Source organism: Amblyomma americanum, chromosome 10 (genome assembly GCF_052857255.1).
Source record: "Amblyomma americanum isolate KBUSLIRL-KWMA chromosome 10, ASM5285725v1, whole genome shotgun sequence".
Taxonomy (NCBI): Eukaryota; Metazoa; Arthropoda; class Arachnida; order Ixodida; family Ixodidae; genus Amblyomma; species Amblyomma americanum.
In genome coordinates, this window is record NC_135506.1 from 118,925,052 (window position 1) to 119,069,230 (window position 144,179).

Genomic DNA, 144,179 nt, shown 5'->3' on the forward strand with positions numbered 1-144,179 from the left:
CGTTTGACACCATCTGGAAGCTCGTTTGAAAAACTGTTCGGCCGTAATGGCCGTCTGAAGGTCCTCGGAATGCACGGTCCTCGGTGCTAATCCCTCCCGTCAGTGTTAATCCGGTGCTGATCAGAAAGATCGTCGGTGCTAATCACACAGATATATTTCATTTCATTTCGTTTATTTCATCCTTAAAGGCCCGAAGGCATTACATAAGGAAGGGCTTACAAATGGGTTTGTGTAAATGCAATCATGATGAAAACATAGGCACAATGAACTTAACACTGAAACTGTAAACACTAAAAAAACACTAAAAAAGGAGATCAAGCGGTTACTAAATGGTAAGCAAAAAAAAAGAAAAAAGAAAAAAAGAAAAGAAAAAAGCACGAAAATACAGGGAAAAAATGCAGGAAAAGTACAGGGCAATTACAAGTTCACGTGTTCTGAAAATGACTAGTGAGTTTCGCGCGAAATGTTTTGCGATCGCTGCATGAAACTATGTCGTTTGACAGACATTCCAATGGGTTATTGCGTCATGAAAAAAAAAAGAACTGCTCATTGCTAAAGTACGGCTCTTGATGCTGTGGCTGAGGCGACTGGAAGTTCGGATCGGTGGTTTCAGCAGGGGGTGTATTGACGTCGGATGGTAGAAAAAGCTGTGTAGTAGGCAAAGGCGTGAAATAATGCGGCGTGACTCAAGTGTGGGGAGGGAGATAGAACGTTTGAGTGCAGTGATGCTAATTTCTTTAGTGTATTCAGAGGTGATAAAACGGGTCGCGCGGTTTTGGATAGCCTCAAGTTCGGCGGTGAGGTAGGCTTGAGAGGGATGCCAGATGGATGATGCATATTCAAGTTTGGGACGAACAAATGTTAGGTAAGCAAGTTTTTTTTATTTCGGGAGATGCTGACTTGAGGTTACGTCGTAGATAACCTAAGACACGGGGGGCATCTGAACATATTCTTTGGACATGGTTTACCCAAGATAGTGAAGATGCCAGATGCAATCCAAGATACTTATATGACGTTGTGGGGACAATCGGAACTGAGTTTATATTGTATGAATGATGAATAACTGTGCGTTTGCGAGAGAACGACAACAGTTGGCATTTATCGAGGTTTAAAGGCATCAGCCATGTGTCGCACCATGTGGCTATTGTGTCGATATCTTTTTGTAGCAGGTGACTATCGGTGGGATCACGAAGGGGGCTGTATATTACACAGTCGTCCGCGAACAGTCTTAATTTGGTGCTCGTGTTTAATAGAAGATCGTTGATTTAAATGAAGAATAGGAGTGGGGATAAGCCAGCCCCCTGTGGGACACCTGATGATACATCGGTAAGGGATGAGCGGTAGCCATTGCATGACGTGAATTGCATGCGTTTATTTAATAAATGATCAATCCAAGTTATTAGGTTATGGAGAATGCCTAGGGAGGAGAGTTTTGCGAGCAGGTGCGAATAAGGAACACGGTGACGACAACGACTTCCCTGAACTTCCTTTATCTGAGCCTGCTGCTCACCATATGTCTCCTCGCCAGCGTACATATGCACAAGCGGCTCACCTTCCCGGATCAAATGGTACGCCCAAACGTCCAGTGCATCCATCACATGTGGATACTACAGATGAAGACACAGCTTTAGACAATGCAATCGCGGAGGCTCGCCGCCGACTAGACAAACTCACCCAGCGCCGGGAACAGCGTCGTTCTCAATCCTCTCGAAGAATTCTCATAACTCGGGAGCAATCATCAGGGGAATCACCTAGGGTAAGCACTGGCCCACAATCAGGTGCCGACCACCTGTTAGCCGTGACTACCCCGACAGTGGACAAGATATTAGCGCTGATGAAGCAGGTGACATCCCTCATCGTGGAAGCTCTTCGGCCTCGTCATGGATAGCGCATCATCATCGGTGGTGGTGCAGTGGAACTGTCGCGGTTTCGCTAATAAGGCCTCTGAATGGAAAAATTCGCCTTCGCGACGGAAAGCTGAGGGCATGGGCGTTCCTACTGCAAGAGCATAATGCACTCCCACACCTTTCAGGTTTCTGCGCATACCATTCACCATCTATCCCTGATCGCCGTTGCACCGCCTCCTCCCTCAGCCCAGGTAAATCTGCAATTTATATTCACAGTTCAGTTCCGCACACACCGCTCGACCTTTCACGGTGGTGCAACACACGTCAAGAGGTTGTCGCCCTTCTCGTAAAACCTGCACGCACACCCCTTATTCTAGTTTCTTTTTATAGTCGTCCTGGCTCCGCATCTCCCAATCTGGGATGGGTTCGTTTTCTACGTTCTACCAACTCGGGTATCTCTATTCTAGTTGGCGGTGACTTCAACGGCGCACACACTGCGTGGGGTTACCCATCGGATTCCTCAAGGGGTTCACACATCCAAGGGAGCTTTTCAGATCATTCCTTTCAACTTTTAAACCACCCGAATACTTCTACCCGCCCACGAGGTGGCCCGTATTCACCTCATTTGACTTGGTGGTTAGGCCCCGGTAACCCTCGTTGGGCTGTTGATTCTGATACTTGGGGTAGCGATCACAGCCCTATTTTTATCTCCCTCACGCCTACGCGTCTACGGAAAATACGCCGCACTGTACGAATAACATCATGGGATTCTGTACGCGCAGACAATCATTTATCTACATTCAACCCCTCTTCAGCATTGTCTACTCTATCTGATGTTCTCGCTACTCACACTATTACCACTACTGTAAATGAAGATGACCCAAACCCGGACATACATCTCTTGAATCTGTGGGCTCTTCGTCGCCAGGCGGATCTTTACGCTACTCGTCACCCCGATGACCCTTCGGCTCTTCCTACTCTTCACCGCGCTACCGCACGGGCGCGGCGCTATGCAAAGCGGCTAGGCAGGCAACGCTGGGCTGCATGGTGTGCCCGCCTGTCCTCTACGCAGGGCAATCGACATCTTTGGAGAGTGTTTCACGCCATGGAGCGCCCTTCTCAGGTTGCAGATTACACAGAGAGCATTCGCCTCGCGCTAAATGTGGATGAGGACACATTTGCACAACAAGCGGCCCGTCAATTTTTTCCAAACCATGACTGCACCGCTACGTCTCCACCTGACTTATCGGTAACAGAGCCCCCCGATGGGATTACTTCTGACCTCACCATGGCAGAGCTGCTGGCCTCCATTGACCGTTTAAAAACTACTACTACTCCCGGGCACGACGGCATACCTAACTCCTTATTCCGTAACTTGGAAGGGAGGGCTTTGGAAACCCTACTTGATACTTTTAACGAAGTGTGGCTTTCTGGCGTCATGCCGGGAGACTGGAAGCATTCTATTGTGGTTCCATTCCCCAAGTCAGGTCAGCCTCCAGTATCTCTCTCGGCCCTTCGTCCAATTTCCCTTACCCCTACCATCTGCAAGCTTTATGAAAACATTCTAGCCGCACGCTTATCATGGTGGCTGGAATCCCATGATTGTTACCCAGATTCCCAAATTGGTTTCCGTCCACATATTGGAACGGAGGACGGCCTTGCTACTTTGGCTGCTGACGTGCTTGACCACTCTCCACAGAGTCACCTTGTACGAACCGTATTCGCTACAGACATAACAAAGGCATATGATAACATCCTTCACTCTGCCATTCTTGCCTCCCTTCAAACTCTTGGTCTCCCTCACCGGTTCCTCCTCTCCATTCACGCCTTTTTAGCAAATCGAACCTTCAGCGTGCGTGTCCACGGAAAGCCCTTTGGTAATTTCACTTCCAATAGAGGAGTGCCGCAGGGCTCCGTTCTCGCCCCCACATTATTTAATGTGGCTTTAATTCCTCTGGTTCGAGCCCTAGAGACCATCCCTTCTATCCGCGTGCTTGCATATGCCGATGATATCACCTTGTGGTGCTGTCATCCAGATGCGTCTATTCATCAGTCGGTCCTTCAACACGCGCTGGATGTATTGACATCTCGCCTCCCACCTTTGGGTCTAACACTCTCTCCTACTAAATCATGTTTCATTCGAATTGGAAATAAAGCCGCCTTACGGAAAGCTCCCCCTTTAAATTTTACGGTACATAATTCTCTGATTCCTCAGGTAGAAACTGTTCGTATTCTTGGTCTTCTCCTCCATACATCTGGGACTGGCACCCCGTGGCTGACAGCCACCCGTAAATCGGCTCACGCTACTCTAGGTCTGATTCGTCGCATAGCTATGCGCTCTGGTGGCGCACGTGCTCATACGGCCCGCCAGCTTGTGCGCTCTATCCTTCAGCTACGGATAGTATATCAGGCTCAATTTCAACGTCTCACCCGCAGACAGTGGGACTCCCTTGAAGCTATCAATCGTGAGGCTATGCGCGTCATAACATATCTGCCTCGTTTAACACCCATACCTGTGCTACAGGAGTTCGCCCAACTTAATACACTCAGTGAGATCATCGACCAACGGGTGGCAAATAGAGCTCGAAAACAGTCTCTCAAACTTCATCGTTTAAAGACACTTCCACCGTGGTCCTATTGCCAGCTCACTGACAATCGCCCCACTGTTTCCCCGTCGGTATCAGCAGCGTATCTGCCTGAAGGGTGCATATTATACACGGATGCATCTCATTCTGCAGAGAGGGGAGTTACTGCTGTGTATAGTCCATCTCATCCGCATCTCAACTCTCGCGCGACGTATACTGCGGATACGTGCACTCCCCTGGCATTGGAACTTCAAGCCATTTACAATGCCATTGCTTCCCTTCCGCTCGTTCCAACATTCAATACAGTTCACATTTACACCGACTCCCGCGTCGCCCTTAAACAGCTGAAGGCTGTTCGACGAACGTTCCAGATTTCACAATCTATTCATGTGCTCTGCGCAAAGTATCCATGTCCTGTGCGCATACACTGGATTCGCGGCCATGCCCAGGATCCACATAACATTCAAGCGGATGCTATGACTCATCTTCATACATTAGACGATCCGCCACCTTCCCCTCTTCCCCCAGATCCGTTCCTGTCCCACGTTTCCGATTCCGAAGTTCTGCGCCAGCGAACACGCGCTCTAATTCCTCCGTGTTCGCACCCTCTCCCCCGTAGTCTTACTCGGCAGGAGGAGGTATCCGTGCGCCGGATTCGGGCAGGGGCGGTTCTGACACCATCTGTCCGTCATCGGTGGCGTGCCAAAGATCTGCCACTACCTGACAGGTGCCCTCACTGTGGCGCTGCACCGGACATATGTGATGTGCGGCACTTGTTGTGGACGTGCCCAGCGACGGCTGCTATCAGAAAACGACTCCTCAGGGAGGTGGGCCTGCGGTGGAACCGCGAAAGTGACTTCGTGAAGTGGACAATGGACAACCGTTTCATTAACAACCTCTGCGACTACCTCAGCGCAACGGTTCTTCACTCCTTCTTTTAACTTTCAATCCCGTGCATTCCTTCCCCCCTTTCCTTTTTCAACTTATGCCTCATGGCACACTTCTCGAATATAAAAAAAAGAACACGGTCGAAGGCTTTGGAAAAGTCTAAAAAAATAGCATCTATTTGAAGGTTATTGTCCATAAAGTGTAGGATGTCATGAGTGAATTCCGCCAACTCTGTTTCACAGGAATAGTGTTTTCGAAAACCGTGTTGGTGGGGATAAAAGAAGTTAATTGAATCTAGATGGCTCATTAAGTTTGACGATATAACATGTTCAAGTAATTTTGAAGGAATGCTGGTTAACAAAATGGGACGATAGTTGGAAGGATTTGTGCGGTCGCCTTTCTTAAAATTGGAATGATTTCAGCTATCCTCCACTCATCGGGGACTTCTCCGGACTTCTCCGAGCTTCATCTCAATTCGTAATTTTATCCCCAGGAACACGCCAAGTCATTTGACACCATGCACTTACAACACTCTGCGTCAAACGCATGCCCACCAAATTTTATGCAAATGGTGGTCCCGGGGGGGGGGGGGGTGCCACTTCGATAGCCGCAATACTTGCACATATATAGCGAATCAAAAATATAGGTATCAATTCAGGCGCTACGCGCCCACTGTTGCTATATGTGATATTGCCACACTGCTGACATTCAGCCGACGCCACCTGGTAGCCGAACCTGTCTCCCAGCGCGTGGCCGAACGTCTTTTGTCTTCAAGAAGCGCGGCGGTTCAGCAAGCCTCGCCCCTGTAAACGCTTGTAATCCCCCACCGTGGGTATGTGCCATCATCTTTTCAGGCGACAACAACAACAAAAACAACTTCCCGCGTCCTGCTACGTTTGTCGGCGACATTTGGTGAGACGTGCAGGGTACCATCCCATGTACTACGCTGACCCCGACGATATCGCTGACGCTTCCCCCCGACATGCGGAAGCCACACCTGTCCGCAAAGCGAGCCGTTGCCTGCGAGGCCTGCAAGCCGAGTTTGAGCCACTGACAAGGCCTGTGCGAGCTATGACCTCCACCACTGGCAGCCAGACAGGTCAGTACTTCGGCAGTGACCCGTCGTACGTCCTTCTCGCACCGCGGTCGCCACCATCCTTCCACAGCGTCCGGTTGGAGGATGTTGAAGATTGGTTGGCCAGTTTTGACCGTGCTGCTGCGTTCAACCAATGGGGCGACGAGCGGAAGCTGATGAATGTGTATTTCGCACTGCAATACTCGGCGAAAACATGGTTCGAGAACCACGAGGCATCCCTTTCCAACTGGGCAGCTTTTCGCCGTGAGTTGCTCACCAGATTCAGCTCGTACGAACGAAAACAAATTGCTGAAATTGCCCTTCGTTCCAAGGCACAGCAGTCCAACGAGAGCGTGGCCATGTTTATTGAGTACATGATCCGCCTCTTCAATCGGGCCGACCTGGCCATGCCCGAAGCTACAAATGTGTGGCACCTTATGCATGGGGATAAAGGAACAGCCGTTTGCTGGCCTCATGCGCGACCCTCCGAGAACCGTCGCCACCTTCGCCAAGGAAGCTATGAGCATGGAACGTTCACTGCAGGAACGGAGTGCCCAATACGGCCGTCAGGCAAATGTAGCGGCAGCTCACTACTACACGTCCTTGCCAGCCCCCGGGGATGAGGCGTTGCGAGAGCTTGTGCGGAGCATTGTCAGTGAAGAACTGCGACACCTCCACTTTGATGCTCCGTCGGCAAGCGTACCTTCTACAGGCGATGTCCTCCGTGACGAAATCCGGCGAGTGGTGCAGCCACCACCAGCACTTCTATCGGAGCCGCACGTCATGTCTTACAGCGATGCCCTGCGCCGACCTGCCCCCACGCCGCAAGCGTTTCGCCCCGTTGCCGAACCACGACCACCCCATCGTTACCTGCGTCCCGTCGAGCAGCAGCAGGATCTGTGCCCTCCTTTCAGCAAAGCGCACGTATGGCGAACATCTAACAATCGCCCGCTCTGCTACCACTGTGGGGAGCCCAGCCATATTCTGCTGAATTTCCCGTACCGGTGGATAGGTTTGAGAGGATTCCCACCGGACACACCTCGACCGCGCTATGGTGAAAGACCACACGACACAGAGGAGTACGTGGCCACTCAGGTGCTGTCCCCGACCTCGCAGCGGCGCCAATCGCGATCGCCGTCCCCGAGGCGCTTTGCTTCGCTCAGTCGGCCCTCATCCTCTGGTCAGTTCAGAGGCACGTCTCCTCGCCGGGAAAACTGAAGACGGCGTTCTCCGGGGGTAGGGTCGCCGCCACTGCACAGAGTCAACACCCTCCACACGACCTGATCCGAAGACCTCACCGACGTGCTGCGAACGATTAGTTTCTGCTGAAATTTTAGTAACCGGCCACAGTCATGAAGTGACCGCACTCGTCGATACCGGCGCTGATTTTTCTGTGATGATCAGGTAGCTCGCTACGACTCTCCGTAAGGTTCTGACGCCTTGGTGTGGACACGTAATCCGCGCCACCGATGGCCGTGTAGTGACGCCGATCGGCGTCTGCACCTGTCGCATCCAGGTCCGCGGTCTTACTTTGACTGGTTCCTTTGCCGTATTACGTGACTGTTCAAAAGATCTCATTCTGGGCATGGATTTCCTTCAAGAGTATGGTATCGACCTTCGGGAGCTCATGGTACCTTTTTCCGCCCAGCGAGCCGTTGACGCCAACACCGAGCCCAGCAGAGTAACGTTACGCGTATGTGACGACCACATAACAATCCCTCTGCGATCCAGCAAGTTCGTCACAGTCGAGTGCAATGACAGCACCGGCACTCTTGGCATCGCCGAAGCGGACATGTCGCCCCTCCTCCCTCGGCAAGTTTGTGCAGCTCGAGGCCTAGTAGAACTTGCGAACGGTCGAACCGACATCTTAGTCACCAGCTTTACTTGTGAACCGCAGCATTTAACGAAGAGAGCGGTCATCGCGTATTTTGACGAGCTTGGAGAGTGTACCAGGCAGTGCTTTTTGTCCACCACGTCAGACATCGACGATGCAATGACTACAGCCATTCCGATCGATATCAACCCGCACCTCTTGGCCAGTCAGAAACGCTGTGTGGAAAACCTCATCTATTCCTTCCAAGACTGTTTTGGATCAACTTCCAATGTGCGACAGACGCCACTTGCAAAGCACGGAATTATCGTTGCTGACGACCAGAGACCACTAACTATGTCAGCGCCCTTATCGGGTGTCTTCAAAATAACGTGATGCTGTCTGCTGCCAAGTTACACAAATGCTCCAGGACGACGTCTTACAACCATCCACGAGCCCCTGGGCATCGCCTGTTGTTCTCGTCACTAAGAAAGATGGCACCCTCAGGTTCTGTGTGGATTACAGACGCCTCAATAACGTCACGAAAAAGGATGTTCACCCTCTGCAACGCATTGATGACTCCCTAGACCGACTGCGCCACGCCACCTACTTTTCGTCCCTTGACCTCCGCAGTGGGTACAGTAAAAGCTCATTAATTCGAACTTCACGGGACCGGGAAAAAAGTTCGAATTATCCGATGTTCGAATTATCGAATGGCCTCGAAAAAACTGACAAGAACCATTTGCATTACGGTATATGTACCGTATGTACTCGCGTAACAAACCCACTCGCATAATGAAACTCTGCGGCAACTGCGGCAAAAGGGCAACTGCGACGGTTTTCTGGCAACGAGCGGCAAATAAGCCCATTCATTCTTATAAGCCGTGTCCCGCCGTCGGTAGTGTGGCGGCTTCGTGGCCCTTTCGCTCCCTCTTATGTTGCTGACGGGCGACATGGATTGATGATGGGTGGTAGCACATCAGTGTCAAAAACTTGACGAGCAACGTGAGCGGAAAGGGGGAGGGGGGAGGGTGATCTTGCGATCTCCCCATAGTGCCCGTATTGTGCTGAGCCGGAAACAATAGAGCGCTTTCTTTATTGTCTTCGCTACTCATCGCTCAGGAGGCGACTGTTATTAGTTCCATTACAGAATCTCAGTTTGCGTCTGTCTTCTACCGCTGTTCTTTTTCTTGGCGCTTGTTTGGTTGGCCATACCGATGGGAATGTCTGCTCCACCGTCCAAAATTTTCTTCTAGAAACAAGAGGTGGCGCTACGAGCATCCGAGGCGAGCGGACGTGTGTCACATGCGCTCCGCAGTTTTCGGGCCCTGGGACCAGGATAATTCGACTGGACTACCAAAACATTGGTTGAAATCGACGCAGCAAGTAACGAGGACCACGAGGACCCCAATTTCAAGCCGGTGGGCCCGATTTTTCGGATTTTATCGGACTTGGAATTTTCCGAGTGGCGGACCCTACGCTAAGCCTAACGAGGCCTAGCACGACTACGGGACCCCGCGGCCTCCTCGGTCTCGGCCCGAGGCGAGAAGAAACGGAATGATGTCCCGACCGAACATCCCCAACTACGACCGACCCACGGTGGGAGGACCGACGAGATTTTCGGCAGAATCTCAGATGGAAGAAGACATCGAGACGACTCCCGTGCAGCAGCAGCGGCAAGTCCCGGGCGGACCGGAGGCAGCGGCGATGGCGACGGGGTACCAAGCCCTCGAAAGCAGCCCCCCAACGCAAATTTCACAAGTAAGAACCGACACCAACGCAGATTGGGAGATTGCCATGTCGAGATGGCAAAAAAGGCGCCAACAACGCGGCGAGCGGCAAGTTTTGGCGGGAAATTCCGGAAATCCTGCGGGAAAACCCGGGAATCCCCCCGGGAAATCCCCGAAGCGAGAGGAAGCGCCACCTAGGCGGAGACTTCCGCCGCTGCCGAGAGAAGACCTCAAAATAGTCCTGCGACTGAGGGGACTCGCAGTCAAGGATCTGCAGATGCACCAAGTGGCGCGGGCGGTGGTCATGGCCACCGGGCATGGATGCAAGGTGGAAGACTTGATCATCCGACTACGCAACGGCTCGAACATCATCATCGTGAGCACGAATAACGAAGAAGCGGCCCAGAAGATCAGAAGCATAACGCAGTTGAACTTTGGAGGCAAGGACTACGCCATTAGTGCCCACGTGGCGGCACCGGAAGGCACGCTGCGTGGCGTTATCCACGGCGTGGACCAAGGAACCTCACCGGAAGAACTCAAGACCAACCTCAGAACCCGCACGCAAGGAGCAAAGATTCTGGCGGCCCGCATGCTGGGCAACTCTAGCACGGCCGTCATAACCTTCGACGGACCTACGCTCCCGAAGCAAGTATTGTATTACGGCGGGGAGATGTGGTGTTACCCGTACCGGCCCACGAGGCAAGTGTGCTACGCCTGCGGCCAACAGGGGCACCGAATGGACGTCTGCCCGTTCCCGGAATCCAGAACCTGCCGGCAATGCGGTTGCCGAAACCCGGAGGACATGCACCAGTGCACGCCAAAATGCCTGCTGTGTGGCGGAGACCACGCGGTGGGCACCAAGGACTGCAAACAATGCCTCAAGCCGGCGAGCGAGCTGAGATGGGGCCCCAAACAACAGCAGCGACGCGGACGCAGCCGCAGCCGCGGAAGACGGCCGCGATGGTTCCGGAACGAGAGCCAGGTCCGGAGCGAGTCGCGGAGCCGCAGCCGAAGCCGGAGCCGGGGACCACAAGGCCGGGACGAGTCCTTCCCGCCCCTCGGCAAGCCGGGCCAGAAGAAACAGCAAAAGAAGAGCGGCGGCACTAAGGTGAGCTGGAGAGACGGCCCTCCCAAATCGCTTTATGCTCCGCACTCAAACACAAACACACAAGACAACCAATTTAGGGAAGAGATTAAGAACCTTAAGCGCGAGCTCGAGCAGAGGCGTAGAGAGTCGAACGAGTTGAGAAGACAGCTCAATGAGCTCATTAGAGAGAAACAGTAGGTGGGAACAGGGCGCTCACCACGTAGAACACCAACCCCTCCCCCTATGGAGATGCAACAAAGCAACAATGAGGGAAACCTCGACAGCAAAATAGAAAATTTCATGGCTCAAATAATAGAGCAAATGAACCAAATGAAAAACGAAATTCAACAAACTCAACAAAAGTTTTCCCTACAGGAGCAAAGCTTTAGGAATTACTAAAAAATCAAAACACCCAAAGCGTCAATGACGCTAGAGACAGACTATTTAATGAACGAAGGTTCGGCACAGAAACCCAGACTACAACCAACTTTAACCAATCATGGCAGAACACAAACAACAGCAATTAGAAATTTGGCAGTGGAACTGCAGGGGGTACAAACGCAAGCAAGGCCTCCTCCAGCAATTTACCCACACCCAAGCAACCCCACCAGACGTAATCATCCTGCAGGAAACTAACAACACCCCCGCACTAAGGGGCTATACATGTCAGGAAAACGGCCGTACGGCAACGCTCATAAGCAACAAAGTAGTAGCCATAGTGCACGACGAAATTAAAGATACCCAGATAGAACACGTAATTACGGAAATTATACCCAAAAAGAAAAGGAAAGCCAACAGTACCTTTATCGTAAACCTATACAGCCCGCCCAGCCAGACCAAAGGGGACTTTATCAGACTCTTTGCGGAGACGAAAAAGAAGGCGGGACAAAACGCACTGGTAATTGCGGGCGATTTTAACGATAAAAGCCGAAAATGGGGCTACCCCAAAGAGGACAAAAAAGGGCGTGGCATATGCACGGCGGCAGAAAGCGTGGGCTGTGAACTTCTAACCGACGAAAATCAACCGACCAGGCAGGGAGACAGCGTGAGTCCAGACACGTGTCCCGACCTAAGCTTCGTAAGGGGTGCCAAGAACGCAGATTGGGAGAACCTGCTCGAGAACCTTGGCAGCGATCACTACATTCTAAGAATCAACCTTACGGCGGAACAAGTCAGGAGGAAAATTGGCACGGCTCGGCTAACAGATTGGGACGCCTTTAGAGCGCACTGCAAGCAGCTTGAAGGAGGAACCATTGAATCGGCGGAGAACTGGAGCCAACAACTAAGACAAATTCAGGACCTCTGCACCAGAGGTAGTTAGAACAGAACAGACACCCGAGGTGGACAAGCGGCTACTAAGGCTATGGGAGGCAAGACGCGGACTCACCAAGCGGTGGAAGAGACAAAAACTCAATAGAAAACTGAAAAAGAAAATTGCGGACATTACCAGGCAGGCGGAGGAGTACGCGAACCAGCTGGCAAGACAGGGATGGCAACAGTTTAGCAACTCGCTGAACGGCACCCTCAGCACGGCTAGGACGTGGCAGATCCTCAAGGCCCTCTTGGATACGAGCAAAAACAAATCGGAAAGCAGCAAAGCGATACAGCGGCTAACCCATCAATACCAAGGAACAGACGAGTAACTACTAGAGGAAGTCAAGGTCAAATGCTACAGCAAAGACCAAGTCGAAAGTTATAAAGAAGAATACCGCGGAGAAGACAACCCCACGATGGACAGACCCATCACGAGAGAAGAAGTGATGGAAGTGGTCGCGTCGGCAACAAAAAACACAGTGGCAGGAGCAGACAAGATCCGAAACTCCTTAATTCGCAACCTCAACGACGAGGCAATAGACCAAATATCTAAACACGCTATGACAGGAAGGAAGAGTCCCGGCGGAATGGAAACACGCCGTCGTCGTGATGATCCCGAAACCAGGCAAGAAACTACAGATAGAGAACCTCAGGCCGATATCACTCACGTCGTGCCTGAGGAAGCTCTATGAGAAAATAATAACCAGAAGAATCCAAAATCACCTATAAAAGGAGCAACTGTACCCGGACAGCATGTTTGGGTTCAGAGCCAACCTATCCACGCAAGACGTGCTACTCCAACTCAAGGAAGAAGTGCTCGAAACGATGCCGAAAGCGGGCGAAAACGTGGTCATGGCCATCGACATAAAGGGGGCCTTTGACAACGTGAGCCACGTGGCCATCATGGAGGGCCTGAACAACGCCAACTGCGGAAAGAGAACCCACGACTACGTCAGGGACTTTCTCAGCAACAGAACGGCAACGGTAGGGCTAGGCGAGCTAAGAAGCGACGTATTCCACACCCCGTGTAAAGGCACACCTCAAGGCTCGCTCATCTCGCCCGTCCTCTTCAACGTGGCAATGATTGCACTAGCAAATAAACTAAAGAAGATCGAGGGAATTCAGCACGCGATGTACGCCGACGACATCACGGTCTGGACCACCCGGGGATCCCTAGGCGAAAAACAAGAAAGGCTGCAAGAAGTTGCCACCTGCGTGGAAAATTACACAAAGGAAAGAGGACTGCGGTGCTCGACAGAGAAATCGGAGCTCCTCAGAATCGGCAGACATCCCACCCAAGCAACCCTGGAAGTCACCCTCGAGGGTCAACTCATACCCGAAAAGAACATGATAAGAATCTTGGGCATGTGGCTACAAGGCAGCCGCAAATGCAGTCACACCATTAGCCTGCTAAGCAAAGCGGCAGAGCAGGTGGGCCGCATGATCAACCGCGTCTCTCAAAAGAGATACGGCATGGGAGAGGAAGGCACCCTCAAGCTAGTAAACAGCCTCATAGTCAGCCGAGTTACGTACTCCCTGCCGTACCACGCAACCACCAAGGCGGAAAGAGAACAAGCCGACACCATCCTGAGGAAGGCTTACAAGACGGCTCTCCACTTACCCAGAAACACGTCAACCGAGAAACTGCTACAATTAGGCATCAGCAACACTTTCGACGAACTCGCGGAAGCGCTGCTGGGAGCACAAAAAGTCAGACTAAGAGGCACTCCTGCGGGACGGGCGCTCCTGAAAAGGCTGGGTCGGGACACTCGCGGACTGACAGACAGATACGCGGAGATGCCGGACCACCTTAGAGAAACCTTTAACGTTAAGCCTATACCGAGAAATATGCACCCTAACCTTCACGCAAACCGACGCAAGGCTAGGGCGGAGTACGTAGAGAAAACGCTAGCCTCGGAAGAAAACACAGTATACACGGACGCTGCCGTCTACCCGTGCGGGTCAGAACACGCAGCCGCACTGGTAGTCGTAGACAGCAAAGGAAGAATGCTAACGAGCGCCGCAGCAAAAGTCGCGGGCGCAGCGGAGGCCGAGGAAATTGCCGTCGCGCTGGCGGCAGCAGAAGGCTACAGAACCGGTCGCCCACTCAACATACTAACAGATTCGAAAGAAACGTGCAAAAACTATACAAAGGGCAGAGTCAGCAAAACGGCCCTTAGGATACTCGACGGGGTAGCCCCTGCAGGGTTGGAAAAACTCAGACATAATTTAATTTGGATCCCAGGCCACGCGGGAATAGAGGGGAACGAAAAGGCAGACAGCTTAGCTCGAGGGGAAGCAATCCTAGCCGGGCAGTCACACGCCCCGGGTCTTCACCTTCAAGCCTGCGAGGGGGGATACACAGAACTTTTAAACCTATGCAAAGGCGTCAGGATTAGATACCCGCCACCACACAGAGCTCTGACAAAGGAGGAGGCCACTGCTTGGCGCAGATTGCAAACGAACTCCTTCCCCAATTTATATATACTAAGCAAAATGTACCCATCGCAATACAGGGACACCTGTCCGTGGTGCGGTGCCATACCCACACTCTACCACATCACATGGGAATGCGAACGTAACGAGGCATTTCACAAACACAAACACCCGAGTGCGGAGCAATGGGAGAGCCGTCTCACCAGCAGCGAGCTCACGGCCCAGAGGGCCTTTATAGAGCACGCGACCGGTGCAGCACGACTCAGTGGAGCCTTGGAATAGGGGCCCACCCTTGGTGAAAGAAGACTCTAGTCGCCGGCGCAAGCAAGAAGACGACGGAGCCTTCGATCCGCGAATCCCTTTGGAAATCAATAAATGTTTTCACTCACTCACTCACTCTAGAAACAAAACGCCTACCATCATAAGCTTTCGTACTGCCCATACCATCATAAGCTTTCGTATTTGGGTACTTCTTTTTTGCCATTTCTACATGTTCTTTTTTGCCTCCTTCTTTTTTGTACTCACCCCATTGCCTAAATTTAAGCTTTTTAGACCCCTAACCACCCGTAACCACCTCTGTCACGGAAACTGAGCTGCCCAATTTTTCGGGTCATCCTATGCTTGCCGCATGCAATTTGCGATGCATATAGTCACCGCCTGGTTATATCCAAATTCCCCTTGTGGGTATGTGCCATTTTGTGAGGCAAACAACAACAACATCGAAACGCGGCTTTTTCTGAACCCGGGTACACTGTCTCAGCAATCTTTAATCATTGAGCCACCGCGGCGTGTTATTTCAGAGCTGTCTACAATGACATCCCTTTCTCTCTTTTGTCAGTGCACGTTAAAGAACCCCAGGTTGTTGGTTGTGAAACTTTATTTCCAGTGGATATAGAGGAGCGACACGAAGTCGCCCCCCGCTTAAACGGCGGCCGCTATCCCTTGGGCAGCGGCGGCGTCCTCAGCCAGCTGGAGGAGCTTGATCTGTATCCTCGGGTCGGGGCTGAGCAATAGAGCCTCCCAATGAGCAGAGTCGGTAATGAAGTGACTCGCGGGTATTGACTGCGGGCAGTTCCAGATCATATGATTTAGATCGGCTTTCGCATCACAATTTTTGCATTTGTTTGAGTAGAGTCCTTCCGAATAGAAGCTACACAATTGGGGATTTGGATAGGTGTTAGTTTGAAGTTTACGCCGGGCTTTGGCCTGTTGCTTGGAGAGCGTTTTATCTGCTGGGGAGAATCTGAGTCTTGCAAGCCTGTAGTGCTGCAGGATTTCTCTGTAAGAAAACAACCTGTCCTTGCCAGAGTATAGGGCGGGTGGGCTGCACGACCCAGCTCGGCGGGACAGTTCTCGAGCTACGTTATGAGCCGCCTCATTACCAGCAAGAGAAGCATGAGCAGGCGTCCAGATTAGGCGAATGCGCCGCGTGGGCTGATAATTTAGCAGAATCCGTGCTGCTTGTGGGGAGATTCTTCCAAACGTGTAGTTAGTATAGCCAATTTTGAGTCGCTGACAATGGTTTCTGCCGAGGATCCCACAATGGCTAGAGCAATGGCTGTTTCTTCTCCAACATGTGTGTGCTGAGTGCGTATAGTGCCCCCAGTTATGAGTGTACCACGTTCCGTGGTGACCACAGCTACCATCTTGTCAGCCGAAGAATCTGCCGCACCTACATGTACCACAGAGGTATCATTAAGAAAGCGTTTGCCTAATGATTTGGCTCTCTCCGTACGACGTTCAGCGTGTAAATCTGGGTGCATGTTCCGAGGTAGTGGAGGAATGACCAGAAGCTGGCGTATATGTTTGGGAAAGTCAGTTGTGGGTCCGCCTTGTCGTTCGTATGTTATGCCTAGTGTGGACAGAATGTGTCTGCCAGTTGGTGTGGCCGATAGTCGTTCGTACTGCGAGACGGTTACCGCTTCATTAATCTCGCTTAGGGTGTTATGAAGACCGAGACCTAACACTTTCTCAGTCGCTGTGTGCATGGGTAGCCCAACTGCCTATTTGACGCATTTTCTGATTATGGCCTCCACTTTTTCTTTTTCAGCTGACTTGAGATGTAGGTAAGGGCATACGTAAGCTATCCGGCTTATCACGAAGACTTGTACTAAACGGAGAGTATTGCTTTCCTTCAAGCCCGAGTGGCGGTTACTAATGCGGCGAATGAGTCGCATAATTTGCTGCGAGGTTCCCTGAAGCTTCCGAATTACGTCACCATTGAAGCCGTGTTCTTGTAGAATTAGGCCCAAGACTTTAATTTTGGGCACTCGAGGAATGGGGACTCCGCGAATACTGAGTTCGATGGCCGGTGGGGTTTGCGCAAGGGATCTGATGTTGCGGAATATGAGAAATTCAGATTTGGCTGGAGAGCACCGCAGCCCCCTAGGGTCTACATAATTCCCCACGATATCTATTGCATGCTGTAGTCTCTCCTCGATTTCGGCATCATTGCCCTCGGCGGTCCACAAGGTGATATCGTCAGCATAGAGGCTGTGGTGGAGTTGCGGAACCTGCGCTAATTGGTGTGGAAGTTTCAACATTGCAACGTTGAAGAGAAATGGTGATAGGACCGATCCCTGCGGGGTGCTCTTGTTGCCGAGGGGGAAGTCATGCGAGTGAAGACCTCCTACTTGAAAATGCGCCTTTCTACCTGAGAGAAAGTCGCGGATATATTTGAAGGTGCGGGCTCCCACCCCGAGTTCATGAAGGTTCTCCAAGATCGCATCATGTCTGACATTGTCAAAGGCCTTTTCCAGGTCAAGTCCAAGAATTATTCTGGTGTCCCGCGTTTTTGCCTCAATAATCTGATGTTTGAGCTGAAGCATTACATCCTGCGTAGATTGGTCGAAATCCAATCATGGTTGGAGGGTACAGCTCGTTCTCCTCCATAAACCGGTTGAGGCGGGTATGAACTACGTGCTCCATGAGCTTACCTACACAAGACGTGAGCGAAATCGGCCTGAGGTTCTCAAGGCTGAGTGCCTTCCCTGGCTTTGGGATGAGAATGATCTCTGCCGTTTTCCATATTTGTGGGATGGAGCCCTCCGACCAGCATTTCTGCATATACTCAGTTAGTGATTGTAGCGACACTTCATCCAGGTTGCGGAGGATCTTGTTGGATACTGCATCTGGGCCAGTGGCGGATTTGCAGTTTAGCTTGGCATTCTCTGCCCTAACCTCATCCACAGTAATGGGGGAGTCGAGCTGCGTGTTTTCCGGACCAGCATAATCTGGGAAGGCTTGGACAGGAGCATTGCCAATATATCTATCTTTAAGTTCAAGGAAAAGGTCCTCTGGTGGGCCTGCATACTCATGCACAAGCTTCTGCAGGTTCTGCCTCTGGGTGGTTCTGCTACCTGTAGTGTCAAGTAGATGACGGAGCAAGTGCCAAGTCTTAGAGACTCCCATATTTCGATCCATTTGGTTGCATATGTCATCCCAGTTTTGTTGAGTAAGTTTAGCTGCATGATCCTCGATCTCCTTGTTTAGCCTAGCTATTCTTCTGCGCAGATTGCGGTTCCACCGCTGTCGTTTGAGTCGGTTCTCGAGTCCTCTCTTTGCCTCTCATAGGTGAAGAAGCCGGCTGTCCGCAATCTCCAGGTGGTCAGCCTGGTCTAACATATGGGTGAGCGCTTTGGCATCTTGACAAAGATCCTGTGCCCAGATATCTATGTCTATAGTATTTCGGGGGTATCAGCTTCTCGGGCGGCTCTTTTAGCGCGGAACGTCTCCCAATCGACAAGGGTGGGGGCTCGAGCGCTACGACGTTTGGGGCCAGTTGAGGTCACTATTTCCAATATGTAGTGATCGCTGCGGAAATTTTGTTGAGTGTTTATCCATGTTGGAGTGCCCGAATTTTTAGCAAAAGTCAGATCGGGAGACGTATCCCTGGAAACACTGTTACCGCAGCGGGTGGGCACTAGTGGATCTCTAAGAAGAGTCAACCCAAACTGTTGTGCGGTGAGCCACAGTTTTCTACCTTTAATGTCCTCCTGTGCGTAACCCCAAGCCGGGAGTTGGGCATTAAAGTCTCCCGTGAAAATGACGGGGTGATTGCCTGCGAGCTTCAGGGTCGCCTGAAAAAGCGGGCCGAAGCTTGCTTTCCGTAACTTTGGGCTGCTATAGACATTCAGCACAAACAGACTGTGGTCTGGTTTCCTAGGCGGAATTAATTCGACTAGCACGTGTGTGACATTTGTGACTGGGGTATCGTGCTGTACTACCGTAATATTTCGTTTGACAAGAGTCGTGACTCCAAGCGTTCCACCCCCCGATGAAAAGGATTGATACCCAGCTAGCTTGCTATTAGTTTGTCTCTTGTAGTGCGATTAAGTCCGGTCCGTCCCTATTGTTGAGGAATTGTTGGAGTACAGTTCGTTTGCGGCTAAATCCTCGGCAGTTCCACTGCCAGATGGTGTAATTGGGTTGTGGCGCCATGTTGTTGCTAGTCGGATACCGCTTCAGAAGAAGCGGGTTTGCGAATTTTGTGAGGAAGGAGCCTGCTCTCTGCTTCCTGCTGCCAGCTGCCTAAGTTAATTAATTCCTGCCGGTGTCTGCATAATTCTTCCATGATGGAAGTCATTGTAATCAGCACTTGAATGAGGGTGCTGTTAGTCTGCGTTTGCGCTTCTTCAATTTTGTGATTGGTGTCGGCTAGTGTTTGGCCTTCGGACAGGGAATCACCTGCTTTTCGCTTAGGCGGGGGTGCCCGCGATGATTCAGCATGCATGTCCGCTCCGGCGGAGATAGAGGGGGTAGGGTTATTGGCGCCATCGGTCGTAGGCGGTGACCCAGTCTGCATTTGTTGCAGTTTTAGAGCGGCATTTTATTTCTTTAGGTCCTCGACCTCACGAAGTAATTTTCCTACCAGCACTTTCAGGTCTGCTAGCTCAGAGGGGTTGGAGTTAGATTTCTGGGAGGCTTTATCTACCCAGCCTACCTTTTGCGTGCCGACGGCGTCCTGGTTCAAACGGGGTTCCGTGGCTGGTGTGAAGGAGTCCTGGATTTGGAGGCGGACCGGCCTCTCGGTTCCAGTCGTGAAAAGGAGCTGGATCGATGTCTATAATTTGTTCGTCCCCTGGTTTTGGAGCGGCTGCGTCGCTCTTTCGACTGCGGCTACTCTTGGCTATGCTGGATCAGATGTTGGCGTTCCTGTTCCCAGCGGCGTTTGCTGACAATGTATGGAGTGCGGTAGATTTCGCGGCATTTGTTGCTGCCCAGTTCATGGCCCTTACCGCACAAGGCACACTCAGGCTCGCAGCTATGTGTCTCAGGAGGATTGGCCACGCCGCATCCGCGGCAGCGAGCGTTTTTCGGGTCCGGGCAAACGTCTCTGCGATGTCCGAGTTGTCCGCACAAAGAACACACTTCGTATTTTTTTTTTGTAGAGGCAGCAGCGAATCATGCCACCACCGAAGCTGATCCAACGGGGAACTCGCTCACCGTTGAAGAGAATGAGGACCGTCTGCGACTGCGCACCCATGCGCCGGACTCCACATATTGGAGGATTCCTTGGATGCTGAAGGGTCGCAAGGATGTCAGCGTCCGATAAATGTTTCGGAACGCCTTGGATCACTCCTTTACCACTGCCATCCGGCGTGGCGACATACGAGGTGATGGCGATCTTGTTCTTGCCGTAGATGAGCTCCTTGATGTTTAAGTAGCGTTCCACTCGTACCGCGGATTGGGTGGCCACCAGTATGGTGTGTTGCTTGAAGTTGAGTAGCATGCAGTCTTCAGATGATTCTGCCAAGGTGAGGCCCGCGGCGTAATGGATGAGTTGAAAGATGCCGAGTTGGCCACAGCTCTCGAGTATACGGAGGCCGCCCGATGGCCGGAATATCACCATGGTTAGGCCCTTGGGTAGGCGAGGTAGGTTCGACGCCACCGATTGTCGAGCAAGTCGTCGGCCAAGCTTTTTCGCAGAGGAGTCGGCAGAGTGCCGCATGCTGCCCTGTCTCTGGGCGCGATCGGTTCCATTGTGTGCCGCGGGGTTATTCCTTTGGCGTTCGTGACCGGAGCGTTTCGATTCACCGATGGTGAACCAACCATATTGGTGCGAAACTTCTTCGGGGCTAATGTCAGTCCCCTCCACGGTGACTTCTATGTCCAATGTTGGAGGAAGATCCCACTCAGATAATGCGGCACAGCCCCGTCAGAGCGGGGTCGCTAGGCCTGGCGTGGGCCTAGCGGGCCGTGCGTACCGGCGAGAGCCGAAACGCAGAAAAGTCCGCAGAAACAGGCAAAAAGGGACTTGCCGATGCGTCCTACGGCGTTATCCGAGCTTCCAAGAACCCCAGGTGGCCGAAATTTCCGGAGCCCTTCACTACGGCGTCTATCATAGCCTGAGTCGCTTTGGGAGGTTAAACCCCCGTAAACCATAAACCATCTTTTTCTTTTTTGTCACTGCCATCTTCCCTCCTTCGCTGGGCGGGTGAGGTGTACACCAAGAAGTGAGACAGCTATTGCGTCCTTTCACTTCTCTCAAAAACCCATTTACATGCACTTGGCGAGGAGGAATAGCAATGAACCCTTTACTATTTGCTTTTCGTTGCTGATTTTGGTTTGCCTGTTCGTGAGTATGATGGGCATTTTAATTTAAAAACATGTGCGGGGTGCGCAACTCTCCTCGAACGATAGTTTTTACCACCGTACCTACCTCCTAGGAGGTACAGTTCTAGCTTAATGAGGCTTGGTCACTGGCTAAAGAGAGCAGTCCCTATTGCGTGGTGATCGAGTGCTGCCGACCATCAGTGGTCGACATGAAGAACGTTAGTAGCGATGATTCTGGAAGTGATAATAAGTAGTCTGTCGGCGCGGCGCCACGCCTTTCCTCGAAACTCAATTTTCAATTGGGTCTTACTAATTTCCTGCTCTCATTTATCCCTCCCCTTACGGCGCAGTTCGGGTGTCCACCGAGATATGTTAGACAGTTACCGCGCCATTTCTTTTTCTCAAAAACGAAACAAAAGTGACCCGCGGCGTTCACAACGTTGTAGAGGCCGTTCATTTTAATAATAATAATTGGTTTTTTGGGGAAAGGAAATGGCGCAGTATCTGTCTCATATATCGTTGGACACCTGAACCGCGCCGTTAGGGAAGGGATAAGGGAGGGAGTGAAAGAAGAAAGGAAGACGGAGGTGCCGTAGTGGAGGGCTCCGGAATAATTTCGACCACCTGGGGATCTTTAACGTGCACTGACATCGCACAGCACACGGGCGCCTTAGCGTTTTTCCTCCATAAAAACGCAGCCGCCGCGGTCGGGTTCGAACCCGGGAACTCCGGATCAGTAGTCGAGCGCCCTAACCACTGAGCCACCGCGGCGGGTCCGTTCATTTTCCCGAAAGGAAATCGCATAACTACATATTTGGGTCAGTGGACACCTCAACCTAACTTTCATGTACGTGGAGTTGGTGTCCAACTGCAAAAACCTGCTTTGATTGCGTTCACCGTAGTGGATAGGCAGCGGGCCCACTCTGCCATCTTCTCTCACACCACCGCCATGTACCTCAAAGCGCGATTGAGGCGTCCACTGAACCAGGGAGCCAGTTATGCGGACTTCTTTCCTCAAAACCGTCAGTCTAGAACATTGTCAGCGCCAACGCCGATGAACACGATGACGCCGACAGCTTTCGCTTTGTATCCTAGATTAGCTGAGTTCATCCACATTTATTTGTGATTCGAAAGCATTATATAGCTCACGAAGCCGAAAACCCGGCGTTGTCGTAAAATGGCTGGCGATTTCGCATGAGTAAGTACGAAATATTTGGCGAAAGCACGATTTTTGCAGGTGGACACCACCACCACCACGTACCCCAAAGAGCAACTGAGGTGTCCCCTGTCTCCGAGAGCCAGTTATGCTTCTTTCCTTTCCTCAAAATGAACGGAGTCCACAACGTTGTCAATGCCAGCTCAATGAACGCCGCGGACTGTTGCTCCAGTGCCGCCAATTTCAACTACCTGCTCGGCAAGGCAGAAGCAGCAGGCATGAACGGCCTTGCCATCCTGGGGAATTTATTGCCTGGTTTAAAAGCTGGAGCTATGTTCGGGAAACCCAGAAAGGCAGGGATCTAGCCAGTGAAGCTGCTCCTAGAAGGTCCACCCTCATCACAGGCCACACCCAACTCAGGTGAGTGGGGAACAGCATCAACCGAGATTCGTGCCCAGACGATGGTACGCGATAGGCTGTCCGAGTTCATGGAATCTCAACACATCTTCGCAGACACCACGTTCGGGTTTCGTCCACACAGATCTGCTCAGGATGTCTTACTACTACTCAATCGGGCCGTCCTCGACCCCGTCGAATGCCCCCTCAATGACAAGGTTGTACTCGCCTTGGATTTGAAGAGAGCATTCGACAACGCTACCTACGAGATCAATCTCACCCACCTCTCTCAAACTAACTGCGGCAGAAACGCCTTCGAATACATTCGGCAATATTTGACCGACAGGCAATCTTACATTCGAATCTAGGATAAGGAACATCATCCTTTTCATTTAGGAACCAGGGGTACCCCTCAGGGCGTGGTGCTCTCTCCCCTGTTCTTCAGTCTGGCTGTGATGCAACTGCCGGCCCAGCTGGGTGCTGTCGCCGGTGTGCAGCATGCGCTGTACGCGGATGACATCACCCTGTGGGCCACGCAGGGCTCCCCCGGAGACATTGAGGCCAACCCGCAGCAAGCGGCGACCATAGTGGACCGTTATGCTCGCCGCTGCGGCCTCCAACGCTCCCCCCCCAAAAGTCTGAATTTGTGCACATACGCCCCTCACCAAAGTGCACAGACAAAATTGCATTGTCTCTTGAGACAGGTCCTATCCCTGAAAATGTCGAAGTACGGGTACTGGGGCTCTTTATACATCAACACAAGTGGTCAGAAACGACATTGACCAAACTCCGTAAGCTGGGGGACCAGGTGGGCCGCATGGTCCGCCGGGTTTCTAACAAGCGCGGGGGGTTACGATGCAAGGACGCCTTGCGGCTGGCGCATGCATTTGTAACCAGTCGAATTCTAAATTCGACTCCGTACCTCCATCTGCGGAAGCAAGACTAGGATACACTCGAAGTCATCCTCCGCAAAATTAATAAGCGGGCCCTGGACCTCCCCGTGAACACCTACACCTAGCGTCTTCTGGGGATGGGTATGGTTAACACGTTTCGGGAGCTCCGGGAAGCCAACTTGACCAACCAATATACACGTCTCCCGAAGACATCGTCGGGTCGCCGCCTCTTTGCCCGACTACATATCCAACACACCACTCTCATGGAAGAGCGCCTACGCATTCCATCCCAGTGGAGATGCGCCCTGCACGTGCGCCCTCTTCCCGCGAACATTATTGTCCGTGAGGACCATAATGGCCGGCGCCTGGCACGGGCGGAAGCCCTGGCCCGCCACTATGGATAGAAATCCGGCGTATTCTACGTGGACGCCTCCGGCTATCACCATGGGGGGTGGTACACGGCCGCAGTCGTCCACCAATCAAAAACAGTGAACGGCCTTACTTTTCGAGCCCGTGACATAACACACGCGGAGGAGGTCGCCATAGCAGTGGCTGCATCTCATCCCGCTTCCAAAACAATTATTTCCGACTCGCGAGGGGCCTGTCGGAACGTTGAGCAGGGCTGGGTACCGTACCTAGCCTACCGCCTTCTCCAAAAACAGCGTCTAAACCGGGGACCCCGCTCACAGGAATATTGTGCGGGCTCCTGCTCACATGGACCTTGAGGGAAATTATGCAGCTGACGCCGCCGCCCGCGCGCTTTCTCACTGGGCATTCCCCTCCCACCCCGACGATCAGGAGCTCGAATTCACTCCGGCTTACTCTTTCCCAAGACATTGTTTTACTCTATAAATCTGGCCACAGCCTTTATGCGCGCCCGTGTAAAGGCCTGTCAAAGGCGAAGGAGCGGCTTCTGCTCCGCCTTTATACTAATACTTTGCTGTGCCCGGCAGCTCTCAAACATTTTGACCCTTCTTTCTCGGGCAGCTGTCCGCACTCTGCGGAGAAGTCTTCAGACATCTACCACATGGTATGGGCCTGTCCCTCCAACCCTGCTATCCCCACGCATCCCAACCCCACCCGGGTTGACTGGGAGGCGACCCTGCTCGGCTGCTCTGACCTACAGGCTCAAAAGGCCTTGGCTGAGCATGCCCGGGCAGCAGCTGACGCCACTGGGGTCCCGTACTAGGGACCCCACCTAGTGCTTGTGAGGGCCGGCCCCTTAAGGGTAGGCCCAATCATACCTCCCTGTAAATACTATTTTCTAGCCAATAAAAGTCTTTCACCACCACCACCGCCAAGACTTAGCATTCTTCAGAGGGGTAAGGTTGGCAAGGTGGGAAAACGACGGGGAAACTCTAGACAGTGACCACTACATATTGCGCATACATATAGAAACCCTCCAGATTAGGAAGAAAAATGGCAGTGGCTTAGCTCTGCTCTCCCAGATATATGTAGCGATAGCAAGTGTGAAACTCCCCGTTTGACCTTGTTCACATATTCAGAAACGTATTAAGCACAGGCACAAACGTCCAGTATGACTTGTAGGTCCATGTTTGATTTCAGCACCGAGGCTATCCAAGGATTGAAGGGGTCGCGTCACTCTTACGCCTATTCTCTAGGCTAACGGCACGTTGTTCTTCGGTTTCTTGAGCCCACCGCTGAAGTCTCCTTGTCGCATTCCATCGTTCATCACGGGCCGTCTTCAGTGAAGCGGGACTCAGGTCTTTCCTCCGGCTGCTGTCGCTGCTGCTAGCGGTCGAGACACCGGACGTTAAACGTGCGTCTCGCGGCGTCATGTTCACGGCGGCTTTTAGCCAGTCGTTCGGCGCGCTGTTCGTCTGTTTCCTGGGCGATTCGTTTCCTCTTCATCTCGTTCCACTGTCGATTCCTGGCCTCATCCAGCTTATTAGAATTGTCGCCGTCCATACTGTCACCTCAACTGTGGTTGCGGCGCACGCCAGCTCTCCTTTTGAATCCTGTGACATCTTATCACGCATGCGACGCAGCTGTCGAAGCGAGCGGAGGCGAGCGCAACGACGAGGAACGCCGTGTCACGTGGTGGTGGTGGTTATTGCTATGAAGGGGGAGGGGGATACTGGTCCCGACGTATGTTGGCCCTTTGGGCATCACTCTTGGGGAGCGGTGTCACGTCCTACCAAACGGCGGCGGCTGCGAGCGGCGCGGTGTGACGTCATGCGAGATGGCGCGGCGAGTGCGCGAAGCACAGTAACCTTCCGCGGCGAGGCGCGCGTTGTGACGTCACGTGCCTCGATGGAGTACCGCCACGGCGAAATCGCGAGTTTGCGGTTTATACACCTCGGGCGTGTTCGTAGTGAGGGCGACTTCTCGGATTAGTTTTTGTCACTCTGTCTTGATCCTTTCGACTCAGCCTTCAACGTCCGTGATCTCAGCGTTTCAGGACTGTGCCCTGGATTTCCTGTAGGCTTCTGAGTTTCCTAATCTAGCCTGGGCATATTTAAAGCGAAAGCTTTATTGGTGTATATAAGCATCTGAAACCTTTGGGACGCCAGTCGAGGGCTGCTAAGAAGATAGAAAAGGCAAAAGCATAATAGGCAGCTCAAGCTTAAGATCGCCGAGGTCACCAGACAAGCCGAGGAACATGCGATGGAGCTTTCGAGGCGCGACTGGGACCAAAAATGCTACGAGCTGCAAGGGATACTCGGTTGAGCCAAGACATGGGCCTTGCTAAGGGCTCTCATAGACCCAACCACGACAAATACCGAAACTCGTAATACGACCCAAAAGATCGCGCACCACTTCTGAGGCACTGACCAGGAAATGCTACAGAACATCAAGCAGCGCTATACGCTATATCTGTAAATACGACACACGCCGACAGCAGCTTGGCAAACACGGGTGAAGCAAATCCCGCTCTCGACGAACCTCTTACCATAGAAGAAGTCAGACCGTTGTGGTGTCCGTCACAAAGAACACAACACCAAGGAGGGATGGCATCACCAACACCATGATAAATAACCTAGAGGACAATCAATGAAAAGATTCACGGAATTTGTCAACAAACACTGGGAACAGAGGACCATCCTGAGCGACTGGAGACATGCGGAAATAGTAATGATTTAGAAGTTCGGAAAGACTCCAAACCTGGAAAATCTTAGACCTATTTCGTTAACTTCATGCTTGGGAAAAGTATATGAGAGTTTTACATCAGAGACGACAGAGCCACCTTGAAGACAACGAACTCATGCCGTACACTATGTTTGGATTCCGAAAATATTTATCGGCACAAGACGTTCCCAGGTAGATGAAGGAGGAGGTGCTCAATACTGTATAGAGAAAACATATTGCTCGCTCTAGATCTTAAAGCGACATTCGACAACGTCCGTCACAGGGCCTTGCGGAAGGGGCCCAGCAACCTGGTTTGCGGGCAGAGAATATACAACTATGTAAAATCCTTCCTCAGCAACAGAACCGCTACCATTGGAATAGGAGGAATCAGGACTGACAACTTCATCACCCCCAAAAAAGGACCACCGCAAGGCTCTGTGATATCACTTATGTTTTTGACATTGTTATGATTGGCTTAACACGGTGGCTGGAGGAAATTGAAGGAATCAGGCATGCCATCTACGCACACGATATCACAACTTGGGCGACAAGGGGATCCTTAGAAAAAAAAGACCTTCAGCGAGCAGCAGACAAGGTCAACGCATACGCCCAACACTGTGGACTTGCATGCTCCCCTGAAAAATCCCAGGTGCTCAGAGTCTGCAGAAAAGGGTATGATCTGCAAAACTCCATTGACATCTACGCAGGGCAAACGAAGATTCCAGAGATATCGAAAGTTAAGATCCTTGGCATTCGGATACAGAGTAACCGTCGTGTAGATCACACAATCAGACTGCTAGCAAATACCACAGCACAGATCACAAGGATGATCGCACGAATTTCCTACAGAATAAGAGGTATGAAGGAGGAGGACACATGTAGACTAGTACAGGCCCTCGTGGTCAGTAGGATATTATACAGCGTCCTCTACCAAGCACCACTCGAGTAAGAAAAGAAACAATTAGAGGCAATTCTTAGGAAAGCATACAAATGCGCTCTCGGACGGCCCGTCTCAACTTCGACTAAACACTTCGAGAGACTTCGAGAAACAACTTCGAGAAATTCCTTAAACTGGGCATAAACAACACAGTACAAGAACATATCAAGGCCCACCTTCTCGCGCAGGAAACAAGACCCATGCTGTACTGAACGTGCATAAACACGCTGCGTTTATTGGGCATAAGGATTGCTTTGAGAGAAATCAACAGCACAGCGTGCGTACCGAATGAAATCAGAGGGATCATTGAGGTCAGCCCGATTCCGAGAAAAATGCATCCAGATATACACAAGGCGAGAAGAAAGGCAAGATAGGAAGCCCACGAAAGAAACTTCGCCGGCAAGAAAGACTTATTATACGTTGACGCAACCCCATACAGTGAACGATACGGCTCGGTAGCCAGCGTTGTGGATCACCAGCTCAGATATATCACTTGCGCTCCAATCAAAACCAACAAGATCCTCGAGGCTTAGGAAGCAGCTATCGCACTCGCCATCACCCACCGGGGCAAGGAGCCCCATGCACGCATAATTACACTCGCAAGAGGCGTGCAGAAGGTACAGAAGTGGACGCATATACTCTGCGGTCATCCGCATACTCAAGGCGAGAACAATCACCTTTACGAGATGCTTCATCACGGGGACACCTGGCCATGAGGCTGTCAAAGGGAACCAACGTGCGGATGCCAATGCCCGAGCATACGCCCACTGGGAGGCGCGCACCGAAGCGGAACTGGACTGTATAGAGCCATCTTGGAGCACCAACGAACCCTGAGGAGGACCTACCCCTCTCCCCACGAAAACGTTAGTAGAGAACAGCCGGTTGCCTGGAGACAACTGCAGACTAATACATACTCCAATCTCAGTTTACTAAGCAAAATCTATCCTTCAACATATGACAGCAAATGCCCGCTCTGCGGGAAACACTCAATGCTTTATCACGTTACATGGGCCTGTCAGAAAACGCAGGCAGCGCCAGTAAACAACACACCCACACCGGAGCAATGGGAGGCTGGTCTGTCCTGCTTGAAGCCTGAAGAACAGTTCATGCTGATTGACAGGGCTCGCAAGACAGCAAACGCCACTGGGACCTTGGACTAAGGGACCCACCTACGCCGAGAGAATCCTGCTTGACAATATAAACTTTTAAAGAGAAAGCTATACTACGCCAGCCAGCGAGCTATTTCGGCTCGTCGCGCCGTATGCCGTATGTCACCATTTTCTGCCACAAACGCAACGGTAAAATTGACGGCCTCGAGACTGTGACGAAAACTGTCAATTAGCGGCTGCATAATTAAGTGTGCAACATCACCACTTCTGCCACGTCCGTGACGTAATCTGCAGCCATCCATGACGCAAAAAAGCAAAATGGCCACCGGCCACGACCGACCAATAGGAGCGAAGCTTATTGACACCTTTGTGACAAGTTCTTGACAATTTTCCTAATCGACAGATGCGTAATCTGGCCCCTGATGTGCTCCGTTGGGGTAGAGGGAGGGGAGGTGTCACCTCGAGGGCAGTATATTAAAGCGAATCCATTTTGAAACAGCGCAACAAAGACGGGACGTGGAAACTGAGGTGTAAAGACAAACATGCGCTGACTAACAACTGTGTTTATTGAAAAAAACACACAAAATATATACAGAGTTAGGAAAGATTAATCGCCACCATAGTCAACTCATGCCACATGTGACGCCAGATATCCAATCTCCCCTTCGGAAAGGGCGACCGATGGGCAACTAATGCACGTTGCGCCTTTCTCACGTATAAGGAAAGCTTCAAAAACTTCTCGCGTCATCAACAAGCGACTCATGGAACATGAGAACACCAGAAAAAAAGACCCCCTGTCACACGTGGCGGTCCACTGCAGAAGGTGCAAATGCAAACACGAAAAAGAGTACGAAAAAAGAAAAACAGAAGGAGACCCTCTCACTAAAGGTGCATTCCGTTGCAAGAAATGCAAATGTACCCCCGACTATAAGAACACCAATATCGTGTTTCGCCATTGTGATAAGATGACGCGAGAAGTTTTTGAAGCTTTTCTTATACGTGAGAAAGGCGCAACGTGCATTAGTTGCCCATCGGTCGCCCTTTCCGAAGGGGAGATTGGATATCTGGCGTCACATGTGGCATGAGTTGACTATGGTGGCGATTAATCTTTCCTAACTCTGTATATATTTTGTGTGTTTTTTTCAATAAACCCAGTTGTTAGTCAGCGCATGCTTGTCTTTACACCTCAGTTTCCACGTCCCGTCTTTGTTGCGCTGTTTCAAAATGGATACGTACCAACTTGCCCAAATTTCTGCTTTACTCAATATTAAAACGAAAGCTTTACTGGCCGCAAACTTGCGATTCCGCTGCTCCGCGGAGGCGCATGGCGTATGGCGCATGAGCCAGTTATGAGCCCTTCCTTTCCTCAAAGCCATCGCCGTCTAGAACATTGTCAACGCCAACGCCAATGAACGTAGTGAACGCCGACATCTTTCGATTTGTATATCCTGGATTTTTTAATTCATTCATTCCAGTGCCGCGTTTCTGCCAAAACATTATCCATGCTAGCGCATGCAGCGCATCTCTCTTTCAACATCGTCACACCTCAAACCGCGATTGAGGTGTCGAGTGAAAAAAAATTGAAAATTAGTGGTTGAGGAAAAGTATCTGTCTCACATGAAAATTGGTTTTGGGGAAAGGAAATGGCGCAGTATCTGTCTCATATCTCTGCGGACACCTGAACTACGCTGTAAGGGAAGGGATAAAGGAGGGACTGAGAGAAGAGATTAAGAAAGGTGCCGTAGGGGAAGGCTGCGGAATAATTTCGATCACCTGGGGATCTTGAATGTGCACTGTGCACTGACATCGCACAACACACGGGGGCCTTTGCGTGTCGCCTCCATCTGCCACTGGAAGAGATTTATACGGTGAACGGCGCATTAGGCGGGAATTTCTATAAAACAGTGTGAAGTCGTGGTAGTTGAGAAACCGAACCCTGGCACTGCGAGACGTAGGCAGGTCGCTCTCAGCCCCGTTGACGGGCTCTAGTGCTTGGGTGGGAGCGGCTGTGCTGCCTCGGTGTTCGCTGTGTGCAGGGACCCAGAGGAGGGTGATGAGGCCGTTTGTGGGGGATGATGATGCTAGGATTTTTGCAGCCGGGGAGTGGATTTTGCGAGTGGAATAATTACTAACTGGTGTTTTGGGATCTGAGAAAACATACGCAGCTGAGTGTGCGATTGCTAAGGCAATTGCTGCCTCTTCCGCTGATAGCGAATCTTGCAAATTTGGAATGGACGCACTAACTAAGAGGTTTTGCCATCCACCCACTACGGCTGTTGCGAAAGCTGGTCGGCTTGTATATTCGGCCACGTCTACGTAAACTGCCGGAGCATGAGCAGGATAGTTCTAGTGCAAAGCCTTGGCTCTAGCTTTCCGTCTCTCTCGGTCATGCTCTGTGTGGGTATTTTTGGGGTGAGGCGGATTGTAGAGATTTCTACTGACATCACTGGGAGGAGTTCGCGTGGCAACGGGGTATGGCCGGGGAGGTAGATTCCGAGTCGGCGCTGGAGAATTTGGCCGGTTTCGGTATGTGAGAGTCTATGGTACTTACTTATGAGGCGCGCTTCTACCAGCTCTCCCAGGGGGTTGTGCCCCCATAGTTGGAGGAGTTTCTCAGTGGGCGTTGATATAGGAAAAAGGAGAGCAGTCTTGTAGGCTGTGAGGACGTGTCTATCAAGTTGTCCGGTCTCCGTGGGGGTGGTGTACAGGTGTGTCTGCTTTCTTCATTCCGCGATGGCGATGGGCGATAGGCTTAATTAGTGACACTGTATTGAGAATCGCAGCACGAATTAGTTTTCTGGTCTAAGCGTGGAAGCCGTTGTCAGAAATACTGAGACCTAAAATTTTAGCTCTGTTGACCCTGCGGATGGGTGTGTCGTCTAGAGTGACCAGAATGTTAGGGGGGGGGGGGGGGGGGGTCCCATTCTTTTGGCTCCCTGACTATGAGTTCAGATTTAGCCGCCGAGAAGGTTAGAGTAATGCTGCTGGCATGCGTAGCAATAGTGTGAGCGACCAGCTGGAGCTTGGATTCGGTTTCACAATGGTTGCCGGTATTGACCCAGATGGTGATGTCATCCGCGTGCAAGGAATGGTAGACCGAAGGAATTTTGGCAAGATCCCGCGCTGACGGGCTAAGAATGATGTTGAAAAGAAGGGGGCAGGGGAAACTGCTCCCTGGGACGTTCTCTTGCTTCCTAGCATAAAAGGGTAGGTTTTGACTGCGCTTAATTGTAGGGGGACGGATCTATCACTGAGAAAGCAGCAGCATAGTCTTGCGTGCGAGAGCCCACGTTTAGGTCGCTCAGTGTTCGTAAAATGAAGTAGTGGGCAACATTATCAAAAGCATTCGTCAGGTTGAACTAGAAGAGAGATTATCTCAAACGCCTATGCCGCTTGTGTATCAAAATTGAGACAAAAGAAGGTCATTTCCGCTTGGAGCGCTGCGAACATAATCCTTCCCTGGGTGCCATTTTAGAGGCGGCAGAACCCGCGCGTTGCGTAGCGGAGTGTTTAGCGAACTCGCTTCCCACGCGGAAGACTAGGCTTCGATTCCCGCTAAACGAACAATCTGTTTTTATTCCTTTATTTTATTTTAAATTAGTTTATTTCAGTGCTAACAATCCGTGCTAGCTAAATAGAGTCAACCGAAACCGAAGTTTGTGCAGCGCCGCCTTGCCGCTGCCCTGGACTCCACGATACACAATATAACGGCCGGAATCTCCATGCCACGCAGCACCAGCTTTGAACGCGCGTTTAGAGCACACCCGACGTATACTCTCTAAGCTCCGATCTGTGCTTTCAGCAGATGAGTAAGACAAACACGCCTTACAAAACAGTGCTGGGAATTGTTTCGTTTAGCTTCGCGTCTTCGAGCTGCACAGAGTGCGTCACGCAGACGTACGCTGTCACTTTAGAATGACGGCCTGTGGGGCGAGTTGTTGGATGACTGAAGAAACTGCGGCGCAACGAAGACAGCACACGGAAGAAAAAGACAACACATGCGCACACTACCAACTGTTTATTGGAAGAAAATGGGAAAAGAAAATGGGCTGTCCTAAAGACAGCCAAATTGACGCCGAAGGAAAAACAATTGCAACACATAATAATGTGGGTACCGGGACACAGAGGCATCGCGGGGAATGCCGAGGCGGATAGGAGAGCTCGAGAGCTTACAAACCGAGCCTCCAACCAAACCAGCCTCGAGCAGCCTGACGAGGAACCAGTGTCGTTAGGATACTCAGAAATTCTGAATTACTACAAGGGGGTCAGGATTAGAATCCCCCACCTCACAAAAATCTCCACCAGCAGGAAGCGGTGTACTGGAGACAGCAAAGACGGGAACTTTCCCCAATCTAAACATGCTAAGATCCACCCAAGGTTATAAACAGCAAATGCCCGTGGTGAGAGGACAAAGCCACGTTAATTCATATAACGTGGTGTGAAAAGAGAACAAATGCGGCTGCAATAAACAAAATCCCGAGTGCGGAGCAGTGGGAGAGGATGCTTTCAAGCGAGGATCTGGCGGTCCAGGCAGGAGTGGCCCGGAAAGCCTACCTGGTGGCAAGACTCAGTGGGGCCCTGGACTAGGGGCGCCAACCCTGCCACAAGAGCCACAGACCACGTCAAAAGATGTGAAGAGTGGCTTGAAACCGAGACCCACCCATATATTGCTATGAATAATGCTACTACCTACCTACCTTAGTCCTTTGTTAATTAACTGTTTAAAGCGCATGTGAACGGATGGAGGGCAGTCCAGTCCAGTCTGAACTGGGCTCCATGCTTAGCATGTAACGTGGTGCTACTTATGCTCTAACCCGTCGGGTCGATGAGTAAAGTAGCGCGAAGTTTGTTCTTTTGTAAATTAATTTCTGCTTCTTCTGGTTTAACTCTCTGTATATGTATGCTGTAAACATATGCTCTGCTGTCATCATCTACAAGCACGCCTCCTGTACATCTTCAAAGCCGAACGACACTAGAGGAAGGATTCGTAAACTTTCCTCGAAGAAACGAACGACCTTGAAATTCGATTATGCCTTTCTCACAATTCTCGCTGGCCACCCATACCGTGCCGTAGGGAAGGAAAATCCCTTGCCTTACGGCGCTGTTCAGGTGTCCACCGAAATGCGCCATTTTTCGCTCACGGCCAACGCCGCCGAAGACACCGGCTTTTCTGCGACACAAGCTCAGCGCTGTCGCGTTAAAAGGTTTCGATCATGGAAAGTCTGCGAGGGTATAAGTGGACAACATGGACAAGCTGTTCCGCAGCCGAAACAGTGACGGCATGCTTTTCAGTTGAGCCTGCGTGTGTAGCGAGAGAGTTGTGATTCTCAGGGGGGGCAGCAGGGCAGGGGGGAGAGAATTGGGGGTTAGCGCAGCCCAGTAATTGCCTCCAATGAAGGGGTCACCACAACCGGGCTTTGCTGGGGAGGGGGGGATGATAGTTACTAATGGCCGCACACCTTAGCTTATGAGCAATGGGGTCTCGTTGGTGTAGCGAGACCCCATTGCTCATAAGCTAAGGTGTGCGGCCATTAGTAACAGAAGCGACCGAGGCCGAATTAGGACCGGAATACCTAAAACGACAACTTACGGTCCTATATACCGCTACTACAGATTATGCAGAGTACACGCGTGCGAGTGGACAAAGGTTATCACCAGTTCGTGCATTACATTCCCGTCTTGGTGCTACTGTTGAACTTCGCTCTGAGGAGCGCGGTTTGCGTGAACCATATTAGAGAGTTTAGTATACGGTCACCCTATCTCTTTGAGGCATAGGGGAATAGCGGGACGCTACTGCGCATGCGCAGAACGCTACCGTGCCTTGGGTGTTTGGGTGAGCGGACGACACTAATGCTAAATCGGCAAAATAGCGTGGTCCCCTAATGCCGGATAGCGTAGGCAACATGGCGCCGCCCGTCGAAGCGGGGCCTCTCGCTTCACCACACCCCGAGTGGTTGTCACCGTTACTCTGTAAAACACGCCAAATTTCAAGATTGCTTCCGTGTTTACAGAGCTGCTAGGCTTAGCGAGTGCGCGTCGTTTGACGTCAGAAAGCGGGGGAGGTTCAGAGGCGTGCGTCCCAATGCAGCTCTACGTTCATGCAACATGGCGGCATCCGTCAAAGCGGGGAAGGAAGGAAGGCCTCAAACGTTGCTGGCACATACCCACTACGGGGGAGTGGCCAAGACACACGCGGTTAATGGCTGGATCCAGGAAAGTTCTGACAAAAGGAGTGGTAATGGGATGTAGCCTGATAGATTGGAAGACGGAAGGACAGGGGTCCTGTTAATTTGGAGATCGAAGCCGGGACAATGGCTTAATGTGCATAATAGTATACAATGCCTGTAATGTTTCAATGTTGCACTGACTGAGAGCGGGAAGAAGAAATTAGAATGGGAGGCGCTGCGTTTCTTGAAGAAAATTTTGCACAGCAGAGCGCACACTCCTGTCGCTTCGTCCAAGCAAAGAAGCGCCAATGGAAAGAACAACCGCGGAAGACACAGGCAAGCCCAGTTGATCAAATGGAATTTGCAAAAGACGCTTCCTCAAATTAGAGAAGCGGTGGCAGAACAGCAGGAAGTGATCTATTGTATCAGGTTCGGCCAAAAAAGGGCACAGTGGGGAAGCCGCCAGGCCAGATCTGTGAAGGTAGAAATTTAGAGGGGGAACACGGCAACGCAAGCGCGTGAAAGAGACCTCTAGTCAGCGTGAGCGTCAGTCTTTGCTACTCCAAGGATGCAGAAGATGCTGATATTGGGGAGATGATGTAAGAGCCGAGGCAGCAAATTCCTGAAATATTGTGTAGCTGCGAAACCTCACCGCAGCTTTATATGCACACGTTGGCAGGACAGCAACAATTGGGCCGCAGAGAGAGGCTCTTGCTAAGCAACCTGCAACCTCATTTAAGTGAAAACCCATGTGACCTGGTACGCAAAGCAACCTTACGGAATTTAGATGGAGCGGAATCAGGAACTTAAACAGGCGTAATGCCCGAGACTCAGTGGGTTAGGATAAGGAAGAGTAAATGGACAAAGAGTCTGTCATAACCGCGAACTGGGAAACAGTAGTTTCTAATTTTCGTAAGGCTAAGGTTACTGCTAATAATTCAGCCAGAAAAATGGGAGTGAAGTCAGGAAGACGGAGAGAAAAAGACCAATCCAGTGAAGGCGAAAAAATTCCCACACCTGCCTTCTCGCGATTCTGCGAGGCATGGGTAGCAATAAGAACATGAGAGGGAAAGGACCTTAGGTAGTCCTGCAACAGACCCTGAAGAAGCGGGAAGGGCTGCAGCTTTGAATTCGATGGAAAAATGTCATCGAATTCAATCTGGACAGATGATGAGTTGTTATACAATTGGCGGACATCTGTGAAATGAATATTTATGGGATTACGGAAGGACTGCACGTAACATATCTGCGGGGTATGAAAACGAGACCAGGCAGCACTAAAAAACGCGGAAGGTTGACTTAGAAATATTATACTGGAAGCGTGAAGAGGTGAGTCATACAATTTTAAAAATGTTTGAACTGTTAAAAGGCGAAACCTAGCTGATAACGATGTCTTTCGCGCCTCAAGGGGCAGAACAGCATTGGCGACATATTTTGGGAGCCCAAGACAAAGGCGCAACGCCTCACGCTCCAACAGAACAAGAGAGAAAAGTATATAGGCAGGAGCTCCTGAGAATAAAACACACCCGAACTCCAAAATTGGGCGGACGTACATTTTATGAATCATCAGAAGTGTATGCCTTCTCATGCCTGAGCTAGCACTACAAAGCCTGCGCAGGATGCCAATGGCCCGAACTCCTTTTGCAGAAACTTGCCCAATGTGTGGCCGCCAGGAAAGAGTAGAGCCGTATATTACTCCTAGATACTTCACCGTTTGAACTTGAGGTATTATGTTATTTCTATACACCAGGCAGATATTTACAGGAACATAAACTGGAAATACTAACATTGCGCATTTCATCACATTAAGGGAAAGATGAAATCTTCCTAACCAGTTGTCAAGAACATTGAGGTAATTTTGTAGGGTTCGATAAAGAGTGTGAATGTCACCTGCTGATGCAAAAAATGCAATATCGTCGGCGTACACATAAGTTTTCACATTTTGAATGCATGGAATTGAGCTTAGAAAAATATTAAAAACAACAGGTGAGAGAACTGATCCTTGCGGTACACCTCTTGTCTGTGTAAATCTCCTTGAGGAAACACCATTTTGGCAGCAGTAAAATTCTCTATTTTCAAAAAAAAAACAGAAATCCAGGCTACACAATAGCTTGGGAAGTTCAGTTCCTGTAATCTTAGTAATAGCGTCGAGTGCTCAATGCTATCGTATGCTTTACTGACATCCAAGGTGACAAGCGCAGCAAATTGTTTTCTATTGCGAGCTAATTTAATACGATTCTCTAGGTCAGTATGAGCACACCAAATTCAACAATCCGGCCTGAAACCAATTTGACATGGATTCAATAGAGAATTTTCTGAAATGAATGACATGGCACGGCTGAGAAGGACCCTTTCCACCAATTTCACTAGGTTCGATGTTAACGAAATACGGCGTATTTTGTCTAAAGTTAAGCCCTCCCCTTGCTTTTTAAGCAGTGGAACTATTTCAGCAAGACGCCACTCATGCGGTATCCAAGGACCTTTAATAGAATGGTTAACTAGAGCCAACAGGTCTGCAGGAGATTCATTGAACAAAATTTTTATCACAGATGACGTGACCTTATCGGGGCCAGGAGCAGCTGGGGATAAGCGCAGAACAATTTGCGACAGCTCAAGCATAGAGACCTCAGTGAAATCACTTGATGTGCATGTGAATATAGTAGGAGAAGGTAAGGCAGATGTAAAGCGAAGCTTTAGGCCACACGCAATATCCTCTAAGGCCTTTGCCATGTCAGCAGGGGACTGAACGAGGGATTCGATGTTGGCAGCCGGTGGAATCACCTTGTTGCGCCTCATGAAATTAAACAAAGCTCGTTTACTTCATGATTGGGAAAGGAAATCATAATGATTTGTATTATACTCCTCCTTTACACGGGCGACGGTGCGATTAAATGTTGCTGCAACATACTTATAATCCAACCAATTTTTTGGGCATTGATTGATGAGAAGATTCTTCCAACCTGCTTTCCGTCGTCTATATGCACGCGTGTCCTCAGCATTCCACCAATTGTTCGCGATTGCACCCTTGGTTCTCTTAACCAAAAATTCAGACTTTTGCCTTACATGGTCCAGTACCGAACATAGATGTGCAGCCTTGCTTTGCGACACTTGTCTGAGCGCAAGTGTCTGAAGTGATTTGGAGGGCTGATTTTATCGTGTCTTTAAAGCAACTGTAATTTATTAACGTGCGCTGATGTCGCTCAGGAAGAGTTAATGTACACGCAAACTTGAAACTAATCGGTAGATGATCACTGTTTGTTGCACAGTCAACAGGCGCCCAAGACATGAGTCTCCTTGGGAGGAAAAAGTTAAATCCAAGGCAGAGGGGCATTGGCTCCGAACAAATGTAGGCAATCCGGAATTGTTGCTAATCAAGTTGCTGTCAGAAGCCCAATCAAATAGACTAGGACCAAAGCTGTCTGTTTTAAACCCCCCCCCCCCCGTCACATGGTGCGAATTGAAGTTTCCAAGTAATAGAACCTGAGATCGGCTACTAGACATGAGTGAGTCAAGGGGCCGAGTGTCACGCACACCAGACGGGAAATATGCGTTAGCTACCGTAAAGGGCTGTTGACCTTGAACGCTGAGCTCAACCGCAAGGATTTCACATTCATTGTCCGCATATTGGAAAGAAATGCATGCCCTGTGGCAAAACTTTGTAGAGATGAGCACTAACAACCCTCCCCCTCGTGATGACCGGTCAAGCCAGAACGGACGGTAATTCTTGAGATGATAATTGAGATTTAAAGTTAGCCATATTTCCTGTACAGCAACTAAATCTGGTAGAAGCTGATTGCAGAGGCAATTTAAATATGTTGAAGCTGAGAATATAGATCGACAATTCCACTGTAGTACACTTAAGAACCCTATCTTGGCGGGAGTGCCGCAGCCGCGACTGCCTTTTCAAGAATCCTGGTCTTAGCATTTTGACTTGCTTTACTTTTCTTTGTCTTTGACTGGGGGCAAGATGGGCCTGCAATATTCAGAGGAGACCCACTTCGTTTCTGGGCGTGGAGATCAGGCTCCAAATCCATAGAGTCCATAGAGGATGCGTCCATAACGCTGGTCGAAGGAGAGGCCTGAGAGGTCTTTTGTTGCTCACATTGTTTTTGGCTCAGTGGAGCGGAATCGATTACTACAGAAGGAGGGGTAGCTTCCGAAGCCAAAGAAGACAAGAGCGGAGCGTTGGACGCCTGCGGAAGATTGGTCATCTGAGTAGCTATGACCTGCGAAATGCACGTGGACACGGTTTCCATAATGAGATCCATTGCATTTGCCACAGCTTTATCAACTGCCGCTGTAATAGCCTGGGACCAACTACAATCCATTATGGGTGGCCATTTGGCGGCCACACTAGAGTAGCCTGAGGCTCTCTCCTTGACTGCGGCAAAAGCCTCTCTCCGCGTGCATCTACGCTTGTCTATAACCTCGAGCACCTGAACTTCTTGTACTCGTCCAGGGCAGTCAGGTGAATCAGCAGGGTTAGCACCGCTACACAAGCAACTTTTCTCTTGCTGTTCAGGACATTCCTCTCTGCAATGACGTTCCCCACAGGCACAGCAGCGTAAGGCCGATTTGCAGGTTTTGCCGCTGTGGCCAAATCGCCAGCAGTTTTGACACTGAAGGGGCCGAGAGTTAAAGGCATCTACTCGAAAAACCAATGGCCACACCTTAATCTCTGACGGGCAAAATATTCCTGCAAATGTGGCAATGACGGACTCCGTAGGAATTTTTACTCCGTCAACCATTCTGCTGCATCGACGGACAGCAATCACTCCTGCAGGCGAGAGGTTCTCAAGCTTTTCACAGGGCTCAATCGAGAGTCGACGCCTCGGACGAAGCCCTTGGAACATGCTAGATGAGGCGGAATGAATGCGCTCACGGGGTGGTTGGCGAAGGTCGTACACTTTAGAAGGTCTTCAATACAGTCTTTACCCGGCGACCTGCACAAAATACCACCCCTGCCGAACTGCCGGTCATCGGTATTGTGCATAAATTGCTTCGATGTGGACTGAAGGGCTGCCTGCACTGCCTCCGGGTTGTTCAGTCGGATAGCGCCTCCATTAGAAGGCACTAAAACGACCGGAATGCTCGAAACACCACTGCGGAAAAAGAGATCAATTGGGAGCTGGTCTTGAGGAAGAGATTCCGACCAAGGGGAAAACCCCTGGCCGGGAGAAGAAGTAGACAATAAGCTCTCGTCCCGCGCCCGATCACCCCAGAACAGGAGCAAGCAGGCACAGACAAAAAGAAGGAGAATTTAGGAAGATAGCGCAACACCGCCAGGTACTTAGCCGCTGCTACGAAGCCTGGGTTGCTGGGCCACGTCACACACACAGAGAACATCCGCTATTCACCACCGATTCGTTGTCGTCGCTACTCTGTGTATTAAGTTCACGGCAAACAAAAGGCACACGAATCTTTCCCTTTGTCTGCAAATGCCAACACCATAAAATTTTAGCGATGAAATGCGCTAGATTTTCAGATTGCTTCCGTGTTTACAGAGCTGCTAGGCTTAGAGAGTACTCATATCGTTTGGTCGTCGTGAAGATTACTTGGCTGACCGATTTCGCATCGACGTAAAAAAAAAGCTGTTTAAAAATACTGACTTGCTATAGTTTTTACTCTTAAATTTTATGTCTGCAGTAATAACAGTCTGTGATGAAGAAATAAACAATTATTATAAAATCTGTTTTGGGAGTACCCTTTTGGTTTGCCGTAGCGGCGCCGCAATCGATAAACGCAAGCCTGTCCCCGCTGCTTAGGGGTACAGTGTTCTAGAAGGTGGGGAGACCCCTATTCTAAAGCTCACCGGCGCAGTCGTACGTATCGCTGGGGTCCGCTATTTCCTTGGGCCCCCAAGCCTTGGGGTCCCCTAATATAAAACGCGACAGAGTTAAGGGCCCCGTGACGAAGAAAAGCCGGTGTCACCATCGGTGTCGGCAGCGTTGGCCGTGGGCGAAATATACCAGAAGCATAATAAAGAAAACCGAGTAGAAAATTGCTGAAGTGGTGGAATCGAACCAGGGCCACCAGAGTGCGAGACGAGCACGCTAACAACTCCGCTACGAGAGCTTTTTTTTGCCTTTAATACCTGTTTTGGCAGTTTACAGGAGATCACAAACACATGTTCTGCGCTGCACTATCAAACATCAAGAGCGGACATGTGTTTCACTTACGAGAGAAAATCAAAACTGTTTCAAGGAACACAACTCTCCCATCAACTCGATAACTTCATCCCCAAACCTTGCTCCTAGTACACTTCACTCAACTTAAATATGTTTTCTTTGAAGTAATCTCGGACAGACCGCACATCTTCATCGCAGTGTCGTGCAGCCATCCTGCTTCGCCAAATGCTGTGCAGGCCATGAAGGAAAATTATATCGTATTTATAAAGATCCGGCTCAACGTCCAGCAATATAAACATATAAACTTCATTTGCTCCAATCCCAATCGCATGCTTTGATATTTAAGGCGAAATCTTACTATGGCACCGTTCTCTTTAAAACTTCTACTCTATAAATCACTCGTACGCTCAAAACTGGAATATGCATGCTAGGTGGGGGATCCTCATCTCGAATGACACACTTAAAGTTGGTCTGCGCAAAATCGCTGTGCAAGATTCATACTTCACAACTGCTCTCGTTTATCAAGTGTATCAAACACGAAAGCTAGTTTGAACCTTCCACTTCTTTCCTTAGGAAGAAGGGTCTCGCTTATCTCCCTTTCACAAAATTTATCATCATAATCGTTATCTTAAAGAAGCGCTTCTCTCTGAACCTGAGTACATTTCATCCTGTAGAGATCATCCTCATAAAGTTGACACGCCCTTTTGTCTCATGAACGAATATTTCCACTCATTCATTCCAAAGACAAGCAATGAATGGAACCACCTGCCCACTGAATTGCCACAATTACTGACTCTGTTTTGTTGAAATCTGCTCTCGAAGAATATGTTTACTTCCACTAATCTGCATTTTACCGCGTTATTTATTGTTGTTCCTACTTTTCCCCCAGTGTATTGCCCCACTTCCTGTGTTATAATTACATACAATTTTCATGCATTCCACTCCCTTCTGTAACGCCTCCAGGGGCTTTGCACGTATTGAAATAAATAAATAAATAAATAAATCATATCCTATACAGCGTCAAGGGTAAGTCATTCTTTATTGCACGCTGAAGCGCGTCCCAAAAAATCCACGCACCCCAGCAATCAATAAAGACATGTTCTATTGACTGGTTTGTGACACAACAAGCAGTCTGCACCCCATGGTAAAAACCATCCCTTCTCCTCCATCCATGTTTTAACCTGCAACGTACCAGTGCGCAACTAGAAGAAAAACGTCTTCTCATCCACTGGCATCACCATTTTCCTTTCTCTTTGTAAACAATTTCCTCCTTGGCCTCCACTATACAGAGATCAATATATTGGCCCAGGGAAGACACAGCCAAGCAAATCTTTTAGCAATTTCTTACGCGTGACAACTGAAAGGTATTCCGAACTGAATCGGGCATTTAGAAACCGGAAAGCAAAGATACCTTCTTTCAAGAATCTACTTGCATTGTATCACATCCCGTCTACAGTCCAAATAACATAGATTGGCAAAGCCGAAGAAAGCCTCAGTGGAATTGAAAGTATTAACCAAACGTTTAAAGTCAGTTATGGACATCTTGGTTGCCCCCCCCCCCTTCCCACCAGAAGTGTGGAATTCAAGGGCGGACCATCTTCACTAATGTTCATGTCACTCGGAGTATACTGGAATGCTGTGATACTGACTTTATGTGAAGTCGCAATGTTGCAGATAGATTTCGAGAAGGCCTTTGACCGTGCATGTCATGACATTCTTTTTAAAGTCCTCGAACATGACTGTGTTGGGGAAGTAATTTTAAAAGGGGTTAAAACAGGTTATAGTAACTGTACCACGAATCTGGTTGTTAACCGAGAGCTCACAGACAGAATTGCAGTGAGAGCATCCGTGCTGCAAGACTGCCCATTGTCACCGCTACTTTTCGCTCTGTACATAGAGCACTTTGGCGGAATGTAATAAATAACAGCTGTATTCGTGGTATGAACTAGAAGCATGTCAAATTAAACTAATGGCTTACGCCGATGATGTGGCAATTTTTTGTAGCGACACATCAGCATATAACATGCGTTGCGATGTCGGTTGTTCGCAGGTTTTGTGATGTAACCAATGGCGTTGTTAATCTGGACAAATGTGCGGACCTTAGGCTTGGGAACTGGACATCATCGCCTTTGTTTCATGCAAGTGTAAAATGGTCACATGTCCCTTCCAAATACCTAGGTGTTCCTCTTGACAAGCATCGAGATAACGATGACTTTTGGAAGGAGAAAATTCAAGAACTGTCCACGCGTACACAGAAATGGTCAGGAAAGCAACTGTCAATATTCGCGCGCGCATACATATGTAATGTACACCTTCTTTCAAAAGTGTGCTATTTGTTGCAGATCCTTTCGTGCTCTCGGTTTAGCATTCAAAAGTTCTATCGTCTCTTCGCAGTTTTTGTTTGGAATCCCTCATGGGAGAGGACTAAACGTGATAATTGATTTCTGCGCTTGAGAAAAGGGGGTCTTTTCTTGCCACACTTGTACCTGAGGCAGGTGGTGTCAAGATTTATGTTTCTTCGAAATCAACGCGACCCTTTCCGCTACGCCAGCTCGATGGTTTGGAATGAACAAAGGCGTGTCAAGTGAATACGGTCTCTTACAAGGGTGCCTTAGAGACATTTACTGTGGTGTATATTAGTAATTATGAGTATGGAAATTACAAAAGTCGCAGTTAAGCGAGTAGCAAAGTACGTTTCCGCTACTTTTCCTCTTCGCTTGGCGCGCACGTAGCGTCATGAGGCGGCGCCCACTAAAACCACTTCCTCCTCCTCCTCCTCCTCGCAAAGTGCGCCACTGCCCCAACAGATAGCGCGCGACTGCATCGACTCCCGCTCGTCTCGTTCGGACGCAGTGGGGCCGTGAGGGGAAGCGGGCACAACGCAGCGCACATCCAAGGCGCGTTCGCCACGAATATTGCGGCTTGCTGCCCGTTCGTTCGGCGCGGAAGCTACGCCATCGGGTTTGTCGAGAACGATGTGCCGACGAACTACGACTGCAACTTGAGTACCGCGCGTTTCGGCAAGGCGCCTGGGAGCAATTCTACGTGGTTTACCGCTCCGCGCGTCCGTTTCACCGTACATAGCATCGGTAGCATCAGGTTCAAGCGGCGTCGAAGGCGTTGGCCGTGAGCAAAAAATCCTGGAAGGATTAATAAATAAAGAAGAGTAAGAAGTTGTTCTAGGTAGGGAATCCATAACCCACTACGCTGTCGCGTTGTATACTCTGAAGGCGGAGCTTGAGTGTCCCCTCAAATTTTTCATCAGCCCGTGTGCGTGACAAGTGAATAAATCAGTGCACAAATTTATAAACATTCAAGGAAAGATTGAACCGGATAAAACAGTTCATAAATGTATAAGCGTTGAAAAAAAAAAACACTGAACAGAGTCGACGCTGAATTCTCCGGCTCAGTAAGTAGCCGTCGCCATCCGTTCACCGCGGCCGGCTCCCGTTGCGGTAGTAGCCGTCACCGGGGAAGTATCCCAGGGAGTCGGCGAGCGTGAGCCACCCCTTCTCCGCCATTGCCTCGGTGTGCGTCATCCACATGAGGAGGCCGCAGCGGCGTCCCGAGAACACGGGCAGCACTCCGTGCGGGTTGCGGCTGCTGAAGGCCACCATGCGGCCGCACTTGGGTCGGATGACAGCCTGCGTGGAGGTGGGGCCTTTATGCGAGCGCAGTTACGCTGGCGCTAAGGAAATGGAAAGTGAGCGCGACACACGCTGTGCAGTGTAACGTAAGGGCTTCCTCGTACCGACATGACCTGTTCGGACGCTAAAAGAGTGCTTCTCGCTAAGATTTCCCGAATCCCTCCTGTTCCAATGTTGGTTAATGCTGGAGAGTAAAACTGTAAGATAAACCTATTTAATCGTTGAGTTGAGTTGGATTTAGTGCTGCATAAACATCCAAGGCCATCATGCGCTAAACAAAATTAACGTATAGAAAATTGTTTGGGAAGGATTTTATTTTAAAAAAAACGTTAAACGGTCTTGTAAAGGGCCTAACAGTTATTTCGTACTGCCTACTAAATATAAAGGACAAACATCTTAGAAATGGATTATGGTAAAAGCTTTAGGAAGGTCATGTAACCTCAGCAGCCATTCTTGGCTGGGCAAGGATCACGAGGTTCCCAACCAAAGAAATAGACACCTCAGCCTTCTTCTCAGGAATGAGAAAGTGGCTGAGGTGTATCAAAGAAAAGTGAGGTGCTGGGTTAGAACTTAGAGTTTATCAAGAAAACCCGCTTCTCTTAAAAAAAGCTAGAAACATAAGGTATGTAAACAATCCTGTTATCACCTAAGAGCAGTAATGCATGAAAACGGATTTGTGCATTATAAAAGTGAGCAAAGTACTTTTTTTTAGTTTTTCGAGTTTTGACAACGACAGTAAAATATAATTGAATGTGAGCACGTCTCACATCTCTCACGAAGAGGTTCTCTTCATTCGTCAGTAGAAAGTTATGTACGTATCAGGTGTGTGTGTCCTATGCGGAGACGACATGAAAATACTTCTGTGAAATGTTCCTGGTGCGTACAGGTCTTGCATTCCACGAGGAAAGCAGAAGTATGCTAAAGTGAGCAACATGGAGCATTTGCATTTTACAAAATGCAGCTTAATTGTTGTTTATTTCAGTGTCCCAAGTTGTCTGCCATTTAGCCTTCAAATTACTATGTATTAATTTCATGCAGTCTTTATAGGGCATGCTGGCTGCGGGCTTCTGCCGCACAGAAGTCGGTTCTTTCATTTCCATCTATTCCAACATGGCTGGACACCCAACAGAATTTTATGACGTTCCCGTGTTTAGATTTTTTCTATGTTGTGTATTATGCTTGCAATGAAGGGTTGGACTGCATTTCTAGAATGTAGTACTGTAAGCAGACAAAGCGAATACGTGTATATTATGCTGTTTTCAAAATTGACATTTATTATCTTGCTTACAGCTACAGAGACAGCATAACATTCGTTAGAAAAAATGGATGCACAGTTTGGCAGCCTTTATATTTTTTGCCAGTTCCCTTCCACTGCCACGCTTCCGACATATTCTGCTGTTTTTGAGCTGTCAGTGTAAAACCCTGTGTAGTTCACATATCTTTCTTGTAGTGTCAGGTATTCCTGTACTAGGTGTTAATGTGGTGTTTGTTTTTTTCGGAAAGTGTGTAATTAATGTTTAAAGTCACATACAGTGGGGAGGCTGTACCTTGGGGGCAATGGGTCCTGCCTTAAGTCGACATGAGGAAGGGTATCCAGTAATTCCAAATTTTGACAAATATCCTCGAAGCGGAGAAGCAGAGGTCTGATTGACTGGGGTTTGTTGTAGAACAGTGCTCTGGAGGTGCACTTGGTAACTATGGGATAACAGCGGTGTTTCGGCAGTGAACGGATTTTCAGGAGATATGTGCACCTGAGCATAGTTCTTCTCTCTGTAAGGGAGGGTTCATTGATTTCGACATACAGACTGTTTATAGCGGATCTTCTGTATGCACCATTTCGGAGACGTATAAACCAAGGTTATGCACTGGGTCCAGTCACTTTAGATATGATGGCCTCGTAGACCCATACACAACGCATCCATAGTCTAGGGTAGAGTGTTCTACACACCGATAGATTTGTAAAAGACATGTTCTGTCATATCCCTAGCGTTTTTGTGACAATACTTTGAGCATATTTAGAAACTGGGAAGCTTTCTTTTTGACGATGTTTTTGTGTGGCAGGAAAGTGAGTTTCTTGTCAAATGTTATGCCCAAAAATTTGTGTTCTTGTTTCTATAGAAGTATAATTTCATTTAAGTACAAGGCCGGGTCAATCCACACTGTTCAGCATTACTTTAGCTTTCTTCGTAATTATTTTCAGTCCCACCGTACTGCTTTTCCTGTTTAGGTCATCAGTAACGCTCTACAGTTCATCCCTTGAGTAACTTAGCGGATAAATTAATTGGAACATGATGCAGTGAACAGTAAGCGGGTGTAGCACGGCTGCTAGATGAGTAGGAGTGCGTTGTGAGTTGGGGATGTATGGTGCATAGTCGTCGTAGCGACCCACGCTGACCTTGCGCTTTTGTGGAGCGCCTGTGCAGGATGTATGTCGCTAGGGTGTCGGGGTGCGCTCTGCGCGCGCGACGCCGACGACACCATCTGAGAGAATGGCACGCGCAAACCGATGCCGCTCTAAAATGGAATGGATTTGAAGGTACAGAGCGTCCCTTTAAACCTGCTAACCTTGACCGTAGCCGGAAAAGGCGTTGCTCAGTGACAATGTCGGTTGCAGAGAAGGTGGCATCACGGCCCTCTCCAATTTATTCTACCAATATTAATGCGATAGCATTAGAAATCCTGTTCACGAGAAAAGCCAGCGTCAGGGCGGTTACTCACAGGGTGGTTACGACTATGTAATGCGAGATTAAGCGATAGCTGGTGTGGTGGTCATTTGATGCACCCCTGCACTGGCAAGCGGCTGTTCCAAACAGAGCCACCCGCAGGCTTACACTACCTAGGTTGGTGGTGATATAATGTGGGTGACTGTCATTAACGCACCTACCGGTTAAGGCGACGCGAAAGGCAGGGACGGGTGCCTAACAGTCTTCGCTGTAAAAAATGACAGATGCTTTAGCGTCGATGTTTCAGCCAGATGCGAATTAGCTACGCTAGCACTTCGGTTTTCACTTTTGTTGGGGTTCGAGGCTTGGTTTTCAAGGACAAGCAGGTTTCAAAGATTGGCGAAATCGGTGGGTGGGAGCTTTAGTGCTTGTGCACTGAAAGCAAGTGGCCCACCTGCCCATCATGGCTGGTGTCGATGAAATTAATTCAACTAAATTTAATGCAATTGCCATCTGTCCATCGTGGCACTGCGCATCAGCTCATTGGCGGTGAGAAAGCCTCCCGGAAAACAAACTGTGGAAAAGTGATCCTTAGGGGAGCTCGGGAAAGGCAACCTGGCTCTCCACGCTCCCTCCCCCTCCCCCCCCCCCCCCCCCCCCCGCCCCGGGCAGTGGCGCATCGCCTAACTGCTCCACCGCTGCGTCGGTACAGGGTTCAGGACTCCCTGCGGTCTATGAAAGAGAGAGACCATACTTGTGTGCGAGGATCCCTTATGCTACCGTGATGTGTACAGTGAAGGGTAGGTTAAGCGTCGTCCGAGTTTCAGTGCGAAAACAATACTTTGATAGCAATCGTGAAAAAGGCGATGGGTCTCTGAAGCCATACCTTTGACCTTTCACATTTGACCTCTGAGATGAAATGACTTGGATACGGTGTGGCTAGGAGAAGGTCACGAGCTACTAAAGTTTAAAAGAAGTTGTCTTGGAGGGCAGTGTAATACAAAGTCTATAGACAAGAGTAAAGCGAATTCGAAGGACAAATCAAGGCGATGTGTAGAAAATAGTCGAGCGAATTCGGAACCAAGTGCTTTCGCACGTCATGCTCGGTTTAACCGTGTTAAAACTGTCTTTTTTTTGTTGGCACCGAGATTTAAACGTAGAGAGTTGCCCCGCGTGCTCTATGATATGTGCCAACTCACGCGGACGCTGGTTCGCGGCGACGTTGCCAGCACCATTTCGCCGCCGTGTATGTCGTCGTTCAGATAGATGGCAGCGCTGAAGTCTCGCCAGGCGAGGTGCTCATTCCGAGGGAGGCAGGTGCCGTTCTCCTGGTACTGGCAGTTGTCCGAGTGTATGGGGTGGCTCATGTCGCTCCTGCTCATCGTTGAGCCTGCGACGGATAAAAGTGCCAGTTTGGGGGATGCGGCACAACGGCACGCAAGGAGGTACGCGTCGGTACGATTCAAGGTATCATCTGTTTGCAAAAGTTTGCGACCCACCGCGCCGTTCAACTTTTGCAGCAGACATCTGGCATGGTAAGTGGGTGTTAGCGTCCCGAAGTTGCACGCGGGCTGCGAAGGGTGCCGCAGAGAACGACCGCGGGTTACGTACGCCCTGTGGGGTTTCCAACGTGCGATGACAAAGCATAACACACCGGTGGCTTCGCAGATTACTCCGTCGAAATGCAGCCGTCCCGGCAATATTCGCTTCCGCGACCTTGGAGTCAGCACTGAATGGCAATTGAAGCCACTGAGACATCGCAACGGATGGTCCTAACTTTACCGGAAGAAGCCCCGAAAAACCTCTAATTGGAGGGCCATTTCTAAGTTTCGGTGTGCTATGTGCTGGTTTGTTTTTGGCGATGAAAAATTCACAAGGACTCCTAATGAGTGTTGCCAATGGGACAGCATCGGTAGCTGTTGATGATTTTACCGGAAGTAAGGTCACTTACAGTCCGGTGACGCCAGTTCCCTGCAGCCAATGGGAATGTTCTCGTTTAGTGACGACACGTCCCGGCAGTCAATGATAATTCTTCAGTATGGTGACGTGGCTTCCCTCCAGCCAACGAGAATGCTCTGGTTTGATGACGTCGCTTCCCTCCAGACGATGTCGTCGACGGCGGCAGTGAGAGTGATAAAGCAGGTTGCCCTCCTGTCACCAAGGTCACGTGAAGTATTCACAGCGTACCCACCGTGCAGGTGGCAACCTGCCCACCGGATTGTGAGCAAACTGCCCACTGGGGCAGGTGACAGTTAAATTAATGATTAATCACGAGTGGCTACTCTTAGTTTCACAAGCCCAACCGGTGGCTTTGTGTGAAACAGCCGTCTCACGGGGCAGTGGCGCACCGCTTAACTGCTGCAACACTGCACCAGGAGTGATTGAATAAGGCTCCCAGGGATTCATGAATGTAAAGTAGAGAGTGACCAATGCCGCTCATGTGGGCTTTAACCCATTAAAGCGGTCGCGCCATACCCTTAATAAGGCCGATCTCAAGTGCCCCCTCCAGTGTTTATGAGCTACAATGCATTTTGGCCTCATGGGGATTAAAAAGAATTATTGAAGGCACAGCTGGGTGAAAACTCTGTACTCACACATTACACAGCGCAACCTCAGAAAATTCTAATTGACATATGGATCAATGAACGTGTACTTCAAAGCTGAGGCTTGCAATTATAAAATTACGTATAAATTTCTTAACGCTTGGAAACACACAAGTGCTGAGAACTTACAGTTGGCTCTAGTTGCCTAGACCCCTTCCTTACTTTGGTGCCTAATTATGACAACATAAATAAAGGCAAGGAACAGTAAATTACTTTCATTTTAACTGTAAGCGGGGACAGGTTCTACAGGCTGTCAGGGCTTTAGACTGCACCGTATGTGCAGCTTCGTCCCTTGTTTGGCCAGGACGCGATATCGCTGAGCGTCGTTCCAGGGCTTACTCCGCTCGGCTGTTCTGCAGACCACATGGACGAAATGCATGTGGAGTCTCGACTTGAGCCTGAAGTAGGCTTCGACGTAGAGGCGAGCCCTGTCGGACGCCAGCAGCAGCAGCTTTGCGGTGGCCGCACTCACGCTCGAGTTCTTTAATCCCTGCAACGTGCGACAGCAGGGTTCACTTGGCCACCAACAGCAGCAGGGTGGAAGGGAAAGCAACGCGGCACTGAATTATAACCAACTTAGCTGTCGTTGGGGTGTTACCAAGGGAAGTATACACGGCAATAATCTCGTGTCAAGCAGCTGCTCTAAGCTGCATAATCTAATGTCTCCCTTATTACACTTATTGGCACGAAATTAACGATTCGGAGTCCACCGACTTTAAACCAGCCATGAAAGCCTTGTCGCTTCCTTACTGCCCTAATTTCGCTTGAAGGCCGTCAAGGCGGCGTAAGTCATGTCTCAGAGAATCTCGGTGGAAGCCGTAGGTGGAGATAGTAATAATTATTGAAGGTCACCTTGGGACAGGCGGAGCCTGTGGCACCCTCTGTGGCTCTCTCTGTCAAGAAATGGCCGAGCTTGCTTACGACTTTCGCAATGGAAGCTTTCTTAAATCCGACCCCTTTCCGGGGTTCTACATTCATTCGCTCTCATCATAACCGCCCAAGAAATTAGACCACCCTTCGCCTCTCACCTTCACGGCTTTCCCTCCCTCTCATCTCCCCTAATGTGGAGAATAGGAATTCCTTGACTTCACTTTCCCGCCTATCCAAGGTGGCAGGTGGTCGCAACCTGCCAGGGTTGGAGGACGCAGCTTTTAAAATTTAATTTAATAACCTAAATTATTTGTACTCATCAAATTTAATTATTTTACAAAATAATTAAGGTCTTACGGCTGACGCGATAGATTTTGCGGAGTAATGCACGGCTATACCGCTAAGCGAAAGTTATAACAGCTTTAGCTGTAAAACCGAATCGAATACGAATACTCGCTACTTGTGCAATATTCTACCATCATAACAGCAAAACACCACTGTTCGGCGTTGCTATTTTTGCAGTTGCAGCTGTTAAAAGACGCAAAACTGATCTCCATTCGCAACACCAAGCCAGTATGTTAACTCTACCATTGTGAAGTCATAAGCATACGAAACCTACCTGCTGCGGCTGACGACGTGTTAGCGAGCGTCATTTTCATGCTGTGTATTTGTTTCCTTGACGGCCGTCCGTCTTTTTTTTTTTTACGAGCGAGGTGGCGGCGGTCTTTTTCCCTGTGCGAGATAGTCGGTGGGCGAGAACTGCGACGGGGTACGCTGTGCCCCGAAGCAGTGTTCCCGGTTTCGAAGGAACAGCCGAGGCTAGGACGTAGGACCGCTCCCTTCCCCGACGTTTCTTGGAAGGGAGGCTTTTGCACATGTTCGTCTCTTCCGTGTTTGTGCGTTTTCTGAGCGTGTTTGTGACTGTTTTTAACTGCTAGAGTGTCAACTTTGACACAGACCGGAGATAGAGAGAGAGAGAGAAATAACTTTATTGAGCAAGGGATTTGGGACACGTATGTCCCTGGGTCCCCGCACGACCCTCTGAACTATACATTCATGAGTTCATGGAGTTCCATGAGGTGGGCGGCCCGGTCAGTGGCGATCTTCTGGCTGGCCGGGTCCTCGGAGCGCAGTAGGATCTCCCATTCCTCCCAAGTGGTCAGGAGCACCGGGCCCCAAGGGCATTCAACGAGAACTTGTGTAAGAGTCGCGTGGCGGTGGGTGCATTGTGCACAGGAGGGGGTGTATGCTCCCGGGCGGATGCGGGAGAGCAAATAGGAAGATGCAAGGGCGCGTGTCTGAAGGCGGCGGCATGACATTTAGTGATAATTGTCAAGGAATTGGTGGAGTGGGGGGGCATATAGCTGGCGCTCGGTGCGATATGCCTGGGTCAGCTCGCTGAAGGAGTGCATGCGCTCCCGCGAAGTGCCTGACTCCGATTCCGCCGCCGCCCGGCTGATAAGACCTCGGGTGAGGTCAGTGGCGGCTTCCCAGAATGCGCAGGCACCCAGGTCAGCTCCGCATTGCAGGGCGGGTTCATGGGGGGCGAGCAGAGGATGCGGAAAGCGGTCTCATGGACTCGCCCTCGAGCAGAATTTAAGAGTGCACTTTTTGAGTCGGTAAGGACGTACCGGGCATTGGCTTGTGTAAGGACATGCGCATTTCCGTCTCTACCGAGAATTCCGGGGTGGATGTCGCTGGAAGGTGGAGAGTGGCTATTGCCTGAAGCGTGTTGTCAATGACTACAATTGCCGCGTCTTCGCCCGCACAGCCTGCTTCCACCCATACGGCGTCGGCTTCCGAACCATATTTGTGGAGAGCTTTTGCACGAGCTATGCGGCGAGACGATTGATAGGTGGCGTGAGGGTATGAGAGGGGGTTTTACTAGGAGCTGTGCGTATATGGGTCGGGATTGGGAATTCGGAGGGTGTCAAGTAATTTATGTCCTGCGAAAGATTGAGCTAGGTGAGTGTATTGTGCCCCTATGAGTTCATGCGTAGTGTTGTGGAGGCCAAGCTGGAGAAGTTTAGTGGTTTGGATGCTAGGGGGGAAGGTGTAGGGCCACCTTGTACAGAGACAAGAACGTACTTTGTGTGGCCCAGAAAAGGAACGTGAAACGAGAGACTAGTCTGTGTTCGAGTGTGTGCGCGAACGGTGCGTTGAGCGAAGCGATGTTTCTAAAGTGTGTGTGTGACTAGGGCATTGTTCACTGTGTGTATATATTCAATATCCTAAAGTGTAATTTATATAGTTCGTCTTTTTATCTATATATACTTTCATTCCATTTATTTTTAGTTAGCTTAATAAGCTAACAGGCGGAAGGGGCTACACTAGCACCACATGTCAGTGCATGAGATGGGCTAGAGTTACGCATGAGCCACGGCTTTCGAGAACTGGCACCTACGCCTGGTTCGCGGAAATTTCCTGTCTCCTGCCGCGTCGTCCAATCTCTTATAGCATGTTTGAGCATCGCGACTGCCACAACGTGAAGGGTCCGCGTCGCGGCACTGAACCATTCATGCCGTGTGCGCATGTAGAACTTCCAGCCAATTATTCGAAAAGTATTCGATAGCTTGAGAACGCATTCCGTCCGTTTCGAATAATTCTGAACAGACACTGTTAGATTCGTTCGACGACTCGAACAGAAGGATATTCGATTTGCTATTAGAAATTTTCGAATATTCGCGTACCCCTAGTTCGACAGCGAAGAAAGTACGTCTGTCATGCAATGCAGCTGATATCTTCGCGGAGTCCACGGCCATTGTGATTGCATAATAAGTATTGGTGTTCGTGCATACTTGTACGAAAGAAAAAGTTAGCACCTTTCGGCTCACAGTCAACACGCCAACGAAAGCCAGAAGAAGCTATTTTAGTGCTCTATAACACTAAGGCTAAATGCCGTTGACTGTCTGAAGCTAGCTAGACCTGCAGATATAAAATATCGCCGCGACTGGGTTTCGAACCCACGGCGACGCGAACAGACAAGCTTCGATCCCAGTGCTCGAAAGCACTATGCTATCGCCGCAAGCGATCACCCCTCGTGATTAAGTGTCGCTCTCTCACGCTGTGCACTGCATATCGTCGTCTTCATCAATTTCCATAAGTGCGCAATGGATCCAGAACACAACGCTATCGCAGCGTCCTCTTAAAGGGACACTGAGGAAAAATTGAAGTTGGCTTGTATTGATAGAATACCAGCTTCTGATCACAAAAACGCCGCTCTTACTGAAAACAAAGCTCTTTTAAGGTAGAAAATAGCAAGAACCAAAATACAGGTATCGCCACCACAGGCCAATCTCGCAAGTACAAGCGTGGTGACGCCATATGACAAGAGACGCCACCTTGGAGGAATTTTCCATCCTACTAGGAGTCGCGAATCTCTGAGGCCTACAAAGGTAGGTTGCGCAGATCAATATTGAAGTACGTTTTGTTTTAAAACCAATAGTGCACTTTCATCACACAAGGAAGGCAGGCAAAAGACAACCTGAATGTTGGAAGCAAAGAAAACGGATGCTTGGCGGCGTCACAGGCGGCCAGGAGAGTTTCGATTTGTTATGGCGCTTCGCGTCTATGAGTTTTGCGTGCCCCGTGGTTTTGTTTTTGACGGGCTTCCATTTACAAGTACCGAACAGCAGAGGAACTCCAAGTGCCGCTTCAAGTGCTAGTTAACCTTTGAAGGAGCCTGCGGTCGCAGAAAGCCTGCGAGCCGGCGGTCGCAGAAAGCCTACTACAGAAAATAAAAAGAAAGGCTGTGAGAGCTGGCCAAGATGTCCCTCGAGAAGAGGTGGTGCGACCTGTGGTGGTGCCCTATGTGCACAAGTTATCCCACAATTTGAAAAAGGTCGCGAGCAGGCATGGTGTGCCGCTTGTCTTTTCAGCCCCAAAAAAGCTCGGAAGCCTTTGTTATCGCATTGAAAGAGAACGAAATGATGAGAGAGGGTGTGCCACCAAACATGGGCGATCGTTCACGAAGTGCACCGAAGGTGTGGTCTATGAAATCCCCCTCTCGTGCGGCCGCTCCTATATAGGGCAAACTGGACGCTGCGTTAATGAGCGAATCAGGGAACATGAAAGAAATGTGGAGCAAAATAAGGAAGGGCCAAATTTGCCTAAGCATATAAGGTCTTGCCCGTCACGCTCTTGTGAGCCATGTTTTTCTGGTGTGCGAATTTTATCAAGAAGTAAAGACACAAAACCCAGGAAATTAATCGAAGCATTCTTTATTGCTAAGAAAAGAAGCATGTGCGTCAGCGACACGTCCATATCGTTGTATAGGGCAGAGAACGATTTTTTCACGCGTTCGCTGTCATATCAGATTGGAACATGATAGTATTCCTTGCGTGTCAGCTGGTATATATATGTTTGTCGTGCCTTCGAATAAATCAGTTGTGAGTGGCGCTCCGTCCCGTTTATCTACCTTGTGGTCTGTCTGTTTTCGCGCCTGTAATCCAAAGATGTACCAACTTGCCCAGCAAGACGTTCTTTTGAGCCTTTTAAGGCTTGTCAGATGATCGTCACGGTCGATGAAAAGCTATGATGGCACGATGGTCGGTGATCGTACAAGGCAGCACTTGTATATTCGCACGCTTGCCCGGCGAAACATCCCCGGCTGTGCCAGTCAACTTCAAACTACTTAACGGAAATCGTTTATTAGGGACGGGAGACAAGGTTCAAGAAGTTCAAGCAGGGAGACAAGCAGTTCAGAAAAATTGCTGATGGCCTAGCTCTGTTAGGCCAGGATATACCTAGCGAAAGCGCGGAGATTTCTGCATCAGAAGAGTGCATTCACTAGATGCGCCTTTATTGACGGCTGTAACTTGAGCCGTCGTAGAGGAGCGGTAGCGTTCCCGCCTCAAACGCCGAAGGCCCTGGTTCGATTCCGAACCTCGGCACCGGACTTCTTTTCTTTTATTTAGTGAGTGGGCGGGGGGTTTCAGTGGTTTCAGTATATATTTCGCGCTGAGTGCGCCAGCCGCCGCCGGCCCGGCCTGACTGATTTGGCTCCGCGGCGAGGTGCGCGTTATATTCAATAGCTGCGGCAGTTCGGTGGAGCTGTTCTTTTCGAGCTCGGCTGTTTTAATCCATTCACAGTACATATCTGAAGGTACATGCAAGTTGGCGAGAGAGCCAGATCCAGTGCACCCGTTGGATCTAGCGGAAGCCGTTGAAGCGCCGTGCGCCGGCTTTGGTTTCAAGCCGCCGAGTTTAAACGCGACCGCCCTCGAGCACCCATTTGTCTTTTGTGGCAAAAAAATAAATAAATAACTTGGCCCATGCAACCGTGCGAGACCTCGACGCTGCCTGCTGCGCCGTGCAACCGCTCCGTTCAAGGAATCACAATCCGTTGGCTCCAAAGCCCCGGCCAGCTTCCGATGGGCGCAACGCACCCCTCGCGACTCCCCGCACTGGGGTTATGATATTTAGTTTGCAACGGCTGCTCTCCGAGGAAGGGGGAAACCACCCGCTGGCGCCAAACATAACCGTGCTCCCTCAAAAGCATCGCACGCTCTGTGGGGCTGAGGTCGCTGAAATGCAGGCCAGAGCTTTTGCCAGAACTACGTCGTCGGGTTCGGGAACGGGATCCATCGTAACGCTGGCAAGACGCCGGTGCAAACGTAAACGAAGCGACGGTGGCGACCCCCGATAGATGCCTTCAACGTGCGGTGGCGGTAGCTTTCATTTCGGCAGCTGCTAGACCGCACCGCTAGCCGCCAGAAATCACGGAGTCTCCGTTTACGTCACGTTTCACGTCACTCCGTTCTGTGTCGTCATAAGAGTTCTCGAGTTTGAATCGGAGCAGCGGGAAAAATTTTTTCAACTTCGAATCCAAATTTCTTTGAAATAAATGCATCTTTCTCTCCCGGACAAGCGTCAACAAAGCCATGAAATGCCGAACTATCAGATATTGCTAACAAAAAAATTTTGATAGGGTTCTCCTTAGTGTCCCTTTAAGTTGTTCAAGCGGTCCCAAAATTCTGCAATGCGCTACCACTAAGGTCCCCCAATCATCAATTTCGCCGATCTTTGCCTGAAGCCAGACCTTGAAACCCTAGCGTCGAACCGGAAGTGAAATGATACGCGACGTGCTAGCGTACATCGCATTTGGCCAAATAAGCAAAACCGGCTTTATTTTTTGTCTTAGCCACTGATTTCTATTGACAATGTTTGACTTTGATAGGAACACACAACTGGACACATCAGGATGGGTCGACAAAAGGCCGCACCATGTGCTTCCCCTGAAGAAAGAAATTACCTGCAACACATTAGATGACATGACTCCTGTAAACAACTCGTGTTGCGTCGTTGGGTAAGCCTTGTTGTAGCCGTTGCCAGGCCTGCCGGTCTCCTGCGATGAGAGCACTAGTTTTAGTGCTATAGGTTCACGAGTGTGCTCGAGTGTTCACAAGTGACTATAGTAAGTGAACCGCCTACCTCGACGCCCAGAAGGGGCTGCATATTCTGGTAAACAAGCGACTTGCCTCCACGCTAGCGTTTGGTTTATTAATGCGGACTACATTTAACGTTTACGCCTGCAAAAAGTTTCATGTCCACAGGTTGCGACCGCAACGTTTTGAACAAGCGTCCCCACTTTGAGTCCTCACGAGGAATTGAAAGAATGGACGTGGAAATAAGTAATTGGTATCTACGTAATGTTCACTCTCATCGCTGTCTGATAATACAATTTGTAAGCTGTTAATTTGCTTGAAAAAAAATTCACGGCTATCAAGACAAAGTGGCAATTGCGAATTTGCGTGTTTCCAATCCCTTCTCATGCATCGGCTCTGGTAACGGGCTCGCGCTGGCCGCTCAGGAAGAACAAGTTCTCCCATTTCATCCACAGTCACGCCATATGATAGTAAGAAGAACAATCATCGCCGATATCATCAATGGTGGTTCGCCAAAAGCCCTGTTCCAGGTAGCGCGTAACTTGAGCCCATGCTTGTTTTATCGTCCTCCTCTCCTGCTCTTCCTCTTCATTTCTTCTGGCTTGGTAGTTATTGGAACGACCGTTTAGAGGGCGCCACCGGCATGCATCGTGCACTAGTTGCCAGCTTTGCCAAACGTAACCAGGCCGCGGGGTTTGTATCTTAGCCGCTTAGAGCAGCATTCATGGCACTCCTTTGAGCTATAAATCTGTGTAAGGTAAGGAGAACCTCACCACACGAGACCTTTCGGTCTGCAGGGGTACCATAAGAGCTCCACTATACGGCTTGAAAGCAAACTCTGTTGCCTGGGCACTTTCTCGAAAAGTACGTGGCACGTCACCTCACTTTTGTCTGTGATTTCCCCTGAATGAAATGCATTGTTCAGCACACTGATTCTGCAGGTGCTATTCGGAACGCGTGTTCCACGATTAAACTCCAGTTGTGTTCTAATGGTTATCTAAAGGAATTCAGTGATGACGGGGTGCAAATTAATCCGAAGCCCACCACCAAGACACCTATTCGGCTATTCTTTTTCTTCCCTCCTTCATCCCTTCCTTCACGTCGCGGTTGAGGTGCCCGCAAAGACGTGAGGTAGTTGCTGCGCCTTTATCTTCCTCAAAACAATTTTCAGCGACGCTCGTTAGATTTCACTTCACCTCTCTGATGCTGCTCACAGAGAGCAGGTTATGCGGTTGAATTTTGTTTTGATGAAATAATGGATATAACCATGGCATAGCGAATCTCCTTGGAAGCTCACTTAGTAGCCCGTGTATTTGATATCTCGTTTTTACGAAGTAAATTTTTTCTACACTGTGTTATACGTCCTTTCAATCAATCACACAGCACCAAGATATCAGAATGGATCATCTCAAGAGGTCTGATTGATTAAATAAATTTTGATTGATTCATGGATTATTTAATTGATTATTTAATTGATTGATTAATAGAATGATTGATTGATCGAATGATTATTTGATTGCTTGTTTAACTGAACATCTAACTGACTGACTGACTGAAAACATTTATTGAGAGAAATAGCGGAAGTGAAGAGGCAGTGATCACCCTTGTTATTTTAAGACGTCGGCGGCTACCGCTGCTGCCTGACCAGTCGGTGAGCTTGTGCTGATCTTCGATATCGATGCTCAACAGCGCTACCGCGTACTGCTCCAACGGTGCGTGTGATGTTTTTAGGTGTGCTGGTTTACTATTACAGCCCCATGAGATGCGGAATAATGTTGAGTGGTTGCCGCACCTGGGGCATGTATTAGTACATTGGTTAGGGAAAACAAACTGTATCAGTATAAGTCAGAATATGAGTGTGTTTGAATTGGTCGCCAAGATATGGCCTCTTCCGTAGTTATGTTTTTTTTTTTAGGCGAGAAGTATATTCTAATGTTTAGTCCGAGGGTTTCTGAGGTCTCCGTAGTTTGGCGGGAGGGCTATTAAACGAAAACTGTGGTCCACTGGTTGGTTAGTGCTCGAGATAGACCGTTCGCTGCCTTGTTTCCCTCTGGGCCATTGTGTGCAAGAGTCCAGGTGACTTGATGTTTTCTATGTAGCTCTGAAGCCCAAGCGGGCTGCAAAAGACACGGGCACGCTTTGGCAAGGCTGTGTTATTCGGTTAACGTACGTATGTACAGTCATGGACAAAAGTTTGCGGTATGCAGGTTCGCGGGAAAAGAAAATATTTCTGCCCGTCCGGACAAAGCAGGGCAAAGGAAAGTACTGACTTATGAAGGGATATGCGTGTAAACATTTGTCCACGACTGTACGCATACTCGGCCTCACGATGGGCGCTCGATTCACATGTTCTGGACTCCAGCAGCGCACATCGGCGGCATGCCAAATGCCAGATTTCTTGTCCTCGTTACACTAAGTGGCGGGTAAGCCTACATGCGTACGAGTTTCAACTCAGGACATCTACTGCCACAACGAAACAATCACTATAAAAAAAATCGCGGGGCCCCTTCGACTTCGTTTGGTTTTATTTGCGTATAAGCACCTATAATACTATCAAGCGTTTAAAAAGTTTGCATCTTTTAAAACAAAAAATAAACAAAGGAACTTCCAAGGTCATCCTCACCGAAAGGCGAGAAATATTATTTCCATAACGAGGTCACAATTGCGCTTTCCTCCGGTGTTTGACCTTTCCCCATAAAATAAAGATATGGTTTATAGTCGCCTTCACTCACGCCGAGCTTGAGCAAGACGTCGCATTCCTCCTGGGTGAGCATTTCGTCGGCCACCAGACGCATGGGACCGTTGAGGCAGACCTCGTCCCTGGCCAGTCGTATTCCCACGTCCAAAAACTGTCTGTCGCAGTGGGGCGGCTGGTCCTGCAGCAGCGACGAAAACCACCACGGCTTTGAACTCCCCGCCGCGGTGACTCAGTGGTTAGGGCGCACGGCTCCTGAGCCGGAGCACCCGGGTTCGAACCCGACCGCGGCGGCCACGTTTCGATGGAGGCGAAACGCAAAAGGCGCCCGTGTGCTGTGCGATGTCACTGCCAGAGGTGGGAAAATGCCCTAATTTTCTCTTTTCCCCTCACCCTCTATTCTGAATCCATGGCCCTCCCTCGGCCTCACCCTCATTTTGAAAAGTTGTCTAATCCTTCCTCACCCTCATCCTCACTTCCAAAAATTTTGTGACCCTCCCTCACCCTCACTAGAAGTCGTTTTGAAACTGGAGTTATTTTTGTAGTCGGCAACTTCAGGTGATATGACTGAGTAATAAGCATATAAGAAAAGCCTTCAAGGCACTATTGGATGACAGCTTAGATGCTTATATTGTTGTGCATGTACGTGCGTGTGTTTGAGCTAATACGTGAAACAAGACCGAGACAGTTACGAGCTGAGCCCCAAAATATCAGTCTTTAGTTTTGTCACACACTGCATTAATACATGCGCCCTGCACTTATAACATCTAATTGTTATCTATACGCACTGCTCAAATGAGTCAGTGCGTTGTTGTTCCTGTGCACAAAACCTAATGTACACGAAGAATATTTTGAAAACAATGCAGTAGCGTTTACCTCGACAATTACAATAAGTGCCAAGCACAGAATAGACTCCGAACAAGGAAAGTTTGTAGGGCTTTTAATTACCATTATTCGATCACATTGCGATAGCCCTGAGTCTTCTGAATTTCACTGCTTCTAATCTTCCTCCATTTCGTGCGGTTTGCTGCTTGCTCGTCGGATGACGCTTCCACAACAGCTTCAAACTACAGCGTGAGAGACTGGCTGTTTAACAGGCGTGAACGCGAGTATGTTAAGAAGACGACCGGATTGCAAGACAGCTTGAGAGCTTGGCAGTTCGTACAGGCAGGATGTTAAGATTTCTCCCAACTGACTGTTCATCTTAGGGAAGTGTATGAACCGACCTACTATAAATCGGAGTGGCAGTCCCTCTTGGTGGTGTGCTAAGCCTTACCTCGCGTCTAGTGCTTTGTTGCTCTGTATTTTTGAGATGTGTTTCTCGGCATTTCCTAAAGGCTTTGTAAATAATATAGGTAATGTAAATAGAGTATATTTTCAATGTAATAAATACCATGCTTAAAAAAATTGGCGACGGTTTAGCTCTGGTTAAACCTGGAGTGACGCGATAGCTACAGCTGCCCAGGTGGAACTTGCTCTGTTGAATTGCAAAATCAGTCTTTCGCCGCTCCGTTTAGTTCGGCGTTCCTTATTCATCTTCGCCCCACTTGACACGGCGCATGCGCACAGCTGTGACAGTTCAGTTTCGCCGGCGCGCCGCGCCGCCGGCAGCAGCAGCTGCTGCGCTCCACGTGCTGGTCACATGACCAACCACGTGATCAGCCACGGCGCCGTCAGCTGCTAGGCACCACGTGACCAACCACGTGACAGCGTGGCGCCCACGCTGAAGGCTCGAAATGCTACCGTAATATAGCTATCGCTTCAAAAAGAAAAGCTGTTGCGATGGCGTAGTGGTCTGAAGCAGCGACCAGCGGAAGTAACTTTAACGCGACAGCGTTAAGGGCCCCGTGTCGCAGAAAAGCCGGTGTCGTCGGCCGTGAACGAAAAATTCCTCCTCCTCGCAATGTACGCCACTGCCCCAACAGATAGCGCGCGACGGCAGCACCTCCCACTCGTCTCGTTCGGGCGCAGTGGGGCCGTGCGGGCACGCAGGAATCACGCTGTGAAACAACGCAGCGCATATCCAAAGCGCGTTCACCACGAAGCATGCGGGTTGTTGCCCGTTCTTCGGCGCGGATGCTATGCTGGCGTTCGTGGCATCGGGTTTGTCGAGAACGATGTGACGACGAACTGCGACTGCAACTTGAGCCCCGCACGCTTCGGCAAGCCGCCTGGCAGCGCTTCTACGTGGTTTTCCGCTCCGCGCGTCGGTTTCACCGTACGTAGGAGAGCGATTTGTCTAACGGGCAAGGCGTCGCGCTGAACGGGCGACGGCGTTCCGTGGACTCCCTGGCAGTGCTGCAACATGCTGTCGCGTTCCACTATTAAAGGCGAAGCTTAAGCGTCCTCTAATTTTTTTTAGTGCCGCCGCGGGTTCGGATTCTGCTCTCCCTGCTATGAAGTCTGATTTCTTTAGTGTCTTGCCCCAGTGCGATGCCGTCTATCCGCTGCAGTGAGGCTCTTATGCTGTCGCATAGAATAAAACGTTATTCAGTCCAGTTCAAAATAAGACTGGTTGCTAAAATGCAGCATTTGGGCTGAATAATGGTAATCACTAAGTCCCTGAATCTGGAGTGAACTATTCCTGTGGTTGCCATTTTAGTGCCCTAGCGCTTCCACTCCGCCGAAAAGCGGTTGTCTGGCTGTCCGAAGCCTGCTTCTAGCACGTGGGCTACATTGGCCACGTGATGTTGTGACGTCATTACAAGCTGCCCACCGTGGCAGTTCAATTAATGATTAGTCGCGACAGATTCCTCAGGAACAATATGGGTCTCGCAAGCCCCACCGATGGTAGCAGCTGCCAACTGAGGCAGTGGCGCGTAGCCTAACAGGTGCACCTCTGCGCCGGGAGAGGAACCAGGACTCCTAGGGATCTAGGAATGCACAGAATGACAAATTCTACCGCAGCACAAGTCTGAAATGATGAAATATCACGCAAACTGACATCATCATATATCAACCAAAGTAAGCCACTTCAGGTCAAGCAAAAGAATAGAAAATCAAGATAAACCATGCAAAACCAGGGCTAATGGCGCTACATAGAGAACGATAATTCGTGTTTAACGCCAAGCTAAGCCATCCGTGATTTTTTGCAGTGATAGCTACATTACGCGACTTCGTCGAGCCTTCACCGTGGCCACCCCTTGTGGCATGGTTGGTCACGTGGTTGGTCATGTGGCCTGGCGTGGCTACTGCTGCCGGCGAAACCGAGCTGCAACACCTGTGCGCATGCGCCGTGTCAAGTGGTACGCAGATAAAGAAGGAATGCCTAGGGAAACGGAGCGACGAAAGTCTGACCTTGCAATTCGACTCAGCGAGTTCCACTCGGCTAGATGTAGCTATCGCGTCACTCCAGGTATAGCCAGAGCTAAACCACAGCCATTTTTATTGTGAAAGCAGCACTACGCCGGCCAGGCAGCCAGCTCGGCTCGTCGCGTGGTCGCACTTAAGCTGTATGCCGTGGCCGACGAACGACCTTGAGCCGCCGTTGTCTACCAACGCCGCAGCCGCGCTCCAATAGATGGCGCCACCGTCGACGCCGCTGCCGTCGCCGCTCACTCCACCAGATGTGCTCCGCTGGGGTAGAGGGAGAGCAGGTGTCGCCTCGCCGGGGGTTTATATATATGCGCTTCGCCTCAGTGGATTCTAGTCGTTATGGAGAGCGCGAAAGGGAGGCAACAACGAAAGAACGAAGCGAGGAAGAGACAACGCGCTCAAGAGACGGCCGAAGAACGCGCCGCACGACTCGAGCAGCGTCGTAAGGAAGATGCGGATAGAAGTCGTGCCACGTCCCGGAGTGACTCTTCAACTGCGGAAGAGACCGGTTTGAGTTCTCGAGAGCGTCGGAATGAAACACTGGAAGACGTGCCGAGGAAACCAAGGTTTCGCAATTCAACTAGGGTTAACCAGAGCTAAACGACAGCCAATTTTTTGGCTTTCACGTCTACGCATTATCCAAACACAGTGTCAATTCCCTACCATACCTGGAAGAAATTTGGTTCATAAAATAAGGCGTGCGATTACGTGGCAAACAGGTCTCGCCAGGGACAGAGATAAACCAAGTGATGTTCCTGCTACTTGGAAAGCAGTACAACCTGTTCTTTTTCAGCACATCACACAATGCAAGGCAGAGCGAGCGATAATTCAGAAAAAGGTGTTTAAGCTGCTGCTTTATTTCCGTGATAAGACTAGAGTGGTTGGCTTTGCCCACCACATTACTGCACCTCTTTCATATACTGAAATTCCTGTGAAAATAGAAAGAATATACGACGGCACTGAACTGCTCACCGTGTGAATGAAAAAAATTCCACACCAACGCCGCCAACAGGCTTTAATTTGACAGTGAAATTTCGTCGAAGCAGTTTTTTGCGCCGCAGCCAGTTATTTGAAACTTCAATGAGCGGAAATCAGACCTCGTTTCGGAAAAAAGGTTCAGAACTTGAAGATTCAACAGCGTTACTAGGTATAATTTCTACATGTTTTACTCTACACTCAAGGCATCTGACAGACTCGGGGCTGATAATGAAAATGTTGACTGCTTTGCCGCGGTTCCCATTGGATGGTTGGCCACCTGCGCTAGCCTGACCAGTGCCCCCTTGTTAGCGCACTATACAGGGTGTTTCACCTAAGACTTTGCACAATTTTTAAAAATAGGGTTTTTTGATTTAGAAGAGCGCTCCCCTCCTTTCATGTTCGCCTCGTGTACCTCCAGACTGCAGAAACTACCGCCTTCCGCGGGAGCCTTCACCCTAAGTACTAGCACTTTAAAATTGAAATTCATAACGGTCTGCACAGACAAAAAACGTTAAACCGGAGTACGGTTCGGGCAACCACCATCGCCCTCACACAGTGAATCTAGCCCTCCCTCGCTCTCACCTCATCATGTCTTCCCTCCCTCGCCCTCACCTCACCACGTCTTCCCTCCATCACCCTCGCCCTCACGAATTTTATGCGCCCATCCTCCCTCACCGTCACCTCACCGATCGAAATCGTCTTGTGGTGAAGGTGAGGACGTCCTTATGAAGGCTCGCCCTCGTGAGGATGCCCATCTCTGGTCAGTGCACGTTAAAGGTTCCCGGGGGGGGGGGGGGGGGGCAGAAATTAATCCGGAGCCCTCCACTACGACACCTCTCTCTTCCTTACTTCTTTCACTTCCTCCCTGACCTCTTCACTTTGAGCGTGGTTGTCCACGGAGATATGTGAGACAGTTACTGCGTCATTTCCTTTCCTCAAAAAACAATTTCTTTTTTTTTAACTGTGCTATGCGACTTCACTTTGCTGATTTCGTGTTAGGCCGACAAGCTGGTCGCACTTATCGTGGTCTGAAAGGTTCTTGCCAGGACCTGGTACAGGACGCATCGTGAGCTGACCTCGATTACGACTGTCAACTCCAGCTCCTCTAATATCGCCGCCTGGGAAGGAGGATAACGCGTATTATCAGCTCGAATGAGCGCTTGGGAACTTCGAAGATGCGCGCAAGATATAAATTCTGTGGGGTTTAAATTATGTACCTACTTCTCCCTGGGCACCCGAACGTAAGGAACAATTATCTGTATTAAGAAAGGATTTACCGGTGTTTGAGCCGCTGCAGATATATATATATATATATATATATATATATATATATATATATATATATATATATATATATATATATATATATACATATATATATGGGGTTTGGTTTATAGGGGTTTAACGTCCCAAAGCGACTCAGGCTATGAGAGACGCCGTAGTGAAGGGCTTCGGGAATTTCGACCACCTGGGGTTCTTTAACGTGCACTGACATCGGACAGTACACGGGCCTCTAGAATTTCGCCTCCATCGAAATTCGACCGACGCGGCCGGGATCGAATCCGCGTCTTTCGGGCCAGCAGCCGAGCGCCATAACCACTCAGCCACTGCGGCGGATATATATATATATATATATATATATATATATATATATATATATATATATATATATATATATATATATAGGTACAGAAAATGTAGTGGCTTCAGTGCATTGCAAATATCCCTTTATAGTTTACAAACATGCAGGAGGTCTATACGCGTCGAGCACCTGCATGTTTGTAAACAAACGAGGTGGCGCTGCAGTCGCTAGTGGGCTCGTGGTAGGCAAAAGGCCAGGGAGTGTCGTTGCGGAGAGGCGTTGAGCGCGGGTTTTCAAGGCTTGTAGGCGCGTTTTCAGTTTCTGCGAACCACAGCAATGGTTGTTGTTTACAGCGTAGTAATTTCTTGAAGTACACCAGCTCGCGTTGGCCACATGAGGCGTATTCAGAAAAATAGTTCGCCACTGTGTATTGTATATATGGTTAGTAGTAGTAAACAGAAAGCGTTTTTGGCGTCGATTTCTACGCTAGGCATTGAATAAAATAGGAAGTTTTTGACACTCTGCTCTAGCCAGAATAATTTTACTTCGGGAAAGTAGTGAGAGGATGTGCTGGCGTTCTTTCGGCGGAGCAGATGTGCGCTCACCGTCTGCTGACATACGTAGGTGTCGTGCTGTGCGAAAAGTGGGGACAGCGTCGTGTCCCCATTCTCCTCTAGCTGTCCCGCTTAAGCGCTGTTTTTATCCTCAGGATCACGCACCAGCCAGGCCGACTTCTCCCCTTGTTAAACTGGTCGATTTGGCGAAAATTTTTGATTTCAGGAAATATTTTTTTTCTTAGCCCTGGGGTGTTTTGTTTCGTCACGAAAAATTATAGCTTAATATTCAGTAGAAATTTATAAAGTACGCTTTCGAGATGCGTGGTCGTCGAAAATTGTGAGGTCATTTCTTTGAGGCTTTCTTTGAGTTCAGGACCGCATTTCTTTGACCAAAGCGCAAGCGAAGAGGCCAAAAACGAGGAAGTAAAAGTTAAGGTTCGTTTTCTGACCTTTCACATTTTCTGCGATTGGCATCACTCACACCTTCGTAATTTCGTAACGCATGAAAATAGAATGATTCTATTGGTCGCAAACGTTTCCTTAGACGTTGAGGAGTGTAATTTATCTCTCGATTATTTTCCTACACGTGCAGTATTATGTTCGTTTTTTTTTTGTAAGAAACGTTTTCACGTAACTATGCATGCATAAGTACATGATCATTTAAAAAAGAAGTTATACCGTCATATGCAGAACAGGGCTTTGTGAACATGCTGACATAAAAAATTTGCGCACTTTATACTCAACTATTTAAGACCTTGAGGTGACTTGACGAGGGTGTTAATTATAATTACCCAAGAACTGCACCAGCTATAGCTAAAGATAAAAGGCATTTCTGAAAATAGCGTAGCAAATTCATATTTGCACCAAATTCAGTTTCATATCGCGTGCATAGATAACGAAAACACGTTTAATTGCCGCGCCCCCTTCTCAATCTCGACACGTCTGTTAGTAGCACGCCTGCGGCTGCTTGTTTCCAAACAAGCTTCGCTGTCATGGACTGCATCATGAAACATGACACATGCATGATGCAATTAAAAAGCATGTGGCTTTTAGCAAATTTAAGGTACGCTATTCTAAGCACGCCAACCTGACCCCGCATGAACTTGTCAGATTTCTTTCTACTCGAATCAAATATTTACGTCTGTCTTATTAAGAAACACTTTCAAGTAAATATCAAATGTCATAAAACGTGCCATTAAAACATGCTGTGCTATTAACAAACGAACGCATTCCTTGGGGGCGAGTGAACCTGCCGGCGGGGGCCCCGTGCACACCGGCTCAAGGTGATAAATGCGTGCGCAGCTATATACATGCTTTTTTTCCTTGCGCAGTTATAAGCGTACTATGCTGATGTTCAGGTGAATGAACGCAGTAACTTGCATGCTATTAAGTACATTGAGTGGCAGTGCCGATCGAATCCCAGACTTCGCGCTTTAGTACCGCGGCCCATTCCCCGTTAGCCAGTTTACTAATGCGGTATTTATCGCGAGAAGCCTATCGGGGCTAATTTAAATTTCGTTTTATGCTACTACGTGGATCGAACAGTGACGCAGCTGATCAATAATTGCGGCTTCTGCAGTGCTCAGGCATGATGCAGCCGCCGGTAGCTGCAGCAGCTGCGGTAGGCAGTGGCTGGCGGTAGCTGTTTTGCCTACCATGCGAAAGTCGCTGCTGACATCAGCGCCACCGCATCTTCGTGACGTCGCGGGGTGAAGGGGGTCCATAGGGGCGCTACTGAAAGCCGCCTAGCGGCCGCCGTATAAAACATAGAAGGGGCACTTTCCCCGGCTTCCCCATTGCTGCAGCAAGCATGGCTGAAGTTCGCACATGTGGTTTGCCGTTTGTGCGTGTGCGTGAAGATTATTTCTGCGGAGACAGCTTCCGAAAAGGAAGCAAACTGTTTGAAAGTGAACATGTGTTCGATGTCGCAGCTGTATGGGACGACCCGATCCGCATCCGTGCAAAATGTTTTCCGCAAACAAGTGTCACAAAGGCCGGCTACGACGTGGAGCTGATAGTGAAGACATCGCTTCATTTAACTCTGTGTCTACGCTTAATCGATGTGTTTGGAGAAGGATCGCATAGGTCCACTTTATTTTTCTGGAGTGTGCAACTAGTGCCTGCCTCGCAAGCCCATTCGAGCAGACAGCAATAAAGGCGCGCGGGGCGAACGCTTCGGCGCCACGCTTGTAAACAGGCACATGCTGAACGCTGATCGCCAATTATTTTCACCGCCTTATGTGTTTGGAGAAAGATGACATAGGCCCATTTTATTTATCTGCAATGAGCAACTTGTGCCTGCCTCGCACACCCGATCGAGCGGCTAGCAATAAAGCCGCGCGCGGCAAACGCTCTGATGCGTCGTTGAATTAGCGATAGAGCGCCATTTGTAGCTACAGTTATGTTTGATCTGGCACTTGTTTTTGCAGAGACCGCCTCCCTGCACTCTGTATCATCTCAATCTGCGTTCCCAGAGTAGTAAAGATTAAAATTGTGGGTTTCAAAGACCCGAAGAGACACACGTGCTATGAGGGATGCTGTAGAGGAGCTCTCCGGATTAAGTGCCCAACCCCCGAGCCACCGCGGTGGGTGAAAAACGCACACATCACGGTTGCGGCATGACCGAGTACTTTTATGCTGAAACTGAAGTCAGTATGGTAAACAGTTGTTTTTGCAAGAGGTACCTCCTTGCGTTTTCGGGTTCTGACTCCAAAAGCTAGCTGCTTACCTTGCTTTTTCGCGCTGGCTACGCGCGTAGTTCATATCACAAGCCGAGCTTGATCTTAACAAAAAGAATGCTTCATTGCATCGAGTAGCTGGTATTGACCAACTCAATTTGCATACAAAGCGATTGTTTCGTTCCGTGTAATTAGAGCCAATGCTCTAATTTACCATGCTTTGATTCAAATTGAGCTTAAAATGTTTCTTTTTTATTTTTGGCAGGTTCCAGAGCTAGCCCTCGAAGATGCAGTGTGCACCTGCAAGGCAGGGAATGGAGGCCGCTGCAGGCATGTAGCAGCAGTTGTACACTATTAATTTCACGCAACACAAGTTGTGTACAAGTGGCCCAAGAAACTGAGCAAACTATCTGTGAAGAGCCTGGACATCTATAAAAAAGGAGCCTGCCTGGACAGCTTCCTTGGACGAGCAGTGGAGCAAGTTCCTTTGCCACCAGCTGCTCAGGATGCGACGGCAGTTCCTGCACTCCTTGATGGACTGTGGGGCGAAGACTGCTCACTAGTTACAGGAATTGGCCACGAGCTCTCTGTGAGGGTGAGCGAACAACCTGATGAACAAGTGGCAGCCCTCTCACCGACACCAATGTCACTCGAGGCAATGTGCGCACTTCAGCAGTGCACCGTTGTAGTGAACCATGTAGCAACAATGAAAACGAAATGGAGTTTTACATGGGGCATGTAATGGCAACGCTAGAGGTAATTGCAGATATAGACGTGAAAACACGAGAACCAAAAAGGGATGTGATCTTCTGGGAAAATATGCGCGCCATTCGCATTTCTGCAAGTAGCAAGGCACACACCATTCTGAGGTCCAGGCGGCAACCTGCTGAAGTGGCTGAAGGGCTTTTGAAAGAGAAAAGTTTTCGGTCACCAGCTACAGCCCACGTTGTTGCTTTAGAAGCGGAAGCAGTGAGAACATTTGCCAATGAGGTTGGGGCAGAGGTTCACAAGTGCGGTCTGTCTGTGATGTTTGAGCAGCCATGGCTCTGCTGCACACCTGATGAAACTGTCTCGAAAGAATCGAAGGAATTTTTGCTCGGAGTGAAATTCTCTTTTACATGCAGAAATCAATCGATTGTGAACTTTGAGAACAAGGTTTGCCATGTGCCATACTTGCTGTTCAGTGGTACAATGCTAGAACTGAAGAAAACGCACATGTATTTTACCCAAGTACACGTGTCACTCTATGTGCTGGGCCGTGAACTACGTTATTTCGATGTATATTCTAAAAATAAGGAAATCACCGTCAGGGTTCATGTGAACAAAGACTTTCTTTGCGCATTTATCCCCAAGCTGCAGAAATTCGATTTCTCACAGTTGCTGCCCGCTTTATCTAGGGCAGCAAGCTCTGGGGAATATTGATTTGGACACACAGCAGCGTGCTTAGTGTTGAAGGTTTTGTTATCACCTTTATAAAATAAACACATTTTCACAGTTCACATCAATGGTATCGTTTCTTTACAAACAAGAAAAATATTACATTCACTCTCTTTTCACAATATGATACATGCACCAGGTCGATGGGCCATATATTTGCCATCTATGGTTGCTCTTTTGTTTAATAACTGGCTTCTGAAGATTTGTGAGCACACCACACATGACGATTATTTTTGCAGCATGCGAAACCAAATCTGCTAAGAGTTTCTCCCAAAGTATGCGGTAAATCTTCATTCGTTGGACACATCGATCAACATGCATCCTAGCAGTCGCAACCTTGTAAGTTTTGAAAACCTCTTCTCTAGTGAACGGCTCATTAGGACGGGCAAACACTGGCACCTGGAATTTAACACCAGGGTGTGCCAGCTGACTTCTTATTTGGGGAAACCCCTTGTCTGCCAAGACAATGTCACCTGGATTCAAGAGATGTAAAATTCCACTATCTGTTATTAAGTAATCTGTGGCACGTCCACCATAAGGTCTGGAGAGAAAGCTAATTATGCCGCTTGGTGTGATGCCAACAAGAAACTCCACTGTATAGCAGCCTTTGTAACTAGAGAACATAAGTACTTTCTTAAGCACTATAGCTGGCGCACAGCAAGGGACCTCAGTACAATCAATTATGACGCGACACTGGCTGTAGTGTGGCTTGAAGCATTCTGGCATCATTCGTCGACTGTGACGGCCAATATATGATGGGTCGCATTTTCTGGTGCAGAATGTTCAGGACGATAAAGAAATGACGGAAACATGTTGTTCTATGAACACTAAAAAAGACTGCTAGAGCTGAGTAAGACAAGCTTAACTTAATTTTCATTAAAAACTGTAACATCTTGTTTGAAGTGTTCACAACTTCAGCCTGCCGTTAAACATTCAATGAAGCCAGAAGAATATTTTGCAGCTTGTTGAACCCTGGAACAGAGACCCCAGCAATGGAGGTCAGAACTTCTGCCCTTTTTGGGGGGGTTACAAGCTGCCACACTCTGGTACCCAGAAAAACCGGAAGAAGGCACTGTGTCAGCTACATTCACTGGGTCACAGGCCGAGTCCCTCATTTTCAAAGATGTGCCCGATGCTGCATCCGTGCAGCTTTTCGTCCAAGGGAGCACAGCCTGTTAGAAAAAGATGCAGTTTAGTTTTCAGTACTACTTGCATGCACGTTCCGAATACCAGGAACAGAAAAATAAAAAGGAAGTACTGGCTCTTGTGAGAAATGAGCAATTAAACCGGACTTGCTTTAAGAACCACAGGACAGAGGACAGTGAAAGATAAGAAAAAGAGACATTAGAAGAGACATTAGAAGAGACATTAGAAGAGACATTAGAAGAGACATTAGAACTACATTTTATTTTGCTTACCAGCTGTAGTATTATGCACTCCACTGGCGCATGGATATGAAGCTATAAATATGTTATCACAGAGTCAACGAAGCTGTTGGTTGTTCTATTTCCTCCTTATATATGCCCTTTTGTCGATGCACTGTGTGCACGGCAGGGAGAGGAAAAAGCTTCAAGCAGATTAGTTGTGGTGGCAGATAAATGACAATTACTTGTGTCTCGGCATCGCATCTTGTCACACAGCATAAAAAAAATTTGGCAAGTCACTGCCAATTACAATATCTTACACAGCCCCTCACAAACCGCCTGACACCCTTACGTTTAAGAGCTTCATTCTGTTCTGTCCTGTCCTAGCTGCCTTGAACCCCACACAAACCTTTAAAGCAGCCTGGAAATTGAGAAATATTGATGCATAATTATTATTGTTATTATGATCAGCATGGGCTAGGCACTTCTCTTGAGGCAGGAATGTCAATTAATATTGAAATGGTAGATATAGTCAGCATGCCTCCCTTTTTCTTCAGTTTGGTGAGTACAAAAGATTGTTCTGTAAGTGTTGGGGCAGTGATACATACACCCTTCGTTGTGAGCTCCAAACCACCATGTGCAGAGTGTGCTTCCTCGGGAAGGTCCGCAGGAGCAGGATCACTGGTTCTTTGCAGCTATGGTGACCGCAACCTGCAGTTGGTATATTGACTTCATTGTGTAGATGCCACTTACCAATGTTTTATATAAGCAAGCAACTGATTAGCCATGACCAACCTGTAAATTTAGCATGCTCTTGAACACGCTTGGAGAAATTTCAGTGTCTACTTCTATCTGTTCCAGAAATGAGCTATAACATAGGTCATGTTTGTTGAAGCAGCCGTTCATTTGCCACCCAGCAAAGAAGGTTTTGAACCTTACTAAAACAAAGAAATTAAGAGAAAAATTGCCAATAAACAAGCTGAAAAACACTGGCCCAGATTAAAAGATGTAAGGGTCAACATGCTATACCAACAAACATGTGCATACCAGTAAAATATCGTGTCATATGGAGAACACAAAAATATATCAGAGCAGTGTGTTATGACCAAAACACCTGGTATCGATGCCGCTGTCTAGAGTACTCAGGTTTCTTGGTTTTAGCTCGCCTGCCTGAGGAGTCGGCAGCACAGCAATGCTGCAATGATTACATATTTCATGTTTTCTCGTACTTCTAACATTTGATGCTAGTGTACCACAACTGCACTGCGTAAAGCAGATTACATTATCTGCATGGCTTAACTAGAACAATATGCAGCATTGAACTTGTTTGTTTAAACTGCGTGCATAAACACTGTAAAAAAAACCAGAAACTAAAGAGTAGACAACATAAACGCACTTGCCTCTGTGCGTCCCACGTCAATTTAAGCTACATTTAACTGTCAGTAAACAACACAATGAAAAAAGGGCACACAGCGTATCTAACATTACGTCGCGCATCAGTGACAGCTGGAGCAGAAGGAGGAAGCACTGTTTGCTTCATGGGTTTTGCGGAAAGTGTTCACAATTATGACAACTGACAGTTCTGAGTACGAAGTTATTGCAAACATTTACTATGAATCAGGTCACAGGATAAATAATACCTTTGGTTTTTGTTGGTAGCAACCTCGTTTTCTTGACAGATTTTTCTTATTTCATAACGGTGTTTCAAAGTCACCCAAGAAAAGTATCTTTTCTGGCATGACTGATGCTTTATTTTTGTAACACGAGTTCCATTTTGTTTCTTTTTCAGTTTTCAGCTCTTCTGCAATGATCTGACAGGGAGTGGCTATTCACTGATATAATTTGTTTAAAGATGAATGTCTTTTCTTTGTACTGTTGTTTTCCCTGGCTTTGATTTTGGTATTTAAAGATATTAGACTGATGTAAACAGCTCAAAATGGTCCAATCAGAAATTTATAAACCATGAAGAGTAGAGCAACGGCAGTCTGCACGAAACATTCAATGACACAAACAAATGCAAAACTGCTGAGTATGGACTGGAGACCCTACCAATCTGATTGGTTATCTATTTATGTGGCAGCTGGGACTAAATAAGCTTAAATTTGGAATTTTGTGCGCACTGTATAAGTTAAAAGAAAGGCATCACATCATTTTTGCCTCATCTGGCGTCATGCGAGAAGTTTCATAAAATTATGCCATGTAATTACCTGATTTCCGTTACCTGGATTGAAGCAAACAGCAGCAAAGCAACCAGAAAGAAAATTACCTTTGATACCTCTCAGATGACTGTGGATGCGAGCATCTGTAACCAGTTGGAAATACTATAGGTAGATATAGGGGGCTCCTCGGGTCATTTGATTTTTCGCCATTCATGAATTGCTGGCTGCAGAGTCAGCAGTTTTTGGTAGGCTCCCAAGGGCTCCCATCTTTGCTAAATTCGCAAGAAATGAAAGCAAACGTACGGCAACAATTACGCTGCAAGAACCGTTAGTTAAAAATGAATCTAGGCGAATATATTCTTACATCTGCCCACGAACTTAAAACCAGCTGCTTTCATATTACATACAAACCAATGTGAAGCTAAAGCAAGGTGGCCTGAAGTAAAAGCCACCATCACGACATATTTTCCGCGTCAGAATCTAACCATCACAACGCTGTTACACGCGCACGAATATGTCGACTTCATGCCAGCTAGAAACCGCAATATTTACGCAAACACACGGAACGAATGATATTCCGTAACAAGGCGAAAATTTGAGCCACTTGTGCAAAATCTAGAGCGAGTAGCATGCACATGCAGTCGCAACGCTTCACAGCTCAATTGCGCGTAGCTAAACACACATTTGCATAATGAATTCAGAAACGATCCAAAGCGACGCGTGAAGCTTGATGCGATCCGTGCTGCGTTCGCTTTGACAAAAAGCGCCGTGCACTAGACGCGCCATTACCTATCAGTTGAGCCAACTTTCTTTATCATGCTATGAAAACAGCAGTCAGAATGAACTGACGATGCTTGACAGGGCATAATAGGACCATTAACATTTCATAGTAGCGCCATAAAAGCGCTGACGGGAGTAGCTAGCACTCACTTTTTTCTCCGGACGGCAACGACCCACTGTCTTCGCTCCCGTTCACAAGGGCGGCCAGGAAACTTGTAGAAGCGCGTTCCCGGGGAGCTTTTGTAGCTGTTCGAGCACCCCACTACACAACAGTTGTTTTTAGACATGATCCAGGCCCTAAGTGAAGCACATAAACCGAACAATCGCGATTTTCATGCGCCACAACCTCCAACTGCGTAGGAACCCAAGGCGAAAGGCCGCCGGAAGCCCCGCCTGCGTTTCTTTTATGCAGTTTTTGGTGAGGCATTCGTAAAGGCGCTTTCCTCTCCGCTTGTGCAGTAAATGTCCAGCAACACTACATTAAAGCCACGTAGGTTAAAAGAGAGCTGCTGCGGAGTGTTGGTAGGAGTGGCCGTATTTTATTTTTCTCCGCTTGCTGTAGCGAAAACAAAAAACGTGGACGAAGCCACCCACTACAGATTTCCGATCACGCTGGACGGCCTGATGTTTGTCGCCTCAATCCTCGAGTGGGCAGCAGGAAAGATGGCCTCCGCGACCACAACAGGTCTGACATGTGAAGGGATGTAGCACGCCACAAACACATTGTTGAAGTTCATGAGAAATTAATGTTCATAGTACGCACGCAATTCAGCCAGTCCTGTGCAGTTGCCTCTATCCTAGTTAATTCCAAATTTCGGGTGTCCTTTGGAATTTTTTTGGGTGTGCCAGCTTCCAAATTTTGGGCATTCTTAGATTTATAAATTTGGTGGTGCTCTATAATGGGTGGTCACGTGGCGTTGATGCCGTCACGACCCTCTCGACCAATCAGAGAATTTCGTGAGACAGAAGCCGAAAATTTTTCCTAACATGATAGCCTAAACGCTATCGCCTCAATAACGTTATAAGCCTTCATTAATAAGCTCTGCCACTAGTAAAATTAAAGACCACCACTGTGTTTGCAGAAACGGATTAGTACTGTTTAGGATTTCGCCATAGGCAGCGCATACTGTCGGCCGGCCGCGAAGGTTTGCGGGATCTGCGACGCGTGGCGGAGTGAAGCAAAACATTTAAGCAAAGCTGCATTGCTGCGCCATCTGCCGTCACAAAGCGTGGTGCCGAGGCTCCCGCCCCTGCCACGCGTCGCAGCTCCCGCAAACTTTTGCGGCCGACCGTACATCTCTTAGAACTGCTACAGAACCAGACCAGTGATCGCACGACTTTAAAGGGGCTCTGAAAGGGGATCTAATAAAGTTGCAGCATGCGTGGGATGTTAAAGCACGCCGCTTCACGGATATCCTCCAGCAAAAATTTTAATAACGCGCTTTGCAGAAGCTTGATTATCTGTAGTCAAAATTTTAATTTCAGTGTATACGCGCCTTTCCCTCTCTTCTCGTCACTTCTTTCAGGCTCCTCCTGTTTTATATTGTGCTGTCCTGGGTTGATCCCTCAATTTGGGCGATTACCCTATCGTTTTTCCTAAATGACTCAGTTATAACTGATGCAATGTGGTTCACAGCGTCAGCTCCCTCTAAACATTTTCCCTCGGCATCGTGAATCTGTTCGTTTTCTGTGATTCGCTTTGCCCAGCCAGCCTATATGGTTCCAGAATTTTCTTGGCCCCATTTAGTTGCATCGCGAACTTGAACCAGTCAGCGATCAGAGGACTGATTTATTTTAGCCTGGACGAGGACCTGCACTTGCTGTTTCTTTTGTCGACAAGATTCTCATTTTTGGCCTATTTCCTTTTCATATAACTGCGCCCTCTTTGCTTCCCTGTGTTCCCGTGATGCTAACCGTCGTTGTTCGATGGCCTCCCTAAATTCCTTATTTCACCATCTTCGTAGCTTCCTCTTTCCTCTCCAGTGGTTTACTCCTTTTTTTTTTGTACTAATGAGTGGTTCTAACTGATTATACTCCCACTTTTCCGTGGGATGTGTCTCTATTGCTTCCTCTATTCCAGCCGCTATTAGCGCGATTTGTTCGTCATTTAACTTTGCTTCCTCTTTTTGACTTCCCTGCATTTCATCATGTCCATCATGTCCATTGATTCTATTGACAAATTGTTGTCGTCTCCCTTATAGTCGTGTTTCGTATTTACGTATGTTTTCTTGCAAGAGTTGAACATGTCTGAGTGTATTTTGCTTGTGTTTCGCGAGATGGCTTAATGTTCACAATGCTGTATTTTTTTCGCCCCTCCTGCCAGGGCCCACTTAGTATTTGGTAAATAAAAGGGGCCTGCAGTAGTTGTTAAAAAATAGAAATTTCTCTCTCGAGCAGGGCTCCAAACTGTAGACTAGTACGCTTATGGTCACTTCCGAGGCTGCACTTCCCCTCTTCGCCTGTTTCTATTATTGCGAGCTTGCTATACATCCCCTGCGACATTAAGCAGCAGTCAATGGTCGTTCAGCTGTTACGGGATTCCCACGTGATTTGTCCTTCACACTTTGTTTCTCTATTTACAATATCTATGTTGTGTCGCTCACTGAAGTCTAGTATCAACTTCTCGTTACAATCTGCGTATCCATCCAGTTCCTCGATGTGGCCATTCATGTCACCCAGCAGAATAATATCAGCACCTTCTCCAAACTGCTTTATATGGTCATTGAGACACTTAAATATATCCTTGTTTTCTTCCCTGCACTTGTCCCCTGTCTCTAAATGAACTACTCCTAGCCATGTCCTTTCCCTTCAACCTAATCTGTACGACAGATTATAACCAAGTATACTTCCTTGTAGCCTTCTGTCCATACTTATCACTTCTTGACAAGAACTGGTGCCCTCTAGGGACATGGGAGAGGCCTTTTGCCTGCAGTGAGCGTGGTCAAGCATGATAATGATGAGGGAGTAGCGCGATCTGGTTCCACGAGGAGCCAGCTGCACTTGCGACGCCACAAGTGTGTGTGCTTGACAGCTGCCGCAATCTATCGCCACCGTCTGTCACTAGCATGGACTGCGCATGCGCGGTAGCAGGTGATGGTTCTCTTTTCAACCAGTGTAGCTGGAGGATAAGGGTGCTCATGCGTATGCTGCCGTGTGAAAAAGGCGGATTGCACGCACGCCCTCTTCAACTGCTGCATAATTCTGACGCGTATTGCAAACACTGGGCACTAACCAGCCGCCCCGAGTGAACTATACTCGCCTTTCGACACGTCGGAGCATCGAGGGAGGGGGCAGTCGCTTCGAACGGGACAGTGGTCGTGGTGGAGGAAGCCTGGGTCTCAGCGTCCGGGTCTCTGCGTCCACCCTGAGGGTGCTCCGAACTAGGCTGCCGTTCTTCCCGCAGGCAGAACTTGTCCTCACGGCCAGTGGTGTCGCAGCTGGGATCTGAGGGGCTCAGCTGATGCTGCGCCGATAGTCGCACGGCCCTAAGTCGTGTGAGGAGCGGAGGCTCAGGTTCCTCGGTGCCCAGGACGGACAGAATGAAGGTGAGGACGTTGTGAAAGGCGTAGCTCATCGGGAGCACCAACATGGCGCGTCGCGTTTCGTCTTCTTTCCCATCATGTGGATCATTTTATAGAACGTGTGATAACGACGACAAAGACCGCTGGTTTGCGCGGAAACAACGACCATCACTTACGCTTATGGCTCGTGGACGATCCCTGCTGTCGCATTTTGCGTCTTTATTTGTACAACACTGGATTACTTGCTCACCTCGACCCTTTTTTTACAACGATAGCTGTTAGTGCGTCGTCGCGGAGAAACGCGGCGCCTGACCCCCACAGCTTCAAAACAGCACTCTTTGAGAAACTGCGCATGCGCGAAAAAAAAGCAAGCATAAATAAGCAGGAAGAGAAAGTGGATTTTTAAGAGAAAACTAGTGAAAAAGTTACGCTCCAGCCTCTTTTTCGCGCCATCCAACGCCGCAGCGGCGCCACGTTTGAAGCAAAGGGAAGGACAACTTGCACCTTGCAAACCAAGCCTCTCGTTCAGTTTTGCACAGGCCACACAGATTCGATCATGAGGAAGTCAAAGCCGCAGTTGTTTGTGCTCTCGATGGGCGCCTCGATCGAGACGAGACGGAAGGAACGAAGGGAAAAGCGAAAGAAAAAAAGAGGCGAACTAGTGAAGGGCTTCGGACTAATTTCGAGCACACGGGGCTTTTTAACGTTCACTGACAGCACACGGACGCATTAGGCCTCCGTCGAAACGCAGCCGTCTAGACTGGGACTTGATCCCGCACTCAGTAGCCGAACGCCGTAACCACTGAGCTGCAGCGATGGGTCAGGCCATGCAAGGCTCGCATGCCGCCCGAGGACCCGCGTTGGAGAGCGGTGTGCTCTGCAGACTGGGCAATGTGCTGCAGTGTCGCTAAAGAGAATACAGAGGCAGGGCTACCTGCATGATAGTCGGCAGTGGTAGAATAAACTTTATTGATCGTTTTGGGTTACTCGGTCTTCCCAGAAACGGGATCCCATTGACGAAGCCCGCTTGCCAGGCTTGGTAAACGAGCTGCTGCTGTAATGGCAGCTCTGAGTAAGCCAACTTCGTCTGCCACTGCCCGTTGCTAATTTCTATGTTGTTAAAAAGTTTTGTTGCATTGGGCAGTCCTGGACCACGTGGAGGAGAGTAGACGTCTCCCCAAAGGCCTGGAACTCGTCTGTAGTATACTTCTATGGCCAAATCTTCGTGTATAGCGCGATGTTGGGGAGCGGCTTGGGAAGTGTGGCCTGAATTGAGCTGTCTTGTCAGCCGCCTCGTTACCCGTAATGCCCTCTTGTGCCTGGATCTATATGATGCAGTGGCGGGAGTACTCACAAAGAACGTGGGGGGGGGGGGGGGGGGTGGACAAGACATCAGCAGCGGTCCTGCAAAGATTCCTGTCAAGGTAGGCTTTGCAGGCGTGTTTGGAATCGCTCATGATCGTAGCGAGGTTCCCAGTGTGGTGCCCATATTTAATTGCAAGGACTATCGCGACAAGAGAACCAGGGCGTATGCGACAAACGCATCATGTCCCCGAGTGCTGCGAATAATATGCGTCAAATGGACGTGAGCTCCGTCCAGACGCCGAACTCATATTGCATGGATTACAACAAGGTCGCCCTCGTAATCGTCAAATAATATGCGTACTCAACAATTTGCCAAGAGTTCGATAAACCATTTTCGACAAAATCATTTCCCAACAATTACATCGCAGTATATGTCAAATCTTCCGCTGGAACAGTACCTCTCGAAACCTCATCTCAACCATAGTTTAAAGAGCATTTCTCTAAAAAAAAAAAATGGAGGGAACACTTAAGCTCCGCCTTAAGGGTATGGCATGATGGCGTTAATGGGTTAATGCCCATATATGCGGAATTGGTAATTCTCGACTCACATAGATCCTGGAAATCCTGATACTACTCCTGGTGCAGTGTAAGCCATGCGCCATCGCCCTGCGATTGCAGGTGCTGCCGCCGGGCTTGTGCGACCCAGGTTGTTTCTCCCGAGCAACGTCTCGCGACCAATCACTAATTAAACTGCCACGTGCGGCGGCGGACCGTTTGCTCACATTCCGGTGGGCGAGTTGTGATGACACCACAAGGTCACGTGCCTAGGGGGCCAACTTAGGTAGCTTGTCCGGGGATTTTTCGCTCACAACGCCGAAGTCGATGCTGGATTTTCCGCAGAAAGGAAGCCTTACCGTTATCGCATTAATATATGCTATGGTACAGCTGCTACTTTTACACGCATCGCAATTAGGCTGATCGTCCTGTGCCATTTTTTTAACTTCATTCCTTTCCATACCTTTCTATCTTATCCTCTTTATTTTGTGCCACGTGGCTTACTGTAAAAATAATATCTATGTAAAGCAGCCGACCATATTAGGATATGTTTCTTCCAAAGCACAAAAATAAGGATGCAAAAAAAGTAAAAAAAAAATTCCAGGAGGACGCAGTAACTCGGGATGATCGTTTCCGCCTTAGAGTCAGCGACCGACAGCTGCAGCGCCTTTTCCTTCCATGCCGACGAACGGAATAACGAAATCCTTACGTCGTCCACTATATATATATATATATATATATATATATATATATATATATTAGCAGACAGGTTAAAGGAAATGAGGGGCCCGTTTGACAAATTTATGAAGGGAGCCAACAGTCACCGAAACCAAGGTGCATAGGGGAACGTTAATTTTATTATTATTATTTTTTTTTAATGTGTTATGCTTATCAGGGGGAGAATAATACTTAGATTAATAAATTGCTTAAAGAAAATTACTTATAAAGCAGCAGAAAAAACAACCATGCCGCCGGTGGGATCCGAACCCACGATCTCCGAATATCGCGTCCGGTGCTCTTACCAACTGAGCTACGGCGACGGCTGTTTTTTCTGCTGCTTTATAAGTAATTTTCTTTAAGCAATTTATTAATCTAAGTATTATTCTCCCCCTGATAAGCATAACACATTAAAAAAAAAATAATAATAAAATTAACGTTCCCTATGCACCTTGGTTTCGGTGACTGTTGGCTCCCTTCATAAATATATATATAATATATATATATATATATATATATATATATATATATATATATATATTGTAGTGTGGTAATCTTCATCGATATAACCACTGACATGCGTCGCGTGCTGCCGCTCTCAAGGACGAAGAAGTTGTTCGCTGCCTTGCTCTTTCGCCACGCCTGACGCTTCGCTGCGAGTCTTCCCTGAGCGGCTGGAATCATCTGGGTTCACCGAATAAACACACCCCTACAATTGGTGCAGGTGCTGCTGGGTACGTTCCCGTCCACCCTGGAACTAAGAAGCCGCACGTTACCCTCTGCTTCCAGCATGCCGGATGACACTGCCACGACATCGTCGCCCCTCCCAACCACCGTGCTGTGTTCTGGAGCTCTACGGCAGCGTGATCCGTGCTTCTTCAGTGGCACAGCCGACCAGGACGTCGACGATTGGTTGGCGGCATATGAGCGCGTCAGTAGCTACAACAGATGGGACGACGCTATCAAGCTAAGCAATGTAATCTTTTATCTGACTGACGTGGCGAACCTCTGGTTTCGCAACCATGAGGCAGACCTGCCATCTTGGTCTGCATTTAAAAAGAATTTTGCAGAAGTGTTCGGCCGCCCTGCAGTTCGCAAGCTCCGGGCAGAACAACGCTTGCGTGAGCGCACTCAGCAAGTCGATGAGTCGTTCACTAGTTATATAGAGGACATCGTGGACCTATGCAAGCGTGTCGATCCGCTAATGACTGAAGCGGATAAGATCGAGAACATCATGAAAGGCATCTCTGACGACGCGTGCCAAATGCTCTGGGTAAAAAATCCTGCCACGGTGAGTGACGTGATCAAGCTTTGCCAGAGCTACGACGTGCTTCGTAAGAAGCGCGCTTCTACCCGGCGGTCCGGTGTTAGAGACGACGCCATCTCTACACTTGCGCTGGGCGGTTCTACCCCATCAGAGGACAGCCCTTTACTTCAGCAAATCAAAGCCTTCGTTCGAGAAGAGGTCGCCCGCCAGCTATCGCTGGTCCCTCAGTTACAGGATAGTGGCCGCCTTGTTCCTGACATGGCTCCGTCTTTGGCCCCTACCATACGGCGTGCCGTTCAAGATCACATCGCTGACGTTCTTCCTCCCAGCTCCATGCTCCCGCCCAGCCCTGTGCTGCCGCCCAGCCCCGTGCCAGCGCAAGTAACGGCACCACTGACTTACGCCCAAGTTGCGGCCAGGCCGCTCATGCCATCAGCATCTCTTTCCTACCAGGCCGCTCCTTCCAACCTTCCTTCGCCTTTGCCTGGGTCTGCATTCCATGTCCCTATTCCAAGGGTACGCCAACGCCCTACGAACCCTTGGCGTACCGCGGACAACCGACCAATCTGCTACTCTTGCGGGCTGCCGGGCCATGTCGCACGCCTTTGCCGCCAACGCCTTCCACCTTCTCGACCTGAACTATGGAACTACTCCTACAATACAGACCAGCCCTCGCCGAGAAATCCGCCCAGTTCCGAATTTGTATCTCGTGACAATCAAACGTACACAGCTCGCCGATCACCTTCCCCTCGTCGCCGTTCCCCGTCCCCACTCCGACGTTCTACCGGCACCGTTGAGGGAAACTAACAGTCGCAGTTCCCGGGGCAAGAACTGCGCTTGGTTCGAACTCTTCAAGTCCTCGGTGTTCTCCCACTAACGTAATTCAAGTGTTTGTCGACGGCGTCGCAGTACTCGCTCTAGTCGACACGGGCGCTGCCGTATCAGTCATCAGTGAAGCTCTTTGCCGTCGTCTTCGTAAGGTGACCACCGCACTTTCCGACTTTTCGCTTCGCACCGCCTCATCACAGCGCATTCATCCCTCAGCGGCGTGCACGGCCCGTGTTCTCATCGAAGACGTCTTATACACCATCGAGTTTATTGTACTGTCTCGCTGCTCACACGACATCATCCTGGGCTACGATTTCCTTTCCACTCATCATGCCGTTATTGACTGCGCCCGCGCGGAAGTTTCCTTTTTACCTCTTTGTGATACCGTCTTGTGTGACGTCCCTACCCGGCCTGCAAAACTCCTCGTCGCCAGTGACACAGACATTCCTCCATTTTCTGCTGCCCTCGTTCCACTCTCCTGTGAAAGCGTTATTAGTTCGACTGTCTTCTTCACACCTTCCGACGCCGCTTCACGCCATCCCTGCCTCCTGCTTCCATTTGCGGTCCTCAAGATCGAAGATGGCCTTAGTGCAATGTACGTCTCAAATCCATTTTCGTGCCCGTCCGTCCTGCTACGCGGCGAGTGTCTCGGTCGTATTGAAGAACTTGATCCCGCGCTTGTAAATACTCTTCCTGCAACGCCTACTTCATTAGACGTTAATGTGCTCAGCTCTTGCGATACAGCGACCGCTTCGACACCACCCGATGTTCTTCAACAAGCTATTGACGCAGATCTCCCACCCGCACAACGCGATCAACTCGCTGCTCTTCTACAGAACTTCACTTCTGCCTTCGACCTTCCTCACACTGCTCTGGGTCGCACGTCTGTCGTTACGCACGCAATCGACACTGGTACAAACGCACCTTTACGACAGCGTCCTTATCGCGTGTCGGCCTCTGAGCGCCAAGTCATTGCTGACAACGTGGACGACATGCTTCGCCGGGGCGTCATACAGCCATCTAACAGTCCATGGGCTTCTCCGGTTGTTTTGGTCACCAAGAAAGATGGTTCCATCCGGTTTTGCGTCGATTACCGTAGGCTTAACAAAATCACGCGCAAAGATGTCTATCCTTTGCCGCGAATCGACGACGCCTTGGACTGTTTACAGGGAGCCGAGTATTTCTCCTCTTTGGATTTGCGCTCCGGCTACTGGCAGGTACCGATGGCTGATAATGACCGCTCGAAAACTGCCTTTATAACACCGGATGGATTATACGAGTTCAACGTTATGCCCTTTGGCCTCTGCAATGCCCCGGCTACTTTCGAGCGCCTGATGGACACTGTTCTTCGTGGACTCAAGTGGCAGACCTGTCTTTGTTATCTGGACGACATCGTAGTTTTTTCTGCCGACTTTTCTTCTCACCTTCTCCGCCTAAAGGATGTCCTCACGTGTCTCGCCGGCGCTGGGCTTCAGTTGAATTTGAAGAAGTGCCACTTTGCCGCTCGAAAACTCACAATTTTAGGCCACGTAGTTTCTAAGGACGGCATTCTTCCCGACCCCACCAAACTTCGCGCAGTTGCAGAGTTCCCGAAGCCAACCTCCCTGAAGCAGCTTCGGAGCTTTATCGGCCTCTGCTCCTACTTTCGACGTTTCATCTTGAACTTCGCCTCTATCATCGCTCCTCTGACCCAGCTCCTTGCCGGCAGCTCCGACCTTTCCGCCTGGACTCCAGCCTGCGATAAAGCCTTTGACACTTTACGCCGCCTTTTGGTTTCGCCGCCCATTCTACGCCACTTTGATCCGGCTGCGCCTACGGAGATCCACACTGATGCCAGCGGTATTGGGCTTGGTGCCGTCCTTACCCAACGTAAGCCTGGTTACAGCGAGTATGTTGTGGCATACGCCAGCCGAACATTGACAAAGGCAGAATCTAATTATTCAGTCACAGAAAGGGAATGTTTGGCCATTATTTGGGCTATCGGAAAATTTCGTCCTTATGTGTATGGTCGACCGTTTTACGTTGTGACCGATCACCACGCTTTGTGCTGGCTTGCCTCTCTGAAAGACCCATCCGGTCGCCTTGCTCGCTGGGCTCTTCGTCTCCAGGAGTTTGACATTCATGTCATTTATCAATCAGGGCTGAAGCATACGGACGCGGATGCTCTTTCCCGCTCGCCATTGCCTAGAGATAATTCGTCTGACCACGTCTGTGCCTACGATATGTCGACTCTTACAACTATCGACATGGCTACCGAGCAGCGGAATGACCCCTGGATCAATGCACTTTTGAATTTTCTCTCAAGTCCTACTCCCGGTCATTCCTCCAAAGCGCTCGTCCGCCAAGCACACCACTTCTCCATTCGTGACGGTCTTCTCTATCGCCGCAATTATTTGCTTGATGGACGGAAGTGGCTTCTAGTCATCCCGCGTCATCTCCGCGCCGACATTTGTGCTGCGTACCATGGTGACCCACAATGTGCTCACGGTGGCGTATTGAAAACCTACACACGCCTACGTCTGCGATTTTACTGGCGTGGAATGTACCGCTTCGTCAGACATTTCGTGCGCGCTTGCGAATCTTGTCAACGCCGAAAAACTCCTCAGAAGTCCTCTGTTTCGTTGCAGCCGTTACCCTGCCCTGCTCGTCCGTTTGACCGCGTTGGCATAGATCTCTATGGCCCTCTTCCGACTACTCCTGCTGGAAACCGGTGGATTATTGTGGCAGTAGACCATCTGACTCGCTACACTGAAACATCACCGTTACCCTCTGCCTCTGCAAGAGACGTTGCTTTGTTCATTCTCAACAACTTGATTCTTCGCCACGGGACTCCGAAGGAACTGCTCAGTGACCGCGGACGCGTTTTCTTGTGCGACGCTCTCGAGGCCCTACTGAAAGAATGTCGCATCATTCATCGCACCGCTACTTCTTACCACCCTCAGACGAATGGCCTGACAGAACGCTTCAACCGTACTCTGAGTGACATGCTGGCCATGTACGTCAACGACGCTCATTCCAACTGGGACCACGTTCTTCCCTTCGTAACCTACGCGTCCAACACTGCGATACAGACCACCACTGGATTCTCTCCCTTTTTTCTTCTTTACGGGCGCGAGCCAACCTGCACAATGGACGCGCTTTTTCCCTACCGCCCTGATGTTTCTGAATCGACGCCACTCTCGGACGCCGCCCAGTATGCAGAAGAATGCCGTCAGCTCGCTCGTTCGCTCACAAAGGAAAATCAATGGCAACAAAAACACCATCGTGACACTGGTGAGGCGCCTTCATATGCGCCCAACTCCCTGGTGTGGCTCTGGGTTCCTGCCACAACCGCCGGCCTGTCAAAGAAGCTTCTTGCTCGGTATCACGGTCCATACCGAGTGCTTCAACAAACATCTCCTGTGAACTACGTAGTTGAGCCCGTTACGCCATCTGCGGACTTGCGTCGCCGTGGACGCGAAATAGTTCATGTGGACCGAATCAAGCCCTACTACGATCCGTCTGTCCTTTCGGCACCATGAGTCGCCAGGATGGCTCCTTCTCTGCCCGGGGGGGAAACTGTAGTGTGGTAATCTTCATCGATATAACCACTGACATGCGTCGCGTGCTGCCGCTCTCAAGGACGAAGAAGTTGTTCGCTGCCTTGCTCTTTCGCCACGCCTGACGCTTCGCTGCGAGTCTTCCCTGAGCGGCTGGAATCATCTGGGTTCACCGAATAAACACACCCCTACAATATATATATATATATATATATATCCGAAATGAAGACGTTGGTTTCCGGGGTATGTAGCTTATAAGAAGAGGGCACAGGCGAAAAGCACTTTATTACTAACGTTTCGGCCGGGGTCCGGCCTTCGTCAGAGTGAACAATATCGTTGTTGGCGGGAGGCTTTTATGCCAGCAACTCTCAGATTATCAAAACCTTATCATGACTAGGAACAAAGTAAAGAAATCATGTGAATGCGTGGATACAATCAGGAATGACATTGAAAGATACAGAAAAAAGCAGTAATTTTTAAAACGTGGCACACACATGTGGTCAGCAAAATTGTTAGCGGGGCAGACAAGATAGTACACCAGGACTTTCGTTTAAACCAGCAGAAACAGTATCAAATTTGTAAATGAGATATGACTCACGGGTTTCTCTATCATGATGTGTCCTAAAACCTGATTGTAAAATGGTAACTCTTATTTTGTCGAATGAGTGACCGGGAATTCTGACGTGTTTAGATAGCGGAAGGTTGGGGAGAGAGGTGCAGTGAGCCCTGTGGTTATTGAAGCGTAAACGGAATGCAGTTTCGGTTTGCCCTATGTAATGCTTGTTGCACACAGAGCACTCCAACAGATAGATTACGTTTGAAGTGTCGCAGCAAAAAGTGCCAAAAATTCTCATCTGATAGACGCGGTGCTGGTAACTGTTGCTGAGGTAGTCATATGTGCGCAGATTCTGCATCTTGGCTTATATGGGCGGCAGCCTTCCGAGACATGCTGTGAAATTCTTGAAGAAGTCAACAAGTCACGTAGATTTTTTGACCGTCAGTAGACTACTCTGGGTCGGTATGGGAATATAAGTTTAAGGCGTTGGCTTTGTCCGATGATGTTATGATGTTTGCGAAGAATGTCGGTGACGTTAGGAATAGAAGCTGTATGATTCAGAATCAAGTTGGTTTGCTGAACTAAGTTAGGGCGATGGGATGTGTCCAAGAGAGCTCTTCGGTCAAGCTGGTCCGCACGTGCAAACGCGTCGTCGATTAGAGAAGCGGGGTACTTTTGTTGTGTTAATGCCTTTTTCAGGGCCATGCAGTTATGGTTGAAATCGGATTGTTCAGAGCAGATCCATTTGTAGCGGAGTGCTTGGCCGTAGGGAATACTGGTCTTGCAGTGCATGCTTTACGTGGCTACTATGGAAGTGAAGGTACCGGTGTCTGTCAGTGGGTTTCTTGTAGAGCGTCGTGACTAGTTTGCCATCACGAAGGACTACTGTCACATCCAAAAAGTTAATACGCTCAGCTGAGTAAGCGTGCAAAAATGATATTGAATTATGTACGTGATTAAAAGCAGCGATGAAAGAAAGGAGTTCAGGCTCGCCATGCTCCCAAATTAGGAATATGTCGTCTATGTAGCGTTTATAACAAAAAGGCTTGAGTGAGCGACCGGACAAGAAGTTGTTTTCTAATACACGCAATTTCCCGGGGCGATGAGATGTGACACAACAGGGCACTGCAGCACAGGTGGGCTCCTCGCACGTGGTGGCTGAGTGGTAGCCAATGTAGACAGGTAGCCGCATCTGGGGCTCCCCGTCATGTGAACGTACGTACGTCTCCTGCAGCGCGATAACTTCCGGCGAATCCTGTGCGATGCGAACTCGCATTTCGGCGTACCGCGCCGCAAGTGAGCGCACGTTCCACTGCAGGATGGATGGTATGCGGGTGGGTGTCCGGCGGCTAGCCATCATGCTGGCTTATCTGTGCGGGAGCACCCGCTGCTTCTAAGCAAGCCCGGTGTCCATCGGTGCCCTCCGGGAAAAGTGCGCTGAGGGCGCGCAACGTCAGGGGGCTGGTCATGAGAAGCGGCCGCAGGCTCGGGCCGCGCTGTACGGGTCGCCGGGCAACCGGATCGCCGCTGCCGCTGCCGGCGCTGCCGTTGCTTCGGTGACTACTGCTGCTGCTGCTGCTGGGGTGCTCCCCTGACGGCCTGCGCATAAGAAAGAGAGCGCGGCGTCTGCTGATGTTGCTGGGCTGAGGCCGCTGTCTCAGCCTGGACGACGGCTCGGACAATCCGCCTGGACATCGGTGCCATGGATGTGGCCATTAAAGTGGCCACGTGACGCTCTCGCTGCCAGTGCGGGCACGCTGGGTCAATGGCTGCGTGCCGCCCTCCGCAGTTAATGCAGCGGGGCTTGCTCGCGCAGGTACCAGGCTCGTGCGACCCGCCGCAGCGCGAGCATCGGGCAGGAGCACGACACACCTCAGTGGCATGCCCCAGGCTGGCGCACTTGGCACACTGGAGCGGCCGGGGGACGGCAGGGGCGGACCGCGAGCCTGCGCTTGTATATGGTGATGAACGCCGGGGGTGTCGGCGCCGCAAAACGGAGAGCGAGTGTGCTGCCCGACAGAGCCGCGATACCATCTGCACCGCCGTCCTGCGCCCGTCCACACCGAAGACCAGGCCGGAGCTTTGATTCCGAGGAGGAGGCTCCTTGGCGCAGACCGGCACGCCGCGGATGACGGCCGTGGCTAGCAGGGCCTGGAGAGCATCGCTGCTCCCCGCGTCCACTGCCACCACATTCCACCGCATGTTTACCCGTACGGCGAGGACGCCCGGGCGGGATCCGATCTCCTCGGCCAACTCCCAGCCCTGTTCCCTGGTGAAGATGGTGCCCCGGTTCGCCGGCCGAAACAGCACCGTCCCCACCAGGCTGGACGGAACATCCACGGCAGCCGCGGCTCGCTCCAGGGCAGCTCTCCGACGCCGCTGCGCCTTGGTAGTGATAATGCGCCACGGGACCAGGCTGGCCCCAGCATCAGCGTCGCCGCTGTCTGCGGCGCATTGCTGCGGCGCGCCGCGGAGTTGGGCGCGCTTGCTGCCAGCAGACAAAGCCCCAGCCGCAGCCTGGTCTCGTGCGGCGGGATTTGGTGAGGTCGCACCCGGTTTTCTTCCGGACGCCGTCGCCCCACCAGCAACAGCAGCAGCATCAGCAGCAGGCTGGAGGTGGGCTCCATGGGGCTCGTGCTGGGAAGGCCCTGCTCCTTCGAGTGTGGAGGGAGAGGGAACAGTGACGGTGGGGGCCTTCGAGCTTCCCGCTTGGCCACCGCGATGTCCCTTTTGGTTTCCGAGTCCCTCTCCTCCTCGGACCCCGTTGAGCGTCGCCGTTTCCGGAGAGCAGACTCGTCCATTGGGGAGCACATGCTCTCCTCGGCTGCAGGTGTCCGCGGTGAGCCAAAGCCTCCTAGAATACTTTCAGGCCTGCGCACTCGCTCCGTGACGTCACGCACCTTGACCGAGCAGTGCGGGAAAGCATCTGCCGGCGTCGCGCGCAGTGCATGCGGCATGCATAGCTCTAAACATCTAAACATCTAAACATCTAAACTTTTTTAATTTTCTCTCTTGAGCTGCGGCCTTCTTAGCCGTTAGCAGGTCCGTCTTCATCTGGACGTAATTTTTCATGTAGGTGTTCGTGGCAGCCCACAAAATGTTGGAAATCACTTTGTCCGGGTGATGTCCGTTGCAGCAAACATCCAACTCTTCGTCATCGCTCAACAAGTGCTTCAGTAAGCAAAGGAGCTGCTCTCTCTGATGGCGTGTGGAATGGAACTGCGCGGCGTTTTCTTTTGTCGTCAATTTTTCAAGCACAATTTCTGTGTGCAGAACAGCGTTCACAACGACAGGCTGCGGAAATTTGAGCGCTCCTCTAGTGAGCCCTTGAATTAGACAGTTCTCGTCCGGTGGAATGTCCCTGTCCTCTCTAGTCAGGTTTCTTGCACAAGCTTCGCAAGGAAGTTTGTTCAAGGCGGCGTGGGCGCAGAAACCAGCTATGTAAATTATTGCGGGCAAACTTTGTTTCTTTGAATTGATGTCATCCCATGTAACCGTGATGTTGTATTGGTCTTGCAATGTTCTGCCTTCAAATGTGATGGTGCTGGACTCTGAGAGTTCTTTCATATCTGGAAATACCAGTGAGTCTTGAAGACGCAGTTTGGTTTCCGACTCAAATATTTGCTGAACAGAAATATGATAATTGGATCCAGCAAGCCGGCGGTAACGTCCAAACCTGCTCTCCAAACTATCTGTTTGAAATTTCCCCAGCAAGACATATTCAAAATTAAGCTCTTCGAGACAGTACCTGCTGAGTTCTATCAACGCATATGATGTCAGCCGGAGTGCTGCATGAGTTTCTGGAGTCAGTGAACCAGAACGGCTGCCACTCATCTCCAGGTCATTCCATGTGTCCAACCAGTCTACAAATTCACCAAGAAATTGCAGCTGCACACCAGTCATGTTTCTGACAGGCTCCTGATAAGGATCTCTGAGGTGTCGGCCCTTTGATGGTGTTTTTGTGTTCACGATGCACCACCACCTGTGTATTAAATCAATGAACTCCGCAGTATCAGCGGCATAAGGAAAGCCGGGTTTCGTACCGGGAGTCTTCAGAGCTTGTGCTACAAAAGGATTGATTACTTTGAGCGCAAGTTTCACATTTTGACGCTCAATATTTGTTGGGTGCAAGGCCTTGTATGTTAGTCCATAGGCAAATTTAGACAGGTTGTGTCGCTCTGAAGTATACAGGTCCCGAAGCGTCTGAAACGAAGCTTTTTTTATGTCAAGCTTTGATTCTGTGCTTTTAAACTCTGGATAAAGAAAAGATGTATCTGGATTTTTTTGATTGAGCCAATTGTTCCTAATGCACTTTAACAGGTGCACAGGATCCACCGCAAAAAACAACGGCCGTGCATTGTCTGCCGGATGAGGATACACTATGTCAATTGCTTTTTTCTTGGAAAATAATGACGTTACTTTTCTGTTTATAGAATTGTTATCGCTTACAACCGCAATAACCTTGAGACCGGCTTTTTCAAGCCCTAAAATAACCTTTTTGAGGACTTCATGCAAGTCACTTGCCTCAATGCTGAAAACTGGCAAGATATGTGCCACATCTTTGTGTCCAGAAAGCAACGACTGCGTCATAAATACGTGCGCAGTTTTGGCAGCTTCAGAGGAGTTGGATGCTGTTCCCGTGAGGGAACCTCCCTTATACTCAAAATATTGTTGTATATGGATCTCATCCATCATAAGTGTTACCGTCCTCTCATGGGGTTTCAGAAGATTTGCTTTTTTTGTTATATAACTTAAAAAACCCTGATCACTTTGCTCTGCCGCAGGGCTAACGTTGTATTTGTTACAGAGTCTGGTGATTGTACAGGGATGAGGCAAGATCAATTTTCCAGAGCTGCGAACAAATTTGTACGCATGTGGGGAAATTGTGAAAAATATGCTTGACAAGATCACAAGCTCTGAAGAATATCTAAATGCAGTCCGTTCTCTGTTGAGCAGATGAAGCTGTTCTTTTAGAAATCTTAGGGTTTCCATCTTTTCCACTGGCAGAAGGTCATCACTTGAAAGATCATCAAGAAGAGAAAAAAGTAATTGAAAGCAGGCTTTCAGTTTTTCGTCTTTCTCGCAACGGTCGGGTGCTTTGAACTGCTGCACACTTTTGAGGACGGATTCCAAACTGCGCATGTCTTCAAGTCTGTCGGGAACTGTCATTTCACCACCGCGCAGCTCAACTTTTCTCCAAAAGGCTGACACCTTCAACGAATTATTTACTACCACGGAGCGTTCGATTTCTGGGGGCGCTGAATTCTCGTTGACGTGAAAGAATGCTACGGCGGCGTCAGTTTTTCGCATCACCCAGAAGTCTGAGACGTGAAGACCTTCAAGGAGAGACAGAAGTTGCCCATACGACGAGACTTTGTTCCTGCGCTCCTCTTCTTCATGTGTCGCGAGTGACATCTCGATGGCGTCTTGCAGACGAGTTGCTTCGCGTCGTCTCCGTTTTGCATCGGGCTCCTCGCGAATCGGTGCAGAATTAGACAAGTATGATGCGCAATTTGGTAGTATCGTAGGTACCGCGTCAGGAGTGAGTCGGGTGAGGTTCATCGCAACTTCTATTGTCTTTCCATCAGCATCTGTGTACGATGTTGTAGACCGGAGGTATTCGGGCTTAAAATGGAGCTCGCACACCTGCATAAAAGAGGAATGTTCCCTTTGAGTATATGAAATTTTTCTACGTCCTGTTTTCTTTTTTTCTTTTGCGATGTAAGTGCTGTTGTTACTACCACAGATTGGCTAATTACTGCTATTGGTGCTGCTTATAAGTGCTGCTGTATGTCAGTTAGCTGCCATCAACTGCAGCACGCCGTGTATCGAACTGGTTGCGTGCCGTATGCTTAATGCATCCGAATGTATATTATCATTTGACATTAACAGTGATTGACATATGGGAAAATTATATTACCTTTGGATCCCGCAGTGTGTCGATGTCCAAATCATCACGCCGGATGGCCTGCTTCCATTTTATCCTCCGGTCGTCTTTTGGGAATGAGAAGACACGGACCTTCGGACCGCCGTCATAATTTCCACGGCAGTTCGGCACGCAACAGCGGCCCATCCTGGACTGCCGGAACTTTCACTGACACTTTCACGACGCAGATATGCAGCACACAACACACGTTTGCAGAAGGAAATCAGACCACGCTACGAAAAGAAACACGTGCTTAGCTTCAGAGTCAAGCTGCCGTGACAGGACACTGCACGCAGCACGTGTGTACTGACAAGCCTAGGCGGTAGTGCACCAACTTGTTTGACCGGTCACCCTACCGCCCGACCGGTCAAGGTGGGGTGACGTCAAAGGGTGCGAGGAGGAAAGTGCGGAGGCCTTAAAAAATTCGAGGAGGCTTTGGGTGAGCCCGCAGCAGCAGCATCAGGGGGAGAGGGCATCACAGCCGGTTCCCCAGGTGTAGCAATGGCGGCAGGGAGCGCAGGAGTGGCCAGAAATGGCGGGGAGGGAGCCGCCATGGAGTTCTGCGTCTGGTGAGCGAGCGCCATGGCGTCCCTCAAGGCGAGAACGCGTGGGTCCGCCGGCGACACGTCCTAGGGCCCGATGACGGACTCAAGGTTCTCCGAGGTGGTGATGAGCGCCGCCGTCAGGCACCTCACTGTGTCCCGCAGATCAGCGATCTCGGCCTGCATTCGCCGAATGGTGCTGGACGACCTTCCTCTGGATGGCGTTCGTCTCCGTGATCGTGAGCGTGAGCGGCCTGCCCTGCGTTGCTCATTGTCACCGCCGAACACAGGCCTTCGCTCGTTTACGGTGTCTGTGGCCTCCATGGGGAGACCCCGCAACGCCGCGAAGCCTTAGGCCCAGCGTCCGAAGGAGCAGAGAGCTAAAACACACGTCCGCTCGCTTCGAACGCCCACCGAAGAAAACCTCTCTTTTTTTGGGAGTTGGTTTTTTCCCCTTAGCCTTCTCTTGCCTTATTTTGTGTTATTTTGTGTTTTGTTCATTTTTCGCCGCGTTTTCATTTCTTCTATTTTGTTTTTCTGCTGCTTTGTACCTGACCCAATGTATGTCCTTCCCACTCCCCTCTTTAATGCCTTCGGCCCCAATAAATAAATAAATAGACGGGTATGTTGAATGTTCCGCCACATGGGTCGTTCAAAGGACAGTATATATATATATATATATATATATATATATATATATATATATATATATATATATATATATATATATATATATATATATATATATATTGTTACAGGTTCTATTTACAAATAATATTTACAAGGCAGGTCGAGAGGAGCCTGGTGCGCCGGCGGCAGGATACTTGACTTTCTCTTCTACTCCCAGCCGCCGCACGTCTTCTTTATTCCTCAGAGCCCATGCGCAGCACGTGACATTTCCCCGTTCGCAGACGAAGCCCTCTGGGCCAGTCAATCAATCGGGGTCCCGAGAGTGGAATGGCTTCAGCCGTGCGACATGCACGACCTGGGTTGTCCTTGAGCGGCGTCCTTGCGTTGATTGGGGAGAGATGAGATAGTTGAGGTCATTGAGGCGAGCAACAGCGATGAACATGCCTGTGTAGTGGGATAGCAGCTTTTCTGATAAGCCACGCTTGCGTAGGGGCGTCCACAACCATACAACGTCACCGGGCAGGTAGGAGACATCCTTGCGCCGGCGGTCATAACGCTGCTTAGAGCGATGCTGTGATGCCAAGGTGCGTATCCGGGCAATCCGACGGGCTTCTTCAGCGCGACATGAGTGTTCGCAATAGAAGGCTCGGTGTCGAGAGAGAAAGGTAAGATGCTGTCGAGGGAGCTTCGAGGCGGACGGGCATAAAGAAGGAAGAATGGGCTGTAACCAGTTATTTCATGCCTCGACGTGTTATAGGCGTATGTAATGAAGGGAAGCACGTCGTCCCAGTTCTTATGGCGGGAATCGACATACATGGCCAGCATGGTCGTGAGTGTCCGATTGGTACGTTCAACCAGTCCATTAGTCTGGGGGTGGTACGGCGTCGAGTGGCGAAAATGGCATGAACTAAGACGCAGAAGCTCTTCCACAACGTCTGCCGTAAACTGGCGACCGCGGTCACTGATAACAACTCGAGGAGGTCCATGCCGGAGGATGACAGCACGAAGAAGGAAGAGCGAGACCTCAGCAGCGGTGGCGCAAGGTAGGGCGGCGGTCTCACAGTAACGGGTGTGGTGATCAACGCACACTATAATCCAGCGGTTACCGTTGGACGAGCGGGGAAACGGGCCGAGCAGATCGAGTCCAACTTGTTCATATGGCGTGCTTGGAGGTGGCAAAGGATGCAGGCGTCCAGGCGGAGAAGTCGTGGGAAGCTTGAACCGCTGACACTGCACGCAGGTGGCCACGTAGCGCTGAACCATGTGACGCATTTTTGGCCAGTAAAAACGTTCTTTGATGCGGTTAAGGGTCCTGGCAAACCCCAAGTGCCCAGCCGTGACGTCATCGTGCATTGCCTGCAGAACAGAGGAGTACAGAGTAGCCGGAACAACGAGGAGAAAGCGCGCACCTCCAGGCGAGTAATTCGTTCTGTAGAGTAAACCGCCGCGAACGCAGAAAGGGCTTGCGGATGTCGGGTCACGGGCTTCGGCAAAAAGCGGCGCCAAGTGCTGATCCTTGCGTTGTTCCATCTGGAAAGTGCCAAGATCTGGAAACTCTTGGGAAACGGCAGCGAGATAGTCATCGAAGTTTTCATCATCGGAAGTAGTAACCGTGAGCGGCAGCCGCGAGAGGCAATCTGCGTCGGCGTGTTGGCGGCCACTTTTGTAAGACACTTTGAAGTTAAACTCTTGGAGGCGTAACGCCCAGCGGGCCAACCGACCGCAGGGGTCGCGTAGATTGACCAGCCAGCCCAGAGAGTGATGGTCTGTGACGACTGTAAAAGCACGTCCATAAAGGTACGAACGAAACCGTTGTACGCCGAAAACAACGGCGAGACACTCTTGCTCTGTTACAGTGTAATTGCGTTCCGACTTGCTGAGGGTGCGGCTTGCATAAGCGACAGCGTGTTGATTGCCCTCATGGCGTTGGATAAGCACAGCACCCACGCCGATGCCGCTGGCGTCAGTGTGGAGTTCAGTCGGTGCTGTCGGGCAGAAATGACGCAATATTGGCCGCGAGGTGAGGAGAAACTTGAGCTGCCGAAACGCGGAGTCGCATTCGGGAGTCCAGTGGAAAGGGGTGTCTTTCTGCAGGAGACTTGTAAGCGAGTAGGCTAAATCAGAAAACTTGGGAACGAAGCGCCGAAAATATGAGCAAAGTCCTAGGAAACTCCTGAGCTCTTTCACTGATTTGGGTTCTTTGACACTGCTTACAGCTTCAACCTTCTGCGGGTCGGGTCTGAGGCCATCCTTGTCAACGAGATGACCAAGCACAGTAATTTGGCGTTCACCGAAGCGACACTTCTTCGAGTTCAGCACGAGGCCCGCTCTCTCTATGCAGTCTAGCACAATGGCTAAGCGGCTGTTATGTTCGGCGAAGGTCCTACCAAAAATAACAACATCGTCCAGATAACACATGCAAACTTGCCACTTCAGGCCACGTAAAAGCGTATCCATAAATCGTTCAAAAGTGGCAGGAGCGTTGCAAAGGCCGAAAGGCATAACATTAAATTCATACAACCCGTCAGGTGTCACGAATGCTGTCTTCTCTTTGTCTTGCGGGTGCATCGGGATCTGCCAGTACCCGGACCGTAGATCCACCGAGGAAAAGTAGGAGGCTGAGTGGAGGCAGTCAATGGCATCATCAACGCGCGGGAGCGGGTAAACATCCTTCTTTGTGACAGTGTTAAGCCGGCGGTAGTCGACACAAAATCGCCAAGTGCCATCTTTCTTTTTGACAAGGATCACTGGAGCAGCCCACGGGCTTGAAGATTCCTGAATGATGCCGCGGTGCAACATGTCACGGACTTGTTCATCGATTATCTGACGTTCGGAAGGCGAGACGCGGTATGGCTTCTGGCGAATCGGCTGTGCAGATCCAGTATTGATCATGTGATGGGTACGGGAAGCTGGAATCGGTGGTGGTTGGTCGCAACCAAAGTCAAACACGTCCGCATGCTTCATAAGAACGGCCACTAGTACCTGGCGGTCGCTAGTGGGTAGGGATTTGTTGACCATGGCTAGGAATTGAGAGTCGCTCAGATCGCGGCGTCTAGTTGGACGAGACACGTTGTCAGTGATCGCGGCAACTGGTACAGAAAACGTTCTTCAAAGCCAGCAAGTTTTAAACCACATGGCAATACTGCAGGTTCGTTGGAATGATTGACAGTCCAAAGAGTGGCATGGCCCTTGGTCACATGGACGGCGCTGCGGGGTACTAGCACACTTTTCTTTGCACAGTTAAGGGAACAAGGTTCCACCACAGCATCGAAGGCATCAGAAATCGTGCTCGAGGACACAACGGGAACGAATATGGCAGACTGTGATGTCCGAGCCCCGCGCGTTGCGGGCGAGCGCCAGAGAACGAACAGCCAACACAGAGTCCGGTGAACGACTGACTTTATTCATGTTCGCGCGCTCCGCGAACTGTGCAGTTAGGCACAGCAATGGGGCGGTGCCGCCATCTGTTGGACTCTTGGCCAAATACGACACCCCTCCCCACCCACACAAAGAAGGTAACGTGAACAGGCCTCACGGCGAATAGCGTACATTGGGCCGTCTTGCTCTTGAGCTTCTTCGCAACGGTGGTGTTTGCGGCTCACACTTGGGAAGCTCTGGATCAACCGGCACACCCAGTGCTGAATTATCCCTTGGTGGAGCCTCGTGCTGTACAGATCCGTCCTCGCTGCCGGCATTCAGGTGTGATTGCATGGCAGAGGTCTGTTGGTCATCTGCACTCACATCACGTGTACCGACTTGATGTTTTGCTGCAGCCGGCGGAGACACTTCGGTTGCGGAGAAATCGTGTCGCAGATGTTCTTGATGTCGCCTCCAGGACCGACCATCAGGCAATGTGACATCGGCGATGTGGTCGCCCGATGTAGCAGTCACCATTGCAGGAAACCAGGGTGGACCATCTCGAAAGTTTCGTGCATATACAGAATCCCCTGGCTGCACAAGCGGCGTCCGATGGGCATGCTGCTCGTGCGCAACTTTCTGCTTTAGCTGCCTTGTAAGAACTGTGGACCTCATGTCGGGCCGCAGTAGGGTCAAAGCTGTCTTCAGCTTGCGCCCCATCATCAACTCAGCCGGGGAGCACCCAGTAGTCTCGTGCGGCGTTGACCTGTAGTTCAGCAGGACGCGGGCTAGCTGACAGTCGAAGCTTCCACCCACTGCTTTCTTCAGCTTTGCCTTGATAGTTTGCACTGCACGCTCCGCAGCACCATTTGATGCCGGGTGATACGGTGGCGTCAGCACATGCTTTATGCCATTGCGCTGAAGGAATTCCCTGAACGAGGCACTCACGAATGCTGGCCCATTATCCGACACAATCACGTCTGGCAAACCATGGGCAGCAAACATAGTCCGTAGGCATGGAATCGTGGCATCTGCTGATGGTGTGGTCACAGGAACAACTTCTATCCATTTTGAAAAAGCATCCGTCACGATCAGCAAGTAGCGATTCTTGAGAGGTCCAGCAAAGTCGATGTGAATTCGTGACCACGGCTTCTCGGGATACGGCCATGGCGTCATAGCTACTGGCCGCGCAGTTCTCTGGTTCTCCTGACACACACGGCATCCACGCACCGTATTCGTAATGTCTTCATCCAGGGTCGACCACCACACATGGCTTCGAGCAACTGCCTTCATTTTTGAAATTCCAGGGTGGCCTTCATGGAGTAGACGCAGCACTTGAGGTTGCAGTGTACTAGGAATAACCACTCGCGAACCCAGCAGGATGCAATTTTCTTGGACGCTCATTTGCGTTGTGCGATTGGCATATGGCTTTAGCACAGGATCCCGCAGCTCTGTTCCAGCCCACAGTGCCTCGCGAACGTTTGCTAACACAGGGTCTTTGGAAGTGGCTTCCGCCACAACAGACGCCACCAAAACCCTGGGGTAAACAGCCTCAAGCATGAATACTTCAGCTGGCCGCTCAACAGTGTGTTCCGAAGTAGGCAGCGGCAGCCGACTCAAGCAGTCAGCGCTGGCGATGCTGGCTCCGGGTCTGTACTTAAGCTTGTAGTTATAAGCGGCCAGCATCAGTGACCAGCGCAGCACTCGAGGAGAGCACGTCTCTGGCACGGGTTTGTCAGCGGAGAGCAGGCCTAGCAAAGGCTTGTGGTCGGTGACCGCCTCAAACTCTATGCCCCAGACATATTGCCGAAACTTGGTCACTCCAAACACCAGGGCAAGTGCCTCTTTATCCAAGTGACTATAGTTGCGCTCAGCTGATGTGAGACTTCTTGATGCAAAAGCGATCGGACGCTCAGCGCCCGTGTCCTCACGGTGAGCCAGCACAGCCCCCACTCCATACGGTGATGCATCGCAAATCAGCACCAATGTTTTCCTAGGGTCGTAGTGTGCCAAAACCGCAGCAGACACCAGCAACTCCTTGCTTTCCCTAAACGCGCGTTCCTGGTCAGCACCCCACATCCACGGTGTCTTGGCTCCAAGTAATTGATTCAGTGGATGAAGAACAGCAGACAGATTTGGCAGGAATCGCCGGTAGAAATTTACCAGTCCCAAATAACTTTGCAGTGACTTACATCGCTAGGCTTGGGGGCCTTCAGCACAGCCTCAGTCTTTTCAGGGTTAGGATGGAAACCAGCCAACGTGACAACGTGGCCCAGGTATTCCACTTTTGGACCCATGAAGGTGCACTTGTCAAGCTTCAGCTTCAGACCGGCTTCCTTCAAGCGATGCAGTACTCGGCACAAGTTCTGAAGGTGATCCCTATCATTGCGCCCAGTCACCAGGATGTCATCGAAGTACACGACCACGTGTGGTAGACCGCGCATCAAGTTGTCCATCTCCCTCTGGAAAATCGACGGTGCTGAGGTTACGCCGAAAGGCAGGCGTGTGTATTGGTACAGCCCCCTTGGCGTGTTGACGGTCAGCAGTTTCGAGGACGCCTCGTCCAGCTCCACTTGCAAGTAGGCATCCTTGAGGTCGAGCTTGGAGAACTTCTCACCCCCACTCAGTCTGGCGAATAGATCCTCAACACGCGGTATCGGATAGTTCTCCGGCACAGTCACAGGATTCACCGTGACCTTGAAGTCACCACAGATTCGAATCTGTCCGTTGCGCTTGAGAATAGGCACAATGGGTGCAGCCCATTCTGATGATCTTACCGGTTGCAGCACTCCAGCGCGTTCCATACGGAGCAGCTCCTCGTTAACACGATCGATCATCGCGAACGGTACAGATCGAGGCTTGAAAAACCTTGGCTTGGCATTGTCTTGAATGGTGATCTTGGCAGCCACGCCCTTGAGAGTTCCAAGTTTGCCATCAAAAACAGTGGAGTACGCAGCCAGTACATCCTCAAGCGACGACACAGCATTGAGCTCTCTCGCATTGCATAATTCCAAACCAAGACCCTTCATCCAACCGCGCCCCATGAGGGACGGGCAATCACCAGAAACAACGTACAACACCTCCTCGCACTTCCGGTTCCCCAGCTGAACAGTCACAGGCAAACTTCCTAGTACAGGAGACAGTTCACCTGAGTAGCTCTTCAACACAACAGTTGAAGGCTTCAGATGTGCCGACGGAAACTTTCGGTGAAATGTGTCCCCAGATACGACGGATACACTTGCTCCCGTGTCAACTTCCATTAGCAGCGAAGTTCCGTTCACCGCGACTTCCACGCGGTATGGCTGAGTAACTCCTGCAGTGCCTTGCAGACTCCACAATTCGTATACCTGAAGCGCATCCGGTCGCTCATTGGCTTCATCACACCTGGCATCGTTCACGACATGCACAGATTTGTTCACAGACGGCGGCGCCGCTTTCCTGGTATTTGCTACATCTTTCGCTCTCCTGGTGTTTGTCGCATTTTTCTCCCCTTGCACACACGAGAGAGATGGCCCTTAATCCCACAGTTGTGGCAGACACTGTTTAGATGTCGGCACTGCGTCGCCAGATGCCCGCCACCACAGCGAAAGCACAAAATGGCCGTTTCTTCTCGCCTCGGCTTCGTAGAGTCACGTGACACAGCGTTGGTCGGCGCGACAAAGGGCGCGGGCGCCGTTGAAAGCACTTGCGAATCCTTGTTTGCCGCTTCCATCGCGATAACCGTTTTCTTCGCCATGTCAAGCGTCAAGTCCGGCAGCTCCAACAGTCGTCTCTGCATCGATTCATCGTTAATTCCCGCCACTATACGGTCGCGCAGCATTCTCTCACGAAAGCTGCCAAACCCGCATTCATCGGCCAGCTTGTTCAGGGCTGCGAAGTAGTCAGCAGCGGCTTCACCCGCCTGTCGTGTTCTGGAGTTGAACTTGAATGAGGCAACAACTTCCGACGGCTGTGGCGAGAAATGCCTCCCGAGGACATCAAAAATGGTAGTCAAACTTGCCTCGCACGGCTTCACGGGCGCCAGCAGATTCCGCAGCAAGGTGTATGTGGCCGGGCCACAACACGTGAGCAAGACAGCTCGTTTCTTGTCATCCGGCACATCGTTGGCAATAAAGTACTGAACAGCTCTCTCTCGGTACTCGTCCCAGTTCGTCTGCGTGTCGAACGGCTCTAGCTTGCCGACGCCTGGCATTTCCGAAGTACAGGAACGCTTCAAACAGTTCAACACGTGTTCCTCGTCGCCATTGTGATGTCCGAGCCCCGCGCCTTGCGGGCGAGCGCCAGAGAACGAACAGCCAACACAGAGTCCGGTGAACGACTGACTTTATTCATGTTCGCGCGCTCCGCGAACTGTGCAGTTAAGCACAGCAATGGGGCGGTGCCGCCATCTGTTGGACTCTTGGCCAAATACGACACAGACATTGCTGGAACGACGGTATCTTCAGAGACAGAAAACACTTGGGCAACCACTGGCGAGTCTTCTATGAGAGCTGACCGAAGGCCAGGACTTAACGATATGCCACCACTGCGGAAGTCGAGAGTAGCGCCGCACTGGTGCAAAAAGTCAATACCGAGGATGATGTCATGCGTAGAACGAGGGAGCACCGTGAATTCAGTTCGGAACATGTGGCCAGCGATCACTACATTCACAAAACAAATACCAATCGGAACCAATGATTCTCCCCCTACACCCCGGAATATAACAGCACGATCCCAAGCGAACATTATTTTACGACCCAGACGGTTCTTGAAAGTTGAACTCATCACTGACACCGTGGCACCAGTGTCCACTAAGGCCATGACGCAAATACCGTCCACTAAAACTTCAAGGCGGTTCCTTAACATAACAATGGGCAGAGGAATTGGCACTATCGATGATCCGGCGACCGCACCTCCATCGGCCGCACACGCTAGTTTCCCGGGGACGGTGGGGAACGACGTTGGGGGGAAGGCGAGCGGCGAGAGCGGTGCGGAGGTGGAGTCAGACTTCGGTCAGAGGCAGGGGAGTCGTTCCGTGGTGGCGCGTAACTGGATGGGCGCTGAGACGATGTGAAGACACGGTCATGAACAGGCGCATTGAAACTCAGGCGAGGGTTCGACCATTGGCGCTGGGAGCGGGAAAACTGGCCCCGGCGACGGCAGAATCTAGAGATGTGACCGATCATACCACAGCGGTAACAAAGTGGTGGGTCGGGGGGGGGGCACTCGGGATAACACTCCTCGTAGCCAGTGTCGAAACGACCATCGTACTCCGACTGCCACAGGTGGCGTTGCGGATGAGCTGGCGCCCTGGGGCCGGGGCGGGTGATCCGGGGAGCGTCGCTGTAATCAATGCGAGTAGCACTGGTAGGGGCCTGGGCAGACAAACTCCAAGGGGAGGAGCGGTAGGCGGGAGCCGCCTGCAGAGAACAGCTCCCATACGGGACCTCACTGCGGCGCGCAAGATCTTGATGCCGGGAGAGTTCGTCACGCACGATTTGACGAATGACGTCAGGGAGAGTCGCCGCATTCACAGGCTCGTGGAAATCCACGCTGGCGACGGTGGTGACGTTAGGCAGGCGACCGAACTTGGGAGTAATTCGACGCAGTTTTAGAGCTTCAAAGGTGCGGCGGTGCTTGATGATATCCGTGGGCGAGTCTAAATTTTCTTTACTAATAAGAAAGCTGTAGACGTCCTCTGCGATGCCCTTGAGGAGATGACCAACGCGATCTTCGTCGGACATACTGGGATTAACGACTTTGCACAGCTTCAAGACCTCTTCTATGTAAGTCGTGCAGGTCTCTCCAGGCACTTGCGCTCTCTGAAGCAAAGACTGCTCAGCGCATTTTCGTTTGGCAACAGTATCCCCGAAGCAGCTGCGGAGCTCTTCCATGAAGCGGTCCCAACTTGTTATTGATGCCTCATGGTTTTCGAACCAAGTTAGCGCGGTGCCATCGAGAAAGAAGACGACATTGGCCAGCTGAAGAGTGGCATCCCAGCCGTTGTATTTGCTCACCCACTTGTAATTGGTGAGCCAATCATCCACGTCTTCGCCAGCCTTCCCGGAAAACGTCCGCGGCTCACGGTAGTGCTGCCAAGCGGACGTTGCGGCGCCGGTCGGACGTGCGTCGGCTTCCTTGGGAATTTGCACGGGCAACGGTGGCAATCCGGCGATTCTGCGGCTGCAGCGGTTGCGAGAGGGGTCCGTGGTGATCGACCCAGCACCTGCACCACACTGTTACAGGTTCTATTTACAAATAATATTTACAAGGCAGGTCGAGAGGAGCCTGGTGCGCCGGCGGCAGGATACTTGACTTTCTCTTCTACTCCCAGCCGCCGCACGTCTTCTTTATTCCTCAGAGCCCATGCGCAGCACGTGACAATATATATATATGTCTGTGTGTGTGTGTGTGTGTGTGTATGTAACTTTTCGGTCTCGTACGCGTCATGGACGCTTGGTGGCCTGTACTCTACACAGTGCAGCCATTTTAAAGCCAAGCTCAGACATCCTTTTCTATGGCCATTTAACCTCCTGGAGGCAAAACTATAGTGGCCTCCCGACGCCAACCTGTCCGCGAGCACCACACCGACCCCATACAGGGCGACGCGTCGCGACTGCAGCGGACACCAACGTTACCTTGCATGTTTTTCATACGAATTCCGGGGAGGGGGGCACTTTGTTGACCTAAAGGGCGGTGAGGCAAATGCCTTTAGCGCGGTATTGCTGCTTGTGTCACTGATGTGTGGTTAAGATGTTAATTAAGTGCACAATTGTTTGTCAATCTTCAATGCTGGAGGCACTGGAGGGCATTTGGGAGGCGACCGCGGCGGTTGCGGTTTTATGGAGGCAGAACGCTAAGGCGCCCGTGTGCTGCGTGATGTCAGCGCACGTTCATGATCCCCAGGTGGTCGAAATTATTCCGGAGTCCTCCACTACGGCACCTCTTTCTTCCTTTCTTCTTTCACTCCCTCCTTTATCCATTCCCTTACGGCGCGGTCCAGGTGGCCAACGATACATGAGACAGATACTGTGCCATTTCCTTTCCCCATAAACCATAAACAAAAACCAATTATTATCCATATGATTCGACGCCTTTCTGTAAACACTCTCCAGCATCCTAGACAAAAAGAACTACATACGCGTTGGCAGCAAGCAGTGTAGCCGTTAGCACGCTCGGCTGCGGAACGGATAGATGGTGGTTCGAATCCGATCTTGCGCAAAGTTTTTTTCTTATCGAGTTGCTGAAGAGCGTGACATCGGACGGACAGACTCTTGGCCGCGAGTATGAGCCATTAAATGCTTTCGCCTTAATGTACGGTGCAGGTGGAAATAGTAGAACCATCTCAGAAATTGTCACATATATAATTTAACTTGTGAAAAACAGAAAAACTGGAGGACGCTGAAGCTTCGCCTTTAAGAGTGGAGCGTGACAGCGTGTTGCAGCACTGCCAGGGAGTCCACGGAACGCCAGCGCCCGTTCGGCGCGACGCCTTGCCCGTTAAACCAATCGCTCTGCTACGTACAGTGAAACGGACGCGCGGAGCGGCAAACCCCGCAGAAGCGCTGCCAGGCGCCTTGCCGAAACGCGCGGGACTCAAGTTGCAGTCGTAGTTCGTCGGCACATCGTTCTCGACAAACCCGATGCCACGAACGCCAGCATAGCTTCCGCGCCGAACGAACGGGCAGCAAGAAGCAAGCTTCGTGGTGAACGCGCCTCGGATGTGCGCTGCGTTGCTCGCCGCTCACCGCGGGATTCCTGCGTGCCCACACGGCCCCACTGCGCCCGAACGAGACGAGCGGGAGTGCCGAACGAGACGAGCGGGAGGGGCTTTAGGTGGCGCTAGTGTTCCTGTATATGCTCCCGCATATAAGGGAACACTAGGATGCGCTGCCGTCGATTGCCATCTGTATTGTGAGGGATGTTTCGCTCACGGGGAGGAGGAGGGATTTTCGCTCACGGCCGACGCCGATGACACCGGCTTTTCTGCGACACAAGCACCTTAACGCTCTCGCGTTAAAAAAAGCTAATAGGACGATCATTGTGTAGCACACTTGCACTTCGCACATTACCCATCTCATTAGGGCCAGTGCCGCGTGTTATGAAGTTTATATAGCTGAATTTGCAATAAATATTGCGCAGCTATTCCGACCGAACGCTGCTTATATTACCGCTTCGCACGTCAGCCATGTCATCATGAAAGCCTGCTTATTTTATGCAGAATAAACGCACAAAATAATGTGCAATCTTATTGCCAGAATGAGCACCAATGAGACCGACTACTGAGCCAAGAGCTCCAAGCGCTGGTACCTGAGTGCCACGTCGACAAACTCTCTCAGATGCAGCAGCTGGTTTTATAAATTTTCTCCATGCATTTCGTGCGCGGAGTTCCGGTGTACAAATTCCTAACGCTTGCTTTATGAGACCGCGCAATGCTGATATTCTAAATTACGCGGACAAGTAGGCCAACGAGAATTTTTTGATCAGAGTGTTTCTGTGAGCAGGAAGAACAGTTCAACTTTTCGGTGAAATAATAATAATTGGTTTTTTGGGGAAAGGTAATGGCGCAGTATCTGCCTCATATATCGTAAGACACCTGAACCGCGCCGTAAGGGAAAGGATGAAGGAGGGAGTGAAAGAAGAAAGGTGGTGTAATTGAATCAGTTCCTTAATTTAAATATCTTGGTGTTATATTTGACAACCTTAACTGGAAGAATCAAGTGAACAGCGTTTGTAATAAAGCTGCTTTTGGCTGCTACGTCCTTACTAAGGCTAGGCAATACTTTCCTCGCAACATATTACGCAGCTTGTACTTTTCATTTGTTCATTGTCACCTGAGTTGCTGCAGCGAATCATGGGGGCACACACATTCAACTTATCTGAACCTCTGCTACGCTTACAGAAACGAGCACTAAGGATTATAACATTTTCTTCATTGCATCATCCAAGCAACAATCTGAAGAAATTCGAGTGCTAAAATTTTCCGCTCTACGCGACTACAATATCTCCCTTCTAGTAAATTGCATGTTAACAACTAACTCTCCACTCACGATGAGCTTATTCAATTTGCCTGTTCGCAACACAAGAAACGCTGCCAACGGTATAATTTTAATATTCGGATTCATCATCGATGGCAGATGCCGGGGCTAGCAAAAATCATTTCGTTCCTTTTTACTATTATTTTAATAAAAAACCACTACCACCGATTCATCACAACACACACGGTGACAGATTGAGTTCATTTGGATGAAAGTCTGGAATACATTGCCACTGGAAATAAAGCTTCCCAGAAATTTTAAACAGTCTTCGAAATTATATTTCTTGCATAATCAAGTAATGATGTGATTTCTCTTTTGTGTTTCTGTGTTTGCATTTTGTCTGAATTCCTCGCGTATAGTTTGCTGAAATGCTGGTGTGCAGCTTCCTTATACCTTTGCCCAAATGTCTTGTTTTACATCCGATCGTACACTGGATGCTTTTGCTGTCTTATTTCTCTGTTTTAATTTTTTCTTTTTTACTTTACATATTTGTGCGGTTGCCTAAATGTCTTGTTTTGTATTGGACCGGACACTAGCCATGTAGGCTATCGGTCCAAATATTTTGTAAAAATTTTCCTTGGTTTATGAAATAAAGGTTCTTTTGATTTGATTTGAAAAGGGAGAAAGGTGCTGTAGTGGAGGGCTCCGGAATAATTTCGACCTCCTGGCGATCTTTAACGTGCATTGACAACGCACAGCACACGGGCGCCTTAGCGTTTTGCCTCCGTAAAAACGCAGCCGCCGCGGTCGGGTTCGAATCCGGGAACTCCGGATCAGTAGCCGAGCGCCCTAACCACTGAGCCACCGCGGCAAGTCGGTGAAAATTGAAAATTGGGTTTTGTGGAAAGGAAATGGCGCAGTATCTGTTTAACATTTTCGCGCACACCTGAACCGCGCCTCGTAAGGAAAGGTGGGACTGAGAGAAGGGAAGGTAGAGGTGCCGCAATGGAGGGCTGCGGTATAATTTTGACCACTTGATAATCTTTAACGTGCGGTGTTGGTGAAAAAAAATGTGGATTAGCTCAGCTAATCCAGGATATACAAAGCGAAAGATGCTGGCGTTGGCAATGTTCTAGACTGCGATGGCATTGAGGATAGGAAGGGTGCATAACTGGCTCCCTGGATATGCGGACGCCTCATGCGTGCTTTGGTACATGTGGAGGTGGTGAGAGAGATGTGGCCTGAATGCATTAGCGTTCACAGCGTTGTGGCTGACATGCGGCACTGTAGCAATGGCTAGGCCACAGCATTCACGGGGTGAATAATCTCTCGCCATCAACCATTAACTGCATGCCACCTCCCAGGGAGGGCGCGCTGCCTATCCAGTGTGCGCAACGCAATCAAAGCAGGCTTTTGCAGTTGGACACCAACGCCACGCCACGTACTAGAAAGCGAGATTGAGGTCTCCACTCACCCGCGCCTTTCTTTTCGTGAAAATGAATGGTCTTTGCAAAGTTGTCGACGCTAATGAACTCTATGAACGCCGTCGGCTCACTTGTTTTGTTTGGTTTTTGAGGAAAGTGGATGGCACGGTAACCGTCTCCCATATCTCGGTGGACACCTGAACCGCGCCGTAAAGGAAGGGATAAAGGAGGGAGCGGAAGATAATAATAATAATTGGTTTTTGGGGAAAGGAAATGGCGCAGTATCTGTCTCATATATCTTTGGACACCTGAACCGCGCCGTAAGGGAAAAGATAAAGGAGGGAGTGAAAGAAGAAAGGAAGAAGAGGTGCCGTAGTGGAGGGCTCCGGAATAATTTCGACCACCTGGGGATCTTTAACGTGCACTGACATCGCACAGCACAGGGCGCCTTAGCGTTTTTTCTCCATAAAAACGCAGCCGCCGCGGTCGGGTGAAGAAAACTGAAAATTGAAGGGCATTTTGTGGCTCGGTGCTACTAGTGGCGCATGAGCAGTAGTGACTAGGGAACGAGAGAGAGAAAGACGGAGCCGGCGGCGGCCACCTGCGCCGTGCGTGACGTCACTCGTGCTCCGACATACGCCGGTTCGCGCGGTTTTGACTAGCGTAGTGAAGCTTTTCGCTTCAATATTCGGAGGAGACACTTAAGCTCCGTCTTAAGGATATGACGTGATAGCGTTGCTTTGTTTATTAGTACTTCGGAGATCAGTGGTTAGAGCGGAGTTCCCGGGTTCGAACCCGACCGCGGCGGCTGCGTTTTTATGGAGGCAAAACGCTAAGGCGCCCGTGTGCTGTGCGATGTCAGTGTACATTAAAGATTCCCAGGTGGTCGAAATTATTCCGGAGCCCTCCACTACGGCACCTCTTCTTCCTTTCTTCTTTCACTCCCTCCTTTATCCCTTCCCTTACGGCGCGGTTCATGTGTCCAACGATATATGAGACAGATACTGCGCCATTTCCTTTCCGCAAAAACCAATTGTAGATTTTTCGGTCACGGCCAATGCCTTCGACGCCGCGTGAACGTGATGCTGTTGATGCTAAGCACCGTGAAACGGACGCGCGGAGCGCCAAACCAGGTAGCCATGCGCCTTGCCGAAACGCGCGGGACTCCCGTTGCAGTCGTAGTTCGTCGGCACATCGTTCTCGGCAAACCCGATGCCACGAATGCCAGCATAGCTTCCGTGCCGAACGAACGGGCAACAAGCCGCAAGCTTCGTGGTGAACGCGCCTTGAATGTGCGCTGCGTTGTTTGCCGCTCACCGCGTGATCCCTGCGTCCCCGCACTGCCCCACTGCGTCCGAACGAGATAAGCGGGAGGCGCTGCCGTCGCGCGCGTACATTGCGAGTGGGCGCCCCCTGATGGCGCTACGTGCGCGCCAAGCGAAGATGTAAAGTAGCGGAAACGTACTTTGCTACTTGCTTGAAGGTCGCCCTCCATCTACCCCCAGTACCTCTAATGTCCAGCTCCTCAAACTCGATACCCAAAACACGCTTGAGCACCTGACAGAACCCGCCCTAACAGCAGAGCTGACTCGCCTGTCGAGTACTGCGGCAGGCCGCACTCTGTCAGCTAGGCATCGCCCCGATAACCCATCATATCGAGGGGGTTTCCCTTACTCCAGACCTACGCTCCCATCTCATCATCCTTCCAATCCCTAAGAACATGCACCCTGAGCATAAGAACACAGGGCAGCCGGCGCCAAAGCCCTGCACAAGTTCTAAGGCAACAGTTCCGAATTAGCCTAGTGGACGCGGCACTCGTCTGGCTCCCGCATGGTTCTCGCCGTCGCTTATGATCAGGCCCGACTAATCGCGTCTGGATCTGTCACCACAGACTCATCGGAAATTGCAGAGGAAGCGGCCATTGCACTCGCTCTCATCTCCACCTCTGCCGCCAAAATTCGCTCCGACTCAAAATCCGCCCTATGCAATTTCGCCAAAGGCCTGATATTCCGCAGCGCTGCTTGGCTTGTACGATTCTGGCACCCACCCACCCCGTAACCCTTATTTGGACCCCCGCACATGCAGGCCTCCCGGGATACAAGGAAGTCCACTCCCTCGCCCGAGCTTTCACTTTCCAGGCCAGAGTTGGACCGCCTGCACCATCCCAGGAGCGTCTGCTTACGTTCAAAGATACTCGTACCTACTACCGAGGTACCTGGCGCTATTACGCACCGCCGGCTCCCTCCCTAACCTTAACCCAGGCCTCCCACTGGCGCCAACTCTAGACCCGAACTGCTCCCTACCCTATTCTCCTTTATACCCGCTACCCCGATCAATTACTCTCTTCCTGTAAGCTCTGCAGGAAACCGGGACACTTTCTTCACGTCCTCCTCACATGCCCTACCTTCCCACACTCTCCGTACCCAACCACGGTGGAGTCATACTGGGAGACTCCTGGCCAACTCCGCTGCTGCTGACCAGCATCGGATAATTACCGACGCCCTGAAGCGGATAGCCCTCCAAGGGCTGTTCTTTGCCCTGCAAGGGCAGCCCCCTAAGAGTTGCCTCGTGCCATTTTGGGCGTTTGCCCTCCCTCTGTATTGTTTGGCAATAAATGTTTCCACCAAACCCACCGTCGGAAGGAAGGTGGGTTTGTGCGCTTAGTCGCCGCACGCCGCTCTATCACCCGAACAGCGCGTCGCATGCGCAGCATCGCGTAGAAAAGGCGGATATGTATTGGGCGGCTGTATCACGACGTTTGATAGCGATGCAGAGAAGGAGAGTCCAGCCGCTGCTAAACGGCGGTATAGACAACAGAAGATTATCTCTTCCGATCCTGAGGTTGTCACCTGGCAGGTGGCTACTCAACATAGAGCGAATGAGCGTCAGAAGGCGAAGAGAGCAGCGGAGGCGTCCGAACAGAGAGAGGAACGGCTTGCCAAACGAAAATGCTAGACTGCCGAGCATAATAGGTGGCGCATAGCCGCCGAGATGGAGCCCAATGTCTCTCATTGTTAAATACACCGTGACCACAAGCTCAGCCAGGGAAAAATTAACGTACCTCTCGCTACGTATATCCTGCATAGCCGCGCTAAGTAACTGCCAATTTTTTTCCACAGTGTTAAGCAGAAAGAAAAACGGATCATAGCATTCTGGTCCCAAAAATTTACAGGTACAACGTCTCGGGACCAATGCTTTTCAACAAGAAATGAAAATCGACTCCTCGCTCTTTTGTCTCTCCCTCGCGACACAAGCTGCGGGGAGAGAAGGTTTTGCTCTTGCGCTCGCTGTTTTGAGAGATAAACGTCTCGCTCGAACAGCCGAAGGAAGCAGTTAACCCCGTATCTCTCTTGGCGCATGCGTTTCTTGTGCACGTGGGCCGTCGACTCCATGCTGCAGGCAGGCGACGGTCTGCGTTTTCATCGCTCCGCCGGTAGCGGCGGTCAGAAACGTGCCCGTCTTCCATAGTGTTTTCAACTTCAACACGGTGCGGCGGTCCCTGCAGGCATCTCCAGCAGTCACCGTTGCGCCGCTGTCTAGTAGAGGTGCTGTAATGGCCTCCCGTCGCTCGCCCGGCTTCCACGCTGGATGCAAGCCATCTAGGGCACAATTGTTCGCGCATCCCCTAGCCGCTCGCTCTCAAGCCTCAGTGCGCCGCAGCTCTTGCTCTCATCATTGGGCTGTCGTGAACTTCCTAGCTACGGATTCACGGCATCTTTCCCGCGCACCTCGGTGTGCTCACATAATTCTTTTTGGAACTGATGCAGCGGCGCGCGGGGCATCGCAAGTCCCTTGCGCAGCTTCAGGGCCCTACACAATAATGGCGCTGTTCCAGGTGGCGTTCGCGGCGGCGGAGTTCAAAGCAATGGGCGACTCCTTGCACGCACTCTGCATTGCTCAGCGCCTCCGACGACTGCGGCGTATTGTTGGTGGCAGCGTGGCCGTACACTGCAGTCATAGGCGGGAGAGATCTTCGGAGTCCCACCACACTCTTGCTGCGAGTGCGCCTGGATTATCCTAGCTGCTATACGTATACATTGCCGTCCTGTCGCAGCGGTATAGTTCGTGTTGTGTTCGCGCCGCTAGTGCACCCCCCCCCCCCCCCACCGGATTACTTGTTCCTTGATTACCTTGACCTCGCCGCCCACGCCCTATTGTGCCGCACACGCGATCTGCTGTACCATGGGTGCGGCGCGCCAGGGCTCCTACTACAAGACTCCTTTCCGTCCGTCTGGCTCGAAGCTGTCTTATACCGACATTTAGTTACAAGAAAATAAAACGAGGTGCAACGATGATGTAACGCGTATGTTTGAGAGTTCGCTGTGCTGTAAGAAGGCGCACAACAGAAGGCTGCGTTGAATTCATAGTTGCAGTTGTAGCAACCTTTCGTTTCATCCCTGGGTTTCCATTGGTAACGTCGTCAAGGTATGTTGGTTTATGCGCATTTTTTAAATTTTCGCCTAGTAGAGCTAAACTTATTATTTTTCCCTGTTTTGATAACACGTCGCTGAAACTTACTCCGAGGCTCGTGCGAGAGGCAAAGCGAGAGGGGTTTCAACCTGCAGGAAATCTAGGACCAGAAACCCCGTGTCTCTATCGTACGCCCATCTTGTGTTTTCTGTTGTCACCCAAGTTGCTCTTTACATGCGTCTACTCTCGAGTGTGCATATTTATGCGATTGTAGCCCTTAGAATGTTTGCTTAAGGTGCATCAACTTTAAGCCTGTATTATCTCTTTCTTGATTCATTTTTTCAGATCTCTCAGAGCTAGAGAAATAAGTGATCATTATTATATGCTGCTGCCGTAGTGCTACGTACATTGTGTATTAAATGGGGCATACATACGGATCTGCTGTTTGTATGCATTTAAATGGAAAGAACACATCTAGTACACTGAAATGACATCTGTATTGCGCTGCTATTTCCTGTTATATGGGCGGGATCGGGCGACTTTTTGAATTCATACTTCCGTTGTGTGCAAAATGCTAGCACATTTCATGTAAGGAAAGACTATTCAGTCCCAGACTATTCAGGGAATCCGGGGAACAAGGCAGCCGGACGTTTCATCGATGGGGAGTGGATGAGACTGGCTCCCTGAATTTCACGCAGGACCCCATGATCACGTATCATGATCTAACCAATTATTTTAAACTAGAGAGGAGAACTCATCCCCCCCCCCTCTCGCACTGACTAAAGAACAAGAGGTTATGTGGCGTCCTCTACAGACAAGATCGATATGCACCCCATCACTCCTCGCGCACATTTATCCGGATCAATACAACCCGAACTCTAAACACCGCGGACAGCGAGCCAAATATGATCATACGCCATGGGATTGCAAAATAGAGCCACCTCCGGGTGACCTACTTACCGATCCTTCTCTCGAGCGGTGGGAGGCCGTGCTGGCCAGCTCTGATCCCAGAACGCAAGATCTAGCGGTGGAGTGGGCTGACAAAGCCGTTGATGGCTATGTACTCTTGACCACTTAACGCGACCTCTTCGCACGAAGCTTTTTCTGAATAAAATGTTTTACAATCAATCCAGCACCTTCCATTAGATTATCATACGGAATTATAGTAACCTGGCCGTCTTACATCTTAATCAGTCCACTATAATTACGACAAATCAACTGTAATCCATTCCCTGGGGTGGGCGTACTTCTAAAATTTGGAGGATCCTTTGGAATATTTGTGGATGAGCCAACTTCGCAATTGTATTGGATTTTTTTCTTAAAGAATCTGGTTAAAGGGACAGAAAACTCAATTTTAAGGACCACATTTTTTGCGGCCTAACGAAAAACTTACTTTCGAAGGAGCTGTATTTTGCAACAGTTTTATCAGAAATGCTGCAGAAAATTTTTCCCACAATTTTTAAATCAGTGCATGCTCCCGTTTTTAAGTAGTCCCGATGCTGAAAACCATAATCAGCGAGTGTGATCGTGACTGCACATTTGCAAAAGCACTGTAGTAAAAAATTACAGGATTGCACCTACGTCTGCTCATGAGCGCGAATGCGAAAGCCTTTCCCTGTCCTCTTTCTCCCTCCATATTTAATTTTCTGTAATTTTAAGAGCGTGATCTCTTACTCATCACGTTTATAGATTTCGTGGGGTCTGCTACAACCCTTGATCACAGCGCCATCTGTGGCAGCAACTACTGGTCACGTTTCGAGATGTCTCCTACTATCCTGAGATAAAAGCGTCATCTGTGGCTGCAACAAAACAGCGGATCTCGCATTGAGACTTGTAGCGCCATCTACAATAGCATTGTAGAAACAACTACCTGCCGAGTGCCAATGATGACGTCAGGGGACGAAATGGCAGCTTAGTGTCGGTTTCTTGAATACAAGATGGCGGCTGTTAAAATTGGTTGTGCCCTCTCATTCCCTCCCCCCACTCCCCAAAAGATGTCCTAAAACAAGCAGGAAAACTGCCCCGTTGCGGGACCGCTATACAGGTACTGACTGAAAAGGAAAGACCACGGGCCTGCCCACTGGCTCAAGCCGAGCCACAGCTATACAGGTAAACATTCGTTCCGCTATATATATATATAGTCCGCCAACAACGGGCGCCCATCCGGAGACAGTTGTATACCTAATTCTGTACGCAAATAAAACATGAGTTGTGGTATAGAAATAAAACCACAATTAAATAATAGGCAAACATTGTATACATGCAATTACTAATTGAAGCGTTACCATATCGCACCGCAAGCCGAATTCTAGGCCCACCTTGACCCCCCCAAACGAAGCAAATTCCGTTTGGGACGTATCTTGAGGGGGTGCAACTCGACAATGGGGTGGACGTGCATCGTAATTTCTCTGATAGATGGCGTTAGGCCGCGATCGTTCCGCTGGGCGGCGTGTGTGCACGCGCAGCCGAGCATGGTGGCAATCCACCCCGTTTCAAAGGGTATTACATTCCGTTTCTCTACACGAGCGGCGCGTTCTTCGCTTTGTTCATCTAGTAAACCAAACAGTTAACACTCGTTACATCCACGTCTTCCAGGCGGTGGCGGCCTTTATTGGTTTTTATTTTTTAATTCATGACATATACGTTGCTTAAGAACTGTTGCTTGATCAACTTTTGCATTTTTGTTTTAATCACCACAGAACTTACTGACAATTCGCGCGGACTTTTTCCGTCCACTGACTTCTGCCTACAACTTCCGTCCACGCCACTCATGAGCCAAGAAAAGCTTCCGACTTAAAAAAAAACGAAAATCCCACCTGCCAGGCAGTAATAAGATATTTTTAGTGTATAGAGTATCGTCCATCTCAGTTTCTTTACCTAAAGCTGTTATGGCACGCCTTGTCAACGAGTTTTAGCAGACCGTGGTTGCCGCTCCATCCAAGAAATTTGAAACAGTGTGGCGCCATCTAGTTACAAAAGCTAAAAGCGCATGGCTGACGATGTGAAGGAAGCGTTGCTTTTCATCAAATGGTGCCCTGGAGAGTATAAACTGCAATAAAGCATGAGGAGCACTCCTGATAGAAAAAACACTATGCACATAAAACTAATCAGCTGTATTTTACCATGATGTGGTCACGTGGTGGCTCACTGTGATAAAGGCAGCTTTTGCTGCAAGATGGCTTTTTATGCGATTCTCAATGCCAAATTAAAGTTATAAATCCTCGTTGCTTTTCTATTGCTGTGCTCAGTTCTTACAGCCAGAGGCACGATCTTTCATTTCTGCCATAACCTCATGACATGTTTTGGTCAGTTTTCGGTCCCTCTACGAAGGCCTCCCAAGTTTTCTTCCATTCATGTCCTTCTCGTTCAGCATCCATAGGTTCGCTACGTATCCCTAATTGGAGTCGTATCTTTGTAGTGAGCGTACATCATGTGCCCTCTCTCTCTCCTGCCTTTGCAGTGTTTCATCTACTCACAGGTGCCTTACTTCCGCACATACGAGTAATATGCACCTGTTGTCGACACTTGGTAGAGCAAGCCTGAACGTTTGCAGATTTCACGAACCTAGCGTTCTAGAACACTGTAACGAAATGGCCCAGCGCAGAGGGAACATTGTCGCCGCACCTCTCGAATCACATCCAGTCAAATGTTCGTCCTAATCTCTTGAAATGCAATAATACCTCAGTAGAATTTTCTTCTAAATCAAAAAGCTGGGTATTGTTTTCCAAGAATATATGCTATGGGATTTTCACAAGGATAGTATACAAACTAAACTACTCAAAGCACTAGGTGTACTGAGAAATGTACAGCACTTTTTACCAGTCCCATAAAAAGCTCATACTCTACAACACACTTTTCGCATCTCATTTGCTTTACTGTCATTTGGTTTGGGGTAATGGTACCAAAAACTCAGTCATAAGGTTGGTTATGATACAAAAAAATGAGCAGTTTCAAACTCCCCTTACAATGCCCACACTTTTCAACTATTCTTGAATCTAAATATTGCAAAAGTTTCTACCCTCTATGAGCAACAGCTACTGGTGTCCCTGAATCAGACAAATAGAACATTACGGGTTGCTGCCAGCTTGCAGATCAACATGTCATCTCCCCAGCAGCACGGCTGGAAACATTGGAAATGTATTGGCAAAGGCCGGTTCTGCAAAGGACCAGAGTGAAACCATCCATTTCCAATTTGGGCCAATTATCTGTTCGACCCACCATTTTAAACATTGGCACGTTCTATGAGCGTGTACCAATTAACTATGGCTTTCAAATGTTGAAAATAGCCTGCCAAGTGCACTAAACAAATAACGGCTAACTGAAGAACAGTGGCATGTTCTTGCACAGGAAAAAATATTCTAAATTATTAATGTACATTGCAGGCTATGGTATTCTACAAATGGTAGCTTTGAGCTTTCCTTTTAATGTGAAATTATTGCTCTTGATTATTCTTTGTTTTATAGGTAGGTATATATACTATGCTTCCCAACTGTTGTGTTTTCACTGCCATATTGTACAGGCACCACCACACCACACATTCTACATGCTCTTACTTGCTGTGGGAAATAAATGCGGTTCACCATGCATTGCAAGGTCTCTCTTCTGCACCTTGTGTTGCCGTTTCCATGCTTGTTACCATCTTCATGATTTTCTTCACCATTGTCTGGCTCATCTAGCAGTCTTCTGCACACCGCATCGTTGTTGATGCCGTGAACCAGCCGGTCACCCAAGTTCTTACAGATTCGGCTAAACATGATCCTCTTTCGTGTGCCACCAGTGCGCACGTGCTGATTGGTCCCAGCACGGCAGGTGTGTGTGCAGCTGGCTGGCACATGGTGGCAAGGCGATTTGCGCATGCACAGTGGCTCCCCACAGAAGCATATCGCACTATGCTAAATCTCTGTCGTCCAGCTCACTGCCGAAATTGCAGCCGCCAGTGAGCTGACGGAGCGGCGATAAATTCTTCTACAGATTCCGCAGGCTTCTACGCTTGGAAACAGAAATGGCACCTTTGGACCATGACTGACGGACGCAGCAAGTAATGCTTGGTCAAAATCTTCTCTCAGCATCGGCTCAGCATGTTGTGAGCAGAGACATCTGCTCAGCGATGTCTCAGATGGCCTTGTGGACGCGAGCAATTCCCGTAGCAGCGTGTATGTATAGGCTTCGCGCATCCGCTCAGGAACATGGTGATGAAATAATGCTCCATGTCTTTCAACAAACTCGTCCCAGTCCAGGCCAGTCTCCAGCGGACAGCTCTAACTTCGGCATCCTGGTGCTGCCTGTTGGACAGCTGGGCTACGCACCCCAGACATTGTTACCATCGTTGCCACTATGCAAACTTTGGACTGAAGGGAAAAGGGTTATTTCTGAGAGGGCCTCACTCGTCGAGGTCTGGTCGCCAAACGATGGTCCGTCTCCACACACTTCATTTTCAACCTGATAGCACATTGTCAGCAGCGGCTAACCCATGTAACACCTAAAAGCTATCACCTCACGCTTCACGAAACTCATGTGTCACAGAAACAGCTCCATGCCTTAGGATGTTGATCAGCCTCATCTTGATGTGTGTGCTGCTTGCGCTTTTTTTACAGCTGACGGAGAAAAGGCAGCAACATGAAAACACATGCCAAAATTTCGCCGGACCGATGGTGACCCGAAAGTACACCCTTATGGCACGGTGTTCATTTACATTAGTCCATTTACTACAAACTTAGGGACACAATGAACGAATGTCGCGTGACAGTCACAGTCATTATAAGTCATAGCCATCAACAAACTTTTCCATTACAAAACGGCGCCGGCATCTAAGCAGTTGTGTCTCACTGAATAACCGGTGCATGGCGCCGCCCAATTCCAAAGCAATCAGTTTGGAGCGGTTTGGCGCAATTTTCTCTATTTTTATTACGATGGCATGGCTTATTTGGTTGGTGCAGTTCGGCACATTTGCCCCAAGGGTGGCATCACTAAATTAAAAAGATCACATGCACACCAACATCACAGTTCCAGCCCTGCCAAAGACACTTGATCACATCAAACCTGTGGTATGCAAGGAGCGCCGTGTGGCCTACCTTTGTGGTCTTTTTGTGCCGAAAAAAATCCGTATTAAAATTCTTCATGATAAAACACTTAAAGGGGCTGTGAAGGGAGCTCTAATAAAGTTGCGGCATGCCTGGGATATTGAAGCACGCCGCTTCACAAATTGCGTCCGGCAAGGATTTTTTAAATGCGCTTTGTAGAAGCTGAGTTATCTGTAGTTAAAATTTGAATTTCAGCGTCTTCGCGCCTTTCCCTCTCCTCCCGCCACTTTTTGCACGCTGGAACGTAGGCGCTCCTTTGCCGACCCCCCTCTGGGAGCGGAGCTTGCCGACCCGCCGGAGATAAGCGGCTTATTGGCCGCAGCTATGGTAGCTGCCTGGCGTCTGCAAGAATCTAACCAAAGGCCACCTTTCACCTTGTCAATGCAGATGCGGAGGACGAAGGGTGCGAGCGTGAAAAAGTCGCCGGGAAGGGCTCGCCAGCTTTTACGCGCGATTGTGGGTTGTCTGCTGTGTTTAGAAGAGTATTATTTGGCGTTTCAGAGCCCCTTTAAAGATATTACTGTTATTACTGTAACATTGTAACCACGCAAACGGGCAGGCAGTGCAAAGGTTAAAGAAAGTGTTTTGTGCGTCCTTGCCTGCATAAACCACTGGCCTAAAGTTGTCCGGGTTGCAGGCGAGTGCACCACATGATAGTGGCAGGCAAACGCTAAAGCTTAAGATGTTGAAGGCTGCTGGATGGTTATCTTCGCTACTGTGTGACATGCGTGTGAATACTATATGAAGAATATTGAGCCTCCAGTTCCCTTCATGCACATAGACCTGAATAAAGTACGTACAGCACAGTTAGCTTGCAGCCTCCTTGCGATCCAGTTCACAAGCTTGAAGTGTGAGCTAGTTTTGCATGTATTTTATCAAAAATGGAGTTGTAATACAGTACCTTATTTTGTACAAAACCATTTGTGCTAACAGATTAAAAATGTGCAGCCTTAAGAAATGTCTCTAACTGGCTGTGCTGAACCAAGAAGAAAACCAAATTTAAGTAAGTACATTAAAGGAGTATGCAATACATGCAGTGTGGGAGACAGCAGCTTACAGATATGCATAGACAGAATAGACTTGGTGGGTAACGTGTACAGTAGAACCATTGAGAGAAGTGCATAGAATTACACTCGGTTGATTAGATTGGCTATACTGGAGTTCGGCTAAGTACTATCATGCTCAACATGAACTGCAACACAGGAGCTGCAGCCAGTGGTCAGTTCTGGAAGCGGCGCCAGCCCTGTGCTGCTAGAAATATGTGCGCTTGGCAGTTGATGAAAAAAGGAAGAAGCGTGCACTCAATGTTTATGCAATTTGAGAGCTCTGTATCAGGGGTCAAAGTTTTACTATAAAGCAGAATGCTCAGCTGGCTCACCCCAGATGCATTGCAGTTGATACTCACCGCAATGGTAGTATGAAATGATGATTGTTCTCAATTTAGATCTGAATTTTTCTTGTATTGCTGCTATTCTACAGGGATATTCTTCCTGCTATATTAAAAACGTACAGTGTTATTTCATTCCACATCAGCTATGGCCGGAAACCGGGTAGTGTTGCTGTTGAACATCAGACACACTGGCTCCTTGTAAGCATCACGGGCTTGACTAGACTTCGTCCTCCTACTGCTGCTCAGTCGGCTGACTCGGCATCAACTGCTGGTCCATGAGGGCAGACTCTATATGTGACACCTTTGAGGCCAGGGTGGACACAGTCTGCGCAGGAAAAGTTGTACATCTTCAGCGAGCACTCAAACTCAATCATGCAAGAAACCAAAAGTGAAGTATGGACGATGGCAAAACCATTGTAAGCAATGAAATGAAATGCTTTGCCGGGGCTTCTAATCAGAGGCGCCTCTTCAACCACAGTAAAATAGGGGCAACTTGTACTGGTCAACCTCCAGAAGCCTTCCTTGCTACTCAAGGCTACAGTTACGTCACTTCTAGAACGATCCGGTGAGGTCAAGCCTGCCAGTGTCGAGTGCTTTTTCAGAAATACAGTAGAATCTCGTTACAACGAACTTCACGCGACCACCGAATTTAATTCGTTATTTTGAAATATCGTAGTACTGAAAAACCTTTATTTTCATGTCAGTAATGCACCACAAGAACTAAAATTACGTACCTTTGCAGCAGATTTATGTATTGGTAAGTAAATAATAAACGATAACGCTGGGCACAGTTTAACTACAATTTATTGCTTGAAGAAGTCTGTTATCTTCTTCTGGCGAGTAGACGACAAGCGCTGCAGGATGAACGCCTCCACATCCTCGACCTTCCTGTGCACGTCATCGGGGACATCTTTTCAGCGCCCGAGGAATGATTGGGTCTTTTCTAGAAAGACTAGCACATCCGAGCCGGAAACAATCTCTTCCTCTTGGTGCGCTGATCCAGTGTCGGCATCGTCTTCGTCGCTACTACATTCTTCTTGCTCATGCACTTGATTCACGATGTCTTCGGTGGTGAGCTCCGCGGATGTAGCAGCCACGCTGTCGCTGTCCACATAATTCGAAAGTCGCTGTCCTCCACGGTAGTTGCCCAGCCGCAGACGTTTTCTTGAGGGAGCGACTCTCGATGTAGTTTTATGATCTTGTCCCGACCTTTGAGCATCGTTGTATTTGTTGACTGTGTGATGTCAAGCTCCTTGCACAAGTCCACTTGCTTTTTTCCAACATTCAGCTGCAACAGAATGTCCGCTTTTTCTTTAAGCGAAAACTGGCGTCGCTTCTTTTTAATGCGGGGGCCAGGAGAACTCATTGTCAGCAAAGCTAATGCACAACACAATCACAGCACCAATAACTTTGCAGATCCTACCGTTCGCTGTCGACGTGGTGACACTGCACTGAATAGGCTTAAGACTACGGCGCAGTATGCGACCACACACTGGATGGATGATAATGGCCTTACCCTTTGTATCGGGCGGCAGCTTGCGCCGCCTAGCCTATATTATTCAACGCGACACTAGCGTTGATCCCGATGCCGCTGGGGCTGTATCCGTTGCAACGGGTTCCCCAGTGCATAGCTGCTGCTTCGGATTATGGTGATAGGCGTCAGCTTCAGGGATTTGGTACGAAACTTTGACGGAACTCCGCAATAACGAAGCATCTTGCGATGATTGCAAGATTAAATTACGTTATTCTGGAATATTCGGTAATTTGAAATTCGTAGTAGTGAAAGTTTTTTACATTTAAAATATAGGCATTTTGGCGGAGATTTAAAAAAAATTCGTAAATCTGAAAATTTCGTTAATCTGAGGTTCGTAGTAACGAGGTTTTACTGTAATCAGACACCTTGTGGCTGTTTACGTAGTGCCCAGGGTGTTGTCTGATCCAGCCGCTCTGATTCTGACATTGACTGATTCGTATGCTCTCTTAGGTAGCTAAGAGACGAGTAGCAGCAGCAGTGATGAGACCTGCCTTGCAGGCCAAAGATTTTATTTCAGAATGGCCTGAACTCCCCTCTATCAATACATGCCTTGGAGACTGGAGGGTGCTTTATAAACTGCCTTTCGAGCAAAATTTTTTGGTGCGGTATAATAAGCGGTTCTAACTCTCCAAAGCAGCACCTGGGCTATGAGAGATGCCTGGGGTGTACTGATGTCGCACAGCGCGCAGGCATCTTTTGCCTTGCACCTCTATCGACAATGCAGCTGCTACGGCCGGGATTTCTCGTGCTTAGCAGCTGAGTGCTATGGCTTTGACCTTTCCCTCGACTAAAAATCTCCCATTCTCTCTCAACCTGCGACTATGGGAGCACAAGCCCCTGCCCCTGGCATCGCACAAGCACACTTCCACCACTATCTCGAAGGGCAGCCTGGGTTAGTGTGGGCATTCCAACTCTCTTTCTCCTCCCTCAAACCCCAACAAGGGTGGTGGTATTAGGCCACAGGGCAGATGCAAGAAAAGAAGGTCCACTTTTCCGCACCACTTGTGAGCGCTAGGCGTCTCATAGGGGCGAGTAACTTAACTCAGATGCTCACGGCAGTGCAATCTATCTGCCGGATGTGCGAACTCACCAAGCTCAAGGGAAGATGTGAAGTGTCCCTCCCACAGCCGCCTTCCCGAAATGAGTGAGGAGTTGAGAGAATGTAGTGCTTCCATACAGGGTTCAAAGGAAAAATTTGGCCGTAATTCAAGGCGACCACACCCACAAGATTTCAAGGCTACAAGGGGGCAATAATCTAGGAGGGTAAGAAATCTTTTTCGGATCAGACAGATTAGGTATTCTTTAACTCTTACTTAGCTCCGAGTTCGCTCCCTACGGCCATTACTTCTGCTTCCTTTTCGTTGGCCTTTCGGTGAAAACTGCTAGTCCTGTAAAGGAAAGTTACATCAATCTCAACCTCGACGTTTTTGAAGAGATACCTGCCAACTCCCAAAGAGATTTGAGCAGCATTTTTTGTAGTTTTGCATCTTTTTCAGACTTCTTGGCCTGCAACTGCAGTGCATTCATTTTCTGATTCGCCTGTTGACTTCCTGCAGTGTCCTCCCAATCAAATGTAAGCATTCCGAACAATTCTTTGTCAGAACACAAGAAGTTTTAAACAGAGTAGCTGCTTCTGCATGCTGCTGACCTGGAGATATGAAATGAAAATTGGTTTTTGAGGAAAGGAAATGATGCAGTAATTATCTCACATATCTCCTTGGAGTGAAAGAACAGAAGAAAGAGGTGCCGGAGGGCTCCGGAATAATTTGGAGCACCTGGGGCTCCTTAATGTGCACTGACATCGCACAGCACATGGGTGCCTTTCTGTGTTTCGCCTCCATTGGGTTCGAACCTGGATACCTCGGCAAAGCAGCCGAGCGTTCTAGCCACTGAGCCACCGCGGCAGGTGATATGCTTTGAGCTTTTCAGGTGACTTTTCAGCACCGATCCGCGAATTGCCACCGCATCCTTCGTCTTCTGGTATAACATGCTCTTCTAAGCCGATCGCCCAAGCCCACTGACTGACGCCAAAAGGTAACATGACCTAGGTGGATCACCTAGGCTGCTTTTGCATGGATTTTTCACTCACAATGCTTATGACGACGATGGCAGATTTTTTACAGATCGGAAGCCTTAACGCTATCATGCGATACAAACAGTGTGAGTACAGAAGTATGTATAAGTGCAGTTTGTACTGTTCAATAAACCAGCACGAGCCGGGAAACTTTATTTTTCAATACTTTTACAGTTCCACCACACTTTGTCCACTGAGCCTGTAGATGATAATCTGTGCTGATATGTACATCTATCTGAAGCATCCAAAAAGTGGACATGTACCAACTTGTACACCACAACACAGAACCCTAGTGAGTTGCACCTCTTTCCCATGGGACATGTGCAGCCACACCCAAAGAGGAAAAGAAGATGCATGGGCAAGGTTGCCCACGATTAACTTAGTTGTTAGATAACTCTTCCACACTAAGCCTCTGCTGACAGGCTTGTCGAAAAAAAAAAGTCGAAAACGGAAAGTGGTTACAAAGCCGGAACCATTTTATGGAAAACCTTGCTGGGTAGAAGGAGACGCAAGTGCGACTACCATGCTTACATACCTGGCTAAGCTCTGCCAGCTGAGTTGTCAGTGAGCTCACCACTGCTTCGAACTTCGCCTCAAGGCTTGCTCCATTGGTAGGAGGCATCTCCAGTTGTTGGCGGTCACCAGATGCCTGCGTGCAAGTTAAAGCGGCAGTGAGCTAAGTTCACTGCACACAATGAAAACATGGCGGCACACTTAAGCTCCACTTTGAGGGGGGACGCAGCTTTCAAATCACGAAAATATCGAAAAAAAATTTATGTTTAGAAGACACCAGAGTTTGTATCTATAAAGTCTTTCTAATTATATCCCAAAATATTTCCCTGAAAACAGCCCAGAAGTGACTTTAAGAAATGTATCTCGTGCCTGTAGGTAGCGAAAAACTGGCCGAGACCTCAGTGAAAATGCCACTTTTCCGAAAAGAGTTTTTTGACTTGACTGCCCTCCTTGCAGAAAGCATATCACAACAATGGCTTCAGAGATTTTGATGTGGTTTGTTGCACTGTGTTTCTTGATAAATTTTTTTATGCACAGCCGTTGCAATGTTTCTGAAATCCTTTTTCAATTTTTCACTCTGTCACTAATTTGACACGATGGTAAAGAGTGCATTATGCAAGAATGGATATAAGGTTCTGTGTAGAAAAACTCAGGTTGACAAAATATTTGGAGAATGTCATTTCACGAACCATTCCCTTCGCTAAAATTTAACGACGACTGATAGGCTTCATTCTGTTTTCTTTTCATGCCAGGCTCTCTGCAAGTTTGGCATAGCAATGAAGCACATAAAAATTTGTAAGTTCAAAACTACTGGAGATATATGAGTGAAAACTTTTATTCATTTAGTGCACTTCCTAATGAGCATGCCATATTGCACCACTCCATGCTAAAAACAAAAAATTTTACCTCCGAAAGCAGCATCCCCCCTTAAGGGTAAGACACAATAGCATTAATGGGTCCCTCCAGCAGCCTCGTTTCCTTTTTCTGTATCACTATGCCTAGGTTCTGCCTATATGCCCATATATGCGGAATTGGTCATTCTCTATTTTGCATTCACAGCTCCTCATACCTCTAGTGGCAAAGTGGTGCAGCGGTTAAGCAAAGAGTCACTGCCCTGGCAGGTGGCCGTTTCCATACCTCGGCACCATGAGGGGTGGCTCATTGCACTCACACTCACGGCCACTCGAACTCACTCACAATCATGACTACCTGCACTCACACTCACATCCGCTCATGCTCACAACCACTCATTTGACTCACACTCATAGACGTGAGTGTGAGGGAGGCCATATGAGTGCACACGAGTAAGTGTGCCAACCTATCGGTGTTTGAAGAACAGCCACTGGCAGTGCTTGTGCCACTCAGGCTGCCGTTCCTGAGAAACGTCTCACGACCAATCATTATTTTAACTGCCTCCTGCCATGGTGGGCAGATTGTGATGACATCACAAGGTTACCTGACCAAGGCGGCAGGCGGGACGCCTGCTCTTTCACTCGCAATGCCGCTGTTGACGACATTGTCACCGCTGGATTTCCTGCAGAACGAGGGCCTTAATGCTATCACGTTAATAGTCCCTGAATGACAGCCACCAAAGCAAGCAGGCAGTGCCTAGCATTACTGAGCAGCAATGTGCCACAAATAGCGGCAATGGCCCTCGAGAGGGATAATGTAGAAGCTTGGCCAAGTTTGGTGGCGGTTCACACTTGAAGCAGTACTAACTAGACAACAGACACAAGAAAAGACAACGTTCACACAAGCGCTGACTTACAGGTTTTTTTTTATTGTGCATAAGGGTCACGCTAAGAAACCAAGTCGCCTTAGATAAGATGTGAAACCTTTTAGTGCGAAAGCACTCATACGCTCACCAACCAAGAATCTTGCCATCGCACATACGTTCACCGTACATATGTATGTTTGATCTTGTGCCGCTTCCTAGGAACCTGAGTTACTACCCGAGCTTACTACAGTTACTACGGTTGCTACAGTCACTGACAGTTGGTTTCTGTCATGTACTGTATTTACACGATTGCAATTCGACCTATTTTTCAAAATTTGAAAATTCAAAGTGCGAGGGGGGGTGTCGACTTACAATCGAAACCAAAGCATGACACCATAAATAAAGCCAGATAAATGAGATATCAGGCATGCTACAGCGTGGTTGCATTTTTGCGGCACGGTTCCGTCGCGTCGCTCTTGGTGCTGGCCTTGAGCAGCTGCTACGTCAACACGTAGAACCGGCATACCTTCCCTGCGCGCGGCGGCCGCTGGTGGCCGTCGATAACCAGCAAATCGGCACCCCCCCCCCACATGTGGCTGCAGACTGCGGCTGGTGATAAGTGGTGGCGGCCCAATAACTCATCCGCCTTCTACTCTTAATAGGTGTCTTCCAAGTTTTTTTTTTACTTTCAATTGCCTGCTCACTGCATTGATAGCTGATGGAAGGAAATGAAAATGAAAGTTGGTTTTGAGAAAAGAAAATGACGCAGTAACTGTCTCACATATCTTGGTGGACACCCGAACCACGCTGTAAGGGAAGGGGTAAAGAAGGGAGGAAAGAATAGAGAGAAAGAGGTGCCATAGTGGAGGACATGGGAATAATGTCGACCACCTAGGGATCTTTCATGTACACTGACATTGCACAGCACATGGGTGCCTTTTGCGTTTCACCTCTATCGAAACGTGGCCGCCACGGTCGGGTTCGAACTCGGGTACTTCGGTTCAGTAGCCGAGTGCCCCCAACCACTGAGCCACCGTGGCGGGTAAGGGCCGCTGTTCCAATCGAGGCAGCACTGCCACTCAGAACGGCAGCGTCACTGGGGAGTGTCGGTGGCTGATGGAAGAGCCAACACCACTCAAGCGTAGGTTCTTTTTGGCTCTGATGCATTTCACTACTGCCGGTTGCGTTTCACATGTTTTTAAAGTAGAGCTTCATCACTCGTCATTTGTGCTCAGGGTCCGGTAAGCGACCGGCGCTCGTTCACGGCTACATTCAAGATGGCTGTCATTCTTTACGCCGAAGAAAGAAACAACTGCCCGCCAGGCCACAAGTTCGATGTTCGCAACGGGTGATACAGGTGTGGCAGCTGCTGCAAGGCAAAATTTTCAGCTGTTCCACGCGAAGTCGCGATGTGGCTGTTCGTGAATAGCGGGATTTTGCTAAAAGACGACGTTAAAACGACGTGCTGTGGGACAGCAGCAGCGATCACGGCGGCAGTGCTAGTGGGTTGATGGAGTACTCCAGTGACTAGTACATTTTCGGGCATGCCCGCGCACGGCAGCGGATAGCGGCTGGTGATAAGCGGCGGCCACAGGATAATGCTATCGCGTCCTATTATTAAAGGCCAAGCTTAAATGACCTCCAAGTTTTTTTTTTTTCTGAAGCGTAATAAGGAAGGGTCGACTTACAATCATGTAAATATGGTATGTCATAACGAATGCCTCTTTTCCCTTCCCTTGTGTTATGCTCGATGCCTACAGTAAGATCGCCTGAGGACCAGACATGAGCGGTTTCCTCGAGCCAGCCTTGGTACAATGGAAGAACATTCCCCATCGGGAACGGCCGGTCAGTAAGGGATGTGGCGGCGAGGCGTGCTCTCGCGAGCGAAGCAGCAGCAGCAGCGTACGGGGGCAGTGACAATCCATCTGCACGTGGTGGCGGCATGTGCCCAGTGGCGAGTCGTTGCCAGAGTCTAAAGGGATCAGCGCTGGTATCACACAGTTCGATAACCCCCCGTGTGCCGGGCAGGGGCGCGATACGAGTGTCATGCGTGAAGGCTGCTGGCTTGGCGGTTGTGCTACTTCCCGGGTTGCGCCGTATGGTGAAAATTGGTGAAAACTGCAGCACTGATGTCACTGTGCGGGTAAAATACACAAAGGTTCGCACACGGCCTTGGTGGAGATGGTAGTAGGACCAGCGGCGGTGATGATAGCAGCGACGGCGAGACGAACACTTTCTAGAAGTGGAGAACGCAGAGTTGAGGACCAGCTGTGCAATGGTATCGCCTGAGTGGTGAGGGTGTGTAACCGATATTGGTGAAAGACATAAGAGCGCAAACTGGCAACACGGACGAGGAAGGGAACAGGACGAGCGCTTCCTCGTCTGTGTTGCCAGTTTGCGCTCTTATGTCTTTCACGAATATGCACCAACAAGCCCAGCTGCAAGTACTTCTTAACCGATATTGATTCATGGCCATCTCCAATGGAAAGCAGGAACATTTCTGGAGGGCGGGCGTAGCTGCCACGGGGCTGAACCTCGGACCTTATTGGTGAGCATTGTGCGCGAAGGATATTTAACCACATAGCATGCAAAGATAAAAAGGGGGGGGGGGGGGGGGGGGAATTTTTATTCGGTTGCTGTGAATGAATAAATTTCAACCTGTAACCTGACACTGGCCTGGGAAGTTTCTTCCAAGTGCCTACAGACAGAAAGAACTTCTGAAGAAATATAACTCCTGGTCTCCGAGTTACTTGCGTAAGTTCAAGTAGTACCTAGCTCGGGTGAGTTCGGAACAGCGTCACGCCAGCTGTGCAAGAGGTTGCTCGGGAAGAGCAACACGGGTTGCAAAATCCCCACCAATGGCTGTGCTAGAAACAGCCACCTGCTAGTGCAGTGGTGCATCTCTTAACCACTGCACTAGAAGTAGTGGTATGAGGGCTCATCGCCGTGTATGAATGATAAGTAGAGTATCACCAATTCTCCATATATGAGCATTAATCCACTAAAGATATCGCGTTATATTCTTAACGTGGAGCTCAAATGTCCCCTCCAATTGAATTCTGAACACATGCTTTCGCAAGTCTACTCAGTTTAACCACGTTAAACCCTATGAATTTTGTTCATAAATTTTTTTGCGAAAACACTTCTCTTTATTTCTCACACCGAAATACCTTTTTAAGCTCAGCACACTGTCTGGCTAAGGCTAATTAAGGAGGAGGAGACTGAACTGTAAACCTGATACTGCAGAAAATGCAATGTGGGTCTTTTTTTTTTCATGAATACAGGAGTCTTGAGGTCAGGTTTCTGTGCCAGAAACCTCCAGTTGAAGAGACAGGGCACTTGAATTCTTTTACATTTTACTAAAATCGATGATTGGAACTCGCAGGACTGCCTATACCTAACTACAAAGGCTGCACAAGGCCAAGCCCAGAAAAGCGAGAGTACCTTCTTGATGCAACTCCTCGCTGATAGGCTGAGGAAATGTAGAACACTTCTCTTGGAAAGAAATGGCCGGCTGTGAAGGAAAGCGCTCCGCTACATCAGTTCCCAGTGGCCAGTGATGGCTAGCTTTGGCCAGCTAACTAATAAAAATGTAGAATATTCGTGGGGGTACCTCCGATATGCACCCAAAGTACGCTTGTTGCTGACTGAGTCCGCATGCCTGTGCATAGTCCACAGACGGTGCATTTCTTCCATACATTGAAAATACAGTTATGGCACACCTCCCTCGGAGCCTTCCACACCAAGGAGGAAAAGAGAGAGTGAAACAACGATATTTATTGCAATAAACAGTCGCAGGTCACCCCTTAAATTGAGAATTGTAAATCCTGGGGTTTGACCTGATGCGACACATTCACTATGGGGGACACCGTAGTGGAGGGCTCCGGATTAACTTAGGCTACCTGAGGATCTTAAATAAGTGCTAGCATCGCGCAGCACATGGTGTTTCTACGGCCACCACTGCCAGGATCCAAGTTGTGACCTTGGGATCAGCAGCCAGGCACCGACGCCACCGAGCCACTGTAGCAGGGCAGTAAGGCCCCTTAGTACAGGACGACAGCACTTAGCCAGACACAATTCAAGAATGCAGCAGCAAATTCCCCTTAAAATAGGCCCACCCTCCCCACGGCATGGATAGATTATCCTCACATCACAGCTAATCTCCCTGCACGTTGTGGGTTACAGTGTGCGGAGCTGGCAGGTGCCAGAGGATTAAACACAGACTAACCACGACTTCATGAGAATCAGTGGACACCACTGGCTAGAGGGCCAATGATGCATTCCATAAGTTTTCTCTTGCGCTGTCTGCCGCTTATCAGGGAAAGCGACCACTACCGTGGGCAAGTCAGCTAAGTGGCGCCGATTTGTACACCTATTTTATTTTGACACATGGAGGTCCATGCATCCGGCCGGGAACGGGCACCAGCATGAGACGCACACTACCCACATTGCGCAAGGTTGAAACTACCTTAGACTCTGCAAATAGATTGATTTGGCGTACAAGTTGACCCCCCATACTTCAGACGGCCGGTTTTAGAAAAAAAACCTCGAATTATTAGCGGCAATATACAGTGCATTGACATTTGTTGGTAGGCTCAACGTATCTTTGCCAACTGGCGCAAAGCGGCCGCGTGTGGGGAGGGTACCAGTGAGTCCCTCTTTTCCACTCGCTGGCTTGTGTGTCGGACGAGTGTGGTGGACACTGCAAACCTATTCAAGCCATGTCAGCTCTACTTACAACACGGCAGGTATAGAAACCAATTATTTCTGCTTATTATTGGTCCTTCAAAGTTGGAAACGTCTTTCTCTCCAGCTGTGCCTCTACACTGAACACGTGCTGCTGGTATGACAGAAAAATGTGGCACATGAAACGGCAAGCCGTATGAATGACAGGAGTGCTAGATTAGGATTGCAAGTAGCCCCAAACACCATGTGAGAGCAATCTTCATAAAAAACAACAGGTGCCAAATTTATGAATAGAATCTTTTTAGCTGTGAGCATTGCACAAGCTGCCCCTAACTATGCAATACCATGTGTTATTCACACATACGGTGTGAAAAATTTAACATTAGGCAATTTCTGCATGGTAAGGTGTCACAAGAGAGGGAGCACACTAATGCTCCCTGTCCTCTCCACGTACCGTACCAGGGTGCAACATGTGCTTGAGGCAGCAAAAATGATCACAAACCTGAACTCCCACACCACGGTTAAGCCTTTCAAGTCTGTAAGTCAATTGAGCTCAGCGGTGCGCACCTTATGAAGAAAATAGTCTCCTTTTTTTTTGGGGGGGGGGGGGGGATGTCACTCTTGAATACAGTTAAACCTCGATATAACGAACTTCAATATAACGAAATCCTCAATATAACGAAGTTACAAGGCATATTCAACTTATTCCCCATTGGAAACCATGTATATTTTGCCTCGACATAACGAAGTAATATTGCTGCAATTTCATTACAACGAAGCCGCGTATCCTAAAAAAATTTACCCGGAAGGAAAATGTCGCCGTGACGATGACGGCCGCGGGGAAAGCGGTGCTAGCGTGAGTGACTTGGGTAACCCACGCGGATGGGCCTCATGGGGCGCGTGGAATTCGCTCCCAGCAAGCGGGAGAGAGAGAGAGCAACCCTCTCTCTTCCCCCCGTCCGGGCCCGTCTTTTTTTTTTTTTGCTCGGTCGCCGGCGACGGCGCACTCCTCCCCCCCCCCACGCCTCCCAGGCTTCTTTGCTGTGCATGCGTCAGCTTACACGCCCGTCTCTCATTGGATCTGCCAACCCATGTGATTGCTTGCGCACTTGCGCGGCCGCCGTCGCCGCCGTACTCCTTTGTCCGCGTTGTCGCGTTGTTCACTCTGCTACCACACGTGCTGGATACATCGCAGGCGTTGCTTTGGTTGCCCTCGTGTATGCCCGCGTGCGTCGCCGCCATGAGTGGCAAGCGGAAAGCCCTTTCGCTTGAGCAAAAAGAGGCGATTCTGGACGCAGTTTCGAAAGGCGAAAAGAAGAAGCACGTAGCGGCTCGATTCAGCATATCCATGAGTACGCTTTCAACAATTTTGAAAGCCAAGGAGTCTATCCTCAGCTCAGTGAAGTGTGGAACGAGCGCCCAACGTAAGCGATTGAAGCCTGCTACGTATCAAGACGTAGATAAGGCTGTGTTCGCCTGGTTCATGGACGCCAGAGCGCAGAATGTGCCGGTAAGTGGCGCAATTTTGCAGCAAAAAGCAAAGGATTTCGGTTGCCTGCTCGAGAAGGATTCATTCAAGGCAAGCAGTGGTTGGCTCCACCGTTTTAAGGCCCGGTACAGGATCGTCGGACGGCTGCTGTGCGGGGAGTCAACGTCGGCTGACGCGCCTGAAGCCGCTAGTTGGCTGGAGAAGGAAATGCCAGCAATACTGACGCGATACCAGCCATCGGACGTTTACAACGCGGACGAAACTGGATTTTTTTATCAGATGCTACCGAATCGGACGCTAGCACTGAAAGGTGATCGCTGCCATGGTGGCAAACAGAGTAAACTGCGCATAACTACTCTGCTGTGCGCCAACATGGATGGCAGTGATAAGAGAGTGCCGCTTGTGATTGGCAAGAGCAAGAAGCCACAGTGCTTCAGAAACGCTCGGAAGCTGGAAGTGGAGTACACTTCTAACACGAAAGCGTGGATGTCCCGCGACATCTTCCGTGACTGGCTCCGGGCGTTCGACAAGGATATGAAGAATGGCGGCCGCAGCGTGTGCCTCTTAGTGGACAATTGTTCCGCCCATCACGTCGACGACTTAGAGCTTACCAATGTCGAGCTACGGTTTTTTCCACCGAACTGCACGTCGCTGCTTCAGCCGCTCGACCAAGGAGTCATCAACAGCGTGAAGTGTGCGTATCGTCACCGGTTGATCGACAAGCTGCTGCTCAATCTCCGCTTAAAACGCCCCACTAAGGTGGATATTTTTCAAGCCTTAGAGATGTTTTCCGCATCGTGGAAGGCGACATCAAAGGAAATTATCAAGAACTGCTTCCGGAAAACCGGGTTTGAGAACGGCATGGCAGCAGCAGCGAGTGCCTCCGAAGACAATAACAGCACGGAGGCTAATGAAAGGGCTCCGTTCGATGGCGAGGAAGGCGATCAAGCCGGCCTTGAAGAAGCATGGAGGTGCCTGGAGAGTGACGGGGCCGTTCCTGACGGTGTCGCTCTGGAAGACTTCCTCTACGCAGACTCTTGCGTCGTTGCCACCGAGGAAGTTACCGACGACTCCATCGTGCAGGATGTGCTAGGAAGCATGCAGGAGGACCCAGGCAGCGATATCGATGCTGAAGACGACGATGCCCCGAGCAGCCGCGAAGTGCTTGACGCAATTGATGTTCTGCGGCGCCACGCGAGTTCGATTGGGCAGCAAGATGCAATGCAATCCTTGTGGGCCTATGAACGCAGTGTGAGGCCATCTCTGATTGCAAAGCAGACGCAAAAGAAAGTCACTGATTACTTTCAGAGAAAATAAAGGATGAGTGCTTACAACTGGCAAGTGATTTGGTAATGTTTCCGCATGCTAGGTACGAAATTTCGATGCAACGAAATTTCATTATAACGAAGTAAAGTGCCGATTTTTACGACTTCGTTATATCGAGGTTTAACTGTACTTCCCTGTATTCCTTGCTATACACAAAAAAAAGCCTTCAGGAAGCTTTTGTTACCCCAAAAGGAATTGAAGGATGACTACCCTGATGATAATGTGGTTGTTCAGCATTCACTGGTTTACGAATTGTTTGAATTTTGGTGGCGATTTCATTTTATTCAAGTGCGATGAAGGCTGCTTTGTAATCCAAGAAATTCATTGTTATGTTCATGATTGCCTTCACACTGAATAGCCGAACATCAGGTGTTGAAGGGCCAGTACCAGATGCACCACCCCCCCCCCCCCCCCCCCCCCGGGCTACAGACTCGACCTGCTTCCGAGGTCAGGCACCTCACTAACACGCTGCATCCAGAGCACAGGCTTCCGCGCGGCACTATTCTGCCTCGTCCATTGCACTGTTGCTCTTGACGCGACTAATCTGCCATGTCGATGCTTTGTTTGTTTTAGAGGAGGCATAGCCCGTATGCACCACTTTCTGCGCTAGCGCCGCAAGTCTGCGATTCGCCGTAGGTCCTGTGACATCTTCCTGTTGTTCAGCGTCGTCATCTGCGCAGCAAGAGCATTCCTGATCGCACTTTCACTCTTTTCCTCCTCTTCCCTTGATTGCGGATGCGGCGATGTGGACGGGGAGAATGTGAAAGCAGGAGAACTCCCCATCAGACACTTTTAGCATAGCATACCATGTACTGTGTTACAGTTACCATTAGCAAAGTGCTGGGGGCCCACCCACCGACAGTGAGCACGAGCTGATTGGTGCTGATGCAGCAGGCGTACACGCAGCTGCCGGGTGCCTGGTGCCATCTGGCACATGCCAGGTGATCTGCGCATGTGCTCTGATGGGGCACAGGCTCCTCGTATTCTGGTAACAGTAGAAGTAACAAGATACGATGTATACTAAAGGTGTATACTGACAGGTAGCGCTATAAGGCGGTTGTATCTCCTCCTTTCACACAGTCACTGCTGAGCATGCAACAGCTGTTCTGTCTCAGTGAAACGTAGCTGTGGCCAGCTGGACGAGCCGGCACGGCAGCCGGGATCGAAGGATCAGCTAGATGGCACTATTTGTCCAATGTGGTGGTGCCCTGGAGAGATCGATCTACATGTGCTAATGTGATTGAACAGACGGACACACCTGCTGCACTGCCTGCACGATGGCGACCCGCGCCACCGTCTGCTCTCGCTTGACTTGTGAATTTGCCACCGGCAGCACGCTATCACTGTCAACGCCGTGCCTGCTGCTGGTGATCTCTCGTTGTTTCGCTTCTGGGGCCGGCTCGGCTTCGAAGCTCTTCCACAGGGACACCTGCGCACCATTTCCACCTGCCTTGATTCTCGATCTCGCCGGAGCAACATGCGGGTATTTCACTTTACTCAAGACAGATTTTTTAAACATAGAAATGTTGTAATAGCTAAAAAGCACCGCTTTTGAGACTGGGTGCTCAGGTGGGGCGAATATCGAATTTAAGCATGACTGTAAAAAGTAATAATTTACTAAGTATTCTGATTAAATTTATAATTTCTTCAAGTAATCCATATTCAGCACAATTAACAATCTATGTCAATGACAACCAGGAGAGGCAGGCAGCACACCTAGCTTTGCACAGTATGATGAGAGAGGCACTAAAGCAGACACAACTGAGGTTTAAGTCAGGGCTGCCGAACATAATTCCTCCATGACAAAAAGTAGATGGTTTTTAAGGCATTTCATGGAACTTAAACAAGAAGCTAGTCATGAGAAGTTATAAGCTCGAGAATCTTAATGTCACTGGCTCATTGGATGCAGCTAAAAATAAAAGAGCTGATTATGTTCACTGCTGTACATGGTCAGCGGAGTAATACAGGACGCAGACTCAGCAAGTGCTTTTTTTTTTAAGTTGTATCCTACTATAGTCAAAAGATAATCAATGAAGCAGGGTATGACGATTCCACGCCTAAGTGTAACGGAGATTCCACAGATTACGCGTAGAACACAAAGAAATGACCGGCACACTACGCTGTACGTGCCAAGGACAAAGTATGTGATCCAGCAACGTGTGAGTGCATAAGCAGCAGTGCACACTAAAAGGCGTAGTTTGTCAAAACTACTAAGAGAGAAAGGAGGCATTATAAAGAAAAGCACGCTGTTAAAACAGGCCTACTAAGCTGTTAACTATAAACGAGACCATTAAGAGGGTGCCGTAGCAGCCACACAAGCAGACAGCCTCACCTGATGGTCTTCGCCCCCCGTGGCGAAGTGGTTTCCGTCATGCGAGAAGCACACGGCATGCACCGGTTTCTGCACAAGAACAGCCACGCAGCAAAGCCACAGTTAGCATGGTGCCGGCAGCACACAAGGCAGTGCGGCCAAGCTGCAGCGGAAACCAGCACAGGTAATAGAGACTTTTAGAATAGGGCGACGCTATTGGTTAGGGGTATAGGGGAATAGTGGGGGGGTCAGTGCACAGGACAATAACCCCCACTATTCCCCTATGTCCCTAACAGACAGTGCCACCCTAATATAAAGGTCCCTAATAACCCCCGCTATTCCCCTATGTCCCTAACAGATAGTGCCACCCTAATGTAAAGGTCCCTAATAACCCCTGCTATTCGCCTATGTCCCTAACAGATAACGCCGTCCTACTCTAGAAGTCCAAGGGACTTAAAGAGGTTAGGAACATAGGGAAAGAGAAGAGCTTGTCCTGTGCCTGCGTACTGACGCCCTGCTATTCCCCTATGCCCCTAGCCAATAGTGTTACCCTATTCTAAATGTCTCTAATACCAGGATGACATAGCGGCCTCCTGCAATGCTCGTGCCCAGTGGGGCCGCCAGCTGCCGTATATGTCTGAGTGTAAGCTGTGTCGTTGAATTTTTAATGCGAAAACATTATGTACGGTTCATCGGCAGCAAAACTTGGCGTCGGCATTGACCAGCAGCAGTGGTCCCAAAAGTCCTAGATTATGTCACTGTGGTATCAACGAAAAATAAAATTTCTTCTGAAGGTGCGGGGAATTGATCACAGGACTTTTAGAGTGCGGAGGGAGCATGCAACCCATAGGTCACAAAACCGCCTTGCTTCTTCATGAACAAAGGTGAACCTAGAATGTGTGTTGTCTTATGGCTAATGAGTAGGAGTCATTATAATGAAGGAAAAAAATGTTAACATAAAAATTAAAGGAAGAAAAAAAATAAAAAACTATGCTTTGGTATTGAAAGCATGTAGGTAAGTAGTATTAAGTCTCTTCCATAATATTTTTCTCCCAAACTTAAAGGTTATGACGGTTTTGGTGTAAGAACAGGGTTCAAAAGTCATTAGCTGCATTTATAAATTTTTGCTGCGTGCATGAAACATCCAGTAATTAGGAAGTTATGAAATTTTCAAGGCAGTCTAGAAAATCAGAGACCCTTTGATAAAATGAGCTTTTCTGAGTGCTGGCTTCACTGCTACGTGTGCTAAGCAGCGATCAACGTTTTTAGATAAGGACAGTTGGGAAACTTGCTCCGAGGATGCAGCCCTCGTTCTGTCGCCGCTTTAATCTCAAAGAGATGCAAGTGCCATCTCTAGGGTGGTGCAGTACCGCGTTAATTTTCTTGGTTTTCTCTTTACCGCCGCGATGCCCATTGGCTGCGCTTGGTCACATGGTCAGTTGGCTGCATAACTGATCTACACTAGCTCGCACCTTGCATCGTCTGCACAAGGTGCGGCTGCTTTTAGATGCACGTCGCTATTGATGTTCACTGCTTGGATTTTGTTTAAGTATTGCTAAGTTTGCGTGCGCTCTACGCCTGAGTCAAGAGAGGGCAGGATGCTTGGGGTTGAGGTTCTAGGTGTAGATTTCGGCCGAAACTGAAAGCCCTTCTTTCCGTGGCTCCACACGGTGAAATCGAAGAAACACGACGTGCCACCTGCCCTCTCGTAACTTGGCTTGATAAAATTCTTTACGTGGGTAATATGCAACTGTGCAAAGTAGTTTGCAGGTCTGCTTCATCATGGCTTGTAGCATCGAGTGCAGTAGAAAAGCACCTTATTAGGAGATTTTCCCTTGGCTTCCTTCAACACCTGCATTAAGGAATAAGAGATTGAAAGATTGACATTCTCAGAAGTAATTGAATTTTGCAGCTTCGGCCTGGGCGCAAACTCCCATTTACTTCGTAAAATCACATCTTTAAACACAAAATTTGACGTGTACATGCCGCCAAAATCAGCTTCTAGGAGGCTAAGAAACTAACTTGCCCTGGCATGCATGCAGATAAGGTTAAAGAAGCCCGAACAATGAGCTTTTAAACTTCCATTACGGAACACAGCATTGCCTCACTACATCGGCTCCCTGCAAGTTTGCCCAGCTAGGAAGTCGCAAGGAGACGAGCAGCCGTTTGCCAATGCGTCTTTAATGCTCCCGGCAATTTGCCAGCGGGTCTTTAATGTTCCCGGTTAAAGTTATGGTTATAAATGCTGCTAGACCATCCTGTTTCATGAATACAAAAGAGATCAAGGCAAAAATGTTAAATACGTTTTTTTACGCGTGCGAGCCCACTGTCTGCTGACGCTCCCAAAGCTGGGAGCAGCAGACAACGTGCCCATCCTAAAGCGACCGCAACGCCACCGACTAAGCAGCGATTCATGTGTCCACTCCACTTCCTGGTGTGCCGGTACTGTTTTCCAACTGCAGCTGTCTAAAAACGTTGGGAGGGATTAATTGTACTTTATTACACAAGGAAGTATAAGCGACTCTTCTTATCTTTTCTGATAGCGAATGTAAAACGCGCTTGCGCTGAAACAACTCGCAAGCCAGGAAACATTGCGATTCTGACTGTTTTCACTTGATGTCAGCGCACATTCTAAAAGCAGTTTAGAAACGGCTTTGTATGAGATGTACCAAGCCTTCTCCGAAGGCCACCGTGTCTGTGATTTTTTTCAGTATGTTGGGGAAATTTTCCATGGCTGGGTTTCATGTAAAAGGAAAAAAAAAGGCAGAGAGTGGTAACCAGAGTGGCTGCGACAAACTATTTTGACTTTGACGAAGCCTGCAAAGTCAGGCTGAAAAAGCAGTCTTTGGTTTTGGGCAGCTGCATACCCTTTGAGCATTTTTTTTAACAGTTCCGAAGCACGCTTTGTAGGCGTAGTTGGTGTTCTACTGTTCAGAGAGTAGACCTGTTGTTAAAAACAGAGCAAAACAGAGGCCGAAAGTTAAGCGGAAGACGAGCACTTTTTTGTCCTGCTTTACAGTGCAGCTGTTAATACCCTGTTCCTGGGCCTTGTGCTCGTGGTGAGGACGTTGTGACCGTAAGAGTGTGAGAAGGACAGCGGAGGAGCAGGGTACATAAGGCAGGGAGAAGGGCGAAAGTGAGAGCAAGAGGTCTGGCACTAAGGGGAGCGGCTCCAATTAGACTGCCCTGAAACATACACCAATTTGGCTCATTGTCGTTTTCTAGAATGCATGCCTTACGGCCATTCATCCTGCTTCCCTCCCCGACCCCTCTATCACGGAGTGCCTGGCCAGCCCGGCTCGCCTCGGGTCAGCTGCAAGACTAGCTCAGCCTCGTGCGCCAGGCCCACTCCCTTCTTGGTGCTTGAGTTTGAGCAACCAAATAAAGTAATTCTACTACTACTGCAAACCTTACTGTGATACAGCTGACATATCCTTTCTGCCGTAACAAAGACAGAAAGCGTGACGACCATCGCTGACTCTGCACTTTGGTGCAAGGGAGTTACTGCTTATTGATGATATTTTGCGAGCTACGAAATGGGCAGCGCTGAAAACAAACGGCCAACACTGCACAGGCGCGTCGATACAAATACGAGGAGGGCTAGCCACGTGAAACACAACAGCACGCAAAACGTTTGAATTTCACAGTCCATTTACAGCTGAGCTGTTCAATGATGGCCTGTTCTGAGGGCTGAGCGGCAACCATCATTCAAGCTTTGAAGATGATGAGCAGGAAAGCAGAGGAGAGGGTAAGAAGAGGAATGATGAATAATGATGGGGACTTATTCGTATTTGGAAAGATGGCCCTGCAAGTGGTCCATGGTGCAAACAGCACGAAAAAACGGCGACGAACGAGAAATACATTGCGAGCACCACGAACTATTGCTGTCTCCTTATTTATTAACAGTCATGTAGCCCACCGTAAGTAATACCAATATCAGTTTTTGGAATTTCGAAAACACAGGTACCCTCGGCACTGTAGCCCAACAAATTTTGGCTGTTAACAGAGACGAGTTACGTGCACTGAAAGGGTTGGTTTGACTGTAAGCTTCTCAAAAGCGCATGGATTTTGGCGCCATGCAACCAAAATTTGTTGGTCCACAGCGCTGAAGGTAAGTGTGTTTTCGAAATTCTAGAAACTAATATGGATATTAATTATGATGGCCTACACGCCTCTCAGTAAACAAGATCACTAACAGTGGTAGTCAACAAGTTAAATTAGTTAACAAGAAGATAGCGCATCATAGCGATATTCTGAAGCGCTACACCGCTGAAAAAAAGATCACCCTTCTGACTCAAAAAGCCTTTTTTTAAAAATTGCCGAACATCTTAGGTGAAACACCTGGTAAGACGAATAAAACAGAGGCGTAGTTTTGTATATAAAAGTACAGGCATGAATGAAAGGAATATAAAGTATATATGAAATATATGCGAAACAGAAGCTTCCACAGTGTACTCGGTTAATCTAGTGCACCATATCGTGGCTTTCCAGCAGCCATATCCTGGCCACTATGCCCATACACTTGTCAAAGGTGGCGCCACGAACACTCGCACCTTTTGCCAACACGTACAGCCCTAGTAGAAGCTGTGTATTGGGGCATTCTGGTATCCTAGGCATCCTCAGCTCTTGAAGGGTGAAGATGGGAGTCCCTTTCACTTTTGAACGATTTTGACCGCAGTCAATGCAATATGAGGCCTGCTGCAATGTCCAGAAGCAAGCCCCTTGGCCTGTATATTTTTGACAAAGGCGGTACTCGAGACTTAATAATCCGCTTGCTACAGTCTGTGTGATGCTGTGAGTAGGACGGGATACAGCGAAACTACTGGGTAGGCTTGACTGCTCCATGCCCTATGGACTGCTGTAAAAAGCCCTGCACCAGCCTGATTGTCCTTGCGGGAAAAATATTCCCACTGCCAAAACGAATGATATATAGCTGGACGGAAAACCAGTGCTCCCAAAGGAATGTATCTCTTAGTGTTTTCTTGCTCTACCATACAGCTGGGAATAGAGAGGGTGCCGGGCACACACTCGACCAAGCTCACTACCGGCAGAAAAAGTTTACGAGATGCATAAGCTCTAAAGAAAAAAAAATGTTTGTAGCGTGCCCTCCCGACCCAGTCGCCTGGAAAACTATTGTTACCTGCAGTTGGCGCGTGTACATCCCGTCACACCTCCGGCCATTTCAGGCGACTGGTTAACTGACTGTGCCGCAATAAATTTTTCTCACACCTGCATCCGGAAAACTTTTGCTGTCGCCTGTAGATGGGATGGTCCGACTTATAACTCCTGCAGTATTGAGGCTGGATCCACAAAACTCATGCCATTAGAAAGCATTTGAAGAGATGCCTAAAGCGATATAAGCCGATATCTCACAAAATGAGTAACTTACGCGCAGTTCAGGGTGAAAAATTTTTCGCAAACGACCGTCACATGACCTTGAGCAGGAGACAGACGTTAAATGCTGCTCGTGGGGCTCGACTTTACAGCTGAAGTTTGAAATCCTGATGCTATATAACTACCCACATCCTTCTTTCAGCAAAGAACAGCTATCATTTCATTCACACAACAGTTATTGTGTTCATGTCTTCTACTACATACACATGGGTGCTGCCATCTTGGTTCACTACAGTAGTACTTCCACTTCTGGGAGTGCAAGCCAGCCAAGAGTCTGTGCTGCACTATAGGTGGGCACTTGTGCAAAATGGATGCGAAAGTGCTGCGCTCCTCTAAATGGTGCAGAAAGTGCAGCCAAATCGAGCAGAACTTAGATTATGGGTCTAGCATTTAAAGTGGCTGAAATTATTGCACCTTTCCTCGGTGCAAAGCGGCCACCATGTGGTTAACTCACCATATTGTTGAGAAGCGTGTAGAGCAGCCTGCCCTTAAGCACGTCGAAGACCCGTACGAAGGAGTCGCAGGCACCGGTCAGCAGGTACTTGCCCGATGGGTGGAAGTGCACGGTGTTCACGGCGGCCTCGTGTGCTGTGCCACGGGATTATTGGAATGGCGATAAGCATACTCCCCCCAAATAGCCTGGCAGAGCAAGGTTACCTCCCTACATTCTACTGAACTGTAAGACTTCCTTACAAGGCATATTATAGCACAAATGAAAGACATCGAGCGCTCCATGAACAGCGTTTGCACTCCCGCACCCTTGCTAGAGTCATGTACATGGTTTAGTGTGAGAGACCGACTCCTATAATGGAAGTGGACCAACTGGTCGAAATTCAAACTGAGATGCACGTTTCCTTCATCGCAGCAAAATCGCTGTGTACTCAGTCACACTCGCTGCAGGAAGCTATCCTGACTATTAGAAAGCTTGCTGCGGAGTCAATCTGCTGACGAAGTCCGTCCATGACACAAAATGGGCCAACTGCGATCCACCATGGCCGCGGCACGCACACGAGATACCCGCTCACCGTCGTACTCCTGCAGAAGGCGCTCGCTGCGCAAGTCATACACCCGCACGGCGCTGTCCCTGCCGGCCACGGCCACCGTGTTTCCATCCGGGTGGAACTCCACACACCTGAGAGGCCTGCGCAGATACCAGCAATGTTCACAACGAACGGCTGAAGACAAAAAAAAAAAATACACGCATACTACCACCGCTGCCAGAAGTCAGGCCATCCAGCTCTGCGCGTGACTTTGCCAATAAGAGATGATTAAAGCGCCTTTTTTTATTGCGAAAGCAATAATACTGCAGGTCTAACCGCCCGTCGCGTAACCCGTACGCTAGAGCCAGCGCTGCGCTTGGAAGGTGGTGTGACGTCAGCTCTCTCCGTTGCTATGACGACGTGTGACGTCAGCTTCCTCCCCGCCGCAGCTAGAAGGCAGCAGCTCGTCGCGTGTGCCGTCGCCCCCGAGCTGGCGCGGCACCTAGCAGGTGGTCTCTCCGTTGATATGACGACCTCACCTTGCGCTCGCTACGTGGCGGCTTCAATGGAATATAGCAGCGCTCTACGCGTTGGTTGATCAGTCTCGCCATGGAAGTTACCGACGAAGAGCCTATATCTGAATCTAGTTGCTCTACTGCTTCGGAACAGTTAAATTCTAATGCAAAAGCCATTCAAGCTTTCGCAATTCAACCAGGTTTGACCAGAGCTAAAGGACAGCCAATTTTTTTCCAGCGCACACTGGGACGTATTTCTTGTTCTTGTTTGTAGTAACCTAGATTCTACTATTATGGGTCTGTGGTGCCAACGATTCCAGGCATCAGTTAGGAGATAGAGAAGGCACAAAGGCTGGTGAGATTCATACTTTCTTTACTCTGCCAGGCACTTTCACTTCAGGACTTTATTAGATGTAGCGAGATCTTCAATAGGCCCTCCAATGGCATCAGATTATAGTCATGACATTGAGTCCAATCACCTTGAACCTGTCACGGCCGCTATCAGGGGCTCGTTAGCAGATGTAGACCAGCGGTAATGACTGTGACGTCTTGACAACAGGTCGACGCCACTGGTTGAAGGGCCTCCTTTGAAACAGCATTTGCTGTTGCCGCTTCCATCTGGAGGTACATAATTAAATTTGACAACAGGAATCTGGCTCTGTCCCTTTGGTGGCCCAAGTTAATTGCCAGACATTCTTTAAAAACTCTGCTTTCCTAGCCCTAACCCACGTAGTCATTTTTGCCCTACCCAGTTCCCTGCACATATTGCTGTTTTTCCTGCACGGAGTAAGGCATAATTGCAAACTTTTTGTTCATTTCTCTAAGTAAAAATCGTCATCATCTTGAAGTTTAGGCCGACAAATTCTGGGATAAACTGGGCAGCCAGCAGTGCCGAGCATATTTCCCAACACCCACCAGTAGCCGGCGCTATGCTGGGTGCCCAGCATTGCCCATCACCTGTGGGGAATCAGCCCCGCAGTTTCCCCTTGTGGTTTGCTTTCCCGCGATGCACCATGAAGCAGGAGCCTCGCCTCGAGGAGGGGCACATTTCCTGGTTAGTTACCTTAACTAACAAGGGAGGGCGCCAGCATCGCAGCGCGAGAGACTGCTTGAAGCTCGCGAGCGGCAGAGGGCATGACCCTCTTCGGCTGGGATCATCGGCGCGAGCGGGCGTTTCGCACGTGGCTCTTCTCTTCGCCAGCGGGGCAAGGAAGCGGCGGGGAGACTTGCTCCCGTATTTCGTCCCGTCCGGCCTTGGAGTATCCCTTGCCCTAGCGCGGGCGAACATTCACTCGCAACCTTCCTGCTGAGTCGGACGACCTCGATTCCTTAGCGTGTTTTGTTGCTAGCTGACGTTATTGTTGCTGTAGCAATAAATGTCTATTTGTGTCAGCCAATGTGTCGTTCCTTTATTCCGTCAGAGCAAGGCCCACCGTGGTCGATGCGCGCTCGGTAGCGTAGGTGATCACGGGGTGAGGTCTGGCGCTTTTCAACTGTGTCAGCTGTGATTAAGCGGGATGAAACTATTTATCTCCCAAATCAACCCTACACACAATAATCCATCATGATGATAGGTGCCGGGTTCCCGTATGCCCAGTATCGTGCATTTTTTCAATAAGGTTAGCAGAGATTTTTAAAAACTCTTCTTTCCTTACCGATAGTGGAGATAAAAAATTGAATGTAATCACGGTTATACATTCATTCATGATGCGCGTCAGT

At 49.5% G+C, this 144,179-nt stretch overlaps 2 protein-coding genes, 1 long non-coding RNA gene and 1 pseudogene across 3 annotated transcripts in view; 1 reads left to right on the forward strand and 3 right to left on the reverse strand.

Moving 5' to 3' along the window:
• Window positions 1-44,062: 44,062 nt before the first annotated feature.
• Window positions 44,063-60,537, reverse strand: LOC144108669 (prolyl 3-hydroxylase 3-like). Its single transcript, XM_077641848.1, has 6 exons — window positions 60,532-60,537; window positions 60,105-60,248; window positions 57,240-57,332; window positions 50,456-50,606; window positions 48,713-48,903; window positions 44,063-44,847 (listed from the first exon to the last, which is right to left on the reverse strand). Exons 1-6 carry the CDS (start codon window positions 60,535-60,537, stop codon window positions 44,635-44,637), a joined length of 798 nt encoding a protein of 265 aa, XP_077497974.1. The 3' UTR covers window positions 44,063-44,634.
• Window positions 60,538-72,600: 12,063 nt separating this feature from the next.
• Window positions 72,601-75,287, reverse strand: LOC144107953 (uncharacterized). Its single transcript, XR_013309443.1, has 3 exons — window positions 75,068-75,287; window positions 74,245-74,409; window positions 72,601-72,689 (listed from the first exon to the last, which is right to left on the reverse strand). It is a non-coding gene; the product is annotated as an uncharacterized LOC144107953 (long non-coding RNA).
• A 15,171-nt stretch (window positions 75,288-90,458) lies between these two features.
• On the reverse strand, window positions 90,459-93,556 carry LOC144106811 (uncharacterized; annotated as a pseudogene).
• A 49,660-nt stretch (window positions 93,557-143,216) lies between these two features.
• The window catches only part of LOC144108847 (chitinase-like protein 4), a 14,584-nt gene continuing 13,621 nt past the window's right edge, over window positions 143,217-144,179 (forward strand). Inside the window, exon 1 of the mRNA XM_077642067.1 lies at window positions 143,217-144,179. This exon is cut by the window's right edge and continues 522 nt beyond it. The gene's annotated coding sequence lies outside the window, so the exon portion shown is untranslated.

Coding starts and splice junctions, on each gene's coding strand:
- LOC144108669 (XM_077641848.1), bottom strand. Junction 50,607..57,239: donor TGTCATCTAATGTGTTGCAG/GTAATTTCTTTC, acceptor CGCACGTTGCAG/GGATTAAAGAACTCGAGCGT. Junction 48,904..50,455: donor CTGCAGAACAGCCGAGCGGA/GTAAGCCCTGGA, acceptor TATCCGTCGCAG/GCTCAACGATGAGCAGGAGC.